Raw genomic sequence first — 144,179 nt, 5'->3', positions numbered from 1 at the left:
TTTTATGCATTCATGATAATTAAGCAGTGATTTTCTCGATAAAACATCTTAATAACAAGCCTTTGTACCTTTTCGGACAATTTTATGTATTCATATAGGTATTAGGTAAGCATTATTATACTCAATGAAACACACTTTTGACAACTTTTTCGAATAGTCGAGCGTCGCTGTCCTTCGACAGCTCTTAATTTTGTTTACAAGTTTCCAGGACAAAGTTGTCCTGTGTATTGCTTCAGATATGCCCCATTATTTTAGTTTTAAAGTGTCATTTTCTCTGAGTTACTTTAGTTCGTTCTCTCACGGATTTACATTACATGTAATATAAATCCGTGGTTCTCTGGCATGAAATTTCGCGCAAACGGCATTAATAAATTTAGTTTACATGGCTTGGAAATGACGTATTTCTGAATCAAAAATGTAATTAACTATATATTAACCTTGTTTTCAAGTTGCTGAGTTCGTGAAAACAAATTACAATGTACATGTATTAAGAAAGCCACTATCATTGTACGAAATTACCTCACATTTTACAAATTTAAATTCAATGAGATTTTTACTGATATTACTAACCGAAAAAAATGTTGATCTATGATCAATCCGGGAAGCAGAACAAACTGTTTGTTTTGAAATCGTAGACCTTGAATCTAGAATAGAATACATAAATTTCATCCGTCCATTAATTTAGCCTAACTTTATAAGTGAGAAATGTGTAAATTCCTATCCTCGCCATCCATGTTTAAAATGTTCAGAGATACTATACAATGTATATACATTTGAATAGAATGCTATATAGATATTTAAATTATATATAACTTCCAGCTTTTCTTCCGGAGAAATAGGGCCTACTGTACCGTCTGTGCATTATTTTAGGCAATCTTGAGCGCCATTCTGTATCATATTGATAAGGAGAATGTCGAACATTTCTCTTTTAACTATAAACTTTTTGGTGTTCATAAGCTCCTAACTTTTTCACTTCTGCTCGCCCATTTCACTGATTTATATATGCCCAAATTCAATGATTTTAGATTTAAACCGTTATTTTCTGTGAATTAATGTTCTGGATTATCTATAGTTCTAAATTTCGGATAGCTCTCTAAATTAATTACGGGTATTGTTGCATAGACAAGATAATGTATAATGCGATACTTGTTAAGAGGTATAGGTAGAATAACAGATATACATACATAGATCTATATTTTTATTATTTTGGTAGAATTAATTTTTCCTCTTTATATAGATCTGCCCATGAAATATGGCGGGAAAAACAGCGCGGAACAATACGTTTACATACGTCACGCACGACAGAACGAGCTGCTGTTCTCTTACCTCCCTTTGAAGGAAGGCGGCGCAGGAAAATTAGCCTGGCGTTGCAAATTTGGTGAAAATGGCACAATCCCTATTTGATTCGCTTTCAGGTATGCCTTACTACAACAGAGAAAATATTTTTGATTGACAACAATTGATTTTTTTAGGTAAAATTTTATTAGGATGACTGGCTGTTGGAACATCTCAAAAATTTGTCGGTGGAAGATCCGCCATTTTGTCTAACCCGACCGAAAAAAATATTTCGGTCCTGTAGTCTTTCGCATTATGACTTCAAACATGAGTTTTCTGGTCTTTAAAGTGAGATTATTATGTTAGAATTATTTGATATCAGTTATTATTGCATTAAGTGCACCAATATTAGCAATGGTCATTATTGACCTTTGTTTTGATGTAGGGCACTCCTGCTTGTTGGAATATCCATAACAAATGTTTAGTATCAAAGTGCCTGAAGTACGTTAAAGCAACATGAATTGTCAAAATTGGCCCCGCCCCAGGGATAACTTGATTTATATAGACTCATATGGGACAACACATTTAAATTTCATTATGTAAAACTGCAATGTACAAAGCTTAGTATTTAGCATGTAGCACCTTTACAAAATTGATACGAAATAATGAATAAATTTACCCTTGCCTGCCACCACTGGTGTCATTTGATTTATATATGAGCCGCGTCACAACAAAACCAATATAATGGGTTTGCGACCAGCATGGATCCAGACCAGTCTGCGCATCCACGCAGTCTGATCAGGATCCATGCTGTTCGCTTACAAAATAGATAAATACAGAATCCCTAAAGAAAGCCCAACACGGCAAAATTGAAAATGTTGCAGGCTCGGTTTGATTGAGCCTGTTCATGAACGGTACTGGAATGTGCAAGTTACCGTCCACGCCCCCTAGCACCGGCTTAAGCAGAATTCAACATTTAAACATGAAATAGTAAAATTTTGAATTTAGAAACATCCGAACCCTATAACAACAGTCTGCCGAAACAGACATTCGGTCTGACAAACCATAAAAATCTGTTGGACCGAAACGAAATCTGTCAGACCAAATAAAATAAATCAAAACCTATCGAAAACTTGTGTTTTTATTTTAAGACACTTTTAGGTTTTTTATTTTTTCACCGTAAAAATCGGCACAGTCCGTACAGCTCATTTTCATCTCCTTGTCATACACCAACGATTCACGGTCCTGCTTCCATTTTACATTAAATTTTGTCTTGGATCTATTATTTTCATCCTTTAACTGCTGTACTGCACGCTCCGCTGACGTAGATTTTCATGTTTGTCCACGTTTGGCACCTTTAGCGACGCCATTTTGTATACATGCGACTTGGATAAAAGCCGGACAGTCGCGTCTGGAATAAAAAATTGTCGGACCTAATCAAAATTTATCGGACATGTCCGTCGACCGACTTATTTCGGGAAGTCTGTAACAAGTAGAGAAACTGATAGTGAACAGCATGGATCCTGATCAGACTGCGCGGATGCGCAGGCTGGTCTGGATCAGTGCTGGTCGCAAACCCATTATGTTGGTTTTGTCGTGACCCGGCTCATATAGATTTTTATCACATACCCATGCCGATTTTGCGACACCGTAAAATGGTATTGCACAGCCATGCATATATTTTGACGTGAGGTCATTTGCCTGCAATTTTGCGTTTTATAAGGTTAAGACATGCTAAATGTTAGCGTTATTCTGTAGGCGTGTCAATGAAAAATGGTTCTTTTTTCACATCAAACGGTCTTTATTTTTGGTATGTGATGAATAGAATATTAAAACTAGGTCCAAAATTGACCTAGTCCCCAGGGTCACTTGATTAATACAGTTTTGTATAGGATAACACATTTAGTCTTATTGTGTGAAACAACAAATCCCATAGCTTAGATAATTGGTAATAACCGCATGTAGCATCATTTGTTATATTTCTATAAATGTTATATTAATAATGACCCTGAGGTCAAAATTGTTCCTGCCATGGAAGTCACTTACCTTTTGTAGACTAGTTATACCCCATGTTAATAGTTTGACAAAAAGTACATTTTTTTACCAAGGTATTAGGGATTGGTACATGCTCCCACTTGATATTAAAAAGGAAAGTAACTTTTTTAACTTTAAAAAGAAAGTAAAAGCAGAACTAAGCGAAAACATGAGACAACTTGAACAAGCTGCTTAAAATATTTTTTGTTAATTTTAAAGATAATTGTTTTAATCAGTATAATATGTTTTATAAAAATGTATCTTACGGAAGCGTCCTGGTGCCAATTTAACGTGTTCTATAAAAATTAAAAACTCCTACGTAGGAGATAGAAAAGCCCTATTAGGAGCAGTAGGAGTTTAAAAGTAGGACTTTATAATCCTACGTAGAGGAATACTTACAAAGTCCTACGTAGGAGTTATAAACTCCTACAGTAGGACTTTTAAACTCCTAATTAGGTTTTTTTTTTATCTCCTACGTAGGAGTTATAAAGTCCTACGTAGGAGTTATAAAGTCCTACGTAGGAGTTATCATTTTTAGCTCACCTGTCACAAAGTGACAGGGTGAGCTTTTGTGATCGCTTTTCGTCCGTCGTCCGTCCGTCTGTCGTCCGTCCGTCCGTAAACTTTTACTTTAAATGACATCTCCTCATAAACCACTAAGCCAATTTCATCCAAACTTCACAGGAATGTTCCTTTGGTGGTCACCTTTAAAACTTGTTCAAAGAATTTAATTCCATGCAGAACTCTGGTTGCCATGGCAACCGAAAGAAAAAAACTTTAAATATCTTCTTTTAAAAATCATAAGAGCTAGAGCTTAGATATTTGGCATGAAACATCTTCTAGTGAGTGTCTACCAAGTTTGTTCAAATAAAAGCCCTGGGGTCAAAATTAGCCCCGCCCCAGGGGGTCATTGATTTTCCCTATATGCATATAGTAAAAACTTAAAAAATCTTCTTTTAAAGAACCCAAAGAGCTAGAGCTAAGATATTTAGCATGAAATATGTTCTAATGGGTGTCTACCAAGTTTGTTCAAATAAAAGCCCTGGGGTCAAAATTGGCCCCGCCCCGGGGGGTCATTGATTTTCCCTATATGCATATAGTAAAAACTTAAAAAATCTTCTTTTAAAGAACTCAAAGAGCTATGGCTAAGATATTAAGCACCTAACATGTTCTAATAGGTGTCTACCAAGTTTGTTCAAATAAAAGCCCTGGGGTCAAAATTGGCCCCGCCCCAGGGGGTCATTGATTTTCTCTATATGCACATAGTAAAAACTTAAAAAATCTTCTTTTAAAGAACCAAAAGAGTTAGAGCTAAGATATTTAGCATGGAACATGTTCTAATATGTGTCTACCAAGTATGTTTAAATAAAAGCCAAGGGGTCAAAATTGGCCCCGCCCCGGGGGTCTTTGATTTTCCCTATATGCATATAGTAAAAACTTAAAAAAATCTTCTTTTAAAGAACTCAAAGAGCTATGGCTAAGATATTTAGCATCAAACATGTTCTAATAGGTGTCTACCAAGTTTCTTCAAATAAAAGCCCTGGGGTCAAAATTGGCACCGCTCCGGGGGTCATTGATTTTCCTTATATGTGTATAACAAAAACTTAAAATCTTCTTTGAAAAAACCCAAATAGCTAGAGTTTAGATATTAAGCATGGAACATCTTCTAGTAAGTGTCTACAAAGTTTGTTCAAATAAAAGCCCTGGCCCGGCCCCAGGGGTGTCATTGTTTTTAACTATATGTGTATAGTAAAAACTTAAAAAAAATCTTCTTTTAAAAAGCCCAATGAGCTAGAGCTTAGATGTTTAGCATGAAACATCTTCTTATGGGTGTCTACCAAGTTTGTGCAAATAAAAGCCTTTGGGTTAAATTGGCCCTGCAATGTTGGGGGGTGGGGGTTGGGGGGTTTGGGCCTATATACAGGTGAGCGACCTCAGGGCCATCATGGCCCTCTTGTTTATAGAATATATGTTAAATTGGCACTAGGGCACTTCCGTGGTATCTTGTGATTGGTTTTGTGATATATATAAATAGATATCATTCATAGAATTATTCCTGCAATATGTGATATATATATGTAATTAACATAATGTGCAATAGAAATTAATATTATTTGATCTTAGAAATATAACATCAGTCCAGTATATCATCTCTAAGTATGGACCTGAATGCCAGTTCTCAAGAAAATATATTTGAGCCACGTCACGACAAAACCAACGTAATGGGTTTGCGACCAGCATGGATCCAGACCAGCCTGCGCATCCGCGCAGTCTGATCAGGATCCATGCTTTTCGCTTTCAGTTTCTCTACTTGTTATTGGGTTTGTAAGTGAACAGCATGGATCCTGATCAGACTGCGCGGATGCGCAGGCTTGTCTGGATCCATGCTGGTCGCAAACCCACTATGTTGGTTTTGTCATGACACGGCTCATTTGTTACCATCAAAGGACCCCATTGGAAGTAAGATCTCTATTTTATATTGAACTGTCATGGGTTATCCTGTGTTGTATATATTGTCTTGAAGTCAACAAGATCTTTGATTTAATTATGAATGTAAAGTTATTATTTTTCAATTTATTACTGTGTTAAAAACAATGTGATAGATATAAATTTTTGATAAATTGTCTTTATTGTTTTGTAATATGACATATTTATTTTATGCTTTTCAGTGGATTACTGATTTATCCGTGAAAATTATATTTGATTATAAATTTCACAGTGAAAATTATCAAAATATAATTTCATACTTTTCAATGTTTGAGATTTTCCCCATGTGGTACCTCAATTTTATTTTTGCTGACAATTCTGACAATGTCAGGCTGTTTAAACAAAAGCAAAGCTGAAATTGATAAATAACTTAAATGTCAAAAGTAATAAAAAGAAGAAAACTTACTTCTATTCATTCAAATTCCAATCACCAAATTTCGTCTCTAATTTTTTTTTGTTTCATTTTTACAGTCTGAAAAATACATTCCTTCCACATGCAAAACTGCTCTTGATGACATTTGGGCATATTAAAGTATCCTACGAGCAATAACTGCCGTATGCTTTATGAAAACTTGAAAAGCAATGACAGCTATCCCCGTAGAATAAGTAAACAACCCAGGGTTCCTGAGCCAGCCTTTGAAGTTTCCATTTTCCTTGTTGCTATTTGAATGATTTCACATCTGTCAACTCTTATTTTTTGTCTGTTACAATCCTCAAATAAGTTTTCTTTCTTTTGAAAAGGTGTATTACTAACCAATCCAACTGGTATCCTCTGAATCAAACACTATTATTTTCCTCCTGTGAAATACACAACTTTAAAAAATGGCTGCCGCTTACATTTAACAAAGCCAGGTCTAATATAAATTCGCAGTAAGTAACGGAAATATGGATGGATGGTTGGACTTTTTCTCCTACAAGAATTGTTTGTTTTTATTATTAAAAGAAGCGATCATTCATATTTTTTTAATAAAATGAATAATATCACAGTCATTTAACGTTGATTGTGGAACTAATTTTTCAGCTCAAGACTTCTTGTATTTAATGAGAAATTCCGACTAAATGGGGCTCTCAATGGGGAAAACAGATTTTAATATTAACGTTAATATTATGGAAACTTCGTTTTAACTTGTTTTTAAGCATAAAATAAAAAGAAAATTTGTTTGTTTGTTGTGGAAGATGTAATTTTATTTCATCGAGTGAACTTTAAAAACAGTATTCTCACTCGTGGCTACGCCACTCGTGAGAATACTGTTTTTAAAGGTCACTCGATGAAGTAGAATTTCATCTTACACATAAACAAACAAATATCCTCTATATATAACATGAAATATTGAGAATCAGTCTTTAATTATTTCAGGAAACATTGGAAATATGGAGAATCAGTCTGTTATTGTTACAGGTGACACATCAAATATTGAGAATCAGTCTGTTAATGTTTCAGGGAATATTTGACAAACATTGAACACCAGTCTATGTTTATTTTATTTTATAAATGTTAAATTATTAAGAATCAGTCTGTTATTATTTCAGGTAACATGTCAAATATTGAGAACCAGTCTGCTATACAGTCAATACTTGACAATCAGACCGTGATAGAAACACATACACCTCAAAGTAAGTCAGTTTGTAAACTAGCAAAACATTAAACATTCCTGAAGTTATTTAGTTAATTCTTTTCTTAATTTTATATTATTAACTTCATAAATTATCTATTATTAACAGATAATCATTAATAGTTTTACATTTTATATATTATATTGTTTATTTCTTTTCCTAATGATTTCTTTTAATATAATTGTTATAAATTTGTTAAACCCTTAGTTGAAGATGAGGATGTGTTTCAATGTGGTAAATGCAAGAAACAGTTCACCAACTTGAGTTTTTTTGTTGCACATAAGCAAGTACGATGTACGCCTATAGCTCCTCGCCCCACCATACAGAATACAACAGTAATACAAGGTCTAGGAAACAGTGCATTCACAGCACCTGCTCAACAACATGGTATCAGACCACAAATACCTCAGGTATAACACCATCAAATGTTTACCAAACTTTAAAAGTGTTGGTAAATATTCCAATATTAAATCAGTGTCCTTTGTTACATATTTATTTAATACAGAAACAGTATGCTTTTATAGATGATTTCACACAAGTTGAAATAATGAGGATAGCTCTTTTTAAAACAGTTTATTAGGCATTAAATTATAACCCAGTAGCTTGGTTTTAAGGTAGACCATGGGTAATGCATTACCTCCACTTTGAAGAGTATTCAAAAAGGCTAGAATCGCTTGTAAACTACATTGAAATTGAGGGGCGTGGGTTCTAACCCCAGATCAACTTTCTTCTTTCTTTCTTTCTTTCTTTTTTTCTTTTTAGCATTATTTATGTATCTCTCTGATCCCTTATGGAAGAAAAAAAATTTAATTTTAATTATATAAATATTTTAGATATTTTTTTTGCTAAATAATGCCAAAATTTATAGCAAATATGATACCAGATATTTTCGAAGTTCGATAAAATAAAAACTACACGGTAAAAGTATTTTATATTTCGCATGATCAACTAATATACCTTTAAGAAAATTTAGGCAAACTTTGAAAACAGCCCCTCATTTCGGTAAATTTTAGGGATATTTTGAATAAGGCATTTTAGATAGGGAAATGCTAAAATTAGTGTAAAAGTGGGTGGGGTAGGGAAACATTTTTATACATATTAAGAACATTTTGTTTAGAAACAAACATTTTGCTTGTGTAATGTGTTACCTGAATGTTATTATTTGTTTCTTAACAATGAGCAATAGAAAAACATTTTTTATAATGATGATATTACAGATTATTTACAATTTCCTCATTTCTGAAAATAAGCCCTTCTGGTAAAGTCTTAGTTCAGAAATATATCCATAACTCATAAACCACACGGTAAATTTTATTTAAATTTTGCATACAGGTGACCTTGAAGACATATAACTGTCCTATGTTGTCAATTTTACAGTTCCTTATGGTGCCCATTACCCATGGTCTACCTTAAAGCTAAACCCTGCAACATGTTACATATATGTGTCACCAGGCTACTTTTGGTAATGTAAATCTTTTAAATTAATATCTGGCTGGTACTTAAATATCTTCCAATTTTAAGAAATGATCTAGCTTCTTTTAAATATGATTAAACATCCGGCTTAAACCAGGGCCACATTACATACTTTCAAGAGCTGTTTATCTTGTTTTCTGATTAACAATTACAAGTAATTCATTTGTTTATATTTGCAAAATCTTATCATACTGTCTTGTCTGAATTATTATTTGCATTTTATGTTTTTCATGTACAGGTTTCATTACAGTGCTCATTAAATTGTTCAATTTTTATTACAGAATTCAAGTTCAGGTTTCAACACTGTGAATCAGACACCAAATTTGAACCAATCAACAAACAGTATGGTGTTGACAGATGATCAGATGTTAACATTTAGTGATATCACTCAGACTGTACAGAATGGCATTATACAGGGATCTACACTACATCTGGTAAATATATAGCCATTATAGGCATTGTATTTCTAACTTTACAGCCAATATTGAATCCAGTGATTTTTCACTCTTATTTGGTCAGAGGCCTTAGCCTCTTGATTTTGGGAAAAGTTACTGCAAGAATTGCTAATTTGTGGAGTATAAAAGCTGGTGTAAGTTCAGATCTGTGGGAAAACTGCATGATTTTAAGGAAAATTTCAATTGGGAAGAGGCCCTTTTATAGGTCTCTGTTATATAAGGTGAAAAATCTCTGGAATCATATTTACAATTATTGATATACACGTACCTTTTTCTCACATACAGAGATCCACCCTCTATTTGGTTAATATATTGGTGTTTTTGCAAGATTTCTTAACCAATTTTCGGTCATATTCCCAATTAAAATAGTATATTTTTTCCACTTCTTTGACAAAAACTCCTTTAAACTAAAAGGTTATGCGAAAAATGGTTATTATTTTGAATGTGAGAGCTGTCTTCATCCTCAGATATGGACAATGTTTTCATTGTAAGAAAATGTAAAATTCCCAATTTTGAGCCTGTAACTGCTTAAATTCTCAATTTTGAACTTAATTATGCTGAAAATCCTGGTTAATAGGGTATTGGTCATGTTCCCAAACTGCATGAATAATTATGGGATGTTTATCAAAGGTTCTCAAAGACTGGTTTGGTTTATGTATAATTAATTAAAGTTTTATTTTGTTATTGTTACACACAGGGACCAGGAAATACTGTACAGACAAATGGCTCATTCCTGTCCCCAGTGACCCAGCTAGCACCGCGGGCTTCAAACAATGTCACCATCTTGAGTGCTATACAACCAACCACCTCCTTGTCAGCGTCCAACGGGTCGGCCTTCACCAGCACAGCCTCTGTCAACAATCTGCAGCCTCTAGTACCTCAACAACAACAACAGTTACAACAACAACAACAGTTTCAACAACAACAATTACAACAACAACAACAATTACAACCTGTGTACTCAATAACAGCTCTACCAGAGAAACCACAAAATATGCACATTATTAAACCTAGTCCGACCAAAGCTGGTGAGTTTCTATCTTTAAAGTAAAAGATATTTACTACATACATGTAGTATCAGGTATTTATCCCTCTTATTCTTGTCCTATCTAAATATAACATACAAAAAACATAAAAAAATGGCAAAAATTACCATGTGACAGGTCAAAATTTACCTAACACTAGAACATATTAATGTCCTGTTATATCGTTGTATATGAAGACCAAAAGTGTCAAAATAAAATACCACCATATGTCATGCTAGTTTTAAAACATCTTCACTCAGTGTATTTACAAAGGTTAATTAGCTTGTAATAATTTATAAATATTTTCATCATAGCTTTGAGATTTAAAGAAAATTTGGGTTGAAATTTTGTTGAAAATAAAGCTACATCATCTGATAAAATATTATACTGAAGCCTATGTTTTTATGTTTGTATAAAAAATATTAACATTTTGTCACAGCAAGAAAATCTGCACAAGCATCAGCATTGAATGGTGGCGAGACAGACCACTCTGGTTACACTGATGACGGCAAGAAAAAACTTGTATGTACATACTGCGGGAAAGTTTTCATGAAAAATTTTGATCTTCAACAACATATCAGGTATGCAAAGTTTTTTTTACATTCTTTAAACTATCAAATTTTATGCCAAGCAGTTTTATCCAGTTATATAGCATTTACACTTTTCAACGTCACCAAGGTTATCAGTTTTGTAAGGAGAAAATGATTACTGAATTTTTGTACAAGAGCCTGTAAATTTAAAAAATGGAATGAATTACAAATCTTCACATGAACTTATGCATTATTATTTGTTAAAGGTAATGAGATTGTACATCTGTATTCAGGTCACACACGGGTGAAAAACCATTCCAGTGTGTTGTATGTGGTCGAGCATTTGCTCAGAAATCCAATGTGAAAAAACATATGGCAACACATAAGGTAAATATTCTGGGTTTATTTCCAGGGGACTTTAATTGAAAAGTATTTCATCCATTGATTGTGTTATCCTTTAAATATGATTTAAAATGCTGTTTTTTGTTGTTGTTTGTTTTTTTAATTTTAAAGGTCAAACATGGGTATAAAATTTATTTCCTTTTATTTATATGTTATATTTATTCAGGTCTGCTTTTGATAACACAATATGCCAAACAATAGATTAATATAAAGTCAAAGCAAAGTTTTACATCTTGGTGCATTTAGTTGATAATCAATGATTGATTGAAATCAGTTTCCTGATTAATTTGAACATCAATACCATGTAAATGTGTATGTAGCATCAGTACCATGTAAATGTGTATGTAGCATCAGTACCATGTAAATGTGTATGTAGCATCAGTACCATGTAAATGTGTATGTAGCATCATTACCATGTAAATGTGTATGTAGCATCAGTACCATGTAAATGTGTATGTAGCATCAGTACCATGTAAATGTGTATGTAGCATCAGTACCATGTAAATGTGTATGTAGTATCATTACCATGTAAATGTGTATGTAGCATCAGTACCATGTAAATGTGTATATAGCATCAGTACCATGTAAATGTATATGAAGTATCTATACCAAGTCAATGTGTAAATATCATCAATACCATGTAAATGTGTATATAGCATTAGTACCATATAAATGTATATGAAGCATCTATACTATATAAATGTGTATATAGCATCAGTACCATATAAATGTGTATATAGCATCAATACCATGTAAATGTATATGAAGCATCTATACCATGTAAATGTGTATATAGCATCAGTACCATGTAAATGTGTATATAGCATCAATACCATGTAAGTGACTGTGTGTATGTAGCATCAGTACCATGTAAATATGTATATAGCATCATTACCATGTATATGATGTATTACAGGTGTGGCCATCAGGACCATCAGGTGGTACATTACCTGTACAACCACCAGCAATGTTAGTACCTGTAGAAGATGAACCAGATAAATCATCTCCTACAGAATCTGGTGATGCCCCAGAGATAGAAAAACAGGTTAGTAGCCATCAAGGAACATTTTTGTCAAGCCTTTTTTCTGTTTACATGACTTAGTTGTCAAAATGCTGGGTCTGCTTATGTTAGTAAAATATTAGTTATAAAGATTTTTGACAAGTTATATAGAGAGACGAGGGTTATGTTGCAAACAACCATTTGTATACAGCCTGTCAAGAATGTTGATAATGAATTTATAATAACGCAAACTTTCCTTACTTGAGGAAAAATTACTTCGTAAATTGACAGCAGGATTATCCAGTGAAAAGTGAAGTTACAAACATGCAGTATTATAATAATGCATGCATTTATATGATTTTGATTGTAATTTAACTTCCCCATAGATCGATTAAAGTAATTTTTGCATAATTGTCACTACTAGTTTAAAAGCATTATGCCTTGGAACCAGAATCAAGGTGTTAAGATCAAGGTAGCATTTACAGACATAAGTTAATTTCAAAATGTGTGCACAACGCCAGTAAAATATTAGCCTAAGTATTTGCAGACTGGTACTGTATTTATTTTCAGATTGAGGAAGAAAAAGAAACCCAAGACACTAAAACTACAGAAAAGGAGAGGAGGTTATTGAAGAAAGAGCAGTACAAGTTAAAAGTTGTCATAGATAATTCCTACATGTGTCAGTATTGTCCAGAGAAATTCAAGTCTTATTATCAGCTCAAATCTCACATGGTCAAACATAAAGGCTTCCAGGTAGAATGAACTTAATAATTAGATCCCCTTTCTTCATCTTATTTTAAGACAGCTATTAAAATATAGATTTAGTATGTGTTGGTAACTCTGACAGTATGTTATTTGACAACTTTCTATGGTATAATTGTGATGTACAGTCATAAACAATGTTTTGTACCAATTATGTTCCAGAACCTTACTGATATCTTCCTTTTATGAAAAGTAAGGTTGAAATGTGCAGCAATTAGGAAAGGACATTATTCCAAGACAGTATCATAAGCCATCCATTTACAGAGGTCCCAGATATGTTCTATATTCTGTCATGGTGTTTTAACCAAACCAGTAGCAATCTGCGACTGTTCCTTCAAGTCTGGTCACTTTAAATATCTAAATAGTCTCTGGTTTCTATTAAAATGATATTAATTTTCAAGCTGTAAGGAAGTTGGTTCATCGTTAATGTATATTATATACTAGGAAAGGGAATGTAGTAAACATTATTTTTTTCCAAAAAATTAGGTATACAAGTGTGTGGTAGCAGAATGTGGACAAACGTTCAAGGACATGGAAACGTATATAGAGCACACAGCAACCCACAATGAAGATATCACCTACAGATGTCACCAGTGCTCGAAAATATTCCCCACCCTGTATGAACTAGGGGTACATCAGTATTCCCACAGTCTGTACCAGAATCCAGGCAAGTCAGGGCCTTGGTAAGTTTACAGTTTCTTTCTTAAGTTCTTATAATTAAAGGCCAATTAATATATCCTGTTGTTCTATGAACTGAACTGCTCAAGAACTAGGTTGTCTCCAGTTAAGATCCAGAATATTGATCGCCACAAGGTTGTTTTTGCCATTTCAGCTTGTCTGTTCGAAGAAAAGGAAGAGCTGTTGTACTCACTCAGACATCGGTGTTGGCATCTTACTTTGGTTAAGTTTTTGCATCCAAGTTGGTATCTCCAAAACTACTGAAGGGAATGGATTGAAACTTCACATGCCTGTTCTCTGTGATTATCTTATATGATTGGCACAAGTCCAATACCTGTGATTTGCTTTTTTACATATTTATGACTTTTGTTACTAAGAAATTCTCATAAAAGTTTTTGCTAACTGGTAACTCCATACCTACTAAAACTTGAAACTTGGCAGCACAATAGGAGGTCACTATCCATAGCCCATAACTCTAACATGGAAATTTACCGAATGATGGCCCTTTTTGAACTTAGAAATTTCAACATTTTCCTAACTTGGAAATTTACAGTAGCTATAAGAACCTTTTAAACAAAATGATTAAAAGAATAACTTCTATCTATAACCTTTGTATCTATCATATTTTCTTCAAGGGTTCTCCATAATACAAAAATACCAACAAGAAATTTAATGCAAACTGATGGTACGAAATTTTATGCTTGTCAGTGGGATAAAATGGGGAAAAACATATGTTGTGACAGCTGGTATACCTCTGTTAACTGTTTTTTTTGTTTGTTTGTTTGTGTTGTTGTTGTTGTTTATATGAGCCACGTCACCAACATAGTGGGTTTGCGACCAGCATGGATCCAGACCAGCCTGGCATCTGGGACTATCAGTTACTCTTCTTGTAATAGGGTTTGTAAGCGAACAGCATGGATCCTGACACGGATGGGCAGGCTGGTCTGGATCCATGCTGGTCGCAAACCCATTATGTTGGTTTTGTCATGGCACGGCTCATATGTGAATTTTAATACACCGTTTTTTGGTAGTTACTATATAAGTAAAAAAAGGCCTTGTCATAAGAACAAAGGTCAATCAAGCAAGAGAGATGGTTACTTACTGGAAAGGCAGATTTGTTTCCAATAAATGCTAGTAATTGCTTTTCCTTAAAAGACTAAAACTTTAACACGGTTTTTAACCAAAAATCAATTTTTAGAGATATTCTTTTTATTAAATTTGAATTGAGAAGCCTTTTTAATGATTTAAATCAAATCTTTTTTAATCTGTAAGAAAATGGTTTCTCCAAGTATGAACAAATAAACTTCCGAAATTTAGAATTGTTTTCCAATGGTTGCTTAAGTACTTTGATTGTAATGTGTATACCTTAAGACCCTTGAAAAACTGGATTTTGAAATAGAAATTACATAATTTTTTTTTCCTCAATAGGCATTTTCAGTGTAACATGTGTATGAGTAAATACGCTACACCAGAAGCCTTACAACATCATATGAGTACAACCAGTCATGAATATCCGTGCCCACATTGCCAGAAAAATTTCACGTGCGAACGGTTCCTCAGGAAACATCTGGCATCACACGGAACTGAAAGTAAGATCTTTTATTTTTGAGATTCTGTTCTGAATTCTCTCATTTTTGTGGTTTGTGTAGAAATAATAGCAAATGAAAAATCTTGGTGAACATTGGCTAAGAGATGTTGTACAATAAACAACTACAATAGATTATCATGTATTTTGTCTTGTACTGTCCTGCAAAAATAAATCCAATTATACATGCAGATCAGACAAAACAGGGAAAAAACACTGAATTTCTTGATTTTCTTCAAAATATTTTTTTTTTCTTTTTCTTTTTTTTTTTTCAAAATTAAAAGTCAACTTGGTGGTAAATTTCAATATTTATGGATCAAAATTTTCTGCAAATAATAATATGGCAATTGGATGCATTAATTTCAAATATGCAACAGTGTTTGTAATTTGTAAAGTTGTAAAGCAAACTCAAATATTGTCAAGCCAATATTAATATGAAAGCAAGGTGTTTAAAGTAATTTCAATACATTTAGTGTATTAGTACGTAATTCTGAATGACAAGATACTGAAATCAATAGAGGAAGATGATTGGTTGTATGTGTTGTTTACAAATAGAGACAAACAACTTTAAATGTGTTACTTAATTTAAACAGGTTAAAATGAAAAGGAAGAAAAAAGATAACTTGTTTATGACTGTTTATTCAAAATTATGCCCCTTTCCAATTATTTATGAATATGAAAAACCAGTAGTTGGATAAATATTTTAAGCAACCTTGTGTTTTGATGTGTTGTTCCCACCTTAAAACCTTCTAATTTACAATTCTATTTATAGATCAATATGAATGCAGTGTATGTCAGAAGAATTTAAAGACAGAACACTACCTCAAAAATCATATGTTGATCCATACTGGAGAGAAACCTTATGAGTGTGAAACTTGTGGTGCTGCGTTCAATCGTAAAGATAAACTAAAGCGGCATAATCTGATACATGACGCTAAAGTGAAATACAAGTGTCCTTTTAAGGCAGTCTGTGGTATGTTTTTGATATGCTGTATTTTAATAAATAGTAATTTCATGAAAACAGTTTTATACTTAGTCTCTCACCACAGATTTAGTTATATGTGGGATTCGTTGCCCAGAAATTAATAATTGCTAGTAAGTTATCCAAGAAAGCCTGTTAGGTGAGCAACTGCTGAGATATGATAACAAAAAAATGTGTTAAAGTCTACTAAAAACCAGAAAAAAACAAACAAAGCTCACTGTTGATCATAACAATATAGTGTTATGATATTCGAATTTCTTTCATTAACAAAAGAAAGCTCCAAAAGACAAAAAAAAAACATGTATATTACAGAACTTAATAATTACAAAAAGGTTTTATTTGAATAATCAAAATAAATGTTTTATTTTATTTTCTAGGCTGTACTAAGGAGTTTGGACGACCTGACAAACTGAAGGCTCATTTGATAACCCATAGTTCAGTAAAACCTTACTCGTGTGATATTTGTGGGAAAGATTTTGCTCGGAAACCTCATTACACTGAACATATGAGAGGACATAGAAATGACTATCCTTATAACTGTGATAAATGTAAACGTGGATTCTTCCGACCGAAGCTGTTCAAAGAACATAAGTGTGAAGATGCAAATGGCCAGTTGAAAAAGAAAAGGTTATTTCAGCCCAGAAGAGTTAAAAGAAAACCTGGACGACCTAGAAAGGTATTGAAAAATGACCCAAAAGATACTAAAGGGACAAAAAGCTTATATTTAGACCACCCAAAAGGAAAGTTTTTAATAGAAAAACTTGAAATTATGCCAAAAAGTGGAGGAAAGCAAGATTCTGGTGATAAGGAATCTAGTTCTCAACAGGAATTTGATGCAGAAAATGACAATACTGAAAATTCCAGTAATATAAGTGAAGAGCAGACGGAGGTTTCTGTAGGGACACAAGATGATATTGCTAGCATGGAAACAGAGCAAGATAACAGTGAGAATAGATCTGAAGATAGTCCAGACATTGTTAATGAAACTGACAATTCAAAGGTTGTGAAGAAACCTAAGCCCGAGTGTTATGTTAAAATATCACCAACTATGGTTCCACGAATGGTTGAGCGTTACGTTACTGTTCAATTGACGACAGCAAATGGCGGAGACGGTGGTGAGATTCAGGCTCAACTCATTCCAGCATCAGAACTTAACGGTCAGATACAGTTTGCGACATCCGTTCCCGGTCTTCAGCTGTCACCATCAACATCAACAGCCACTTTTCATCCTATTCAAATTATTGAAGGTCAACCTGTGACCTTGACTGTGTCCCAAGGTGATCATTTAGGTGATATAGGTGTAGGAGAATCAAGTGTTATAGACATTCCAGTGGACATAGTGACCGTTTCCAATGACGAAGCTCTACTCTGCGCTCAGGAGGTGACAAATGATGGTGATGCCTCAGAACAGCAGTATAGCACCCTCGTTAATTATACACCAGATCACCTTATCAACACATCTGTTGAAATTTTGGGATCAGAAAATATGTAACTTTATTACAGATACATCCAGCTAGCTTACAGAATGTTGGTGGTTCTATTCAGGTGCCTGTTTGTGCCTGAAATAATGTACAAGGGGCACCTGAGGATTTCCTCCACCAGTAAAGCTGAAAAATGAGCATATAAACATAACAGCATTGGTGTGATATAGAACCCAATCAAAAAAATTGTTTTTTAATATCAAAATATTTTCAGTACCTATATCTTAACCTTTAAACGAATTCATTAAAAGATGCAAAGGTAAATTAGCTGTGTGTTTCTTTTACAATGAACATGTTTATAAATGACTTAAACAATCTTACAATATATTTCATATCCATGTAAGAATGTCATGAAATTGTGATTTCATCTTCATGCACTCAGAAATTTTATTTCTTATATTGTTAGCAAGAGTTAAAGCAGAAGAAATGTGATGTTGATGTTGGCAGTTTAAATAAATACTTGTAACTAAATAAAGAATATTTAATGAACAGGTTGGCATTAAAAACTTACAGCGTTTGTACTGTATGAATTGAAAACGTTTTGATTTATACATTTGTATATCAAAGGTTTTTGATATTCTAGTATTATTCAAAATATACAAACAGTGTGATTGGCTAATATTTTGATGATAAAAGCCATAATTACTATGAAATTAATCATTAAATCAGATACCTCTTGTGCTGATGCAAAAACAGCATCCATTTCAGAACTTTGTTGATGAAAATTAAAACATTAATTGTTTGCAAACTGTTAAAAGTTATTCAAGTTAAAAGTTTGATTAAATTTTTATTTTGGTTGTTGACTTGCCAGTGTATTGAAGTCATTTTTTACATTCATAATAAAATGTGTTTAAAAGATATGCTTAGTTTATCTTATGCATTTTACAGATTTTTCAAGATAACACATTTTCAATCGCTGCAAGCTGTTTATCCAAAATGTTGCCCCATGCAAATTAAATACTTGACTTTCCTTTTTGTTTAGACAGTTGTATGACATATGATTAATAAATACGCTTGCAGACACTGTGTAATTTTGCACAATTAGCCTGGAAGATCAGGAAATTTCAAATCTGCAGAAATTCAAATTCTATGGGAAAAAAGGCTTTTCAAATTGTAATTTCATGTGTAAATAATCAGCCGATTCCAATATTGGAATATTTATGCATTTTTTAAAATCAATAGTTCATAAACAGATGAGTACCAACCATGGAATGGCACTTACGTGTCACATTGAAGGTGCCATGATAACCGCCATATGAACACATCTGCGGATGTTTCAAAATTGTACCATGTTGAATTCTGCATAAGCCGGTGCTAGGGGGCGTGGACGGTAGTTTGTACTTGACAGTACTGTCCATGAACAGACTCAAACCGAGTCTGCAACATTTTCAATTCTGCCGTGTTGGGCTTTCTTTAGGGATTCTTGTTATACCCCCGCACAACAAAGTTGTAAGGGGGGTATACTGGAATCAGCTTGTCCGTCCGGCCGTCCGTCCGTCGGTTTTTTCTTGTCCGCCCAATAACTTAAGATTCCTTTGACCCTTAGTCTTCATATTTGGCATGGAGGTTAGTCATGATTAGTAGATGACCCCTATTGATTTTGAGGTCTCCAGGTCAAAGGTCAAGGTCACAGGGGCCTTGACTTCAAAAAGCTTGTCCGCCCAATAACTTAAGATTCCTTTGACCCTTAGTCTTCATATTTGGCATGGAGGTTAGTCATGATTAGTAGATGACCCCTATTGTTTTTGAGGTCACCAGGTCAAAGGTCAAGGTCACAGGGGCCTTGACTTCAAAAAGCTTGTCCGCCCAATAACTTAAGATTCCTTTGACCCTTAGTCTTCATATTTGGCATGGAGGTTAGTCATGATTAGTAGATGACCCCTATTGATTTTGAGGTCACCAGGACAAAGGTAAAGGTCACAGGGGCCTTGACTTCAAAAAGGTTGTCCGCCCAATAACTTAAGATTCCTTTGACCTACAGTCGTCATATTTGGCATGGAGGTTAGTCATGATTAGTGGATGACCCCTATTGATTTTGAGGTCACCAGGTCAAAGGTCAAGGTCACAGGGGCCTTGACTTCAAAAAACTTGTCCACCCATTAACTTAAGATTCCTTTGACCCACAGTCTTCATATTCGGTATGAATGTTGATCATGACTATAAGGTGACCCCTATTGATTTTGAGGTCACTGGGTCAAAGGTCAAGGTCACAGAGACCTTGACAAAAGAAAGCTTTTCTTGTCAATTGCTGAAGAATGTCCTGTCCACAATGTATTGATTTTGACATTTTCACATTTGAAGCATGAAGGATACATAACTTAGCAATGCACTGGCTTAGTAACCTCAGATTTGGCAGGGAGGTTGTCCTTGAGCTCTAAATGGCCACTGTTGATTCTGACAAAGTGGTATGCGGGGGTATTCACACCATGATAGTGGCAGTTCTAGTTTTCTCTATTTGGTCTGTAGCATCTATAGGTTTAATGAAAGTACTGAAGTACAGAGATCCGGCTGTAACTTGCCACATAAAGTAATATTATTTTGTCTTTATATCAGACATTTTCTTAACAAGTTATTAAGATTGTCACCATTCTGTTTGTCACATAACCTGTTTGTCAATTACAGAATTCTTGAAAGTCAAAGACTACAATTCCTCGAAAATTTGCTAAAAATCTTTTCAAAATGAACAACATAATGCAAATTGTAATTAAGTTAAATATTTGGAGCATTACTCATGAATGTAACTGTAAAGCAATTGTAGTATAAAATTAATGATGTGAAGTGGCCATGTAAACAGCAAGTAAGTGAAAAATCAATATATTTGCAGTAGATCAGTAATAGGAGGCTGATCTTACTTAGTAAATGCGTATGTCATCACGACTGAAACGTTTCTGATAAATTGTAATATGGTAATGTCAAACAGAGTAAACGGTACTGAAAATATTGTTGTATGATCTGATTGTCAACCCAAAAAAGCATCTAATGAAACTTATAAATCACCTAGCTACATGTATATCAGAAGCAACCCTATGTGATTTTTAGCTCACCAGAACCAAAGGGGGATGCTCCGTCGTCATGCGTCAACAATCGTCTTCTGAAACCACTGGGCAGATTTACTTCAAATTTGGTCTGTAGCATCCTTGTGACAGTCACACTTGAATTTGCTCATAACATTTCCATAGGCCCCTTTTTTGGGGTCAATAGAGCTAAAAATAGAAAACCTTTAAACATCTACTACAGAACTAATAGATGGTTGATCACCAAACTTTGTCTGTACTGGTATCCTAGCAGTTTCCGGTCACAAATCGCACTATTTAACAAATAAAATAAAAATCAGTCTACGGTGGGGTACAAAACTTTGACAGGACAAAGTTAGGTACCTGTCCAGCATTGCCATGTGTTTAATGTTGCACTTTCATTTTACTTTTTAATTTGAATGTAGGCCTGAAATGTAACGCCTTTTTTCACCTTTATTAGAAAATTCATAGCAGTTTTCGGGACCTTTTTTATTTTGAATATAATTCAGTACCATAAAGCAATATTAAGATGATTTTATCAGACAAACAGAACTTCCTAACCTTTTCCGTGTCGTCTGCAAAAAATATTTTCCATAGTATTGATTTACCTAAAATGGGGTCTTAGTTATTGCGCATGGATATTCAAACTAGAATTCCCCAGGTGTTGCTTATTTTTGACTGTCGCAAGTTCTCCTATGTAACTTTTTATAACAGGCAAAACTTCAAAACATATAAATCGTTGTACTGTACTATTTTAAATGCTGTTTAGCACAGAAAACAAATGTTTCTCTGATTGATGAAGTAATGTGGATGCCTTACTGGTAAAAATAGACTGTATTGGACGAAAATGATAAACGGCCGGAAAACTGCTAGGAAACCAGTAGCATTCTTGGGTAGTCTTTTATCAAGTTTTGTCAAGTTTGAATATGGGTCACCTGGGATCAAAAAAAGGTCACACTGCCAAAATATGGAAAAAACCTTGTTAACACTAATGGTCACATTTTTGACTCAATTGTCATAAAACTTGGTCAGGATGCTTGTCTAGTTAATTGCTTGGACGAGTCATCTTTGATGAAAAACTAGGTAAAAACAGAAAAATCTTGTTAACTCTAATATCAAAATATCCTGGAAATTGTTTTATGATTTCTAAGTTAAGTGAGAATATGGGTCACCTAGGGACAAAACTTGGTCACACTGCCCAAATATGGTAAAACCTTGTTAACACTCTAGACGTCACATTTTTCACTCAATTGTCATCAAACTTGGTCAGGATGCTCGTCTAAGAAATTGCTCGGATTAGTTTGATGGGTCAGGTGAATGATCTTGTTTAATTATCGTCTGTCGGAAAAGTCGAAAACCAAAGTAAACTTAACGAAATTTTTCTCATTTAATTTTTTGCGATCGTCCGTCTGTCTGTCATTCCAGCCATCCGAAAAAATCTCAATCCTGCAATTTATCAAAAGTGCAAAATCTAGCTTGTGGATGAAGAACACTATTTACTCTGTGCATCTCGGGCTTTATACACCCGAAAAAAATTCTGCATTTGACAGTCCGCCCGTCTGTTAGCAATGTCGTGTCCGCTCTGAATCTGGAAAAATTGAAACTTGTTGGCAGAAATGTTAACCACAATGAGACGATGTTTCAGAGTGCAGGTTTTGGCCATACTGAGTTCAATGTCACTAAGTCATTGTGTATGAAATTAAAAATTTTCGTGTCCGTGTGTATCTTTTGGGAAAATTTAAAAAATTTTTTTTGTAAAAAGGTTACTTTGTTATGAAAACCGATGTAAAACTTTGGGGGGATTATTTTTTTTTTTAAAAACCTGCCCTTCTTTAAACGGGCAAAAGGGGGTTTTTAATGTGGGGTTTATTGCCCCCATCAAACCCGGGTTTAAAAACAACCCCAAAGTAGTACTTATCTGCGGGACCGCTCCAACGCGGGGGCTTTTCTGGGTTTCCCCCATTTGTAATGTTTTGTTGTTTCATACTCCTTTTGGTGACCCCTTTTTCTTTGTGATCCTTTTTTGTTTACTCGTCTACGGTAATATTTTTCCCCTTTTCCCCCCCTTAGTTTTTTTTCCCTTTATTTCGCCCCCCCCCCCCCTCCCCCAAAAAATTTTCCTACCCCCTTTCCCCCTTTGCCCTATTACTTAGTGAGCAAAATAATAAAATCATTTACTTTTTTTCCCCTTTGGATTTTGATTTCCTTGTTGGGGTTACTTTAAAACTTTTCTTTATGTATCTTTTTAAAGATGATAAGCCTGAGCCGGGCTTCCCATGCGCCAAATGTCCTGTTTTTTGGTTTAGTTCCTTCTGGGCTCCTTGCCACTGGTTCTTGTTGCTGGGTCGTGTGGGAGTTGCGTTCGTTGAACGCTGCCTTTCCTTGTTGGTCTTGTTTATGATAATTTTTACGATTTCTCAGTTCTCAGAATTGGCCTTACCCCGAAGGTAACTTGATTTATATAGACTAACGACATTATCGCTGTGTTTCTGGTAATTTTAGTTGTTGTTTTTTTTGTTGTTTTTTTTTTACTTTTTTTCTATTTGGGTGGTTCCAGTAGGCACAAACATTCTTTTATACTTGAGGACCATTAGCCGATTTTTATGGAATGGCAATATCACGTCACATTGAAAGTTCTATGACAACCGCCGTAATAAATAATAACTCATCTGCAAATGTTTCTAAATTTAAATCAATGCAAATATGTAAAATATTTAGCATGTAACATTGCCTTGTGGACCTCCTTCACTTTTTGTCTTGTGCCTTTTGTCTTGTGCCAATGGATTAACATATGTCTGTTCGATTCAAATTGATTTTTTTCTATTGTTTACATTATAGTTTAATTTTAGTTTTCCCTTTACCACTAAGCAGTAAGCTTGTACACGAGATAAAACAGCTGCTTAAGTGCACTAATTTATTTCAAATTTTATGACATTTTTTGGCTAACAAAGAAAAGATTTCAGGAACATAAAAAAAATATTATTTTATAAAAAGGCAAATAAATTTATTTTCTTATAATAAAAATGTACTTTTTTTAATGAATTTTAAACAACCAAGCACGTTGAATTGATTATGTGTATGTGTAGAAATAACTTAAATTACCACAAATAATACCAAGTACATGATTTTTTTAAAGATATACATGTGCAATGATTAATCCAACCTCCATATTAGGAAGTATAATGTCTGATTTTTTACTAGTGTCTGTGCTACAGGTGTAGTTGTTTTATTCAAGTAAGACATTGAAAACCTTGATTTTATGTCCATTCATTCCCACAAGCAATCTCGTGTTATTCTCACAGTATGCAAATAGTAACCTGGTTTATTATATTCTTGATTTATCAATCTACAGTATCTTCACAAAATTTGGTGAAGGTCATATGAAATTAATTTGATGGATATATTCGTTTGACTCACCGAGGAACCACAAACCAATACGGATCCATACCATCAACGGAGGTAAGTTGGGGCAGGGCCTTTCAGCTGATAATCATCTTTGTAGATTGCCTTTACCTGACCATCAAGTTCAAAAAGGTCACAGTATGTCCTTGTGCTGTCAGCAACATATATCTTCAGACTGTCGGACTAAACAAGTTAAGTGCAAAGGGGCTGGTAATAGATTCTTGGCCAGAACTTATCTTTATCAATGTGTTCTCTATTACACACCTTGAAAAACATACTTAAAATCTTAACACTACCTTCCTGGAAACAAATTGAAACAATTAGTTGATTATTACTTCGTAAAAGAATACCCATAAAAACGTCACTTCCTGATAAATCTCAGTGGTATCTAAAACTGTTATATTCCTCAGAAACTGTTTATCAGTTTGATTTTTCTTTCCTCGGGAAAAACGTTACAAGCAAACTTTATAATCAGAAAACTTTTGTTAATCCACATGGTGTTTGTTTTATGAATTTTTTTCAAATTCATACGTTTTTGGTGTCTGAACTTTCCCACCTAGTGAATTATATGACTTAGGCTAAACACCTTTTTCGAATTTGATACAAAGTAGTTTTATTTTCAGATAAAACAAAGTAAAAACTTTATATCTTCAGGGGAGTGAGAGGTCGATTATCAAATTAAATGCAAGTTCTTCTGTTCGATAGCTGATTGCATGTAACTTTTTTTCTCAAGTGAGAAAAAACGTTGTCTTGTTCTCTAGAGATTTGCATTTATTGGTTTTATGTCGGATGTCATGATTTGGTAGCGCTGTATGAAAGTATGGTGTATTTGCCTAATAGAATTGATGAAGGCTTTCTAAAAGTTGTTTTGCAGATTTTGATTTAATCAAAAGCCTGCAGTTTTGACCAACTCTCTGAACCTGTTCTATTTCATCAGAAAAAGTCTTAAAATTTTCAACCAAATTCATATGCTCTGACTTTAGTGACTTAAAGTTTGTGTTTATGTTTACAGCCTCTTCTTTTATATCCATCCAAGCTTTTCGTATCCTTTCATCAAACTTCTCCTTTTTTCCAGATAATTCTTGAACTAATTCTTCTTTTTCTGTCTTCAACGTAGCAATGGTTTCATCCATTTTCTTTTCAAAGTTTTCAATGAGATCTTTATGTTGTTGTTTGTAGGATGATATCAGATTCTCTGTATGTTCCTTAAATTTTTCCGTGGCCCTTTCTTCTTGTTTGTCAATTACTTCACTCTTAGCTTTCAGTAGCTTTTCTGAATATTTTATATCCTCAAGTAAATGATCCATATCTTTTCTTAGATTTTTAAATTCCTCACTTTTTTGTATGTCTGAAGCAAGGGTTGGTAAATGGTTTATATCACTACAGTTATACTTGCTCATTATCCTTGCATTCCTTGCAGGCTTCTTTGATACAGTCAGAGCAGTAAACTTAATCAGCTGGTTAGGATGGGCAGAACATTTCTCGAAATAAAAATCCTGCGGCATATGGTCACTATCTTGGAGTTTGTGATTTTGGAATTGTCTCCTGTGAATAACTTTTGGCAGGTTGCACATTTATATTCCACACAAATCTACACAGAAAGCTACAGCTGTAACATGACCGTCACCATGTCTCTCACATTCCTCACAATACATCTCATTAGCTTCATCAGAAGCTTGCGTTAGTGATGCACTGAAATAAGTAGCCATTTCAGCCAGTTATTCAAATGTATCCTTTAACAAACGTTGGTTTGCTTTAATATTTGTTTTTTTAAGATAATATAGCAATATTTTAATGCTATAAATGTCATTTTCGGTAATAGTTATTCTTAAACAAGGATGAATAAAGTATTGTGCTTTTCGAAAAAACGAATTTTAAAGTAATTCAATTTAGTTAAATAGAACTGTCTTGTTTAAGTACTAAGTAAACATTTGAATTAAGCGTACAAATATCATTTTATCGAAGTCGGGTGGTAAAGAGCTTATATATTGGATGGCTTTCCTAAGGGGACAAAAAAAACCATTTGTTGCTACTCGTGTATTATTAATTTGTTTGATATGGGGGACCAAAGAATATATATTTTTGCCATGTGATGGATAGATAAACTTTTATCAAATTGGTAAAGTTTTAATCTGCGTTCTTTCTGTATATCACATATCGGTTCATCTTTATAATAAAAAAATACTCATTATAATAGACATGTTAAATTGTTAAAGTTTTAAAATCTTTCAACCTTTAAACATTTATATTGAACATTTTTAGTTATCGTATTACTGCATATCACATTAACACTATCACATTACATTTAAATTTGATTTATGCGTTTATATACTGATTTCTTTAAAATATTTATGACCTTGATTCGACGTTAGATTTTATTGAATTTAGTATATCACAAACATACAATAGTGCATACATAAAACATACAAAGTAAAATCATCTAAACTAAAACTCTTATTATTAATTTATTCTGGTTATATAAATTATAAATTTCATTTAAAAGAAAATACAAAAGAAATTTAGATCTTGATAGAACATAATCTATAGGTAAACTTGAGATCACATGTATCACATTCATATACAAATATTCTTTTATCATATACAAATGAGACAATTTGTATCATCAACAAACACAATCAAAATAGTTTTATCTATCAATATCCTAGCACAAATATTACAGAAGTCATATTCATCATCCAGCAAATATTCAAACATTAATAAGGTAATATAACGTAATAACCTATATGAATACGGTTGTGTACAATTAGACATACATAAATTAACACAGAAATAGGGAAGGATGGTTCAACTTGGGTAAATTAGAATCTCAATATGTGACCAAATACAGAATGACCTAAAACTATAGAGGTGAAAACGACAAAAATGTGTACCGCCAAAGACATAATCGACCAATAAAAAAGTTTTGCCTAGGTAAACTAATAAACTAACTGCTGAAAAAAATTATAAAGGTCAACTTCAATCAACCTTATATTTTTAAGTTTATAATAAAAATGTGATCAGTAATAGTTCATGAATCATTTTAAAATAGGTAAGAATGTTTCATGTTTGTACTTTATATTTTATATTTTTAATGGCGGCCCTATCAAAACCATTTAAGGTTGATGTTTTAGTAGAAAAAAATCTAAGAGTACATGGATGGATATTCAATGAATAGAGGGGAAAAATCTGACCGTTTAAACGAAATGCCTGAATCTTCATTTAACTTCATTGCATAGCTAGTCAGTATATTTATATATTATACAGACATTTTTACAATACAATTATTTCCATACAAACGGAAGAAGAATTTTGCACATGCGCATTCTGGATAGGACAAATAGCAATGACGAAAGAATAGATTTTAACAGTATTTCACAGCATCACTAACCATTTAATATAATCTGATTAACCACCACAAAGTAAGAATACTTTGTTTTGATAAATAACCAATGCGATGTAATTAATTAACTTGAACATTTCTGCATTAACGCATTAATTCAGAGTCGTTTGTATTTGAAAGACACTGAGTGATGCATTCGATCCTGACAAATGAAACTTCGTATACAAGCATAAGAATTTAACCTTATATTTAATAAACGTGTTTTCAAGTTATGTCACCCGGAAAACAGTATTTTGGCATGACTTTAAGCGGTAAGTACATAAAACGTGGTTTGATATTAAACAAAATATGCGGGACTAGCTAATTCAATGATCCAAACGGAAATAAAAATGTCCTCTGTTTAAACTGGGACTAAAATGTCACTTTCTGTTCAAGGTTTAAAGTACCATTAGACAACTTTTTAATCGAAACAACTGCGCGTTTCAAATAATAAAAAAAATATTCCCCGTGTATTACGTATTACACAATTTGGAACGAAATGGCCACTTCGAAATTAATATTGACAATTATACAGTTATAAGATATGATAGAGACAGACATGGAGGAGGAGTGTGTTGCTATGTGAGGAATGATATTGCTTTTACTGCTAGACCTGACCTAAATGTATTTAATGTTTTCAATGTTGGAATAATTTTTATTGAACTTCTTTTACTAAAACCAAACCAATACTTTTTAAGTACTATATATAGACAACCAAAACAATCAATTTGAAAATGTTTTATATAGACTTAGATCAGATTGTGAATGTTACATTGTTGCAGATTTTAACATTTGTTATTACCAAAAGTATAGTTCATTTTTAACTCCAACACTAGCATTTTAAAGAATTTGATCTACAACAGATCATTACTGAGGTCACTAGAATTTCTTTATCAAGCAGAAGTATAATTGATCATATCATTACCAATAAAAAAAGATAGGCTAAGTCAATATGGTGTTATTTCTATTGGTCTTAGTGACATATTTTTGACTTTTGTACCAGGAAAATCAGCAAACAAAGTTTCTCAAAACATTATTTCTTTAAAGTTAGATGTGTAAAATATTATAGTAAAGATTAGTTTATTGAAAAATAAGGTCAAGCATACTGGAATAAATGTTTTTATTCTGATAATGTTAACAGTTCATGGGTAGCTTTTAAAGATATTTTCTGTACGAAATCTGCTGTGGTCATAGTATTATTTTTACAATAGGTTTATCTCTTAGATTTGGTTTGCTAAATTGCTAATCATGGTCATGCAACTACATAGTTAGGTGAAGAAGCAGGCGCTTGTTTTGGTTGAGTCTATTATATTTTGTTTAGGGGGTTGAGTTGTCACACACAAATTTAAGATTTATATGCATTTATTTTTTTCCAATGATTGTTATTATCTTAAATGCTTCTGGGATTGTTGTTTTATCAATTCATTTGTAAATAAGATTGTTATATGTCTATTAACGGAATAATTTTAATGAATACGAAATTAGTTCACACCTACATGTGTATTGGTAACGTGATGGTTTAAACCAATGAAAACACGTCAATATTATTATACTCGGGCAGAGAAAAAGTGTGCAAAGAGTAAATCGATAATCTTTATGTAGCCAGCAAACTTTGAATTGCAAGTATTTTTTCATATCTTTTCGGCAGGATAAACTGTCCGAGGATTCGTATCGCAAAATGGCTGCCCTTTACAGTATCAAGTGATTATCCCAAGCACCACCGCGACTTAGCGCGGGAATTTTAATTATAGCTAACCTCGGCGCGTATACCTTTTTCATATTTTATTGTAATAAATATTTACAAACTGTGTCTTTCGGGTCTTTTTTATCAATATATAACCAATAATGATGTTAATATGAATAAATAATCATATCTTAAATCTTTGACTATGATTTACAATGAAATTCTACCTTAAGTGTATTAAAAAGGTTTTTAATTTCCTGTAATTTTATTTTGTGATTATCCTTCAAAGCAGTCAATTGACCGTGAATTTTCTTTTCATATTTTGATTTCCTTGAAATCATCATTGAAATCATTTTTCTCATCTGAAGGCATGCAACTTTAATATGGTGATACATTAATTACATTCCATGAAAATGTTTAAAGATATAAAATATCTCATGACATGTTTGTTCATTTTACATTACACCTTTAATTCAGCAAACATAAAGTCTTCACAAAAAGTAGTATGCAATCGTACCTATATTACATACGAATGTATGTAATATTTTTCTTGTTATGTCAGTGTTGAATGCCATTGCTCATGTTAAAGAACTGAACCTTGGATGTCATCAGAGATTTTAGACCACATCAAAACAAGAGATCATTATTATACAAGTTTAGAAAATATGGTTGCCATGAAGATTTTTCTTGTTATTGTAAATTTAGAAATGTTGATCAAAGTTAAGTTAAACACGCTAAATCTTCTTATTTTTCTGATCAAATTGCTGAAAATAGAAATAATCCAAAAGGCATATGGAACATTGAAAACAATTAGGGTATAAATCCAAAACTATAGGGAAAGAAACTATTGTTTTAGAAATTGATAGTGAAAACTGTCATAATCCTTTTAAAATGCTAATCATTTCAATGGCTTCTTTACAGCTGTTGCTTCTAAGCTGGTGCATAAGTTACCTTGTGCTAACAAATTGTTTGACATTGACTCACAAGCTTTGTTAGATTTTTATAATGACAGAAATATTAAGAACAGTCAAATGTACTTGAAACATGTGTCCGAGACATTTGTTTATAAAGAGCTTAAGAATTTAAACTCATCAAAGAGTACTGGGTTAGATGAAATTCCTGCCAGATTTTTAAAAGATGCAGCTTCCTTTTGAAAGTACCAATTACTTTTACTATACATATGTCTATTTCAGAAAATTTGTCCCTGATGACATGAAAGTAGCTAGGGTAAAACCTTTATATAAAAAGAACAGTAATCTTGAAATAGGAAATTATAGACCTGTAAGCATTTTAAACAGTGTATCAAAGATTTTAGAAACACCACTGTATTCACATCATAATTTTTTGTATAGACAAGCAGTTGTTTTATATTTAAAGACTAGAAAATATTTATGATCAGCACTGATACAGTGTCACCTCGATTATGCATGTTCTTCTTGGTACCCGAGTCTGAACAAGTGCTTTAAAAGTAAGCTTCAAATTTGTCAAAATAAAATTGTTAGATTTATATAAGGCAAGGGACCTAGAGATAGTGTCAATAATGTAAGTCTTGCTAATATGTCTTAATTAAATGTAGAAAACAGAAATAAGCAATTACGTCTAATCATGTTTTTAAAATTGCTAATGACCAGTGCCCTTCATATATGAAAGAAAAATTTGTACCTGTTAGAGACATTCATTCTTATTCAACTCTGGTGAATCAGTACAATTTTAGGGTCCCAAGATGTTATGGGAAAGATAATGTAACTTTTTGTCAAAAAGCACTTGATGATTAGAATTCTTTTGCCAACAGGCATTAAAAAATCAATAAGATAGGAGATTACAAAAGCCCATTTACTAGAACATTTAGAAACTCATAATTTATTTCACTTGTATGACAAGATATTGATCTTCATTTTAATTGTTTTCCTGTTAGTAAAGTAAAAGAAAATATTTAAATCAACATAAATATTTTTATTTATATTACATCTTCCGGTTTTTTTTGGTTTGTTGTTTGTTTACATTGTATATTCTAGTAATTATATATCCAAGGCTCCCATTGGAAATAAGCCTTCGGTCTTCGTGGGCAATCCGCGGTTATTACACATTACTTTAACATGCTTTCACTATTACACAGTCACATTATCAATAATTGGTAAATTAATATCTAGTCAAGGGAAAGAGTGATAAATTTGGTCTCATCTTAAATGTTATTTTTTAGATTTTGTTCTTTATAATTGTCATCTATTAATTAATGAGCCTACTGTGATAGATATGTTTGACAAACTTCCGACATATTTTATGAAAATTTTGTTTTGATAACTTTTATGTAAAAATGTGTTTGTATAATGTTTATGTGTGTTTTAACCGGAATAAATATCTATATATCGTACTGTATACCTCCTTTGATTAAGTGGATTGGCAAGGCAGTAAGTTCCAGCTAGTTTACAATATCATTCATCCGGGACGTTTTAAGAAATTCGTAATTTAGATACATATGCCAATCTCATCTATGTTTCTTGAATTTGTGAAGTGACAAATAGTGTGACGTGCATTTACCTGTGTTACGAGGAAACGAATGATAAAAAGTGTGTTACTTCACTACAGACTACGCATCTTCATTTCTCAATATATTGAAAAATTATGTTAATACATGTACATTAATGTTACTTAAACATTTTCTTTTTGGTCATCAATCGGATTAAGGATAAAATCAGGTAAACTGAAAACTTAAAATGCATTATCACATGTTCTGACTGAAAATTAACCTTAATTTCGGCCCCACCCGTGGAAAAATAGATTTTCCTTATAAGTGACTTCTCATAGCAACCAGTGACTTTCCATGGTAATCACTGACTTCTAAAGCAACACTTGACTTTCCGTTGCAACTGTTTGCTTTCATTAACAACCATTGGTTTCTATAGCAATCATTGACTTCATAGCAGCCATTGACTTTTCATAGCAACCAGTGACTTCTAATACAGCAATTGACTTTCCATAGCAATTGCTTGCTATTTCTTCTATAGCAAACACCAATCTGACTGAAGTTCAGATCTACTTATTTCTTTTATGCAGATCAGATGACGGCCTTTATTATAATTCGGATTTCCCGAGAAAGCTGTTTTTAGCCATGCAATCAAACCGGTTTTACATAGCATTAGAAGAAGCATCAAAATACCGCAATCTATGGAAGCTAAACAAATTCTTGATTTTTGTTAGAAAAAAAAGTATGAAGTAATTTTTAACAAATTAACTTGAAAAAATAGAGTCAATTTTAAATGGGCAAGATTGTTTTGCAAGTTTACCTGTTCGCTATGTAGACAACGCCATGTTTGTTCTCGAAACCGTGAACATTACTCAGTATTGGTTTTCTCAGGGTTAAAATTAGAAACCACATCACTTTCAAAATTATGAAAGCTCGCCGATGATTGCAATTGGCTGTGTGAAATGTCACCAGAAATGACTTCGTATTTGGTTACGGATTGTAGCAATCATTGACTTCATATCAGCCGTTGACTTTTATAGCAAACTATAAATTTCCATAGCAACCAGTGGCTTCCATAACAAACATTAACTTTTCTAAGCAACGTGTGAATCTCCCACTGAATTTCTTAGCATAGACTTCCAATGAAACTACTATTTTTTATAACAACCGAAACTACTATTTTTTAAAACAACCAGTGACTCCTTTAGTTACTATTTTTCCCTTAGCAAAATCAACCTGTATTTCAGATACAAATATGCACTTTATGATAACAGTTTAAGATTTAGATTTTATATCTGCTTACGCTTATAGTTTACAATATAACTTGTTCCTTGTCATTAAGAGTATTATATGCTGGAGACCGTTATAAGGGCCATCATGGCCCTTTTTTAATGTTTTGTCCGGATTACACCTTTTATTCTACAAATGCAAGTGTAATATTTTAAGGCACACAAACCCTGTCGGTGAAAAGCTAGCTCACCACCGAGAGTGGTTCATGTCCAAATAAATTTGGCCAGTTATACAGCTCCAGTTTGACCTGTAAAAGCTGGACAAAGATTTTCCATTTTTAACTCTGGTAGCCATTTTGTGAAGCAAAGCGGAACGTGCCAAAGATATGCACAACAAGGACTACATGTAGTACTGATCACTCATTTGAGTTTGGTCGAAATCCCGCAAGGAGTATGACGGACAGACAGACGGACTGTGAAGGCAAAAATAATATATCTCCTAAAAATCTTGAAAGACATAATTTATTTTTCACTGCATATATTGATATCATATTTCTTTATATATATTGCATGCAACTGAAAGGTGCATTATATTTCGACAAAAGATACGTGACAGAAAACAACATTAAACAGAAAGGACAAGTTGTAGAATGCAATATTGTTAAAACTGAATTTTTTTAGTCTTTTGTCAAATTATTGTTTATGGCCACTACCCTGAAACTGGTAATACAAAAAACAGCTGTATGTTTATAATTCATCACCAACCAATGTATATGTGTACATTTACTCTGCAAGCTGATTTTGCTAGCCTTTCAAAAATGTAAATCTTGTGCATCGTTGATTTTCACATGACGAACTTGCATATTGAATTGACAATGTGCATTAATAAAGTACTTCTGCTGAAAATGTTTTTCCAAAGTTTTCCGTGTGCCAAATCAAGTCAAACTTGTGTGTAGTGATTAGGTTAAAAAATTTTTTACAAGACCACAATTAGAGACAGTAAAACAGATGACTGTTGATGAGTCTAAGTGTAACATTTGTTATTGTTTATTCCAGAAGCACTTTGAAGACCTTTATTACATTACATTTATTCATTCCCACAAAAAAGCTCTTGGCATTCGGACAATAAGCAATACATGTACCTATATGTCCAGCTATTCCATGTCTTCCGTCAATCAGGATCTTCACCTTGGTTAGGTCACTTGATAAGTGGTGGATATTGTTTGATTTATAACCACACACATACACTGATCCATATTCATCCACAACAAGTTGATTCGGACTTTTCAAGTGATCATCTTTATAGATGAAATATACCTTACCATTAAAGTTCAAACAGGTGACGGTTTCAGTGGAGCTGTCAGAAACATAAATCATCGTATTGTCAGGACTAACAGTCAAGTAATAAGGACATGAAAACAGATCCTTACCATTATCATCTTTGTCAAATGCTTTCATTATTTCACCTGACAAGCTTAAAATCTTAACACTACTTGGAAACAAATATGAAACAACGAGATGGTTATTACTGTAAGCTATACCAAAGCAAGAAGCATGTCCTGGTATCTCAGAAGTATTTAAAACTTTCATATCTTCAGAAAATTTTATCAGTTTAATATGTCTTTCATCTGGAAATGTAACTGCAGCTTCATAATCTGACACTTTCGTGATATCCCATGGTTTTGTCTCAAATTTGATGTCATTCATATATTTTCTGTTTGACTTTACAAAAGTGCATATGACCAGGCTGCATTTTGCACAATCTGAGAATATTAATGTACCTTCAGATAAAACAAGTAAAGAATTAATATCATTAGAGAGAGATTTGATATCAAAGTCAAAGACAATCCTCCTTTCTACAGATACTTTTTCAAATGAGAAATACGCTGTCCTATTCTCTGAAGATTGTTTTGCTGGTTGAAAGTCGGATATTTTGAATTTGTAGCGCTGTATATTGACATGATACATTTGTTCAATTGATTTGTGAAGATTTTCGCATAGTTGTTTTGCAGACTTTAATTTGATTAAAAGTTTGCAGTTTTGACCTAAATTCTGAGCATGTTTTAGTTCAACAGTAAGAGCTTTCAAGTTTTCAACCAAATTCAAATGCTCTAACTTGAGTGACTTAAAGTTTGTGTTTGTGCTAACAACCTCTTCTATTATATCAGTTTCAGCTTTTTTAATATTTTCTTCAAACTTTTTCTCCTTTTCAGATAATTCCTGAATTAGGTCTTTTCTTTCTTTTTCTAACTTAACAACTGTCTCATTTAATTTCTTATCAAAATTGTCAATGAGATTTTGATGTTGAAGTGTGTAAGCTGCTAATAGTTTGTCTTTATATTCCTTACATGCTTCAGTTGCCTGTTCCTCTTGTTTGTCAATCACTTCACATTTTGCTTTTACCAGCGTGTTGGTGTATTTTATATCCTCTTTTAATTTATCTATATATTTTCTTAGACCTTTAAATTCCTCACTTTTTTGTATGTCTGAAGCAAGGGTTGGTAAATGGTTTATATCACTACAGTTTACATGCTCATTATCCTTGCATTCCTTGCAGGCTTCTTTGATACAGTCAGAGCAGTAAAACTTAATCAGCTGGTTAGGATGGGCAGAACATTTCTCGAAATAAAAATCCTGCGGCATATGGTCACTATCTTGGAGTTTGTGATTTTGGAATTGTCTCCTGTGATACTTTTGGCAGGTTGCACATTTATATTCCACACAATCTACACAGAAAGCTACAGCTGTAACATGACCGTCACCATGTCTCTCACATTCCTCACAATACATCTCATTAGCTTCATCAGAAGCTTGTGTTAGTGATGCACTGAAATTAGTAGCCATTTCAGATAATGTTTAAATTTCATAACAACGTTCATAGTCACAAATAACATTATCCGTAGATATTCTTCTTTCAAAGTTATTTAATTTAGAACATTTGAATTCTATGGACCATTTTATATCAATGGCTCAATGCCTCAAGGTTGGTAGTTAACAGATGAAGAGAATAAAGCAGTAATCGTATCTATCATATATGCATGACTTAATTCTTTGTTAAGCTTTAATTTGATACTTATACACATTGTTTAAAGTTTAAATATGCACTAAATTTCATAAATGCAATCTATTTATTATACGCTCGAAAAAAATTCGGCATGTAATATAATGCAAATGGCAGTCCATTCGTCCGGCCGTCTGTTAGGAGATTATTGACCGCTCTGTACATTTTTAACCAAAGGAAATGGAAACTACTAAGCATAAATATAATACATAAAGAGACAATGTGCAGAAAGCAGGGTTGGCTATAGTCAGATCATAATTAGTCATTATGTATAAATTTAAAATATTTCGTGTCAGCTCTGTATCTTTTGAACCGCTGGAAGGAAATTAAAACTATTTTGCAGAAATATTGATAGTACTGACACGATGTACAGAACATAGGTTTGTGCTTCCTTGGTTTAAGGTCAAGGTCAAACTCACTCAATCAAAATCCTTATATTAGTTTGCATACATCAAAACGAGATGGCAGTGTATGTATTAGTTAATAAGTATGTTAACCCCTTTTTCCCAAAATATTATACATGTACTTTATATGTGTTTTTATCAAAGTTTAAAGATAAATTATGCTCACATCTGATATTTGGATATAATAATTATTGACTCGTTAAGTCTCCTTTAAAATGTAAAATAAACATCTTATGTGTTCAGACAGAGAACATGTGTTAAGTATAGGTAAAGACAGTGTGAATAACTAATATCATTAAGATTGGACCAAATTAAATTGACCAGTAATAGGGAAATGCAGCTTCCCAAACATAATTTGCGCATTCTCTTATCAAAATTAGACTTTCTTTGTTTCAATTAATTTCTGCAATAGGCGTATTTTACCCAAAGATATGCATAGTATATCTTTAAATTGTTTAGACGTTTTTGTTAAGATTATCATTATTGAGGATTATATGATTTAATTATTTTGAAATTAGACAAAATTTTTGCTTAAAACTGATGTACCTTAAAATATCTAAATTCATTAAGAGATCAGATTTTAGAAAATAGGTCTACCATGCACATTTTCCATTAGTATTCCAAAAAATTGATAATAAAACACGATAGGAATTATCATTTGGATATTCTTATAATGTTTGTTTAAAGAAATGTAGATATATTGTTCTAAGTGATTTTGAATTACCAATTTATCTTATAAATAATAGTATTTTGTTCTAGAACACTTCATTATCTGCTGTATAAATATATGTAATATCGGACCATGTATCTGACACCTTCCAACATATTACATGTATAATTATTTCGTGGTTTGTTTTTATAATTATCTAATGCTAAATACTATTAACGTAATTATTCATTGTATTACAGACCTATTTTTTTTAGATGCATTCACTTTAAAGGTAAGTTATCAAAACTTTGGACATTTTTAAAACATGTCTTTTGATTGTTAGCTGTGACAATGCTACTTCTGTTATGCTCTGTTGTGGACAGCCTTTCTTTAACGGAAAGACTGGTGTAGGTGGTTGGTCTGAGTTAAGTTGCTGTATCTGTTTTATGATACATCATCATACAATATATGTTAAAAAGTAGAATTACCATTATTATAAGTTATAGTAAGTTAATGTCATGACTTCCTCAGACTGTCTGAATGCTTTAATTTTAAAAGCCTATAAATACAGCGAGGTAGTAAGAATCCGAAAATACTTAGGGTCACTTACATAGGAAAACTTATTAATGTATATTATAAAATATATTATCGCATGACTTTGTATAGTGATACAAACGAGGAATGGCGACTCCTGAGCCTCGTTTTATAAATTTAGGTGAGACACGTTTCCTGAATTCCAACTCTAGACCTAGCCTATCATAACTTTCTTTTATATAAATACCAAGTGCCTTGTCCTACGTTTTATGGTTTTGGAGAACATTGTTTAAGTTGTGTGAAAATTGCAAATGCAACTTTAGTAATTCACACGAGACGATATAATTTTGTACCAAAATGAATAAAACCAAGCATGATGTTGACATCTTTTATCGTAGAAGTCCATATAAAATCTTGCTGAAAGATCTGTAGGGTAAAAAAGTTCTGTGCAAATGTATATATATCTAGTATTAAAACAAGCAATTTTTGGATAGAAAGTCCCACGAAAACAAAATAGTAATTAAGTTTCACGCGTGGTCTCTTAATTTTACATACACACTGAAAGGGAATAAATGTGTATTTGTAAAGAGTTAAAAAAATTACTTCATGATCAAATATTTTCTTTTGTTTTCTAAATAACGAATGCTTAGTTATTAGTTATTTTATAGTTAACGGTACATGTTTCTTGGCGCCATTGTCGCGAATTATGCGATACATTCCTGCAACATGAGCATTTGCAGAATAAAACAATTTAAAGACTACGCGGCTATGAACAGAGGGGAGAAAACTACAGGTCTATGCGTGAACCTCCTCTCCCCTTTGTGCATAACAACGTGATCTTCAAATTTGTTTCTTTGGTGAATGTTCATGTTGCAGGTTACACTTGTTTATGCATGTAAATCAGGTTGGCCTCATTGGTGAATCTGATTCTACATTGCAGACGAACTGCTTTTCTTACTTGTGGTTATAACACCTGCAACATCACAAAATAGATATAAATATTCTATACAGAACTATAAAACTTATTCTAGAGTCATTTTAAGTAATCAGCTGTATTTGATTGCTATTACTACACGACAAAAATGTCAATTCAATTCTGTCATTTTGTCGAAAATTTTTTATTTCATTTTGTAAAACAGTTCCCAACATAACTTGCTTAGATTCCATCGTCAACCAATGTCTTACTGGAATGCCGCTCTTGCATATTGATACTTTAATTACATGTATTTATTAATTAACCCTGCTTGAAACACCAGTGGTTACATTTTGCCACCAGTAAAGGGCCTGGGTAGCTTGTACATATGTGTAGCCTGATGAGACTTATACTAAACTGCTGGCTGAATAACTTCAAATTTTCATCTTGATATCCATAAATTTATAATGGACAGTTTCAAAAATGACAGCTGGACAAGTCTATTTAAGAAATTCAACAGGTCAATGTTTAATTCAAAACGAGGCGAATCCATTCATCAACGTTAATGGCGTTATATATCATTTTAAACTGGGTCAGAATACTTGAATATGATTGTCGTTTACTTAAAAAAAAAATATTAACATAACTCCGCCATTTATTCTCCATATTTATGGTAAAATAATGTTTAAATTACTGACTTGATATAAATTAAGTATTTTTTAAAATGCTAACGGTTGTTTTCTAAGTTTACAAATTCTTAATGCATGTACATGTACATTTTCTCTTCCAAATTCTTAATATTTTTTTTCTTCATAAGTATTATGTTGGTTATTCTTTTAAATCAAAACAGATGAAAAATAAAAATATATAAATAATTTAAAATCGAGATGGTGAAAGTACGGTATTTTAGGTTACAGTCACTGACAGCTTTAGTTTTAAACCCCCGGGGGTGGTTCGTTGGTTTGTGTATTTGATAATTTCACAACAGGAAATCGGTAACAAAATTCAACCAGTCAAATCTTTATTGGTTATAATCAATAATTTGTAAATCAACCAAATAAATCAAGAATTTTATTTTTACTTTATAGGAAAGAAAACAAAAAAGGTGAATTAATTATCAGATTCTGTTATCAAGTTTACTAGATATGTATGAAATTGACTTGAATTGAATTATTAGAAAGAAAAAACCTTTAAACATTGGAATTTTGGATTTGTGGTGTTTATAAAATAAATGTTATTGTTTAAGGAAATGTGTGATCATTGGAATAAGCACATGTTTTCTATAAACCAATTTGTGAGTATTATATGCGTTTAAAGAAGAGAAAAGAAAGAGAAAAAAAACGTTTTGCGTTCTTATACTATAAGGAGAGGAACTCAATTAAAGCTTACAAGATACATGATGATGAATAAAGTTAGTAAAGTGTTTATTTATTATTAATTTATAATCACATTTTTTTCATACATATATCAAATAGTGTAAAAATAGTGTAAAATGGGACGTGATTTATGTGCGAAATGCTACATCCGTTTCTAAGGAAATATCGCAGTATAAAAAGATTTATATACTGTGGCTGTATTAAAAGGAAAACACAATTAAAAGGACATTGACCAACTAAGAATACTTATATAGGGAGAAGACGTCTTATTAAGACCTGTCAAATGATGTAACTAGCTTGATTATTCTATTTCCGTGGTGCCAAGTATTCCCTCCCCGCACCGATCCAAAGATGGGGACATTTGTTTTTGTCCTGTCAGACGTTTTGTATTCTATATACTACAACCTTGTACTTTGACATAAAGTATCTATGGACTAGAGCCTTTTTCAGCGCAATTAGAAATATATCATTGAATTCCTGAAATGACTTTTATGTGAATCAAATTTATACAAGGTGAATAAGAAACAGTTTTAGAATGATTCCGAAAAAAAAGTAAATTTAAGTTGTCGTCGTGCTTCAAACGCGCCCTTTAAGGTATTAGGACCCTAATGGGCACTATAAGGAACTAAAAAATTGACATCATAGGTCAGAAGTATACCTTAAAGTACACCTGTTTGCAAAATTTAAACAAAGTTTACCGTACGGAAATCAAGTTATGGCCACTTTTCTTAACTCAAGCTTGGATGTTATGAGGGCCCTTTTTTTAGAAATGAGGAACCTTTAAATAATCTGCAATAACTTTCTAATGAAAAATGTTTTCCCATTAATTTTTGGTAAGAAACAAATAGTACCATTCAGCTAACAATCCACATAAGCAAAATTATGGTTTCTACTTTAAATTTATGAAATCTGTATAAAAATGTTACCCTACCCCACCCATTTTTACCACGTGTCTGACCATTTTTCTACTTAAGGAGCCTAATTTAAAAAATTCTTAAAATTTACCCAAATGAGTGCCTGTTTTCAAAGTTTCCCTAAATTTTTAAAAAAGTATATTGGTTGATCTTGTGAAATATGAAATACTTTTACCGTCTAGTTTTGATTATTTTACACTTTGAAAATATCAGGTACCATATTTATTACTAGATTTAGCATAATTTAGCCAATAAATACCTATATAAATTAAAAAAATCAAAATTAAACACTTCTTTCTTTCCAAATGGGACATGAGAGATACATAAATAATGTTAAAAGAAAAAAAGAAAGAAAAAAAAAGTTGACCCTTCTGGGGATTGAACCCATGGCCCTCATTTTCAATGTAGTTAACAGTAGTTCTAGCCTATTTGAATACTCTTCAACGCGGAGGTAATGCATTAGGGTGCTAATACCTGAAGTTGATCGAAAAGGTTACTAAATATATAGATGATATTTAAGTTTTTTCCTCTAAATCCAAGATTTATTTTCATCGAGTGGTATGAAAAAAAATATTTCATGAATGGCGGTATTGGTTGAATTTAGAAGAAAAATGTCTGGCACGACAACAGTGAAAATACGAAAATACGTTTCACTGCAGTGAACAATAATCTTTTTAAGGTGAAAATACGAAATTTTAGAAATGCGCATTTCATTTCATCAACTTTTCTCAATATTTCATATATAAGTATATAATAAATGTCGATAAATATGTCTAATTAGATGAAGGCTGATTTTGAAATTTTATTTTATGTGTTTATCAAAGTTGTAATAAAATTTGTAGCCTTAAATCGGCCACGGATTTATATTTTATGTAATATAAATCCGTGAATCGGCGTAGCATGTCAATGACACTTTACCAGTTTTGTTTATTATTAGTTTAATATATACATTTGTAATGATATTTCAGGGTGTTTCTATGAGCATTCCATTGTTGCTATGTTTACTGTTCGTTGCCATAGAAACAAAAGAGGTTGGTGAAGATTTCCCTTTACGTGAGAGTGATCAGGAATGGTTGAACTCTCTTTTCTACCTGCCTTCAGAACCGAGGGTGAGGAAGGAATATCGTATGCTAACTGAAGAGGAGAGAACACAGTTTAATGATGCATTTGTGAAGATGAAAAATGACAGGGTAAGACACAATGCCGACATATTGCTAACCGTGTCTGCAATCTTCATTAAAAATGTTAACAAATATTGCATGCAATGTAAATTACTTTTGAGATGCATTTTTTCCACACATATAGCTGTCAATCTTGCGACACACGCCTGGCACCTTTTCACATGAATAACCCAGGTAGCGGTACATTTTATGGCCAGGAAAAAAAACTAACATGCACAAGGGGTCGACAAAGTACCTTTAATGAAACTCTTAAAGACTTAGAGCGGAATAACTTTACTTATTATATTAGAACAGTTTTTGTTTCGTTGTAATTTGCGTGTACTTGTGTGATGCATTTTCTTTGTTTTTAGTGTTATTACATTAAAACAAATGTTAAAAAATCTAAAGGAAGATGTAAAAATCACGAAAACTTTACTTTTGACATTTTGTTTCAGTCTGTCATACCGAATAAGTACGATTTATTTGTGTCTCTACACGCCAGGAGATCAACTCGAAACAGTGCACACCGAGGAACGGGATTTCTTGGCTGGCACAGAGTTTATACTTTACTGTAAGCAGACTTTTTAATGAGTTCCAACCATCTGACAAGTGTTGTTTATGTCTAATAATCTTTTTTGAAATAACTTGTTATTGTCCAAAGTAAAGGCCAAGTTGATGGCAAAACATTTTTTTCTATGGTTAAACTTAATCATTGATAACTTTTAGAGTACTTTTATGGAGTTCAACACGAAAACTGGAACATTTCCCGAATTGAAAATTAACAATATGCCTTCTGGTTAAAATGTACCCTAAGATTGATTAGATGGTAATATCTTTATCGAACCTGAGAATTAGTGAAACAAGAGCTTGGTGTATTTTAAATATTTAACAACTTGCCTAAGGTTAATGTGATAAAATACAGTATGTTTTCCATTTATACTATGTTATTTAAAGCATAATCAAAATTGTGGTTTGCAAAATATACTTCGCATTTTTCTTTATTTTTTTGTATGAAGACATGATGTGGGGAAGGGCAGGTAAAGGTTATTGAATGTGGTGTGCATTAGCTGAACATCAACCTTTCGTAAAACGGACATCTGCATTTCAAAAACGGACATCAAAATTGATTGGGATGTTTTCTCCCTATACGTCGCGGCTACTTTGTAGCATGTTGCAGCTTCTGTGTTACAGTGGACACAAAATCTTTAACCGGCCTTTTTATTCAAACGCCAAATCTCAGTCTTAAATCATTTATTCGGAAAGCCTATTAAACACGCACATTGATCAATTCAGTCAATTTGCCTTACTAGGATAAGAGAAGTAGTCCGGACAAAACTTTAAAAAATAAAAATAATTAAAGGGCCAAAAATAAGGAAAGAAACTGGAAATTGCTGAAGATATGCACAACTTATCTTGGCACTGATCATTCCAATAAAGTTTAGGTGAAATTACACCAGTAGTACTCTCTGGAAGTCCAGTAAAATGTCAACATTCCTTTGGAAAAATTATAATCTTTTGTCGAATTTTGCAAACCTCTCCAGTCAACATCTTGCATTCGTGCCTATACCACATTGCAATTTGTACCAGAGTGTCACATCAAGCTCGATAAAAACAGATTTTGTCTGTTTATTATTGAACGTTATAATAAGGAACGAACGAACACTTGAGTATAGAATAAGAAAAACTGCGTTATAATTTTTTTTTTCAATATAATTATGTAAACTAAAAGCAAGTACCAATGTCTTATTGCATGACTGTATGTTTCAGGATGGAAAATGCTTTACGTGAGTGGTATCCTAACATGACAATGGCATACTGGGACACAACACTGGACGCAGTGCTGGAGACACCGCGGGAGTCGAGCTTGTGGAGCGAGGATTTCATGGGTAACGGTGATGGATATGTATTGAAAGGAGTCTTTAAAGGTAATTGTGAAAATATGAAATATTCGTTTACAGACTATTGCGTTTGTCTTTAATTTATCTGCAATGAACGTTAATGGTAAATTACATAAAACGAAAGTATTGTCTTTGGGCACTTAATTAAATTGCTATCTTGTTTGTTGACAATGCCATAAGTAAAGATATAGGAAAAGAAACATAATTTACACATTTTAAATTCTACATTTTGATAAAAAAAAACTCGGTACCATTCAAGTTTGTTCAAGTGAATTTTAACCACATTGCTATGCCATTTTAGACTGGGCCGTTCAAAATGGCGAACTGTACAGAACTGTCGGAGCAAAATATGGACCCTTGGCGGACAAGAATATAACATATCTACTAGAGCATGATCATATCGGCAACATAAGTTTTCCTCTACGTGGTAAAAATGTGGAGAACGTATTCGAGGAAATTCACAATCGAGTGCACCATTTTGTTGGCGGGGAAATGAAAGTTATAGAGACTGCTGCAGACGACCCGGTATTTTTCCCGTACCATTCATTTGTCAGTCTTATCTGGGAAGACTTCCGGGCTATTCAAAGAATGCACGGAATCGATCCAGAGACGGACTGGGATGAATACTACGGGCAAATGAGACACCATAGATTTTCACCGATGGGGCTTGGAAATTTAATGGCGATGGACGGAAGTAGTGAAATTTTTGCCGAAAATATCGAATTCGCAGACCGTCCGTTTTGTTCTCGTGAAAATCCAGATTGCGACTCCCCTTATCTGTATTGCAACGTTACCGTAGAGAAATGTTCCCCATGGACTATTGTAGAGTACGACATTATTAAAAAGGCTGGACAAGATAACAACATGTTATTTGTAGACGCTGCAGTTAGATTTATTGAAAGTAAGGTGAACAAAGGTTATTGGCAATTGGCCAAACTAGAAAACGGAACTGATTTGGAAGAATACGGAGATCCATCTGAGGGGTATAAAGATCTATTCAAAATAATCGAAGAAGAAAATGCCAAGAATGCAAGCAACTTGGAAAATGGTGACAGTCAATATAGTGAGGAAATAACTAATGAATATAAAGACACAAGTTTAGATTTTGATGATGGTCATTTTCATGGAGATCATGACCACGGATTTGATGATCACAGTCATGGATCTGATGACCATGATCATATGCATAATGACTATGACCAGGCGAATAACGACTATGATCAAGACCATGACGAGCACACTCATGACGGCCATACACATGAAGGTCATGAACACCAGCATGGTAAAGTCATCCAAGGAGGAAAGCAGATCCATTACATCGCAGCTATAGAAAACGTTTTCCCAATTCACTATGCTGTCATTGCATTAGCCATACTTACTGGGATACGTTTGATTCTTACAATATTGACTAAATGTAGAGCAGAAAACGGTAAGAAAATAACAAGGTCAAGGTCGAAAAAATACCGGATGGATGGAATAGTAAATGCAAACTTTAGCGATGATGAAAATAAAAAATCTCGAAACAGTTCTACTAATAATCGCCGTGACAATATATACACTGTAACTATAACAACAAACGATCCCGCGTCGCCGGAGTATAACAGCACGTTTGTACGTTTTGAACAATATGCTATCGGTAATACAGGTAAAGAATCTCCAAAACCAACGGGTACTGAGAGACAAGCCAGCACCGTATCTGATTACTTGGATATGACTTATGCAAGTCATTCTAGTACAGAGGGAGTGCATGCATCCGAACAAATCAACGACATGTATGAAAAAGATCAAGATTCTGGGGATTATGCAAATGATGATGATGACTTCGAGGACAGAAGTTTCAATTCTATAGAAAACGAAAATTTTCGTAGCGAGATTGTTGCTACGGGAACTGATGAACAGGAAGGTGAGGATAATTTTGATGTTGCTGCGCCAAGTGATGAACAGAAAAGTGAGGATAGTTTTGATGTTATTGCTGCGGCAAATGATGGACAGAAAAGTGAGAACAGTTTTGATGTGTTTGACACATATGATAACTTTGTGTTTAAAAGAGAAGCTAATGATGTTACAGAAAATACAGAAAATGAGAAAGAAAAAAGTGAGGACAGTATTAGTGCAAAGTTTCTACCTGGAACACACCTGTAAAAACTAGTACAGTATATTTGATAACCATGAATACATGCACAACTAAATAAGTATTTAAAAGCTATATACACTGTACATATATGTAGAATGATTGGATCAATGATAGATATAAACATATGGATTATTATTCGTAAAATACTACAAACTCGTGCATTATAAAGAACTTAGGAGACGGGTTGGGGCATCGAAGTCGTGGTGTTTTTTTTAGTGTAAATTAAACGATTTTTCTAAAATATCGACATTCAGTTCCTTTAGAATGTACAAGTCGGCACGCTATTATTGTCAGTCGATAAAAAAGGATGTATCATTGTGATTACACGGTTCTATATTCTAATTATCTACCTAAATTTATTATACAGGAATTTTTAAAAATTTCATACCTCTGATATTGAAAGCCTTTAAACGAAAAACCCCTTACATTTCAAAACTTACTGTATTTTTTCTTCCTTTTCTTACAAAAACTCCTTGACCATAAAACAAAAAACAATGTTTGCTTTTTGGCAATAATAACAGTTAGAAAATGACTTATTTGATATGGAAGTCACCAAAATACCACTGTTTGTGTTGCTGCCTTTATTATACATAATTTCATATTCAGCGCTTCTTCCTCCGGTGATAAGCATCTTATATGCTTTAAATCCATTATTTGAACAATATTAAACGCATATTTTCACTTTCTAAAGTAGAAAAAAAATCTTATACATCATGTTCCTTTAAACATAATTAAGTCAGAGACTCATCAGCCACGTCAAATCATGTCTTCCTGGTGTAATTACACGAGGTATCTTATTCTTAATGTGATATATTACCACATTTATATGTACATTTGTACTTCCTTTTTAAAACCATATTCTCCTTTAAATGATAGTCATGACGTAAATCAACCTTATGTTAACCCAATGGATGAGATCATAATTACATGTAGTTTTTTCCCTCTCCTTTTTTAAAAAACAGATTAACATTGTTAAACCTTTATACTAAATTTCCTGTTACATATGCCACTGAAGATCAACAAAATCCATACACGTCAACAACTTAATTCAGACAGAAAAAAACTTCCAAAAGTATCTACAAAGAAATTGATGTCATGAAAAATATGTCACTTTTGGTGTTTCATAAAAAAAAAATTTCTAGTGTATATTCCTCATACATCACTTGTTTTTGTTTTCAAATTATCTACAGTAGTAACTTCATGATGCATGTATGTATAACATAATGTGCGTTTAGAGAAAATGGACACTGTTACTGAGAGGGGTGGGGCTCAGCATATAGAATTAAAAAGCATTTAGAAAAAACTTCATTTTGTCCCATGCTTTTCTTAAGGAATGTTTCTTTGAGTGAGAACTCAAAAATAAATAATAATTACCCTTTCGGAAAAGTAGAGTCGCTTTTCATTAGTACTTTATCTAAAATTGCTTTTCATGATCCAGTACCATTAATACCTTTATAATGCATGGATTACTGGTAAAATAATATATATAACATGTACAGTTGTTTTAAATGTGCTATATAATGACAAATAAAGAAACAATGTATATATACAGTTGAATTGTTTATTCTAATCTGTAAGAAACAATCACAGCATAACTTCAACAACTTTTCATCTTAAATACAAATTATATATATCACAAATAAGAGGTTATACTACACCATATTTTCCAGTCATTTAAACATTAAGTTTGGGTTTCTAACATTTAATATAACTTCAGTTAGGGATCTTCAGGTTATAGTACACTAAATCAATTACCTGACTTCACCTATAAAGTCTATTCAAGTCAACTTCAGGTTAGAGAACACTAATTTTTTCACGACAATTACCACTAATATTTTATTACTCAACATGTGGTCAAAGTGCATAACTATTAATTTTTGGGTAAAAATTTGGCTTGTCATAATGTTATGTAATCTTATTATTCATCAAATTATGATGACACCCCTATATCTTATGAGAATCAGTCAAAATAAAAAAATGTTAAACTAAAGTGTTATACAAGGAACCAGTCAAGTTTACTTTAAGTTACACTAAACTATAGTGTATACAGGAAATGGATAAAGTTTACTTATGGTTAAAGTACACTATGGCATTATACAAGGAATTAGTCAGGTTTACTTAAAGCTACATGCCTCAAGATAAGCAAAAGAAATATCAAGAAAATAAACCGTATGAAAAATGTACCAAGATATATTACAAAAATGTACTTAGATTTCAAGAACATTAAAAGTATTCAACAATTAAAGTAAAAATGTACATGCTACATGCAATGAATGACCAATTCCGCAGTATTTTCATATATTTCTTATTCATAACTAATGCAGCAAGGACTTTTTTCCACATATTTTGACCATAAGTTGGCAATTACATAGATTGAAAATATTTTTTGCAATGTGTTGATTACCTTTTATTGTTCACACCACAATATTTTACTTTTTTAATATATTTTCAACATTTTCATGAAAATTAGCATGAATCTGGAGGCATACAGCTTTAAAATTGCACTACACTTCAGTGTTTTAAAAAAAATCAGTCAAAATTATGTTAAGTTACACTAATCTATAGTGTTTTACAAGGAATCAGTCAAGTTTACTTCAGGTTAAACTACACTATAGCTTTTTACAAAGGATTAGTCAAGTTTACTTTATGTTACATAAAACTTAAAGGTTTTAAAAGGAATCAGTCAACTACACTAAAATGTTTAACCAGGAATTAGTTCATATAGTGTATAAGTCAAATTTAGGTTACATTACAAGTCAAAAGATAAAATCAGCCAAGTTAACTTAAACTAATTATACATTTTAATGTTTCATATTTTTTAACATTATGTAATACTACAATTAAGTGTTACATCATCAGTAAAACTTAGGTAACATCCCACAGTGCAGTTTATAAACAACTTAAGATGACACTACACTATAATGTTTACTTATAAATCAGTCAAGTTAACATTAAATTATACCCCATTGTTTCCTAGTGTTTTAAACAGGAATCAGTCAAGTTAACATGTAAACATGTTCCACTGCACTACAGTAAAGTGTTTATTAACTAATCAGTTGCATTAAAGTTTCAATAAAAGCAAGTCTATTTTTTTGTAACACTACACTTGCATGTGTCAGGGTCACACACTATTTTGCATATGATGATAAAGAAGTAAACTTTTGGTTCATGTGGATTCAATAAAGACTTTCACTAATCATGACATAGTAAACAAAGTGTTTCTCTAAACTAATATTCAATTATATTTGACAGCGTACAAAAATCAACAATCTTGTATCACAATCATGAATTTATCCAATTATTTGCATTTAATCTTAGCTATAAAAACTTTCGGTTACATTCTCCAGCATTAAACCAGTCCAGCATTAAACCAGTCCTGCATTAAACCAGTCCAGCATTAAACCAGTCCTGCATTAAACCAGTCCAGCATTAAACCAGTCCAGCATTAAACCAGTCCTGCCAATCTCCTACGCAGTGATCTCCCCTTATTAGTACAGAGATCTCTGCCATCACAAACATTGAAATATCCAAATTTGGATATTTATATTTTTTAGCTTTTTAATTTATTTTTCATTATTTTGTATACTTTTGATAATATTTTGATAAAATATAACAGACGTAGGTAAAAAAAAGTTGAAAATAAAACAGAAAGAGAAAAATGACGTTAGATTTTCTATGTAACGGTCGATATTTACATTTGAATTTCGACGTTACGTCATGTGACTTTCATCATCATGTGACGTCTGTGAAGGCAGTGATTACAATTCTGCCAAGGGAGGTAATCAGTGTGAGGAGTTTGCAGTCCTGCATTAAACCAGTCCAGCATTAAACCAGTCCTGCATTAAACCAGTCCAGCATTAAACCAGTCCTACATTAAACCAGTCCAGCATTAAACCAAACTCCTCACAGTGATTACCTCCCTTGGCTGAATTGTAATCACTGCCTTCAAAGACGTCACATGATGATGAAAGTCACATGACGTAATGTCAAAATTCAAATGTAAATATCGACCGTTACAAAGAAAATCTAACGTTATTTTTCTCATTCTGTTTTATTTTTAACTTTTAGTGCCTACGTTCGATATAGTTTATCAAAAAATTATCGAAAGTATACAAAATAACGAAAAACAAAATATAATATTAAAATATCGTCTCGGTAGAAAATAATCTCATAATTTTTAAAATTATTTCTAAATATTCAAATTATTTATTTATTTATTCATAAACATTGTTAAATAAATGAGAGAACACTTATCTGATAGATAAATGCAGTAGATAAATCAATTTTTGAAAAAATATAGTAAATCAGAAATTCTGATATATCGGGACCTTGGTGGCAGAGATCTATGCCGAAGAATTAAGGGGAGGTCACTGTGTGGAGATTGGCATTAAACCTGTCTAGCATTAAACCGGTCTAACATTAAACCTTTACAGCATTAAACAGTCAAACATTAAAAAGGCCTAGCATTTAACAGTCCAGCATTAAACCAGTCTAGCATTAAACTTGTCTAGCATTAAACCAATCTAGCATTTAACCTGTCCAGCATTAAACCAGTCTAGCATTAAACCAGTCTAGCATCAAACCAGTCTAGCATTAAACCAGTCTAGTATTAAACCAGTCTAGCATTGAACCTGTTGCTGCCAAAACTGTTCATAAATGACTATAGTGTATTTGCATGGGTCATTTTCATGAATTACATGACTTTACTGTAGCAGATGGCCTTTATATGGATATAAAATATATAAAACATAAGCTTTCATGAAAGAAAAATGAACAAAGTTATGATAAAAAAACCTTAAACCCAAAATCATTTGTCAGACTATGAGACTTGGATACAAACAAAAAACTGAGATAATTTAGGAAATTATACCTTGATAAAACTTAGCACAAAATCTGTGTAAAGAAGATTAAATATATCTCTTATACTTTCAAAAAATTGAGAAAATAATATCAAATCTTCATATTTGTCTGCATTAAACTGACCTTATATATTGTCTGAACTTCTGTCTTATCAGTAACGGTTGTATATATACACATATTGTACAGTTTAATGACCAATCAGTGAAAAATATGTATCAAGCAGATTTAAAATGTTTCAATCCCTTTAATAACAAGGAGCATTAAGGATTATAACAACATGCAATTCATATGGTAATCATAATCTATATCCTTAAATCATTTTTATCTGTGCAGTATGACTAGGCTCTACCCAATGGGTAGCTCAATTTTTGTTTCTTGATATTGAAACACCTTAAACTTAAAACAGAATGATTCAAAATTCAAAGAAAGTTCATAATTCAAATGTTCCAAATTCAAAGAGTGATTGAAAATTTGTTCCAAATTAAAAGACTGACAGAATGATCCAAATACAAATGTTCCAAATTCAGACTGATTGAAAGACTGTTTCAAATTCAAATGTTCCAAATTCAAAGATTGTTCCAAATTTAAATATTCCCATTTTAAAGACTGATTAAAAGACTGTCCCAGATTTAGATGTTCCAAATTCAAAGACTAATTGAAAGACTGTTCCAAATTTAAATGTCCCAAATTCAAAGATTTTTCCAAATTCAAATGTTCCAATTTCAAAGACTGAAAGAATGATCCAAATTCAAATGTTCCAAATTCAAAGATTTTTCCAATTCAAATATTCCAAATACAAAAACTGATTGAAAGACTTTTCCAAATTCAAAGACTGATTCAAAGAGTGTTCCAAATTCTAATGTTCCCAATTTAAAGGCTGATTGACAAACTTTTCCAAATTCAAAGCACAGCAAAACCATAACACAAAATTTAGCAGGTTAAGGGTTAAATACTAACAGCCATGACTTGCTAATGCCAGCGGTACAGAACCAGGTATAGAGCCAGGTAAGCCTGTACATCTATATGTAGTCACACAGGGATCTATACCACTGGCCTGGCTGCTAAATGTCACCTCTTTGATACTGAAATCTCTTTAAATAACAATGGGTACTTCCATATCCAAAGCAAGATAAGTCTATTTTACAAATTTTAGCAGAGTTAGGATTTAAAGCAGTTCTTAAATAAAGCATCTAAAATACCTTAAAAAAAGCTTATAAGCAAATATATACATGTGCTATCTACATTATTTCTATACATGTATACATGTATATATATACAAAACTTTTTCTATACTTTACAATATATACATCTAATATATACATATTTTATACATTCATTATAATAAATATATATAACAGTAAAACTTAGAAAAAACAATGCCTGCATACACACACATACATGTATAATTAATTACATAAACTTGTTAGCACTTTACTTTAATAATATGTACACTGTCCTTCAATAGTTTGTTTACATATGTTATTTAAGTTAAGTTTTTCTATACCTTTTTTGTTAAAAATTTCCCAAATTTTCTTAGATTTGTTTCCTTTCTTTTCAGGAGTCATATATGTTGAAAAGAATTTATTAATACAATAAACATGAAATATGAATGAAAATAACTAGAAGGTAACTTTTGGAGAGGGCAGCATACATATACATGTAGATAGTGATATCTTTAAAAAAAAATATAAACAACCTAGCTACAGATACGAGCGTAACTGGCCAATTTACAAGTATTTTCAAAACACAGAGATTCCTGTCACCCCAGTCCCTTACACACATATCTTACCAAATTTCAAAAAGAACTTAACTTTAATTTTGATATTGAAAAAGTTTAATGGACAGCTGGGCAAATCAAATACATTCAGCATGTTAAGATCAAATTCCAATAAACAATTACCCTGTTTTAACAATAACATATTGCAAGCCAAAAACTAGTCACCTACCATGTCACCTGACACACCTCCACATACAGTACATTATTTCTTATAACTCTTCACCCATCCTTGCAACAAGTTACTAGATGTCATGGTATTTCACAGTATCTATAGATCTATCATCATATATCAAAGCTCGAGTGTATATTTTTTACACAAAATCTGACTTACTCAGAATACTATACTTTAAGTCACTATTTTCTCAGATGAACAATACAGTAACAGAATTCTGTAACAAACAAGATTAGAAGATAAACTGCACGTTAAAAGGTAAACTGTACTCAAAACTTAGTAATGAAGTTTTTCTCATTATAACATAAGATTATTCAAGCTTATAAACATCTCCCATTTCCCTTCCTCAGTGTAAATACAAACCTTCACAATGATCAATTAAATTTCAAGTGCAGCATAAAAAGATTTCAAAATTGAAGTACAGATTTTATTGTTGGAAGAAGACCATTGATGCCCTTCTAAACTGATGATATAACATGTGGCACAAACAGGAATCCGGTTAAAACAACTATGATCATTCTTTCTCAACCCTTAATATGCTGTAAACAAATTGACCCGCTTTTGCCACCACTAGTAAAGAGACAGGCCAGTCTGATCTACCATTGTAGGGCACTAACCGTAACCCTGACCTTACTCTACACTAGCTCAAATTTTTGTACCTGATATTGAAATCCCTTGAGCTTGAAATGAACTATCCCAAATTCAAAGTTGGACAAATTCATTGCACTAATTCAGCATGTATAGGGTTCATCAAGTTGGATGACTTTTTTTTTCAAAATAACACAATTCAACAATCCAAGATGGGATCTTACTCACTGAGTGAGTCACAAACAACTTATTGTGGTAGTATAACCAACCTGCCATGTTGCCATGGAGGCATGTTGCCACGGAGATTCATTCCAAGTGAAAACATAATTTTGGTGAATTATAAAAAAATGCTGTATTATTTTTTTGTGATACATAGATTTAGTCATACACATAAAATTTTACTCAATGAATAAGCTGTATATTTCCTTGTGGTTTTTATAAAATACCTATCTTCAAAAATAAAAAAATTAAATTGCCTCGAGATAAGACGAAAATGGATTATAAATGTGGTATTTATAAATGATATATTTGAAAAAATGTGAGTTACATCAGAAAGACTATCTTTAACACATATATATTTTATTATAAGCTAATGCCTAAAATAAAAAATCTTAACATACATAAACATATATCCCTTGTATAATGATGGTTGCATATACGAATGTAAAATAACACTAGAGCTATAAACGTTTGTGTCAACTAAATATGAGACGTATTAAATAACTAGCACAAATTAGTAAGCTTTCATATGTACAAAATAAAATAAAAAAGTAATAAAGATATTATTTCAAGTATTTCATTTGAACCAAGGGAGGTAACACTGTAGAAGTCATTTTTCGAAAATTATTTCCCTTTATAAATTAAGCATATGATTTGTATAACTCAAATTAACCAGACAAGAATTACATATAATATTTTATATATTATAATGAAAATTTAAATTTCAATGCAGAAAATTTTTCCAGAAATAAGTACGGCCAAGGACTGTTTCATTAATTCACTTTTTGACCTAGATGCATGGAATAGTGAATCAGGGGTATCTAACGCTTATGAAAGAACAAAATTTAATGGTATGTTTCCAAAACTATCTAAAAGTTACACACAAAAACAATATAAATCCTAACTAATTTATACAATGCCCTAATTGAAAGACAACGGTTACTATTTTACAAATAAAGAATTAAGGGCAGTAAGTCAAGACATGTAGGTTTATACACGTAAGACTCATCTAAAAACTGACCAAATTATTGTCCAAAAAAAATTGCTTGCTGCTGTTAAATATGTACATTTTAATATATGAACTTTTCACATGTTTGGGTACAGGAAAGTGGTTATACTATTGTAATACGCTGCCCTACAGTAATATATCTTAACCTTACAGGGCTAAATATCTTAAAATGAACGCATTCATCTTTTGAAACCATTCATCAATTTTATAGAAAATTTATAAAATCTGCTTTGTACGAAAAGCAAAGGGTGCAGACCATGATTTAAACAATACAGGAGTGTTCATCTTAGCATGGGTAGAACCTGTTGCCAACAGCATGCTACTGTAGGAACTAAATTTCATTTAAAATAACAAATAAAAGATATTGTACTTGCATAAATAATTCCGTTGTTTTGTTTTTTATTTTTTTTAAATAAAACTGCAGCATGAAGGAAAGGCGGTTAAAGGTTGCGACATATTATCCTAATTTACTCATAAACTTTGAGCTATATCTTGATCTAATGAAACTTTTAAGGTTGTATTTGGAAATCATTAACTTGTAACATGAAACCTTTTATAAACTTGTATAGACAGTTTACAGGATTTCTGAAATCTGAACCAATTATTTTGGTACATAATGTCATACATGTAATAAGGTAATATATTCTTAAGGGAATTCTTTTATAGAGTCCATTTTTTTGGTTGTGTTCCAAACCATAGTGGTGAAGAGATTTGAAATTAGCAACTCAAACCATTCTACCACTTCAGCCCTTAGTATATATTTCTGTATCTGAAGGTATTATTGATTGGGATAACTTTACTTCATTTTTTCATTTCCACTTTAAACATTTTAAAAGTTACAAAAGCGCAGTTGGAAAGTTCAGAGTTAAAATGAATGTTTCTCTCTTTATAAACTATGTGGGATTTCAACATTTTGCACAGGTCTCTAAAATTTGTGAGAGTTATTGTAACTATTTTATAACCCCTCTTTACAAGATTTATACATTTTTCTGTACATATTTTTATCAAGTTTTGGCTTGTGGATTTTTTAAGGGGAGTTCTGGAGCAGCCATTAGCTCTTCCATTGCCTGGCAGTTCCCCCTCATAAAGAGAATAATGCCGGCCTTGTATGCCGCGGGAATTGATATATGCGAGGTCAGCTGACTTTTCATGGACATCATCTGTTCCGCAGGCATATATTGTTCTCGTAGCATATGTACCACTTGACCTGTATAAAATAAATATCAGTTAAAAATGTATTAAAAAGAATGTTCAAGTATTTTAACCTGACCTGTTAATAAAACAAACAAAGATATCCCTTTGGTAATAATGCCAAGGCATCCCAATACACTATATTAGTAACAATTAAAGTTATAAAATTATTCATATTATGTTGATCAGTGATATATAGAATGTCCTTAATTATTGCACTTTTTTTTACTGAATATAAAACATGTTTAACAAAACAAGAGCTCTCTGTAAGACAGCACGCTCAACTATTCTCAGTGCTTGTCATTAAGAAAAGGGTTATCACTCTGTAAACAGTTAGCTCAAGAGTTATGGGACCTGTGCCCATCATATGAGATAATCACAGAAAACAGGTTGTGTGAATTTCAATCAATTCCCTTCAGTAGGTTTGGACATACCAACTGGCATGCAAAAACTGCGACTGTGACACCAACACTGACACCTACACTTGGGTGAGTACAATAACTCCAGATTTTTCAAATTGTTAAGCTAACAAAAAAGATTAATATGACTTAGTATACCAAGCACATTCATCGTCCGCCATCTTGGATCTCGCTGTTTTATAATCTCATTAAGTGGACACCAATCTCGAAACCTGCCGACAACATCCTGACGTCTCACCAGCAACACTGAGTCACTTGTTAACTGTTCCATTATAACACTCTCTGGTACAATCTCCAGTGGATTGGTTAAATATATACCTACAAATAGAGAAAATATAATTCCTAAATATGTAAATATCCTACATATGTGCTTGCAAAAATAGGAACACATTCTACATTACATGGATTTATTTGATGTCCTTCCTCCATGTAATATGCATGTACATGTTTATGGCACAAACTGACACTTGAGTATATCCATTAGCCTAATAACCATAGGCACTCAGTTTAACAACACAATTAACATATTTAATTTGATTATTTTGCATATATTAAAAAACAAGGTTTCACAGGAAGGGTATAAAGCTATATCTAATGAAATATTTTTTAAATTATAACATTTAAAAATATTAAAATTATGTTGTTTTCCATTATCTTACTGTCGATTATCGAAAGACTTGTAACATAGAATGTCAATGTTCTTTAACACACACATGAATATTGTATGTAAACAGAAGAAAACATTCTGAAACAATAGATTATCCAGCAGTTTTAAGTTGGGTTTTAAGTGTAAAGCTGCAGTAATGTATTTATGCTGTTATAATGACTGGTTCAATAGGACACAATAAGCCTGAGGTACATACTGTTGGTAATGACATATATACGTATCAAGCTGTCATACCCTCTATGTAACAAGTTGTGGCCTACCTTTACTACTGACACCATAAACCATCTGATGATGCCAGGCATCTGGTATAGTCCAGCCGGGCTTCACACCTCGCTGAAGATTTAATGTAGCTACTGGAACAGCTCCTGTTTTACAATATATAATCAATTGATATATTCATCACTAAAATATTTATACATGCCACTCATTAATTAAAGAAATAAAGATCTGATATTGTTTAACTACTGTATCATACATGAACAACTGAACCAGATTCATGGTGATGGTGTTAGTAGTTTTCACGCCGAATCACAGCTGTAAGTCACATTGAATTTACCAGAACACAGTTCAGCCACCGCTTTGTTCCTGGGCAGGCTGACAAGCAATTTACCAGTACAAGTTGCCTTCACTTAACTGCAACTTCTGTACATGCCAGAGCAGAGGTACAGTGTGAATGACTGTAGAAAGGATTTCTGTTCAATCGCACAACAAAAGTGACCTGCACCATCCAGAAATCGAACCTGAATAGCCTGATTCACGGTCCAATGCTCTACCTATTGCGTTAACAAACAGTGCATACCAGATTCATACAATTAAGAAACATAAATGTAAATCTCTGTCACCTTTCTTCATCCAATGTCCGAGCCATTTGAGTAACTCGACTTCTCTAGGAGGATAAAAATGGAAGAATCTTCCTTTTATTGCACCTCTTGTCCCAGTGGTAACACCATCAACAAGCACCTGTGCTGTAGTTCCTGTAATAAATGGTTATTAGAGTATTTATTGGTTGAACGCTCTTCTTTCCTACAAGACTAGTATATCCATCCCCATCCTGCCTTGTTGGTCTTCACTTTCATGTTTTAGTATTTTGATAAGGAATCCCTGGTATTTGAGAGGTATCCCTGGATTAAATCTTGGGGATTCCTATGGGATCCCTGGCAAAAACAGACAGAACCACTTATTTCCCTACAATACAGGTAGACCTGTCTTTTTAATTTGATATCTGATTTTTTTTATTACTTACCATTTTCATCCTAATTTTGAAGAAGATTGAAAAAACAACAACACATTTTATCTTAAATTTGTCTCTTTCTTTCCTTAAGTTTATATCCATGTATCTATCTTCTATAGAATATCCTCTATATCTTAGAAATATCCCAGGCAAATAGCTGATAATTTATGATAAAAGCCCAGGGAGTGAAAGGGTTCATCATTCATGATCATATGTGGTCCAATTTATCTTATCACATATTTAATCTTTATGTACAAAAGTATTAGTAAACAAACTTACTGTACACCGAGGATATGTCCGATTTATAATATATTCTTATTAAAATACAATGAACTTTAATTTTTCCATTAAAAATAATTGAAACTGTCTTATTTCTTGCAGCCCTTTTTCTATGCCTTCAAAGTTTCCTGCAGTTATTCACATATAAAGCCACCACGACTATTTAGCCAAGCAGACCCTTTTTCTTCATGAATGATAACAAGTCATGCATTCCATATTTCAAATTAAGATGGCACAAGCTACTACCCTTTTATAAACAATGTTGATAGTCAATGACAATATATAGATACATTTGTAAATAGGTACTGTTAGCACTAGTGTTTATACAGTGTTAAAATTTGGACATAGTTACTGAAGTATTTCTTTATTCAGTATTTTCAGTTCTTATATTTTCGCCACTTCATAAGAATGACAAAGTAGGGGAAAATTTAACTAGACAAAAAAATATCCCAAGGTACGATATTACGTTACCTGCATTATATCTGGAGAAGAGATAGTAGGGTATAGGTGCTGCCTCCATCCTCAGGTTTGACTGTATTGTGTTTGCCACCTCTTCTTTCTCCACTTGAAAATCAAACGCTTTCTACAATAATAAATACAAATGTAACAAATAAAACACTGCCTTAAACCTTCTAGTATATTGCTTATGATTTATCTGGCACATTTATGAAACAAATATATCCGTATTTCTTCTTTTACCAAACAACTCTTACAAATTAAGGACAGAAACAAGGCTGCATAAATTAAGATAAATTAGATGTACCACTAAACTTCAATATGATGCTAGCAGAAAAGCTCTCTCATATAAAAGAACTTAATGTGTTAATAAGCATGATTAACAGACACCTGGCATGTAATGTGTCTAATATTTTCTGTGGATTTACAAGGTAAATGATACAAAATCCTATATTTTCTGTGGATTTATGAGGTAAATGATACAAAACCCTTTATTTTCTATAGATTTATGAGGTAAATGGTAAAAAACCCTATATTTTCTATGGATTTATGAGGTAAATGGTACAAAATCCTGTATTTTCTATGGATTTATGAGGTAAATGATACAATATCCTGTATTTTCTATGAATTTATGAGGTAAATGATACAAAATCCTATATTTTCTATGGATTTATGAGGTAAATGATACAAAACCCTATATTTTCTATGGATTTATGAGGTAAATGATACAAAATCCTATATTTTCTGTGGATTTATGTAGTAAATGGTACAAAATCCCATATTTTCTGTGGATTTATGTAGTAAATGGTATAAAATCCCATATTTTCTGTGGATTTATGTGGCAAATGGTACAAAATCCTATATTTTCTATGGATTTATCTGGTAAATGGTACAAAACCCTATATCAAAAATTATTATTTGTGGATTTATGAGGTAAATGATACAAAATTTTATATTTTATGTAGATTTGAAGGGCAACAGGAATTAAATATATTTTATAATTTCTGTGGACTTGAAGGTCAACTGGTATCAATTAAGTTTAACATTTTCTCTTAATCTGCAAGGCAACTTGTACAAAGTATTATATTTTCTATATCTTATTTCAACATTCACATTAGGCATGAGTATGAACCAGATACTTACAAGAACATTAAGGACAGCTGTGGGACCACATGCCGATGTTCCTATCTGTTTAACTTGGACAACATAAGCTTCATACTCATTCCAAATCATCACTTTCTCCACGTCATTCACCGGACTTCTGGTTCCTCTTCGACGTCTTAACTAAAACACAAAATTATCAATACAATCAATGTCTACAGATTGTTAAAAAACATTTTATCAGATACATGTGCCAAGTTTTCGACTACCTAAAAATTGTATTGCAAGGCCGTCAAAATATTTTGACATGACTTCATCAATGTTATATATAGTGTAAAGTCGTGCTTAATGTTAGTGTAACACCCGTCAATGAAAACTGATTCTTTTTCACTTTAAACAGTCTTTATTTCAGGTATGTGATAAATAGAATATTATATTTGCGTATATTTATTACTGAATTTATTGCACTCATTAAATAAAATAAAATTTTGTTAGCCGGAGGCTCGCATAATATAATTTTATTCAACTTGTTCAATAAATTCAGTTCTTAACCTATACTCCATATAGTACATAAATTACATTTCAGACAGGTTAATAAATGATATATATGTTATAATATCATACAAAAGGAACCATCTGTATTGGTAATTTACCTTAGTTATAGCATTAGACAAAGGTTGTGCTGTTCTGCTTGCCTCATTTTCTCTTGCTCTTTCTTCAAGAAGCAACTCTAGCTGGTCAATATCTTCATATATTGGCTCATTGTCATCCATCCTGGTCAATAACAATACATATACATCATCCATCCTGGTCAATAACAATACATATACATCATCCATCCTGGTCAATAACAATACATATACATCATCCATCCTGGTCAATAACAATACATATACAACATCCATCCTGGTTAATAACAATACATATACAACATCCATCCTGGTTAATAACAATACATATACAACATCCATCCTGGTTAATAAAAATACATATACATCATCCATCCTGGTTAATAACAATACATATACATCATCCATCCTGGTCAATAACAATACATATACATCATCCATCCTGGTCAATAACAATACATATACATCACCCATCCTGGTCAATAACAATACATATACAACATCCATCCTGGTTAATAACAATACATATACAACATCCATCCTGGTTAATAAAAATACATATACATCATCCATCCTGGTTAATAACAATACATATACAACATCCATCCTGGTTAATAAAATATCACTTTCTCTAACCAGTACATCTGTATAGTAGCATTTCATATATCTATTATTAATGTCATTTAAATGTTAAGTCAGTTTCTCTTCAATAGCTGTAAAGCATGTTTTATAATAATTGTGTTTCCTTTAAACAAAGCCCTATAGGTAAGCATATATCCATGAACTTTTATAGATTTTCAGCAGATGGGTGAAATTTTATGGATTTCAACAAAATGGGTGACTTTATAACTTTTATATAAATTTAAACCCATATTGGCTGTTTTATAGATTTTAACCCTATGGATGAGCAATTAAAGATTAATTCTTGAAGCAAGTAGCTATGGATCTAAACACTTTTGAAATTCATTCATTAATTGATTTTATACAACCTGCTAATCTATTTACATGTACCTCATTTTGTGTCCTCTAGAGTGCTTTCCCTTGGATCCTGGACCATACAGCATGTTATCATTGGCCTGTTCCAAATTTGCCGCAAATTCCGACTGAGGCATGATGTCAAAATTTTCCATATCAAAAACACTGACACCAGCAACTTCCTCCATACTGGCTCCTGGCATTCTAATGTTCTCTTCCTCATCAGAGCTACTACAACTCTGGATGGGAACCGGTAAATTACAGTTTGACATTGATACAGGGACATTGTATGGCTGTTTCTCAAAAACTTTTTCCTGCGTGTTGACTTCGTCATCTTGAAAGTTTGAACCAGAGATTGCATTATTTGGCTCTTCACTTTCAGCAGGTCTGAAATAGTTGGGAAGAAAAGTTAGTTTAAATTCTAAAATTCTATCTTCCTCTTCAATGTTTTATAAGTATTTCAGCAGGTAAATAATCTTGATATTATAAAATTAAGAGATACAAAATAATGAAGTGAAACCTATACCAGCAGTAATGAACCAGACCAGTCTGCATTACCAGACTGTATACTGTTAGCAACTCAAGTTTGGTATTTGATACTGAAATCTCTTAATGTCTTCCATCTAAAACTAACAGTTCAAAATTCAAAGCATAACTAAGCTGTTACATGAATTCTGCTGATATTAGGTCAAAGAAATATTTCATCATTACTAGAAAATTAAATCAAACTGGTCACACAAAATTTACCTCTCATCTCCATGGTTACCGTTGTCAAGCTGCATCAGTTCCTGATCGAGACTTCTAGATCTACGAGTGTAATATGGACAATACAAGACTTCATCTGGGCTGGTGAAGTCCAGCGAGATAGACTGGCGGTGTAAAGGTCTACTACTGTACTCCCTAGTACCCTCTTCACTCAACTAAAATACATCAAGGCTGGCAATAATTCTCAAATACAAATACATTATAATTTGAAAATTCCAACTTATATAACTAAAACATTGAAATATCAACCAGTGTTAAAACTAAACTACATGTATTTTGAAATATATACCATACATAGAAAAAACCTACATGTAAAACCTAACGCCACTACATGTACTTCATTTTCAAACTTAAATCCTTATAAACTAAGTATTATGACTTGTTTTTTCAAAGACAAGTTTTTGTGGCATACATGTTACTTTCAGGTGTTTTTTTTGTTGTATTATCATTAATATTATGTGGTCAAAGAGAGCCATTCTTTTCTCATTTCCTAATATTAGTTCTTCTAATACAGCTTGCCTGAACAAGAGCTGTCCGTAAGACAGCGCGCTCGACTTTTTTATTGCTTGCCAATAAAAAAAGTTTTTGCAGTAAAAGGCAATACAAGAATCTCTGTATTTTTAAAGTGAACAATGGCCATGAGCATTAAGATATTTAGTGAAGAATTATTTTACTGAATTGTGTGATACCCTTGAACACTGCAGCAAAGTTTGAAATGTTTAAGTCAAAAGAGTTAAGGGCCATAATTCAAATAAAATCTTTGACAGAATTACCTTCTCCTGGACATGTTTGGGAATCATGATTGTAAACAAGTATTCCAACTTTCAAATTAATATCTCAAACAGTTCAGTCAAAAAGTGGACTGGTACTAAAAACTTAACCAAGATTCTAAGTCGATAAAAGGCCTTAATTTTTAAAACAAATCCTTGACAGAGTTACCTTCTCTTGCGTACAGATGGGGTAATGATGTGAAATAGCATTAAAAGTTTCAAAGCAATATCTCAAAGGGTTAAGGCAATAAGTGGATTTTACCCATATTCAATGTATTTTCTAAGTCAAAAAGGGGCATAATTCTGTCAAAAACCTTGACAGAGTTATGTCCTCTTGTCTGTTGATGAAGGTCGTGATGGTAAACAAGTATGGTCAGTTTCAAAGCAATACCTCCAATGGTTTTGAAATAAAGTGAGGTGGTACAAAAAACTTAACCAAGCTCAATACACTTTCTAAGTCAAAAAAGGGCCATAATTCTGTCAAAAACCTTGACAGAGTTATGTACTCTTGTCTGTAGATGGAGGTTATGATGGTGAACAAGTATGGTAAGTTTCAAAGCCATACTTGTAATACTTCTGAAATAAAGTGGGGTGGTACGAAAAACTTAACCAAGGTGTGACGCCAACGCCGACGCCGACGCCGGGGCGAGTAGGATAGCTCCCCTTTTCATAGAAAAGTCGAGCTAAAAATGAATTAATCAAGTGATTTACATGTGTAATAATTTCCTGACTGATTCCTTGTTCTCCTGTTATCTCTATTATCAATCTCAGCTCTATCATTACAATGAAAATAAAGAAAACAGTATAAATAAATATCATTTTTCTTAACAATGTGAGATTCTGTACCTGGCTAGATTGCACAACTGTCCCATCGTCAGAATTGGTTAAACTTGGTGCATGGAAGACTGACTCGGCACCAGTTTCTGTGTCCGGTGAAATCATCTCAGATGAATCAGACACGTAAATCCGGTCGTATGGATCACTGTCACTATTGCTGAATCGAGCACATGTGAAAGAATTATTACAAACTTTTTCATAGTTATTGTTTAAAGGCAACAACCCATTGCCACAACTTCTGTTGAGGAAATTATTTGATGAACTTGACCTTGAACCAGGCCAAGTTCTGTGTTTTGCACCATTTTCAAACCAGCGACTTTGTTCGGCATTTAACTCTTTAAAGCATTTATCACAAACATCTACTCCCAACTCCCTATGACGCTGACTGTCCACAACCATAGGTTTATCACAGCATGCACATAAATTATCTCCCTTTCCAATATTACTATCTCTATCTCCTTGCACTGAAGAGTCACTACTACTACCATGACTAAGCATATTACACGATTCACATTCCACTATTAGACATTCGTCTGAACACTTACAATCTGAACTCAACACATGATAATCATCATTTTCTTCAGTACTTTTATCACAAGATATATTGCATGGGTAAAGACATGAAAGCTCTCCTCTAACAGTACTGGAGGCAGCTGATAGCACATTGCTTGCCCCACTAGAAGGTCTCTGTTCTGTATTCAACACATTTTGTACATTCATTCTACTGGGAGACATATAACCACCATCTGTTGGATCAATTGTCTCGTTATCAGACTCTATATCTTCATCATTATTTGGTAAAACTTCATCCCCACACCCTTCATCTTCATCTGAGGTTGAATCTCTTGAAAAGAAAGCAAATCTTTCAACATTTGGAGGAAAATCTGCTTCAATAAAATCTCCTATGTCATCATTATTATCAACTTCAGTTACTTCAACCGCAACATCATTATTTTCTTGAATCTCAACATTACCACTTTCTACTTCCTCAAGGTTATTATCCAGGTCAACATTTTCCATTAAACATCCTAAATCACTATCAGTACTGACAGTATCATCTTGAGCACCATTGTCTTTTACTTCCTCCATATCTCTAACTTCCGGATCAAAATCATCACAAATGAGACTATCTGATGACTCCCCACTATGAAGCACTTCATTTACCATGTGTTGTGGTTCTTCTAAAGCATTTATTGAAAGACTTCTAACAACATTTGACATAAGACAACCAGCTGTCTCTTGAACCTCATTGTTAACATTAGGTAAATGTTCAGAACTTTGTTTGCATGCCTGGGATGATTTAGCATCATCCTGTTGAGCACTTTCATCATCAGAAAAACTTTCTGGAGTAGCAAGAGGTGCTGTTAATTCTTTAACCACCCTACCATTTTCAGCTAATTCTCTTGATGGTGCAACAGTTTCCTCATCTTCAACATGACCATTTGTTCTTAAACCATGACTAAAATTAGCTAAACCACCAGCACAATGGTTAGAAGGTATAGTCTCCTGGTTATTTACAACACCTCCCCTTGTTCTTCCAAATATCAGATCATTCTCATGTCTATAAACATTGCATACTGATCTAGAATATCCAGTTCCATTCAATCTAACATCAATACCATTCATTGTAACTTTTAAGTCTTTCTTGCCATTATTTCTCTTCATTCTACCATTGTTTTCCCTTCTGTCATTTGTATTATCATTTGCCAATTCATCTTCTAATTCATCTGAATCCTCCTTGCCATTGCATTGAACTTCCACACAAGTGGATTGCCCATTTACCATATCAGATGACCTGCTAAACCTCGTACAAGTCCCTGGAGCATTATCACAACCATTGGTGAGTGGTGGGTGATTGCTCTGGGTAGCAAGAGAAGTGTTTGGAACCCTCTTCCTGTCATTTGGGACTTGTCTGTCTTTTTCCATTGTTTCTGTTTCAAACTGATTACATCTTTTTTATGCTTTTTTACCACATCATCGAAGGTATGAGACAAACTGGATGTTACATCTGAAGGGTAAACATATTTATGTATAATATATTTTGATTAAAATGGATAGATATATAATCAATTAAATTACATGAAGATAAGATTTTGTATTTATGAATTACAGTGTTAATCATCATGATTTCATTTTTTACACAAGTCTCTTCAGCAAAAGTAATAAAAAAATCATTACTGTGAAAGGTTTAAAGCCTTATAATACAACAGAACCACACATGCATGTTTTCTCCATGCATGCACAAGTCATCACTCAGACCCTGATCCTTGATTTGTAGTCAGCTCAAACTCAGACTTCATGTATTTCATTATTTGACTGGTTAGAAAACTTCACAGAATGTACACTGACCAATGAAAAGCCTGAGATTTGAGAAAGAACTCTGAATGAAGTTTAATACAGGGAAATCAAGTGCGCCCGGCCAGGTGTTAGACGCCCGGCTATTACATTAGTTATCCCGAAACAACCAATTTTTAACAACCTTATTCAAACACATTTTTATTCTGTTGGCGCTGATGCATATTTATCAATAGGAAAAAATCAACGATTGTTCGAAGACTGTTGTGAAATTTTCTTACAATAGTACCTGACTGATCTTGAAACAAATCTTTAGTGGTGATTACCCTGCTGTTTGAATTTAGGTTAAAATATTCCTGGGAGTGACCCGTGTGGGTCATATCGTTTTTATTGTTTTTTCTAAGAAAGATCAAGACATGTTGATATTAAATGTACCAGGGTTTCTACTAGGAATTTTTATTTAAGAGTCCCAGGGACTCGTGCTCATAAAATATGAGGGTCCCAGAGAAAAATATGAGGGTCCTAATCATTTATTACTTTAAAGTAAGGTATTACTTATATATATTGTCTAGGTTTAATTCTTTACATTTATATACATTGTTCAACTACATATGCATTTTAATTGACCTTGTTAAATAAAATAAAAAATATAAACTATATATTATTTATTTTTGCTTTGTCAACTCAGGAAATACATTTCGCAATGACATAATCATCATTTATTGTTACATTTTATTTTTTCCTTTCTTTCATTTGGCTGAATGTTTGTGCAAACTTGCAGAAAGTCAAGATCTTTCACATCTGGTCCGACTAATTTTATAAATTGTTTAACTACGTCCAAGTGATCTTTAGACCCTTGATGACGGACCAATGTACTTTTTAAAGTTCAAACATCCTTTTTCCAGAAAATGGATTATTTTTTTTGGTTGAACGAAATGGTGCTTTTCATACCCTTTCTTCTCTTTTTTGGACGGCCACCGAAAGTACTTAGCCACTTTTTTTAAAACTAGGGATTTCTTGATGGCAGCTGAATGTTAAAATGACTTTCATAAAAAGAAGCTGGGCCCTTTTTAAGGTTTACTAAATTTAGTGTGCGCCTTTTTATTTCGAAATTTAATGAAAATTTAATTGAAAAAAAGATACTCTGCTGTTTTCAATTTTTAAAACCCCATTACCAAAAATACTTCTTTCCTTAAAAAAGGGGAAAGGGAATTTTCCCCAAATGACATTCGGGGGAAAAATTTAAATTTTTGCCCCCGGGGACGCAGATTTTAGAGTAATTGAGGGTCCTAGGTTACTATTTTTGCGTCAAGGACGCAGGAAATGTGCGTCAATAGAAACCCTGATGTACCAACCTTAAAATGAATAAATGTTGATAGATGCATTAATAGCAAGCTCGAAGAGCTGGCCCGAAGGGCCTGCTCACAAAGCGAGTTTTACGGTAACGCGAGTACCTGCTAAGTGATGGTTTTGAAAACTTTCGTCCGAAATACCGAATTGGACACATCGCAACTTTTCGAATTACAAGATAACGATAAAAGCCAATGTACTCTGATTGAAAACGAAAGCGTAGACTGGTGTCCTGTGCACTTATATAGGAACCATAATAGAAAGGGGAACCAGAATAAACGGAAGCAGTGTATAAAATAGCGAATGACAATTTTAAAACGGAAAATGTAAAATAATGAACGATTATTTCAAACTATCTTACAGTGAAAGAAAATTGAGCTCGCTTTGAGGCTTTGCCTTTTTCATATTATCTAAAATAAATTTAAAGCATAATTTCCCCTTCCATTTATTATTGTTTAAAAACAGCTTAACTGTTTGAATATTGGTTGTTCCAGGATACTTGTTGGGCCAAACCATTTTGAAATATATCTCGGCTGAGATGAACAAAAATTTTAGGAAAAAAAAATAAATTTTTAAATTAAAAAAAATCATAATATCAAATGCCCCCTTAAAAAAAATTAAAAAAAAAGAAATTTTTTAATGAATTCTTTCACATAAAAGGTTTTTCTTTTATAAAATATTTTAACTTTTTCATGAATTTCAAAAAAAAAAAAAATTTTCCTTTTAAAAAATTATCTTAACCAACTGTGTAAAAACCCTATTCCTTTTGATTTTAAATCAGTGGAATTTTTTTTCACCTTGGGGCAGAGGGAATCTTACCATCTATACTTGAAAAGAAAAATTGTCAGTACAAAAGAAATTTTCAAAAATACCTTTTTAAAATAATGATGGCATGAAAGTCAAAGTTGTATATCTACGGAGAAATTGAAAGAAATAACTTTATTTTTATTAAAAATCTATTTGGCAGCCATTTTTGAGGTTAAGTATAAAACATTTACATATCCAGAAAAATGATCGGCATCCTCTCATTACTAGATGGATGGATGGATGGATGAAAGCTCCCACAGCACTATTTCAGTTGAGATTTAATTTCATTTATTATTATTTTTTTTAATTTTGTTACAGCGTGGTTCAGCCAGATTAACCCACAGAGCTATATTTTTATTATCTGTAATATAAGTCTCTGCCAGATATATAATTGAATTGATTCCACGAAAATAATGCAAAATTTTAATGATGCATTGTCTAATTAAATCTCCGATCTGGTTATCACGGGTTTTCTCTTCGTCGAATGTTCAAAGTCCAAATTTATATTTATGCAAAGCTGCTGTCCCAGTCCAGGCTAAAAGGGGAAGACAAATTTTAGTCGGTGTATTTTGAAACGTCTTACAGCTGAGAATGTGAAGTATTTTTGTTAAATATGAAATCTTTTAATGTTAAGCTAGGTTTTAGAAATTTATTTCTTAATTTCATTTCAATGGACAAGATGAGAAACAAAAAATAATAAAATAAAATTACTTAATAAATGAATAAAATGCAAGTTATGTCTCATAGTGACTGATTTGTGCCATTCGTTTTTTCACCCGCGACCCCACCAAGCGAAAAGTCGAGAATTAACAAGTCAAAACGGCGGTCGCACGGGTCGAAAACACGCAAATAAGCACTCCAAAGTTTTATTTCATAAATCTCGCCCGCGCCCTCGCTAATTAGCATCTTTTCGTTCCGAACTCCCGCCATTTTAGCTTGTTGATTTTAGGCTTTTCGCTTGGCCGGGTCGCGGGGCGAAAAAATGAATGGCACAAATCAGCCACCATAATGCATTGATAAATATTCTTTTCAATCCCAAGATGAAACTAGCTTTTCTAAAATTGTCAGGCAAAGAGTTCCATGTGAAGCAGGTGCACCATAACTGAAAATATTTTGTCCAGTAGTGGTAGTCCTAACTATCTATGGGGGACTAAATTGTATAAAACATTAGGGCCTATAGGCCCTAAATTACCTTTGTGCACAATTTCATCGATCAAGAGCAGTATAAAAAGAGTCCCCAATGCTATGTTCCTAAATAAAGGGTCTAATAAATCAATTTATTGAGTCAAAAGATCTTTCTCCATGTCTGTTAAAGCTGGGGAAAGCAATAGTTTTGAAAAATATTCGGCAAACCACTCCCCTTTCATCCATCTCTATCCCACCATCCCCCACACAACTCCACAAAATCAGAAGAAATCAGATCCTGAATACTGCAATAGAGATTATGCAGGTTTTGTTGTTGTTACTGTTGTTTATTTTATTTCATTTTATTTTAACGTAGTTATTGGGCCGAAATAGTATTCAAATCCACATGCCAAAAAGTATCTTTTTTCAAATTTGTTTTATAAAAATTCACAATAGTCAATACCTAAAGATATGAAAAACAGACACATTTTACTATGAGGTTTTATTTACTAGTACTAAGGCGTGTATCATGAATCAGTGCATGTTCTAACAAATGACGAACCCCCACCCCCCATACCCTTTCCCCAATTTGTAAGGTAAATTTTAACAGTATAAAATATTCTTGTTTTCGCGAATATTTGCATAACGGCCCGAATTTTAACAATTTAAAGGACACAAGAGACTGAAAAAAAGGACTGATAACAATCGTTAACAAAATTATGTGACTCATAAGTTATAATTAGTAGACAATTACCAACAATTACAACTGTTTGATAAATTATTTTCACCTTATTTTCAGCTGTTTAAGTTATGTAATAAAATAATAATAGTGTGTTTCTGTAGAGAATAATTTATTGATGACGAATATTGCATTATTGAATAGAATACAATATGAATAGAATAGAATACTAAAAATAGTATTCTTGAACAACCTACGTTATGTTATGCATATATGCAGTTAATATACCAACCGTTTTTCTTTCGGACCAAAACATATGCCAAATCAATCTCCATATTGGCTTTTTAGTATTGAAAATAGTATACATGTAGTTTGATAATTTAGGAAGCTTGAAGCTCACTCATAGCCTAGGCACACTCTCAAATCCTTCCCTGGAACCAACTCGAACTAAGCAATTGGGTGAAAATTAAATGGCATGTGAACCCAAGTGGCCAGCAATTAGATTACAAGTCCGACGTGTTATTATTCGGCCATTGTGAAAATTGTGTAGAGCTTAATACATCGAGTCACAAAACAGTCTAATATAAGATCACGTGGTTTGTAAGCTTTAAAGAATCATCACTGGTTATTTATATTTTGTTGACTTCGTCACTTTTCTTGGGTGGAGAAACGAATCCACTTGTGCTCACTAAAAATGATACATTTTGAATTGTTTAAGCTTGTCATAAACGAAACAGTGAGTGGTTTTGTCCGAAAAAAAAAGATAAAGATTATTTTGTAAAGACTTGCATTAAGTGTTTCCGTTGCTACACTGTGCCAGTTGCTATCACGTATTCAAGTCATTTTCTAATGAGTGACATCCTAGATATGTTTGTTGAAAAGATTTGTCTAAATTGATTGCATTGTATGGAAACAGGATGTAGAAAATTATCAATTATTTGTGTAAAAGTATTATACGCTGTGTGTATAATTATATACTAGTACTTTTTGTATTTGATATTAGTCGCATATACAGGGCGTCCTTAATGTTTATGTATGTATATATCATTGTATTAAAGTAATGTCTATGAATTATATACCAAATACTAGTAAAATGGAATATTATGTCCTTAAAACATGTGAAATTTTCGATTTATTTTAAACTGGTATATGTAAAATATATTAACGCTTAGATTAAGGATAACTATTATGAAACACCCTGTATGAAATCGGCATATGCTACTGAAGCCGTGACCAAATATGCTAACTTTTACCTAAAAAACATCTTTTATATGTACAGCAGTATAGAATTCTACTTTCTCACGTGCCTCTAGATATGTCATGTTATAAGAAAAATAACGGTGATTTATTTAGATAAAAATTATTTATACTGAAACTGATCCTGATCGAGAACACGGGGCCATTGTAATGAAACTGTTTTTCTTTTTTTTATCTGTGTTGTAAAGAAAGATTTAAAAATGTGACACAGTCAGCTGATGAGCAGTTGTTGGTGTCATTGGTGCCTTGGTATATTGCCAATGACACAAGCCGTATGAAGAAAGAATCTTTAAAAATGTCAAGCACTGGTACTATAATGGTAATTGGTTTAAACATATTTAATTAAGCTCGATTGCGAAACAAGTTCTTACAACTTATATCAATCACTTTTGAATCCGCTTCCTGGAACCAACCAGTACTGGTGTCATATGAAGAAACGTGGTCCTGACCCGACTAGGGCTCGAACCCATGATCTCTGTGTTGAGAGGCAGACACCTTAACCACTAGGCCACCGCTCCCCTCATCATATAATGGTAATTGCGGTTATTTTAGTATTGGTACCATTGGGGATAATCTGAACGCACCCAGTGATCGATTGACTTATATTGCTGTTGGCACCATTAACATTCACAACAACAACAACAACAAAACACATACACACCTCTATCAGTAATGAGGTGGGTATAGGAATTTCTTTGTTCATTTTGTGTGTTCGTGTGTGTGTAAGTGCGTGCATGCGTGTGTGAGTGTGTGTGTGTGTGTGTTTTTTTTGTTTCATCATATAATTTTGCAGAAAGAGTAAGGAAAAGAAGGAAAACATGTCTTTTAAATAATATTTCTGTGTTCTGTTTCCCAGATGAATGTGCCACACATGACAATCCGCACTGCGTTGCAATCGAATCCACCTCCATCTGCGTTGTGATCGTTTTTTGTCAATTATTCTTTTATAAAAGGCAATGATAATTTTCAAAAGTTCAAAAAATGGTTGTTTTGTGCAAGTATCATACAAACGATGTGATACTTGTATACTTAGGGACCGTTTTGAACACATTTGTACGTGTTTTAACCAAAATTAGGCAAAGTGTCGTCTCCTTGTCAAACTGTACAGATGTGTTTGCATAAATGGCAATAAATTGAACCGTGTGCGTATAATAAGTTGGAAGAGTACATAAAGTGGGCTCCAGTCTCAATAGGTGTTTCCAGTAAAACATTAAAACATCAAGTAAAATTCAGTCATAAACTTACCGACAACAGCAAACGGCCAAATTTTATCAACCACTTCTGCGACGAATTCTCCGCCGCCACTGCGATGGATCCACCGCTTCTGCGAAAGCTATGGCCAGTGTCAACACCATGAAAACAAAAATTGTAGTTTAAAATGGCAAAAATAATCACAATAAATTGAAATGGTTTTTAGGTACTGATACACAATTACTAGAAGTGGGCAATGAATATTAAATTACATTTCGAAGTTCTGTAAGTAATTTAGACTTAGTAGTGAGCGAGAGCTGCACACAATTACGAACAACATTTTCAGTTTATCTTCTAACTGTTGTTTTATCTACATGTACATATATGACAGTGAACTTTGAAATGGGCTATCACAGTCTACTATCCAGTTACTAGAGAGAGCACATAGCAAATGCGTTAAATTATATTCAAAGGATGCCAAAGTACACGAACACAAAAGCAGCTTTTAGTCAACTTGGGAGGTACATGATTGAATATCTTAACTCCAGTTGTTGGACAGATAAAAAATTTTCTTAAAACGATTGTAATGTTCCTGTCAACCCCTCAAAAATTATTTATAGAATTTTAGGAAAATATGTCTTAATTTAACCAGCGTGTTAACAAATTTCATAAACGATATGCGATTTTTCCTTCTAAAGCTATAATGAAAATCATTTATATCGAAATCTGTATAGTTATGCTGATTTAGAGTACATGTAAGTGGAAACAAATATGCGATGAACGTTAAATTAAAGAATCTGTATAAAATTCACAAGTGCTATATGAAAATTTTGTCAGGTCTACAGAGATTATGTTAAATACTGTAGCTATTTCTGCTAGTAGAAGGTAAACATTTTACTTGTAAATTCGTGTTTGTAAAAAATGTAACTTAGAAAATTGTTATTCATGATCTAGGGGCGTACCTCGGCTTATTTTGAGTGTACGCCGAGTGCAGGTCTTTGGTCGAAGAGTCGCCAGAGATATACATAAAATATAGCTACATGTGCTAAAATAAGGGATTTAGGGGACATACATGCTAATTGTACTCTATTGTCTTTATCTATAGTAATGAAAATAACATCAAGTACATGTATTGGATGTAAGAGAATTTGCTTGAAGTCTATCATTGACAATATTTGAAAAAGTTCAAAAGGTATTTACTATTAGAAGAATAAAAAAAATGTTTAACAAGTTTTTTCTTTGTTATTGTTCTTTTATTGTTCAACATAACTTAACATGAGATACAATCAAGGAAAAAATTGCTTTAAAATGATTTGTATGACTTTAATACAAACACAACATCTTAAATGTTTTAGTGTAACAAAATGTTATCGTATTTATCAGCTAAGATGTAGTATCGAACGATCATTAAGGTTCCTTAATTAAAATATTTTTAAATGCGTATTATGTCGATGTTGAAGAAAATAAATATTATCTTTAACAGTTTTTATTCTCTACTCTTTCAGTTTCCATTCCAAATATTTAAGATATTTCATCAGGAAGTTAAATGCCTCACGCACATAAAAGCATGCTCGCCAACTCGTTATCTAAAGTTGGTGAAAATAAAAGAATTAGGACGTACTTGACGTGTCTAATATGGCTATACATTGTTTTCGTTGTATATTTGTCAAGTTTTAAATATGTATAGATGATATTCCTTATAAAAAAAGAATATATATATGTCATTGTTTGCAGAAGTATTTCTATTTCTATACACAATAAAATAATATAGTAGTCTAAACATCTTTCTGTAGTGATATATTTTGTAAATACGTGTATTCATTTTTACGGTCATATAAACAGAAGTTGAGTTTGGTTGCTGGCAAAGATCTGATTCATAGGGCCAAAACTATTCTACACAATTTGAAATGAATATAAGATGAACGAATGTTACTAAATTAACAAATAATATATTGACTTATAGCAACAAGGTAAATTCCATACAGCTAACTCCCTTCCATTTGGCTGCAAACTCCAAGTTGCAGACAAGATCTTAATTTTGCATATAGATGTAAAAAAATGAAATAAATGTTTAGTTTTCACTAATTTTTATTCTTGTGAAAAAATGATTGTCATATATCGGACAATTTCTTATCATTATTTTGATTTTGACAAGGTTTATTAGCATTGATTCTTTTAAGCATTGATATACCCAAGCAATTGTTTTATTATAATTTGCTCACATGTGCTTACTCCCTCTTGTTATAATTGATTTCTTGATTGTTAATGCATCTTCGAATAAGGTAACATCTTAAGCATACCTATACAATCGATTAGCAGCTATGAATATGTTGATCAATCTACGCCCAAATTATTGATTTCATTTTGATATTTTAGTTTTCGAAACTCTCTTCTTTTTATACGCCCGTGCGTATTTACGCAATGTTTTGTTATGGAAATGATACTGTACGTTATAATATGTGGCGCAAAACAATCGGAGCATCCTCGGCTATTATCTATAATAACCTCGGAAACCACGGTACCACGTGGTTGCAGAGAGACTGTAATTTTCGATAATGGAAAACTAATGTATATATTTGACATCAAAAAGAAAATAAAGTCTGTTTCAGTACAATTATGTTTGAAAATATGTCCGACAACCATTTTTAACTTAAATAAAACCTCTGATTTTGAACAAATCCGACTTAAGTTCAACAGGTTGGCATTTTGTACTTTCGAATTCTACTACATATAAATAATGTATTTTTTACTATTATACTGTATGAATTTACTTATTTTAGGTGGTCATTTACTTGATATATTCTATAAAACCTTAACAACACCAGCATTTAATTACATTTTGTTTACATTTTTAGTTAGACCGAAATACCGTTTCCGAGCTCCTTATCCGAAGACTGACGGAAAGGTCCGAAAAGTTGCGATTGGGCGAAAATTACGCCATGAATTCAATCCAATCCCGATGCACAGCTTTAATATTGAAATATTTGGTGGCTCTCATACCCTCATTTTCAACGAGCGACTATTTTAGAATATTATGTGTTACAACGTGATTTTAAGTATATGCAACATTCTTAAAGTTGCACGCCTCCAAATGAGCCAAAATATTTCAAGAAATTCAATCTTTAGAAAAAATGTAATAAGATCTTAAGAAAAGTAAAAAGATTCAATATTTTATTAATTACTAGTATTCACATGTAATGTGCGATTTATGACTGGTTTTGCAGTATCAATCACTATAATTCTACTAACGCAGTAAGAGGTATTTATCTATATTTTGACCTCTTTTTTGGTAATTTACGTGGATTGTTGGCGTGGGATTCAGGCGTTGATATTTTTTGCTTATATTCATAACATATATACGCGCTATTTCATACTTGATCATCATAGATAACACAACATCTCTGGTTTTGATAGTATCAACTGGAACCGCTAGCGGATTGTAAGTGCCGTTTGCAATGTGTCAGTTATTTTCTTTGGTCTTTTCACAGTATTATTTTCAAAATTTTCGTGAACATAATTAGCATAACTCTGGAGGCATATTGCTTTTATATCTGCACAGGTCTCTGAATAGAAACGATATTAATTTACGGAATTTGAAAAAGACAAATAATATCTTATTTTATCATGTTAAATCCTATCTTCATCTATTAGGGTTTACTGATATATAACATGTATAAATGGTAATCTTAAATCTTTAAGATAATATGAACTTGAATTTCGTTTTGCTAAGTATCTTAATTGGCCCGTGGATATTAACTACCTATACACACCATTTATAATATAGGCCTAAACTGGGAAGCCTCTAATTTTGATTTTTTTTTTCAATTATTTTCTTTCTTTCTTCATGTATATAGATAATCTCTTTGTTAAATCATTATTCATTTCATCTTATTTCATACCACATTCTTAGTTCTAACATATATTTTTTTATATATATATATGTATTTATATGTGTGTCACTGCGTGTGTGTTTATTTTTTCTCCCTATTTTCTTTGTTTACATTGTAATGTATTTGTAATAATTTCCATAACATGTATGTTTCTCTTCATTCTTGGAGTAAAGAAAGAAATTTTATCTTTTTTTATCTTACCTACCTTGTCGAAGAATTGATCATGGTAAGGGAAATCGACCGGGTCCTTTTGATACTGATCGATAATTTCCAAAGGGATATTTAATATATTTGTACTTCTTTTAACACACTTGTTGTACTACTGATTCCTTTGGTTTCTAAAGGTCTCAGAAATTCTTTAAAACTTATTTTAAATTTGAATAGTAAACTTGTACAGAGCGCTGATTATTAATTATTTTCATCGAGTGATATGAAAATAATATTTCATGAGTGGCGGTGGCCACGAGTGAAATATGATATTTTTCATACCACAAGATTAAAAAAAATCTTGTATTTATAGAAAAAAAACTTGAATTTTCGGTTTATTATATTCATTTTTCTCTTTTACGAAATTACCAATTGAAAGAACTCTTTTACAAAATGCGCATTGACTAGTAGCCCGGCAAGACAAAGGAGAAAATACGGAAAATTTATATCAAAAATAATTTTTTACTGAGAAAATACGGAAAATGAAAATACGCATTTTAGTTTTCATTTCATCAATTTTTATCAATATTTCATTTATAAGTATACTGAGTATAATAATTTGACATCTGTCCATCTGTAACTTAATATATAGAGGATATTTGTTTGTTTTACATGTAAGATTGAAATATAATTTCACTGAGTGAACACCAGATGCAATATTTTCACGAGTGGCGTAGCCACGAGTGAAAATATAATAGCTGGTGTTCACGAATGAAATATATTGCAATCTTATATGTAACACAAATAAATTTTCTTTTGATTTCATGCTTTTTAAAGTGATTTTAGGTATTTTTACTGATTTTGCCGCGTAACGTCGCGCATTCTCCTTTGTGACGCATCACATCATGACGTCACATCATCAATTTTGAAATATAGTTCTGTTAAATTTCTCTAATTTTGTTACATCTTTAACATGATGTATGGTGACATGGACTTTCTTTTCATAAAGAAGCAAAATTTACGGCATTTTTTCTGCCTGTTAATCCATTTAGTTTGATTTTCTTTTCATCCGCATTCAGATATAGTCCGGCTACAGTGAAAATTATATTTTATAAATTTCACTAGTGGTTTATCAGAATATAATCATCTGATATATTACAAAAAAACACTGAGAAGCATGAAATAAACATGTACCACATATGTTTCACTCGATGTACACTCCTGCAGCGCAATCGACGTACATACTGTGTTTAATCGATCGAGAAATGACCATACATTAATGTGTTAACCTATTTAGACCCTTAAGCGAATGTTGTTAACTTACACTACACAAAGTACACATTATTAAACAACCATGTGGTGTTGTTAAAATGTTTAAGATATTTATACAGGGAGTAAAGATGTCGCTAGCTGTATAAAATAGAACCTGGTATTAAACAAGCTATTAATTTTGAAATACAACATCTCATATAGTGAAATAGGAAGGACTAACACGCGTTTTTGCAAGCTGATGAAACGTAACACAGTTACAACATGTTAATAAACTCATATTGGAACGTGTTTACACAGCAGTTATATGTTTAGATTTCTGCATAGAATTCGCCAGCGTACGATTATAAAAACGCGTAATGGTGATCAATACAGTATACTGAAAGAATTATTCGTGGAAATACCATGTTCAGTTCTATATATGTTTATATTTATTACTAATTGGATAAAATCTTCGCAAGAGAAATGCCAAATAATGGGATACAAGAGATCGTCAGTTTGTCGTAGTAAGTCAATTTTATATTATTAGATCTATGACATAATCATTAAATAATATACATGTAAACTTCTACGATATGTGCTGTACATACAATATATTAATATATAATAGTTTATCTAGATCTACTTAATATGTATTAAACATACAATGAAATAAAAATGAAGTTATTATTATTATTGATTATTGTTAGAAACTACTATTATTTATATTATTATTAAGTATACTGTAGATCTACAGTACTTAACGTTACTGTACAGTACAGTATTCAATTGGGAAATAAGTGAAGTAATTATAATCTATAAATTTTATACATCTTTACTTTATACATGTAGATCTAGATTTATATACATACACAACTCATGTGCAGTGAAATATTTACATATGGATATCATGTGTTCTACATATACAGTAGGCCTTAAAAGCTTGTGACATAATTCATCGGTGCATATGACTTTTGATTTTAAAAAGGCATAAATGCCAGTACAAAGAAAAATGTTTTTATTTTATTAAAGATCTTTGAATCACATAACATGCATGTTCTTCTTCTCCTCTGCTAAAGACATGAAGTTAAGTGGAAGTCTAGTTAAAGCCTACTTTAATATTAAATACTAACATAGTCTAAAAATGGCAAATTGTTACTGTTAGTATAAAATGATTAACATTGTCTAAAAATGACAAATTGTTACTGTTAGTATAAAATGATTTCGGCATTTAAGGTAAATGATGTTCAGTTAAAATCACCTTTGATTCACAGGTTTTGTAATGAAAACAAGATCTAAATTACAATAGCAGTTGTGGCATCTTAAATAATTAAAATATAGGTTAGATTCAGTTCGGTCATTAAAGAGTACTTTTGTGGTACATGTACATGCATATGAAAATTATCATAGGTTTATTTACTGTGTTGCACAGATTTTTATCTTTCGTTGGATAGTTAAGCTTTTCTGTCCGATAAAAAATATTGACAGATTTTGAATCAATAGCTGATAATGTTAAATTATGAAGTGTATAAAAAAGAAATTTAGTTTAATCGTTTAAAGGTAGGACAATCACATAGATTTGAGGCTTTTCATAAAAGGTTTCGAAAAAGTCATTAGATTCTGTTTTTTACGTATAGCATGTTATTTAATTACAGTACATGTTTTCAATCACCTATAAGGTTTATGTCAACACTTAAGATAACATTTGCTTCCACAAATATTTTATTGCAAATAGCAATAAAATCCATAAATGCCGTTTTAATTTCCTTTTTATTGTTACCCTATCATGAATTATTTTTGCATAAAAAGTATCATATTACGAAATACAAATAATTTATACAATGTGCTCCCATCATATTGCATTCATTGTTATACACACACGTTACTATAGTAACGTTTGTCATCCTGTATAAATTTGTAGAAAATCACATTTTATTGATTTCAAAATCAGATAATTGCACGAGACACTTGCAATCACGGCATGACGTCTCCGGGAACAATAGAATGTTCGGGAAAATAAAACATTTATGTTACACATGTATACTGGAGTATAAAAGCATCTGTCAACAATACAAAGAGTGTTGAAATCCCTGAGGGCTTTTAGATTTCTTTGATGGGAGGTCATGTGGTTCTATAGTAATTGCATTGACCTTCAAATTATTGACACGAAGTTGTGATGCACGGGGCGGGCGACCCCACATGGATCTCAGAATTGAGCCTCGGTAAAAAATATAAGTAAAATTCCGCTGATCCAGATGTGCACTCTAAGTTTAACATAAAATAGGTCAATCGCTGCGTAAATTGTCAACTTTTAAAACATTTATGTAAAATTCAAAGCTTCCTTGAAGAAAATCGAAATGTAATTCTACCCTTCTAACTTTCCTGTACATTTACCCAGATTTGTATCGGATTTTTATGCAGATTCTTTCCGTCGTAGGCTATGCTGCGTTCAAAACATGCAAAATGTATGAAGAAAATGTCACTAAACGGACTCAAAATACAGAATTTTACGAAATCTTACACCAGACGATGCTAAACATTGATACGAAACCTTGTTGAAGCATTTATAGAGATTTGATTCAAAATAAAGAGATCGCTCGAGCTTCACATGTGCTGAAGAGATCCATAGGTGCATGATATAAAACATCATCAACACAATTACATACGGGTCGCTGCCATGAAAATTTTCTTCAAAAAAAAAGCTTTGAATTTTATAGAAATGATTGAAAAAGTTACGAATGATCTTTTTCTTCTTCACATATTGTATTACAGTGCACACCTGTATCAGCGGAACTTCACATTCAATTTTGAGATCCATATGGGGTCCCCCGTAATGACAGACATCCATCCAGTGACTTTAAATAATGATAAAACAATGATAATAAATAAATAAAAACAACACCTGGCTTTTCGAAGGGAATAAATCCAAAAAGGGACACAGAAATCAAACACTATCAACTGCATGAGAGCCGTCCGGTTAGCTCAATAGGTAGAGCGTTGGACTGTGAGACGGGTGAACCGTGTTTGATTCCCGGACGGCGCAATTCACTTTCGTTGTGATTGATCAGGAAATCCTTTCTACGGTCATTTGCACCGTACCACTGCTCCGGTATGTACAGAAGTCACAACTAGTACTGGTAAACTGCTTGACAGCATGTCCAGGAACGGTGCGGTGGCTGAACTGTGCTATTGTGGCTTACTGACGTGATCCGCAACACCACCACCACATGCATGAGAATGTGATAAAGCCATATTTTTACAGCAGTTACAGATTGTTTTATCTATACAAGTGGGGTTCACACGACTCAATTTTTGGGAAATATTTTTTGTCTGTTTCAGGCTTTACTTTCTGCAAAAAGTTCATGAATAGTGTACAAGGAATATTTTTAACGTAAAAGTGGCGATCTATTTTATGACCTGATTTTTTTTCACGGGCTTATCTTTTTGTGAAGTTATTTCAGCGACAATAAAAGTTATGTTAAACAGTGAGGGGTATACCTCCTGGCGACGACGGAGAAAAATGTAGAAAGATATGTTTATCTGATTTTTTAATGTTTGTTGTTTTTTTAATTAACCCGTGCACTTACTATAGGGACTTTTTAGCGTTTAGCGTGGAAACTATACGAAAATATGATAATCAAATATAAAAATATATGAGCCGCGTCACGACAAAACCAACATAATGGGTTTGCGACCAGCATGGATCCAGACCAGCCTGCGCATCCGCGCAGTCTGATCAGGATCCATGCTGTTCGCTTACCAACTCTATTACAAGTAGAGAAACTGATAGCGAACAGCATGGATCCTGATCAGACTTCATGCGCGGATGCGCAGGCTGGTCTGGATCCATGCTGGTCGCAAACGCATTATGTTGGTTTTGTCGTGACGCGGCTCTAATATTGTCGAAGTAAACATATGAGTTTACACTTAATAACTATATGAACATCACTAAAACAATGGGTCAGAATATGCAATAATAGCCATATTTCTACAATTGTGAATACATGTATTTCTACTTTTCTTCAAATCTTGATATTTTCCTCAAGGTTAATTTTCTATGTTTATTCTCAAAAATGATTATCCTCATTGTCAAGTTGAGCTGAATTGACTATATATATTTCAAAGGATTAGATGCTTTATTGGTGATTGACCAACAATTTATATCCGAAAATGTTTAGGATAAAATACAAATTTACTGAAAATATCAAACAGAATTTACATTGGGGCCCACATGAGTTATCTATCGTTTATGGGAAGTAAATTATGGCAAAATGCAAACTTATTTGTGACTTTTATCCGTTCACACGCTATATACCCTTGAATGGGCATAATGTCACCTTAACGAAAATAGTTACATGTATTTCCTTTAACTCAAAGCACTGAAATGTTTCAACAAATTTTCGCTAGTTAGATATTAAAAGATATTAAAATGCCATTACGACGAATGGTATCTTTTAAACACAATTAAATCACGTTTAAAAGTAATGCGCCAGTCAAATGTAAATTAAAAGTACTACATTTGTACGCATCATTTTAATATTGTTTGGCCAATAATCGTCAATATGAAATGATTGCGTATATTTTCAGGAAAACAGGTGCTGTTGTTTCTACTATGCGTGTCCACGTTGTCAACATACCTGACAGTCAAACTGGTGTATGTACATAGAGAAGTTCCCGTTGATGTGAGTGGTCATTCTTATTTCTATCCTTAAATAATAATAATAATAATCATGATAATAATAATAGTAATAAATAATAATAACAAGTTATAATAAAAATAATAATAAATAATAATAATAATAAGGGAGCGGTGGCCTAGTGGTTAAGGTGTCTGCCTCTCAACCCAGGGATCATGGGTTCGAGTCCCAATCGGGTCACGACCATGTTTCTTCATATGACACCACTGACTAGTACTGGTTGGTTCCATGAAGCGGACTCGAAAATGAGTAATAAAAGTTACAAAAACTTGATTCACAACCGAACCTAAATAAATGTGTTTTAACCAATAATAATAATAATAATAATAATAATAATAATAAATATAATAATATTAATAAAACAAAAAGGAAAAGAAAGAGCGCCTTAGTATCGTTCGCCTTAACGGTATACCTGTAACTTATAAAACAAATCTGATGTAGTTAACTTTCAAGGGAAGACCCGTTGCTAATGTTGAGAGAACTTGTGTGTCAACCCTTTTGGCAATATGTTACACCATTGTATTGTAACTGTCTTTACATGTATGTATTATGTTTTTTTTTGGCAATATAATATGTTTTAATCAAAGTAAACTTTCTTCAACAGGTATAAAACTTTAAAATTATTTGAAGTGAAGTTATCCCACTTGACTCAAAATACATTAAACCAATCTCTCCTTAACCCCTTATAAAATAACGGAAACTTAAAATACAAATGAAAACTCATGCTTTTGTTTGGTTTTGTTGTGTTTTTACACGCACAGACAATAAAGCACGTCGTAAATAAATAGTAGTAAGGAAAGAGTGGGGCACCATTGAAATGAATGTCCTCCACATGAAAGCGACTTATTTGAATGTTCACGTTTAAAGTTAAAGTCAGCTCTGTGTTTAAAGTTCAATCCAGTAGCATTCGTAACAATATTGACCTTTTGGCGATAAGATATTTTATTTTATGATAGCACTCGAATGTTGTTCGGGACATCAAGTGGCAGGCTTCAATATCAAAAATGTTTAACATTGTTAAATTGTTTTAAACATTCAACTTTTTAGGAACGAAAGTATGTATCCTACTTAGGCTGCTTTTCGTGAAATAAGCATAAATTATTTTTTGAAATATGCTTGTTTATATTTGTTGATTTTTTTAGCTTTTCACTTATCAATATTTTCCGATGATTTCAGGAAGCCGCGATCCAATGGGAAGAGAAGATGTGCAAAAATTACAGTAGCCTTATAGATGGAAAAGAAATTAATACAGGAAATAATAAGAAATATTTGATCACGTGGTATAATGTATCTCCATACATAAAATTACGACCAGAAGCCATGGAAAGAAGTTTTAAGCCCTGTAAATATAACAACTGCGAATTGTCTTTGTGTAAACGGACCGCAGAACTAAGTGACGCAGTTTTATTTAATGGCCGGAGACTTCCGAAAAAGTACGAGTATAAACGACCTATGGGTCAGATATGGATTTTTGTCGAGGACGAAACTCCATACACTTACGACTTTGATACCGAGCAATGGAGGACTAAATTTTGGCGGCCTGCATTTAACTGGACAATGACTTATGATAGAAAAACAACAGATATATATTTATCTAGTGGCGAGATATGGAAAAAGAAATCCCCAGATTCCCGTGATTTTCTCAGCATTGCTAAAAATAAAACAAGAGGTGCATTACTGATAAGTTCTCACTGTAGCACAGAATCTAAACGAACTGAGTATGTGAAAGAACTACAAAAATATGTAGATGTTGATATTTTAGGATCGTGTGGCCGGAAGTGGGAATGTGGTATAAGATGGGTTCATGACGACTGTTTTGGAATACTGAACACAACTTACAGATTCTATTTAGCGTTTGAAAACGCGCTCTGTCGGGACTACCGAACTGAAAAATTCTTTGAAAATTTCAATTACGATATAATTTTAGTGGAAAGGGCTGGTATATCAGCTGAAGATAAGATTGAACCAAAAGACGCGTATATCTCAACGAAAGACTTCCCCGATGCTCAAAGTTTGGGGAAGCGTCTCAAAACACTTTCAGACGACATTGACGAATATTCTAAATTTTTAGAGAGAAAGAGTCAGTATTATTTTCCTGGGTTTCAGGAACCTTACCAAACTGCGTTATGTAACTTGTGTGAAAAGATGAACGCGCAAGAAAAATACCACAGAAATATACCGGATCTATTAGATGAGCATGCGCAGCTTTTAACTTCCTGTAAAGATCCGACAGACATAGAAGTTGACGGAGGGTTTTTCAGATGGTTATTTAGAAAGTGGTAGTTCGGGATTTTAAAAGGTCATTTAAAGTATTTAAAGGCTAATTATGCCTCAGAAATGCTATCAGTTTTATTTCCCAAAAGCTTTTTTTGTATCTTCTTACCATTTCTAAAACAAATAGATCTACTCATTTGCAATATACATGGACATTATTTTGCTTCCTTTGCTCTTTGGCAATTGGTATACTTATAGTGAATTAATATTTTGTATAAAAGTCAAAGTACTGCTTTGTTTACATTTTCGTAGCTTTATGACTCATAACTGCACGTTCAGGGCTACTTTTTTTCAATTGTTTAAACTTTATAAATCCTTTGATATCTAAACATTTTTGAACATATATTTGACATTTCTTAAGATTAAAAAAATATTGATTTCTGAGACAGAATGTGCCTTTAAGAAAACCCATTAATTGAGTAATCTGTGATTTACAGATAAGTCAGTCATGCTAATAAAACATTTTTGGATTGCTTAGAGGAACCCACTGAGTTTTTGACATGAGGGGGAGCATTTTTTATTTTTTTAATTTTTATTTATCTTCAATAACCAGAATGATCATTTTTTTATTGTGTAGACTTATTTCAAGTCATGCTCTGTTTCTCCGTTTTTCCAGGAAAAATTAATCATTTTTCTTGTTCAAAATGACCTAAAACTGAAAAGCTTTTAAATGTTTTAACACGAATCATTTGACTGAGTTTTGGCTTAGAATAGCACTTTATGATGATTTTCCATTAATATTCGTATTAAGTTCTTTAACTCAGTTAATCAATGACGGATGGTTAGTTTTTTAAGTTTTTTTTTAAAGTTTTTGTTTTGTTTTTGTTTTTAAGTTTTTTTAAGACTTTGGACCTAAGTGGAGCTAAAGCTTTGGTCCAATAGTTGAATAGTATATTGTCATATTGTAGAGATAATATATTCTCTGTTTGCATAATGCTTAAAGATAAAAGCGTGCACTAAGATAAAAGTGTGCACTTGTCTGTTTAAACCCTAGATATCAAGTGTATATAAAGGCATTTTCACCTTGTTTATTTCATGCACATTTTGTATTAAAATACAATCATATAAATCATGTTTTGAAGGAACCAAATACTACGCCCCAAAACCATTAAATTAGTCCTTTATTACATCGTAACCATGCATCAAGTGTTGTCATCGTTATCTTGGTTTAAGACCAATTTGTATCATTCCATGCATATTTTACCCTTGGTCCAAGAAAGAGAGAGGTGGAGCAAAGGAACAATTAAGAACAAAAATGCTGGTAAATAAATTTGCAACATATTTTTATTGTAAACAACCATTCATTTAAATGTATCAAGAGCCAGTAAGTACTGTAAAATCGCAATGTGTGTTGAGATATTTAAAAAAAATCGCGTAATATCAAACATGTTTCATAATGTCACTAGTTGTTGTTGGTGCTGTATCATTAAAACAATCGTAACACCTCGGCTATTATTTATAATAATAATATCCTAAGCTGATGTTTGTCGTAAAGGGCCGAGTATTTGCGTTTGGCGCAAAAATCTATCGTTGACCTTTAAAGATTTTTTTCAATAAACTATTAAATCAGTTTGTAGAAATATATTTTGCTCCAAGAGGTTGTGATCATTTTTATAAAGCGGAACAAATTTGCGTGTGTATGATTTTTTGTTTGTTTTATTGTTAGTATTTTAAATATTTGTGTTTAGATGTTTATGATGGCGTATATAAGTTTGTACACAGTTTACGAGTATGTCATCCGGATGTTTACTCAGTATTAAGTTAAATTGATTTTATGATAATAATTAATGATCAACATTATTTTTTGTCCAATCACATTGCAGTATTTTTTAAATTTCTGCTTAATCTAAGTATAGGTTAGTGTTTAATAATACGTACTAACATTTTCATTCATTTATTTTCATTTATTTAACAAAAATAATTGGTCAACCGTGCCGCAGGCAATACGTATTATTAAACACTAACCTATACTTAAAATTACTGGCAAATAGCGGAATGGTTGAAAACATTGTATGTGACAAATGTCAAAGTGTATGTTTCACGATTGACAAATTTCGAAGTGTGCATAACCGTAAATATTATAATCCCTGGCTGACAAAAAAATAGTTTTTACACAAATGCCAAAATATGCATGTGCCGAATATGTTGAAAAAATGTCTGGCTTTCTAATGAATGTTGAAAACGTGGACCAGAAATAATGTATAAATGAACATCTCCACTAGTTAAGCTTGAAAGTGGTCATGTGACCTTTATAGCGTTAGTGTGACATTGAACTGAAGATTGTCTACACCGACCAATATAATAAGTACATTTCAGATGAAATGAATTCTCTCTTTTTTTCTTCTTCTTTTTTTAAAGAGACAGAAAAATAAGAACACCGTTTTTATCCAAGTTTGCTTTTTTTCAGTTATAATACCATGTTTAGACTGTACAAAATGTATTTAAATGTATTTGTGCCTGAAAATGATAGCCTTGCTCTGAATTATACATTGTACATGTATATAAGTTTGTTGTGTCCGATCTTATAGCGGTTTTATGTGAAGTATTTGTACATGTACATCATTAATCTGAGAGTATTCTTATAAATTCTTGCATTAAAAATTTATAAGTTTACTGTATACATTTGCAGATTTGAAGTCCAAAATAAAAGTTTTTAGAAATATATGGATTGTTATCTTTAGTTATATCACTTTATGGTTAATCTATTTGTTTTAATAACCTTTTGCCACTTTTTGTAAGCTCCTTATTTATTTGGTAACATGTTATTCTTATAATGTAATGTCGAGAATACTGGGTAAAATAGCCGGTCAATACTGGGTAAAGTAGCCGGTCAATACTGGGTCATATAGCCGATCAATACTGGGTCATATAGCCGGTCAATACTAGGTAAAGTAGCCGGTCAATACTGGGTCATATAGCCGGTCAATACTGGGTCATATAGCCGGTCAATACTAGGTCATAGCCGGTCAATACTAGGTCATATAGCCGGTCAATAATAGGTCATATAGCCAGTCAATACTAGGTCATATAGCCGGTCAATACTGGGTCATATAGCCGGTCAATACTGGGTCATATAGTATTTCACATACAGCACAAACAGAAATGTATTTCCTTATTTCAGGCTATCACAATTGATAATCATGTAACATTTTTCCATTGATGACAATTTTTGAAAATGGAGATCAATCGCAAACCATTATGGATCTCAGTTGTTTTTTTTTATAACACTTCTTGTATACATGAATCAGATATTTGTCATATTGACTATAAATCAAAACGGGTGTTACTCGGATATATTTGTGTCGATAGCAATTACTGGTAATTGATACAAGTAAAGGAAAAAAGAAGTAGAAATGGTGTAAGACAGGATTCTGATGTGATAATTAAGTTATACATCAATGTCTACAGACTGAAATCACACCTGTTAACTAAATTATTCAAATCTATATTACTTTGACACATAGACAATGATTTACAACACGAGACTATAAACACATGTATAAGTTACTTACATACTAGTATATTTCTTCTGAAAAAAAATAAATGTATAGTATTTGATATATACAAGAATTTTGAGAAAACGTTTACTACAAGACTATTAGAATAAAAAAAAATCCCCAAAGTTAGATAGGCATGTTTTTGCTGCACAACGTTTTCAAAAATAAAATTAAATTGCTCATCAAACTTTAATAACAGCCATTACAAACATTTTAGCATCACATTAAAAATGTAAAAATAAAATTGATGTAACTTAAAATTATTTTTAAACGATATCTAACAGCCAATCATACAGATGGAAGGCTTTTAAAGTCAATGATTAGTTATGAGGAATTTATTAAAACCATTTGAGCCGCGTCACGACAAAACCAACATACTGCGTTTGCGACCAGCATGGATCCAGACCATGAGACGTGGATTCACTTTCACGAGTCCACAGCGAAAGATATATAACAAAATATGGGCAACCAAAGGACGTCAAAGACCTTGTATAGCAGAACTGTATGTAATTTTCTTTACCAATCAAAGTCCTGCTATTCACATTGCCGTACCAAAGTGTAAATCTGTAAATGCCAAGCTTTACAGGGGCAAGGCCCTTCATAAATTAAAGAAATATTTCAAAAACCGTCGACCAGCAACTGGTCTCCGTGGTGTCAAGTTGCTGCATGCATGATTATGCTTCGTCACACAAAGCGGCCTTTCAAGAGAATATCTGAAACAGGAATAGGTTATTGAGCACCCTCACCCTCCTTATCCGCCAGATCTTGTCCCTTGTGACTTTTTTCCTATTTCCGATCCTCAAAAAACACCTTGCTGTAAGAAAATATCAAACGTGAAAAAATCTCGGTTCGGTTATTTTCCAGTGTCTCAACAGTATACCTCGAAAAGATTATGAAAACGCAATTAAAAATTGGATTAAAAGACTAAAACTTTGTCTATCACATGTAGGTGAGTATTTTGAATGATTGAGATAATTATTTTGGCACTATTTGTTAAGCACTTCTGAAAATTGACCCAGATACGTTCATATTTGAACACCCGTGGTATATTCTATTATTGAAAATATATCACGTCAAAAGAGGCGCATTTCTTAGTTACAAGAGAGCATCCGATACTATATAGATTGATAAATGTATGTGTTTAGGACGTGTACAAAATGCACATGGATACACAATACATATATACATTCAAGAAATAAAATGAAAGACCACGTTCAAAACATCAAACTCGTCATATTGTTATTATTGTGTTGTCAACTTTAATTGATTACTATGAGAAAAAGTGCATATTAACTGGGACAGATATAACGTATAAACTGTTGTGTTGTGTTGCGTTGTGTTGTGATGAATAACTTGATATGTCTATATCTGATTTGTTTAAAGTCATATAAATTAATGTATAAAATTTAAAACAATGAGAAACATTAAATTCGTTCCCAGCTCTTTATCTTGTTTGTTTATATATTTTATAACATTACTGACCTCAAATGACGCAATTAATGAGCATTTTATTTTTATCTATTATCCACCTGTAAAATTCCGTTTGCTGATAAAATTGATTTATTCTTTTATTTCCTCCAGTTGTGAAGAACAGGACATACAAAATACTTATAAACATACAACATATATATACAACATGTAACATGTACATGTACAATCATTTCTTATCGGTATAGAGATTATCAACACATTTTAATGTATAGTGAAAAGGAAAAAAAACATTATATAGAATAATACAATAAATATTACAATACTGTAAGCTTATGTGATGTTTTGATTTAAGGTATGTCCAAAAAAGAAGAAAGAAAAACAACCCAAAACAACTAAACAGTTATTTAAGACAAGAAATAAACGATGGATATTATTACTGTATCAACGGCACAAAACCGCTGCTGTTATAAGTCATTGCCACTTATAATGCTTAATTAAATATTGAATACCCAAACAGCGAAACACAATTACTAATATAGATATTTAAAAAAAAGGATAAACACACGCACACACACACACACACAAGACGTATTTAAGATCTGGTTAAGATCTGGTTTATAGAATTACATGTATACAATTTTTCTCCTATACGGCAGGATTATGAGAATTAGATTGTGAATTTGAATAAAGATAAAGCATGCAAACAGATGATATTTGATTGATCGGGAAATTATAGAAAATTGTGATAGCTTAATTGATATATCTCATTGTTCACATAGCAAAAATGTTATCTGATCAAGTTTAAAAAGTATAACATGCAATAGATTAGTGGTTATTGAGTTAGTGAAGATAACTGATTTATTATATTTAAACTACAGTTGTTCGATTCTATAGCTGTTCCAATTTTGCTTTTATCAAAAACGTCAATAAACTACATGTAATGTTTATAAGTAAGCATGAAAACATAGAAATGTGAAGTTTATATTAACCCTAACACTATTTCCAATTTTCTGAAGCAAAAGTTCTCAAAGTTGCACACCTAGGTTTGTATCATTAATTGTCATAAGACGTCTTATATATTAGCTTGAAAAATAGTACCACGAGCTGTACGAGATTACATTGCAGTTTTGTAAAGGTGCTTTTAAATATAAAATGTGTATGATATCCAAAAGAACATACATGTAATTATTAAGGTTAACAATCCATGTCAGACGTCAATTATCATTTATTACAATAGTGTAATACACTGTCATATGTACCCTTAGTCATATCAAGAAAGTAAATGGTGAGTTTTCCTGTTTATTTTTGTTCAATGTCAACATTCTAAAAATGTATTTCGGATTCATCAAACAAACGCATAAAAATACAATGCCTTTTAGGCATTTAGTTCATCTGAACACGTATATGGCTGTGATCTAGACTACATGTAAAATTAATACAGTATCTATTAATATTCTGGTACTACAAGACAATAATATATAAGTTATATAAAAATTCCTATAGCATTGGTTGTTAACAATGGTCCAGTACGAGACCGCCCACAGGTGAAATCTAAATTATCTTAATATGCATGCATATCAGAGATGGACGAGCAGACTGACTGACTTTTTACAAAATGATGCAGAAAATGTGTATGTTTTAGCCTCTACCTTGTCCACAATTCCATTGGTTTCCGGTAAAGTTTTGTTATTGTCAAGATTTTGAGATAATTTACAAATATTTTGATTTGATGGTGTTTTTAGATGAAAAATCTCATGACAACTTAATAAAGTTATTGATATCCTTGTGTCTGAAAACAATATCTGTATATTGTCAATAATGAATATAATTTTAGGACATGAAACTGTACATTTCGCCCCAGTAAATTTTCGAACTTTTTCTTGTCCTTATGGAAATTGAAAAATAAATCTCTATCTACCTTCCTCTTATGGAAATTGAAAAATAAATTTCTATCTACCTTCCTCCAATGTCAAACCCCTCGCGGGGACGTAGACATGACTATAGACTAGTCACTTCAGAGAAAGCTATGAGATACAAAGGAATCCAGGAATCAGTCCCTATCTCTTATTGAACAGTGTTGAATATACCCCTTGGTTTACACAGGGTCTTTCAAATAGAATGGACAGGAGACAGACAAATTTTAAGAAAAATGCTGTCTCGATTGGGTTATCTACCGACCGTGATATTGCATAGCACATATCACCATTCAAAAATCAAATTATAAGATAATGTTCTGTAAAATCAATGAAAAAAATACTAAAAACTAACTCTGACTACATTATATTATCAGTTTTTGCTTTAAAAGTAACAATTTTATAGTTTTGCGATGAAATTAGAAATTTTTCGTTCCCGGTGTCAAGGTAAAAATCTACTGTTCATATTTGAAAAAAGGTCTGAGTTTCATGAGCGTTTTTTAAATTTATGCATTGTTCAATGACAAAATAGAAATTGATTTTACAGAGAAAAGTTGTCATTAAATCGTATTATGTAAAATATTATAATATTTCACAATGTTATTTGCAAATATTTGATGTTTGATTTGGTGCATTTTCAAAATGGCGCCGATTATCGGCAAATATTCTGACCAAACAATCTATGTTTTTTATAACAAAGATGGCTTTAAAAAACATCATTTCCTGAAATATTTATTCTTTTTTCAAAAGTTTAAAGATTTTTAAATAACATCATGTCATAAAAAATTTCATTTTTGCTCTTGTATTTAATATTCGCCCTTTTCTTGAACATCACATAATTTGCTTATAGCAAACTATATTGATTTTTACCGAGACATGTTTAATTGTAGCGAGAAGGGTTTACATAGCGTGTTTCTAGATCATTCTATTTGAAAGACCCTGGTTTACATGCCCAGTGTATAGCACTGTAACATTCTAAGATTACCTGGATTTCTTACCAGTACACCTCTAGTTAGGTGGGAAACAATGAAAGTGTCTCTGAAAAATCCCAAGGGTGTTACCCAGAATCGAACCCGGGACCTCAGGAGTGACAGCTAGTGGTCTAACCAAGTGAGCTATCGCGCCACCTTTAAATTTCTATGTAACTAATCGAAACAGTAGATTAGTATTCTTATATTTTTTGTAATTTTCTATGGCAATTGGAATTTACCACCATGTTTGTCTTTTTGATTGTTCAATGTTGCACTTTCAGACAGAGATTTTTTTTCTGTTGTAAACATTTGCTAAAGAGAGAAATGTTGGCAAAACCAACTGGTTTAAGATTTTAGTCCTTTTGTATTTTAATGGTCATCTCAAGTCTTGATGTTATGGAAGTTCATAAATGAATTTTCTTATAACAACAGCATTAATATATGATTTAAATACTACCCTCAGTCCATAAATTTACAGACTTTCCATAAATATCATGAAATCCTAGACCTGATAAGACCACTTATCCATTTGGTATGGTAGTTGTCCCTTTATATTATGTCCCAGGATTTTTATATGCCTGAAAGGGCATATTATGTTATACCCCCTGGCGTCCATCTGTCTGTCTGTCTGTCCGTCCGTCCGTTAGCAATTTGGTTTCCGGAGCATAACTTAAGTTCCATTTGGCCCACAATGTTCAAACTTCATAGGATGATTGTCCATATTGGGTAAAAGACTCCTAATGATTTTGGGGTCAAAAGGTCAAAGGTCAAGGTCACTATGACCTTAAAACTGAAAACAGTTTCCGGAGCATAACTTAAGTTCCATTCGACCCACAATGTTCAAACTTCATAGGATGATTGTCCATATTAGGTTGAAGACCCCTATTGTATTTGGGGTCACAAGGTCAAAGGTCAAGGTTACTATTACCTTGATACTGAAAACAGTTTCCGGAGCATAACTTAAGTTCCAATTGACCCACAATGTTCAAACTTCATAGGATGATTGTCCATAGAAGGTAGAAGACCTCTATTGATTTTGGGGTCACAAGGTCAAGGTCACTATGACCTTAAAACTGAAAACAGTTTCCGGAGCACAACTTAAGTTCCATTTGACCCACAATGTTCAAACTTCATAGGATGATTGTTCATATTGGGTAGAAGACCCCTATTGATTTTGGGGTCACAAGGTCAAAGGTCAAGGTCACTATTACCTTGATACTGAAAACAGTTTTGGGAGCATAACTTAAGTTCCAATTGACCCACATTATTCAAACTTTATAGGATGATTATCCATATTGGGTAGAAGACCCCTATTGATTTTGGGGTCATAAGGTCAAAGGTCAAGGTCACTATTACCTTGATACTGGAAACAGTTTCCGGAGCACAACTTAAGTTCCATTTGACCCACAATGTTCAAACTTCATAGGATGATTGTTCATATTGGGTAGAAGACCCCTATTGATTTTGGCGTCACAAGGTCAAAGGTCAAGGTCACTATAACCTTGACACTGAAAACAGTTTCCAGGTGGCCCACAATATTTCAACTTCATAGGATGATTATCCATATTGGGTAGAAGACCCCTATTGATTTTGGGGTCGCAATGTCAAAGGTCAAGGTCATTATTGCCTTGACACCGAAAACAGTTTCCGGAGCATAACTTAAGTTCCATTTGGCCCACAGTGTTCAAACTTCATAGGATGATTGTCCATATTGGGTAGAAGACCCCTATTGATTTTGGGGTCAAAAGGTCAAGGGTCAAGGTCACTTTATCCTTAAAACTGAAAACAGTTTCTGGAGCATAACTTAAGTTCCATTTGGCCCACAATATTCAAACTTCTTAGGATGATTGTCCATATTGGGCAAAAGACCCCTATTGATTTTGGGGTCACTAGGGTAAAGGTCAAGGTCACTATTACCTTAAAACTGAAAACAGTTTCCGGAGCATAACTTAAGTTCCATTTGACCCACAATATACAAACTTCATAGGATGATTGGGCAAAAGACCTCTATTGATTTTGGGGTCACAAGGTCAAAGTCACTTTTACCTTAATACTGAAAACAGTTTCTAGAGCATAATTAAAGTTCGAATTGGCCCACAATATTCAAACTTCTTAGGATGATTGTCCATATAAGGTAGAAGACCCCTATTGATTTTGGGGTCACAAGGTCAAAGGTTAAGGTCATTATTAATAACTTAAGTATTAATCAACCAACAGCTGTAAACTTTTATAGGATGAACAGCGAATTCCCATGTCTTATAAATGCTTCATCCTTACTAAAAAAAAAACACTTTCGGGCATATAATGCTCCGCCTAGCGGTGCTCTTATTTGAATTGTCAAGATGTGTGCTTCATTTGATTACACAAACTTAAACATGCCATGTTGTATTATTTTCAGGTTGATGCTATGGGCTATTCACAAAGGGACAATCCTTAACTCTTTGTTTCTAAATGAGTTATTAAAAGGACCACATTTTGTAGTGATAATAAATTATTGAACTTGAAGAGCAAAATTTGTAGCTTGTAATAAAATCAGAAATCAAACAAACTGAAAATGACATAAGTTCATGTGAATCATTTTTGAATATTGAAGGACAAAAATAAACTGGTAAATGAGACATGTTCATTATAAATGAGACGTTAATTTAGACAGTGCAATGTTTACAATGATACTAAGGTCAGCACGAGTTCTCCTACTGCTGACCTTAGTTCTGCAGATTCTGCCAGCCTCGTGTGATTCCCAGGATGACATTCATTATGTGCCTGTATCATGTAATTCTTCAAAACCAAGTTCAAGAGTAAAGATGGAGTTTTCATCAGAGGTGATCGATCATGGTAAGTACTTCAGTTTTTTTAGCCCCGTAGATTGTCAGGAATTTTTTTCTGTCTGTCTGTGAGTCTGTCTGTCTGTGAGTCTGTCTGTCTGTCTGTCTGTCTGTGACTCTGTCTGTCTGTGACTCTGTCTGTCTGTGACTCTGTCTGTTTGTTACAATACTTTAACCTCGACAGTAAAACAGAAGTCCTTTTACCTACAGCCACCAAACTTCACAGCCTCACAGGTGCATGCAACTTTACGAAGACTTCCTGCCAGACCAACTTCAAAGGTCAAGGTCACTGTATGGGAATGGCATTTATACAAACTTAGCACTTGTTTTAATTAGGAAAAAGTATTTGTTTCTTTAGATACTAAATTCTAGATGAATTAAAAGGAATTTATAACATAATACTTCATATTAAAACAGGAGTTGTTTTCAGTATAAATATACTTTTCTGTATCTATAAAATTCTTTTTGTATATTTGTGTACTTATGAAAATAAATGATTCAAAGGTATAAAATAATAACACAAGAGTTGTTATAAAAAGATTGATGTTTGTTAGATTAATACAAAAGATTCACAATATAATGTAACAATTTATTTTCAGATTTATAGGAATTGAATATTACATGTAATTGATTTATCATCAGTTGAAGAAGAAATGGTTATGAGTAATCTTTGTGGTATCTTGCATTATAATTTTATACAAGATTTGAACTGTGAGTTGTGGTAATATTTGGTGTCTACAGTGTTTATGTATAATGTTTATCTTGATCAACCTAAATGAACTTTAAAATTTGATTTTCTAATAATTTCTTGACTTTGCTTGATTTACCTCCCTTTGCATTTCAGAGTATATAGTATCATTCAATGGATATTATAAGAAAGAGACAAGGAAGAGGTACCTGCATGCAGCATTACATGATTCAGATACAACAATGTGGTCAGTTGTTGACCGAGATAATCCTGCCTTTGATTATCCTAGTGACTTTGACCTTGTTAAAGTAAGTTTATAATTTAAAGATTAAAATAATAAATTTTGAATTTGTGTACATTGCTATAAAGTTGATTGTACTTGCACCATAGTTATAGTTAGTTAATCAGGACTTATTTAGGAAAAGGACCTCCACCCTACCCCACATCCACCTCCACATGTCTCTACTTGACTATCAATATTAGATGTTGATTATATTAGGTGTTTCAATACAGTTGTTTTTTTGTCATTGTAAAGTGAAAGACTGAAGAATGGATAATGTCTGGTTTACGTTACACTTGATTCTCTTATCCACTAATTTACGTGGTCATTGAATAAATGAACAAAATAAATTTTACTTTATTTCACAGTGTATGCCTTATTAAAATTTCAGTTATTTTCATTTTTGAAAGTATATCCAGGATATTTTTACCAAAATTACCAATAGCTGCCAAAAAAACTGTTTTAACTCTGTTTTTTTTTTAAACAACAACCGCTAAGACTTTAATTAAAATACATGATATAAGTCACAAATGATATAAATAGCCAAGTTGTCATAGTAAGATAAGTACTGGTAATGTAAATTAAAATGAAACATTAATACAATCTGTTTGAACACCAAGATGACTCAGCTTGATTTGTGGCAAATATGGAGAAAAAAAAACACAACCAGTACTGATTTGAGCTGTCTAGCAACCTGACCCATAAAACCAAGAAGATTTAATAGTACATTATTCATCATATGTTACGAAATAACAGTTAACCATGGTTATGATATGTTTTGTTTTTAAACAGTTTAAAGATCAACAAGCCAGTGGTATTGAATCATTGAAACATCATCCTGTTATAAAAGCTGTCACACCACACAAAAAGGTCATAAGGTCACTCAAGTTTATTAAAGGTTTGTTTAATATATTATCTATTTCATTTGTTTTTAGCTCGACTATTCGAAGAATATGAGAGCTATTGTAGTCGCCCCGGCGTCGGTGTCGGCGTCAGCGTCCGCGTCGGCGTCTGCGTTGGTTAAAGTTTTTTGTAAAGTCAAATATCTCAATTATTGCTTGAGATATTCAATTGAAACTTAAAATACTTATTTATAGTTAGTGATGTTCCGATTGTCGCAAGTCGCCGATAATCAGTTACTGTTATGTAAAACGACAATAATCGATTCACAAAAATTTGTTCCGCGACGTCGTCGAAAATGTTTAAAGTATCAAAGGGAATAAATTCTGACGGTAATTTTCTTTTAGGAACATCTCGCCGATCGCAAAAAAATCACTCAGAGACATCTTAGAGTTGAACAGGATCAATAAATGATGTAAACAATAGTAATATAATGTGATATGAATGGTATTATTTGACATCCATTGAAAAATAAAATCTATTTCGTAAAATTATGACTATATAAGGTTAAAACTGTGTTGAAAAGTGCTAAATGAAGTTCGTGTTACTAAATATAATCAAGTGCCTTGGTAAGAAATGTTACTTTCCTATTTCTTTTAACGCGACTTTATTCGAAAGTTATCGATTATGTCCCATCCGACTGAACCGATGATCGATTGGGACAAATTTCATCCGATTTCCATCACTATTTATAGTAACAAGGTACATCAGATTGACAAGTTGGATAACTCTACCTACAATATTGACAGAATTATGCCCCTTTTTAACTTAGAAATTTTAGTTTAAGTTTTTTGTAAAGTCAAATATCTCAATTATTGTTTGAGATATTCAATTGAAACTTACAATACTTATTTATAGTAACAAGGTACATCAGATTGACAAGTTGGATAACTCTACCTACAATATTGACAGAATTATGCCCCTTTTTAACTTAGAAATTTTGGTTAAAGTTTTTTGTAAAGTCAAATATCTCAATTATTGCTTGAGATATTCAATAGAAACTTACAATACTTATTTATAGTAACAAGGTACATCAGATTGACAAGTTGGATAACACTGCCTACAATATTGACAGAATTATGCCCCTTTGAAACTTAGAAATTTTGGTTAAAGTTTTTTTGTAAAGTCAAATATCTCAAATATTGCTTGAGATATTCAATTGAAATTTACAATACTTTTTTATAGTAACAATGTACATCATTTTGCAAAATTGCATAACTCTGTCTGCAATATTTGCAGAATTATTTGCCCCTTTGAAACTTAGAAATTTTGGTTAAAGTTCCATAACTCTATCTTGCATTAAGGCTGATTCATATCCCCTTTTCTACTTAGTCTCTTGGTTAATGTTTACATGCAAGTTTTACATATCTCAATAACTATTAAAGATATTTATTTAAAACTTCACATATGCAATTAGGGTCAGAATTGTAGGTCACTGACAAAGATCCATAATTCTATCTTGCATTTAGGCTGATTTTTCTTCCCTTTTTCAACTTAGAAATTCATGGTAAAGTTTTGCTTGTAAGCTGTTATCTCCATAACTACTGAAGGGTTTGTGCCTTTTTTGGGACAATTTTATGCATTCATAATAATAAAGCAGTGATTTACTTGATAAAACATCTTAATAACAAGCCTTTGTACCTTTTCTGTCAATTTTATGTATTCATAGGTAATTAGTATTATTATACTCAATAAAACACCCTTGTGACATTACCTTCCAAATAGTCAAGCCAATACTGTATAATTAGACTCTCTCTAAGGCCTATAACATGAATTTATAAAAAAAAATTAGCCCTTTTGTGAACTTAGAAAATTTAACATTATCAAGGCTCTTTAACTATCAAGCACTTAGAATAGTCGAGCGTGCTGTCCTACCGACAGCTCTTGTTCTAGTAATATTCTGTCTTTCTTTTGATGTATTGTAGCTGTATTAGATATAAATTAATTGATTTAATAATGATCTGCAAATATGACAACATTTGACTTGACATACATGTATTTAAATTTGCTCTTTTGATCATTTTAATGTCACCTTCTGGTCAAGTGTCTTATAGTCATATGAACAGCTTCCTAAAACACTTAAAATACTGCAGTCCATCTTTAAAGCTGTACAAACTGGTTTCTTACAAATTTTCTCACAGATAAGTAATTATTTCCAGTAAATTAGCTATAGGGAAGTTTCATTCTTTCCATTACATGATGGTATCAGTGTGTACAAAAATAACAATTATCCAGTGTTTGGATCAATCTTTGTAATATGTTTCTTATTATTGAAAATAAAAGAAGAAAAAAAACCCTGATATCATCTATCACATGTTACAATTTTATTGTTATTTTTATATAATATAAAGATCAATAACAACATGTGAAATTGATGTTATGTTTATCTATCAATGTTTTGGCTATGGCCTTTATCTAGATAAGATATTATACATGTATATTATAGAAGATGGTGAAGATAGCGAAGACAAAGATTCAGATTCTCTAACTGATATGAACCAAAACAGGAACAGGAAAAGTTTGTCATTGGTATATAGACACTATAATTACTGTAGAACTTCTTTCCCTACACATTAGAACTTAACCATGTCCCCAATTAAAGCAAAGTTGAAAGGTGGTATTTCATATAAGGTAGGTTTGATCAGAAAAAAGTAACAAATTGCATTCTTATTTTATTGGAAAACAATTGAATGTTAAAACAATTGAATGTTTTAGAACATACATAAATTTTACATTGAGAAATGGTTCTAGTTTCCAAAGCAATTGTTTAATATGTTTAATTAAAAATACCAGCCCAAACTGTCGATGTTTTAATATCCCTGTGACAATTGATCTTGGACATTCAGTCTAATGGTCATTTGTCTCTCACAGGAGATTCAGAAGTCATGTTGTGTGAGTAGTTTGTCTCCTGTGTAGAAATTGGTAATTACTTGTTAGTAATTTGTAGTTTGTTTAGTTGTCAAGAAAAGTCTTTAAGGTGGACCAACTGCAAAATATGACAAAAATACGAGTGTTAGAATTTGCATGAAATAATATAATCAAAACTGTTTTCATCTCATCTCCTAGGCAACGGCATACTGGCATTCTCCAAACAGACGCGGTCGAAATATACTCAGAGCTGTACCAAGACAGGTAAAACTTCAAAGACTAAACTGTAAATGACACCGTTTGATTTATTTCTTAGTTTCTAAATCAGAATTGTCTTTATACTTGCTGTTATTTATTTGAACAAAAAAGTAGAATAGTGATAAATTCATATTCTTTCCCCAGAAAACTTTGTAACAGCATAGTATTGCAAGTTGATAGTTGTACAACAAATTCTGGTTATGCCAACATGAATAAAAACACAATGTTATTTTAACGGTAATGCTCAGAAATTTCCATATGACAAAAAAAAAAACCCAGCTTTGGTGAGACTTTTAACTTTAACAAGGTAATTCTTAATATGTTTAGTAAATAAGTATGTGACATTGCAGTCAATTTCTTAAGCTAACTGAAGTTATTATTTTTATTTTAGATTGCCAGTGCTCTGCAGGCAGAGATCCTGTGGAACATGGGATACACAGGTCAGTTACTGTGCTCAAATATTATGTATAATGAATTTAGAATTTTGTGGCTTTTTAAATTAATTGACTTTTCTCTTGAATAAATAGTTTCTAATTTTGTTAACTTTTGCTATTGTTTAATGTACGTTGATTTCAATATATAGATTGTACATGCGTTAGCATAGGTTTTGTACCACAACTTGGTAGATTTGTCTTCAAGAAACTACCTCATAATGAATCCATCAACAACGTTTGAATGATGTGACACCCACATTGACAGTGTCTTGTAAAAATATAACTTGACAGAATAAACTATAATTTTCTCACATTTTTCATTTCCCATTTATTGTATTATTGTACAATAATACAGTTCAGTGTATAATAACATACATGTATACGTATTGTATATTTTCAGGTGAAGGGGTAAAAGTTGCTGTATTTGATACAGGGTTATCAGAGTCTCACCCACATTTTAAACCTGGAAGAATTAAAGACAGAACTAATTGGACACATGAAAAAACCCTGGATGATGGTAAATCTATCTCAGCATTTAATTATATATGACTTTGAAAGAGTATGACAAGAGATATAATGGGGTTGTTTTTGGCTCTATGTAACTTAACTGAATATCATCACCTGTTTTACATCACTGTGAAGTTTATTTCTGAAATGGGTGTCTTATGTATGTATAGAAACTATCAAGCTAGCTTACAGCAGGTTAAAAGAGATGGGGAGGGGGGGCTCAACAAAAAGAGTTGACCTTGTAGGTAAGGTGTATGCCTGTTAACCCAGGGATCATGGGTTTCTTGCCCAACTGAAATCCCGACTATGTTTTGTCATTTAACACCAATACTGAATAATTTATCATTTTCAAGAGAGGTTTTAAATAAGTTAAAAGCTCTGTTAACAACCAAATGTTACTGATATTTTTTATTGTATAAAAGAGTTACATGTGATAATGCTATATTATGATGCTTTTCTAGACTCTGAAAGATGTTTGGGCAGATGAAATGAATACATATTGTCACCTGTATGCAATATCTGATTAGCTTCTATTAAATTTAGAAGAACTTATTCCATTTTTGCACTAAAGTGATAATATGATATATAATTATACTTCTAGAAAATGGTATTTTGTTAATGATCAATGTAACCAGATTTTTGTCATATGTCACCTTGATATTTTAAATTGAATAAAATCAAATCATGAATACTGTAAATATAGTTAATTTCGTGGGCATGAAATTTTGATGTTTTGTCACAAAGAACATTTTCATGGGTTCTTAAATTTGTGGCTGTTTTATTTTTCAGAAGATACCAATGTAAATAATGTGATGCAAAATAATCTTACAGCATACAAAATGAAATTTCATTGAATCTTAAATTAGGAAAACCATGAAAATTAGTTTCTAACAAATGATAATGATTTTGCAGTATAAGATTAATGTTATATACATACTTTAAAATGATAAGGACATACATGGTATAGTATAGAGTCTGAGACATATATATAATAATTTCAGGTCTAGGACATGGCACATTTGTAGCAGGTGTTATAGCTAGTCATAGAGAATGTTTAGGATTTGCACCAGATGCTGAGATATATGTGTTTAGGGTTTTCACTAATAATCAGGTAAGTTTTAATAAAAATACAACCTTGCTGAGGCAAAAACAAACAACAAAAATAACATGTTGAGTATAACTTATGGAAAGAATTTAAAAAAAATTGTTGTTGTTTTTTCCTGTTTTTGAGTCTGTTTATCTCTCTCACTGTGGGCAGCCATGATCATGACATCTTCATTCTATAAGCTGGAACTTGTTAACTTAAAATCAATATTCCTCTGGATGTCAAGTTCATATGCAATATGTCCTTGACCCATAAATGAACTTCAAGGTCAAATTATAAAATTTCAGGAAATTTCAGAATATATTTCATATCTTATAGCTTATTTTGGACAAATGCATTCTTTTGACATAATGAGACTGGAAATAACTTTTAGAAATTAATGTTTTGAATGGAGATCTAGTCCAATAACTTGTGTGCAAAATTTAGATTTAGATCATTTGCTCGCTCAGATTTTCCAGAATGGTTATTCTAATTGTGGAAAATGATCCAAAATTGAAGAGTTCCTGGACTTTTCACTCAAATCGGGCTAAAATAGCACAAAAAATACAGTTTTCAATTTATTCTGACCATATTTTAAATATATTTTGCATATCTTTCTGTTTTAAGTGCTCCATTTGATCTATGTAGAAAATTCAAATTGTATCTTATCAGGCTTTTGAACCTTACTGGAGTTCTTTTAAGGTAACACAACATTGATTGTTTTTCAGGTATCTTATACATCCTGGTTCTTAGATGCCTTTAACTATGCAATATTGAAGAAGATAAATGTACTCAACTTGAGTATAGGCGGTCCAGATTTTATGGATCATCCATTTGTAGATAAAGTGTGGGAATTGACAGCCAATAAAGTCATCTTGGTATCTGCTATAGGCAATGATGGACCGTTATATGGGTAAGTTTCTGATAATTAGCTACTTTTTAAAGTAATAAAGAGGGTGTCTGTGGTCAAATGGTTAAGGTCGTTGACTTCAAACACTTGCCCCTCTCTTGTGGTGTGGGTTAGAATCCAGGGATTTCGGATTATTTCATGTGAGGAAGCTATCCAGTAAGCTTATGAAATGACGCTTGTTCTACTCTGGTGCCTATACGTACCTGAAACAATGTCTGGAGGGGAACATGAGATCTTCCTCCACCAGTAAAGTTGGAAAGTTGTCATATGACATCTACTGTGTTGGTGATCTACTGTGTTGTAGAGACTTAAAACCCAACAACTAAAAAATTAAAACGGTAAATTCTCTATTTTAAGATCCGATAAAAGAGATAATTTATTCAAATTTGTACAGAGTACATTATATTTCCAATGTGAGAAACAATAAGGAAAAAACTGATGTTTTGCTGTAATGATTGAAATTTAATTTATTTAATTTATAACTTATACATGTAGTTTATTTTTATCCATCATGCATTGGGATATAGAACAAGATAGACCAAATGTTAATGATTATTGATTAAAATGTTTGATTTACTCACATATCATAATTTAAAAAAAAAGAACTAAAAAACAACAACAGAAAACAATGGGATATCATGGTGTTAAAATACATTATACAAATAAGAAGGTTATCTAAATGACTGTAAAGTTTGTAAGATTATACTTGGACAGAATTTGTTAGCAGTGTCCAGAATATAACAGAAAATAGCTGGTTAAGTGGAATCATTATATGTAAATAGAAATAAAAAATCAAAGAGGAATATTCTTATTATAGAAAGCAGAGTTATTTTATGTCAATACTCCTTTGATTTTATTGAAATTTTTTGTGGAATTGATAACATCTGTTGTTATCCTTTGTTTAAATGATATAATAGATCTAAATTAAGTTTGGAATATAGATTAATTTCTACATATCTGAAACATATTTGTATTATTTATTTGAAAATATTATATACATATTTACTTATACAAATATTCAAATTTAATATTTATACGTGAATATTCAGCCGATTTTTCATTATTTTAACAGTTGTTCCCATCCATAAACTATAGGTATAACATAAGATCAGCATTGCAATAAATGTCTATGGTACATATTGTAAATAATACAGTAAAACCTCTGAAAATGATTTAAAGGTCCTATTTTTTCCTTTTTATTAATTCATTAAAAAAGTATCCACTAAATAACAGAAATTTTGAATTCTGAAAACTGGACAATTTACCATGGTTTGTTATGCTTAACTGGCGTGAAAAATACTTTGAAAACTGAAAAATACTTTGAAAACTGAAAAATCCTCTGAAAACTGGACAATATTGTTTATTTTACAGGACATTGAACAACCCGGCAGACCAGATGGATGTTATAGGTGTAGGTGGTATCAACTTTGAGAACCAGATAGCTAGATTCTCATCTAGAGGGATGACTACATGGGTAAACTACTTTTATTATGATCCCTAAAGGGATAGCATATAGTTGCAGCTTTGTTTGTCCGTCCCTTTGTCCTTCCACATTTTCTTGTTAACAAGAATCTTTTTTAGGTAGATAGATCTCATTGAGTAGAAGTAGAAGAACAGAAAGTCTGCCTTGCCTAATTTTGGAGTAATTGTCCTTTTCCATTTTTACACTTTGAATTTTATCCAGGACATAACTTTGAAACTACATGAGATATTAACAAGAAACTACTTCTCTGTGTGGGGAGAATCACCTTGTTCGACAAGCTCTTATTCTTAAAGTTAGAGATTATTTCCCTTGCCATGTTAGAAACCTAAAATGCATTTGTCTTGCTTTGAGTTTGGAATAGTCTATGAAAGTTTTTTACAGTTTCAGTTTTCAATATAGAATGGAACATTATTCAATTGGTCAGTATTTCATATACATTAATTATGTGTCTTGTCAAAGAAAGCATAATAAGGCTGCTGTTTATTTATTGGACAGTAATGTTAAAAATGATATAAACGCTACAGATAATTATGTTACAAATTTATATATCATGCTTATTTTGTATTTCTTACAAAAAATTAATATATCCTACCTATTAAATATAGATCTATCATTTTTAAAGAAATGCTAAAAAATATGAATTATTGTGATATTAAGCGTGGTCATTCAGGTAAGTGTAGCCCCTGTAGTGTGGTAAATGCTTTAACTTGTTGGTATAGGACATGTAAAAGTTGTGTATACACACACATAATGCCTGTATACATTATTAAAGATTTTTGACAGGTGATATGGCCCTATATAAATGGTTGTCAGGTTATATGGCCCTATATAAATGGTTATTTGGAAATATGGGTTATATTATGTATGTAACTTGTCAGAAATGTATATAACTAAATTATAATACAGCAAGCATCTTTTTTTAGAGAAAAAAAGTGAAATTTCTTCATAAATTGACAGCAGCCATGTATATAAAACTATATAAACATCACCATTATCCATACAAACATGTTGTATTATAAGTATTATATATTTCTATATAATATAGGAGTTACCAGCTGGGTATGGTCGTATGAAACCAGACATTGTTACATACGGATCAGCTGTCAGAGGATCGGCCCTTAAGTAAGTTACGCCATTAGGAAAAAAAATCATTTAAATCAAGCCTTTACTCCATGTTTAATTGGTGTGCATGTAGCAGCAATTTAAATTTTCATTTGTCTGTAAAAGCTCTACGATGCTCTTTTCTCTCTCTCAGACTTGTCTTTCTGTCTGAAAGGATAGACAACTTTAAACAATTATTTGTCAATGTAGTTTATGGAAAAGCAGTAAATGTAATTAATGATGAAAAATAATAAAAATGGTGGATTTTAGGTTGATAATGGAATTGAATCTTTAAGCTTATGTGAAGTTATATACAGTTCTTTTTATTGTTTTCAATAAATGAAAATTTATTGGGTGACTGTTTATATTTTCAGGGGTGGTTGTAGGTCACTATCAGGAACCAGTGTGGCTTCCCCAGTAGTTGCAGGAGCTGTGACCCTTCTCTTCAGGTAATATCATTTTATATGGTATTTTACTATACGAAAGAAAAACTGAATACATAATGAGCTGAATCATTCAATTTATTTCGTGCACCATCATTGTAGAATAAACAAATTTGGAATCATCCCATAAAGTTTACCACATTGAAATATATAAGTGATAAAGTATAATTAAATGTTGGATGTACAGGCTATTCTGACTAGACTAACCTGGTGAGGTATCTCGCCAAATTCCTACAAACATCAATGAAACCAGACCTGTCACACTATATATTTTATCTTAAGCTAAAATTAGGTATGAATGCCAAAAACTAAATAGGGAAACATACATTGTATTTAAAGGGACTCCACTGAGGTTTTTTTGACATGACGGGACTAGAAATAATTTTTTGAGATTATTACTCCATTTGATGTAGATCTATACTAATAACTTATGTGCAAAATTTCAGATCATTATCTTGCTCCGTTTTTCCAAAATAATTATTATAATAGTGAAAAATGACCCAAAATTGAAAAGCGTTTAAACGCTTTTCACTCAAATCGGACTGAGAATAGCACAAACATATGATTTTCAATGTATTTCTACTATATTTTTGGTTATATATTATTAATATTTATGTTTTAAGTGCTAATGTTTATCTATGTGAAATATTAAAATTTCATGCTTTTAGGCTTATAAACCTCAGTGGAGTTCCTTTAACACTTGATACCGGGTAGCCAGTAACAAATGATAAATAATGTCCAATAAATGTATATGGTACATATCGTAAGTATTACAGTAAAACCTCTGAAAACTTGACCATCTGAAACTGATTTAAATGTCCCATTTTTTGTACACACTGAATAAAGTATGGAGATTATGTCCAATGCTGAGGTGGTTATGGTTGCTGAATTGAATCACTTGTTGTCTAACCACTGTAAGTTCAATATAATTGGTTAACTTCAAATAAAAAAGCTTTTGAGACTTGGTTACCAATGTCAACAGTCCTAAGATGATAATTTGTTGATATTTTATTTTTAATTTAGGAAGGGATATGCACTATTGGCTCTTGCGTTATCTCCTTTAGTCTGACCTGTAAAGTCTATCTTAGCTATAGGGATATTAATATTATTATTATTTTATTTATTTCAGTTCTGTGTTAGATCGTATAGATGTTATAAACCCAGCCAGTATGAAGCAGGCACTTATCGCCTCGGCTCGTAGACTTCCCGACTCCAACGTTAATATGTTTGAGCAAGGTCACGGTAAATTGGACCTTGTCAAGGCTTATCAGACGCTGAAGACGTATAAACCACAAGCCAGGTACCTGTTTTAGTTGTGTTAACCCATGATCTGCATATATTTCTTTAATAGATTTGTCCAGCTTTGAATTTGAAACAATCTATTCAAAGTTCAAGGGATTTCAGTGTTAAGATACAAAAAATGAGCTGCCAACAGCATAGAGCCTGGTCAGCTACTAAACAAAGATTTATTAGCAAAAATAAATCTCAAATAAAAGCCAAATTTATATATATTACTTGGTCAAATTTTTGTTACAGAAAAATGACTTCCTTACATTAAAATAAATACATAGGGTTTTAAGGTGTGGAAAAAGAATGAGTTTAATGAAAATTAATAACTGTTTGTTTAGGAATTTAAAACATACATGTTTAATGTTCTTATTTTCAGTTTGAGTCCAAGTTACGTAGATTTATCTGAATGCCCATACATGTGGCCATATTGTTCGCAGCCACTATATTACAGTGCTATGCCTCTCATATTTAACATCACCATACTCAATGGTATGGGAGTGAGTGGGAAAATTATAGACAAGGTAACATTATACATTTTTACATTGTGACATTTTCACTGATTAGCTTTACGATTCTTTAAAAGTTGAATATTGAAAAAAAAAGTATTTGATGGGTCTGTTTAACATTTACCCCACTAAATATCTTCATGAACTTTGCCATCTTTCAATTTAGACAAAACCATTCATCATTTTAAGGGATAATTTCAACATATGTATTGACTGAAAAGTGGACCATAATCAAATAGTACAGACATGCTCATGGCGACTGATTATGGTAAACTCTTGTTGCATGGAAAGATTCTGCCAGCAAGCAAAGGTTTAATCATGAAGTTTTGTTCTACTTGTCTATGGATAACTATAAGAATTGTGTCATATTTTGACATATCATAAAGATTTAAGACCTGTCTTAACAATTTAAATGCATGTGTTTGTGGAAAGCTATAGTGTTTATCAAAAGCAATACATAGCTGATTCCGTTTGTTGGCAAAGAAACTTATTGGAGTTTCAACATTTTACCTTGACAACTATTGTGTGGTGTCATGGGTTAAGGTATCCTAATGTTGCCAGTTCTTGTACTGAAACATTTATAAAATACGCCCATTAATTACATAAAATCATGTTACAATGTTATTTCAGCCTAAAATCATGTTACAATATTATTTTAGCATAAAATCATGTTATAATATTATTTCAGCCTAAAATCATGTTATAATGTTATTTCAGCCTAAAATCATATTACAATATTATTTCAGCCTTAAATCATGTTATAATATTCTTTTAGCCTGAAATCATGTTATAATATTATTTCAGCCTTAAATCATGTTATAATATTCTTTTAGCCTGAAATCATGTTATAATATTATTTCAGCCTAAAATCATGTAACAATATTATTTCAGCCTTAAATCATGTTATAATATTCTTTTAGCCTGAAATCATGTTATAATATTATTTCAGCCTAAAATCATGTAACAATATTAATTCAGCCTAAAATCATGTTATAATATTTTTTCAGCCTAAAATCATATTACAATATTATTTCAGCCTAAAATCTTGTAACGATATTTTTTCAGCCTATCTGGGAACCGTACAAGCCTCACTACGGTAACTACCTGGAGGTCGCCTTCTCGTACTCTAAGACATTATGGCCGTGGTCAGGTTACCTTGCTGTATCTATATCTGTGACAAAAAGCGCCGCCAAGTGGGATGGTATAGCTCAAGGGCAGGTTACTCTAACGATAGAATCACCACCAGAGGTATTGTTACATTACTGTAATATTTTTACAAGGTTAAAAGATGTATGATAATATTTTTAAAATTTTGAAATTGTGCATACTAGTTTAAAGTCTTTTTCAAGTTTACAAATAAACTGATTAAGTTTCAGGTAATATCTTTAGTTTGAGGTGATTTCTATCCATAATGTGTCAAAATGTGCAAGATTACCCCATAGTGTATATGAAGCTTAATATAGAAGAGATACTGTCACATTTAATTAGTTAAAAATAGATTGTAAATATTACATATTACATGTATATATATTTTCAAGATACATGTATGCTTTAAAATATAGGCTGAAGGCACAGAGTTTTTTTTCAAGCACTCAAACAACAATGTATAGCTGTTTAAAGATTATAATAATGTCAGTAAAACAGTACTTAGATATTAGAATCATACTAAACTTCATCATAATCTGTTTAGGAACCACTGCTATCTCTCAGTTAAAATAAGATTTTTCTCTTTAAAAAAAAAACCAACACAATTTTGTTGCAGTAAAATTATTTTTAATGTGGTGATTTTACAAGGAGGGAGCATGTTTTTCTGCATTTAAATGTTTTATGACTGTAAAAGTTATTAATACTTTACAGGGTGATGAGACAGAGCCGAGAGTTTCACATCTGAAACTTCCAATCCGTGTCAAAATTATACCTACACCACAGAGAAGGTAAATATAACTTAAATAAATAAAAATGTATTTCCAAATACACTTTCTAAAAAAAAGAATTTTCTGAGAACAATAAATTACATGAATCCCAAAATTTGGGTTACCACAAAAAATCTAGGGCATTTTTTTTCAAAAAATTTTGAAGGGGGCTGGGCCCGTTTTAAATTTTTTGAAAAAAAATGCAATACGTTTATAAAATTTTGAAAAAAAAACAAAAAATGACAAAAATTTTCTTGGGGTTTTTTTTCGAAAAATTTTTTAAAAAAAGGAAAAAGTTTTATTATTTAAAGTCTGACCTGTTAAAATCTGCCCTTTAAAATCAAGGGACTTTTTTCCCATGAACATGTGCAAAAAACCAAATTTAAACTTGATTAAAAAATAATTTTGTGTTTTTGAATTGGGGGTTTAAAAATTTTTTTTTTTTCCCCGAAGGGAAAAAAATTTTTATTTATAAACAATTTTTTCCCAACTTTTTGTGAAATCTTCTTTTGAAATTGTGAATTTTTGTGAAAAAAAAGTGCAATTTTGAATTGTGAAGGGGCCTTATTCGACCAGAAGCCAGGAAAAAAAGCCCTGTATTTGTAACATAGATTACTGAGAATGTTTTGTAAGTCTCATTGACTGTATGAACAGTTGGGCAAATGAATACTGTAATATCGTAGTTTCCAAAACAACATACAATTTGATAAGATACAAAACCTATATTGTGTTGGTCCGACGTAAAACCCAACAAAAAAGTAGTAATTATACAAATTTAGTAATTTAAACTTGTTTATTTTATATTACAGTCAGAGGTTATTGTGGGATCAGTATCACAATCTACGTTACCCACCAGGATATTTCCCACGAGATAATCTACGCATGAAAAATGATCCACTTGATTGGTAAATAGTTTACATTAAGTCATTATTTCAATGTCAGTTTTGATTTAAGCAAAAAGCATTTGAGTTACACCACGACAAAACCAACATAGTGCGTTTTCGACCAGCATGGATCCAGACCAGCATGGCATCCGTGATCCATGCTGGTCACAAACCTATTATGTTGGTTTTGTTTCAGAAAATTATATATATAATTGCATTTTTAAATTTCATAACATTTCATTACAATGTCAAATACAGGGGTTAATCAAATAATTTTGCTTTACAAAATTTTTGCATTATCAACACATATGACTCAATAGTGAGGTTACATATTTGAAAAATTCTTGTTTCAGTTCTGTTAACAAGGTTTTCATTATTAACTGATTGGCCATCTTAACCATCGGTTAAAATGCTCTTAAAATCTGATGTATTTTCGGCCTGTATATAAAAGTTTAACCCTTGACCCTTGGCAAAATCAGTTGTTTTCTTTTGAGCATCTGTTGCCTCAGATAAAAATGAAAACCCTGTATTAAATTTATATGGAAGATATGAAACAAACATTTATTTTCTCATATATCTACAATTAGCAAAAAAAAAAAAAAAATTCTGATTTTACAGTAATACAGAATGGGTATATAACATTGTGAATTTGTATATAATTATAGGAATGGTGATCATATACATACAAATTTTAAAGACATGTACCAACATCTGAGAGCTGCTGGATATTTTATAGAAGTTCTAGGTATTGTGTTATGCCGTATCTTTTTTCATTAATCATTGATCTTTTGCCCTTTGTATTTTGATGCCCTTGGTATCTGTGTCTTGTTACATCTCTTTGTCCTGGACAAATCTTGTTGTGAAGGCAAAGTTATAGGTAATCTGCATATGATAGGGAGCATAGGTTTTCTAAGTGAGGAGTACTGACTGTCAGTTTCCTTGGTTAAAAGGTACAGTTGTGTCTATTTTTGTGTAACATCTGCTTGTTCAAAAGTAAAATATGATATGTCTGCAACATTAATAAAAAAGAGAGAAATATTCCTTTAGAGTTTCTAAAAATCTTTGACTTTTTCATCATATATAAAATTTTATTGACATCTGAAAAGTTTGACCTCTGATCTTAAAAATTAATTGACCATGTATAATTATGTATAATTTACCTGTCATATATTTCAGGTTCACCTTTCACATGCTTTGATGCCAGACACTACAGTAAGTTTTATACTAGTTACTATAGTAATATTGAAACTATAGTATTAACTATATTCAAGCCAATACACAAATGGAATGTAAAATGACTGGGTGGGGTTCTGGCTGCTCAGGCCCTGTTATTGGCAGGACATCTCTAACAAGTTTCTGTCCACAGTTGCAAACTTCTCAATGGTTTTGTCCATGTGGATTGGACAAGAATCTGATTGCATATTCTCCACTCAGTAAAGATCAATTTATTTTTTAGGATGGAAACAACCTCAAGCAACTTCACACTAGTATATAGACAAATCAGTGAAATAACAGTGATAAAACAACTCTACACAGTGTCATATGTTAGACTTTGAATCTCAATGCAGTTCCTTTAAGTGAGCAATGTGTTTGGTAAATCACCTTACATTTTAGGACCCGCTTTGATTAAATAGTTCTAAAATTATGAAGTATTAATATTCCTACTTGATACTGTCTGTAAATTAGTATTATATTGTTGTTTTCAGGTACGTTACTGATCGCTGACACAGAGGAGGAATATTTCCCGGAGGAAGTGACCAAGTTGAAGCGAGACATTGATAATGGACTGTCTATTTTTGTATTAGCAGACTGGTACAATGTATCTGTGATGAAAAAAGTCAAATTTTATGATGAAAATACCAGGTAGTGTCTACGTAATGTTTGATAAATATTAACAGTGTTTGACCTTTGGTTTTTCAGAACTGCTTTCACTTAGCTTTAAGCCAAAGAAGCTATTGAATTTAGTTGCGTACTGGTTGGGGAGATAACTTCGGCTGGTTGATAAACTCGGCTTTTTGTAATTAAATCGAGTTATCAGAATTTTTAATCTAATCAAGCTCACCATCTCATACTATTGCTGGAATTCGGCAATATCTGGAAATTTTGTCAAGTTTGGTAAGATATTTAAAAAAATAACACAGACTTTTACCTGTTTGTTTACAAAACATGCCTATAAAAAGTACGGGAATTCCATTGTTGTGCGCATGTGCAGCAGATGCTCATTTTGAGGCCCGCACAGGGGTACTTTTATATATTGACCGACTACCGGTAAAGCAGACGACGTTTACGTATACATTTTGTAGATGAAATTCAGACTCGCTTTTGTCTTGCTAACTCAGAAAAAAGGCTGATTACACAATTGTAATCTTTTTAAGTGGAATGGATTGAAAGACTGATGTTAAATGCTCCTTTTATATGTTAATGTGTAGGCTGAATACCACTAAATAAATTTCTTCTTCACTCTGTTAAGCTAAGCAAAAATAAATTTGAATCACTAATTCTTTAACTACATATTTCGTTAATAAATGATAATGCCTGTGTTTTTACGTAAAAATGATTTATATGTTACATAGCACGTTGCATATAAATATCGTGTTATCATAGATATTCATTATACTAACGTAATGCTCAACAATTTTGGTAACAAATATTTTTATTTGACATAAATGAACAGCAAAGAAATAATAAAATGTCTAAACATGTTATTTTACTTTTAACTTACTCATTTAAGAAGAAAAACAAAGAGCCGGAATTATCTACTCCCACGCATTTAAAATATCCTTTTTACCTACCTCTTCCAGGGCCTCTCAAAATACCTGTTATGTTTCTAAATATAACTTTTACGGTGATACCGGAAAATCGAAGAGCTGAAGTTTATTATGGTGCAAGATTCATCAGAATACGTAAACAAATAAATGAAATATGCCTCCAAAACACTGATTTTCGGCCGAGTTTATCTCCCAAACCAGTATAAAGTTATTTATGTTTGTTAAAATGTTCATATCAAGATTTCTTGAGAGTTGATCTAGTGTTTTAGATGTTTGCCTCTTGAACTGAGATTGTGAGTAAAAGCCTGACTGTGATCATGACCTTGGTCCAAGGCCATAAAGAAAGTTTCTAAGCTCAGACTCGTATCTCAAATATTTGATTGGTCAAAAATCTGCTTAGAACACTGAGGCCTTGTTTCCTTGTATGGCATTAGCTCTTGTTTGTTAAGTAAGCTTCTGTCTCAATGGAGCTATAAAAAAATTATGTTCAAGCTAATGACATATCATAAAACAACTTTATTTGGATTTTTAGCTTTTGAAATTTTTATAATGGGCTTTTCATATTTTTGAATTTTATTTATGCTCCCCGAAAAAATTTCGGGGGAGCATATAGTCGCCGCCTTGTCCGTCCGTCCGTCCGTCTTTCCGTCCATCCGTCCGTCCCCTTTTCTTGTCCGGGACATAACTTTGAAACAACAAGAGGTATCAACATGAAACTTTGTAGGTAGATAGATCTCATTGAGTAGGTGTGCAGTGCACAAGAACCGTAACTCTGCCTTGCCTAATTTTTGAATTATTCCCCTTTGTTTATTTTTACACTTTGAACTTTGTCCGGGACATAACTCTAAAAGTATAAGAGGTATCAACATGAAACTTTGTAGGTAGATAGATCTCATTGAGTAGGTGTGCAGTGCACAAGAACCGTAACTCTGCCTTGCCTAATTTTTGAATTACCCCCCTTTGTTTATTTTACACTTTGAAATTTGTCCAGGACATAACTCTAAAAGTATAAGAGGTATCCACATGAAACTTTGTAGGTAGAAAGATCTCATTGAGTAGGTGTGCAGTGCACAAGAACCGTAACTATGCCTTGCCTAATTTTTGAATTATCCCCCTTTGTTTATTTTACACTTGGAACTTTGTCCGGGACATAACTCTAAAAGTATAAGAGGTATCAACATGAAACTTTGTAGATAGATAGATCTCATTGAGTAGGTGTGCAGTGCACAAGAACCGTAACTATGCCTTGCCTAATTTTTTAATTATCCCCCTTTGTTTATTTTACACATTGAACTTTGTCCGGGACATAACTCTAAAAGTATAAGAGGTATCAACATGAAACTTTATAGGTAGATAGATCTTATTGAGTAGGTGTGCAGTGCACAAGAACCGTAACTCTGCCTTGCCTACTTTTGGAGTTATTGCTCTTTGTTCATTTTGACACTTTGACTTTGTCTGGGACATTACTCTAAAATTATAAGAGATATCAACATGAAACTTTGTAGATAGATAGGTCTCATTGGGTGGAAGTGCAGTGCTTAAGAATCATTACTTTGCCTTGCCTTATTTTGAAGTAATTGCCCTTTGTTTATTTTTACTTTTTGACCTTTGTCCTGGACAATACTTTAAAACTGTTAGAGATATCAACATGAAACTTTGTAGGTAGCTAGATATAATTGGATAGAATTGCAATGCTTAAAGAACCTGAACAAAGCCTGGTCTAATTTTGGAGTTATTGCCCTTTGTTCATTTTTACACTTTGAATTTTACCCGGGACATAACTCTGAAACTATAAGAGATATCATCAGGAAACTTTATAGATAGATAGATCTCATTGAATAGAAGTGCAGTTAAAAAAAAACAACATAACTCCGCCTTCCCTAATTTTGGAGTTTTTGCCCTTTGTTCAATTATTTTATACTTTCCTGTGTCCAGAACCTTCTCGGGGAGCATCACCCGGTTCAACCGGTTCTTGTTTTTAAATTTAAGGTACTAGAAGTATGCTACCAACAGGCACATTTCAGTCTTGACTAGCTCTATTTGTGCTGCATATTATGCATATGCTATTTTTATCTCTGTGACTTAGAGAGTTAATAAAAAAATGTGTTATATTTACCAGACAATGGTGGATGCCTGATACCGGTGGCTCAAACATTCCAGCCATTAATGATCTTCTCTCACCACTAGGCATGGCCTTTAGTGACCAAGTTTATGAAGGAGACTTTACTCTGGGTGACCATGACAGTAAGTTCTTATTTTACCTTGATCAGGGCTTTCATTAATTAAGTTCCAAAATTTGGAAGTCAGACACTGAAAATTTCTAATATTGAAGTCACATTATAAAGATAAAGAAGGACAAGCATTACATTTTGGAAGTCACAAGCCAAAGTCAGGAGTAAATGATTCCCAAATTTTCACTAATGGAAGCCCTGCTTGATGTATGCATTCTTATTTGGATATTATGTTTTTGAACTCCTGTTGAGTGACAGTTTGTTTTTATAGTTTTTCCTATATACACAGATTTTTCAGCAGATGATGAAAGTGTTTGAGTTTTTGGATATTAATGAGGCTTATAATGTAGAGATAGAGGGTAAAATATGCAACATTATTATGGATTCTTACATACTAGTGCACTGATTAAGTAAATTTGTAAGTATTTTTTATTTATGAAAGATATTTTGTGTAGAACATTGGCATCCTTTAATGATCTGTCATCTAGAGATAAACTTGTAATACCTGTATGTCTGTATATCAGAACCTCAATCAGATTACATGGACATAAATGTTAACTTATATTTCAGTGTACTACGCCTCAGGAACTAGCATTGCCAAATTTCCTCAACAAGGTATCATCATATCAAGGACACTTAAAGATCAAGGTAACCTTAATCATGCTTTATATGTATAATGAACTTGTCTTTCTTTGAATTTAGAGAGGGGTGTTAAGGTTGTTGACTTAAAACCAGTTGCTCTTCACCGCTGTGGGTTTGAATCCCGACTTTGGATTCTTTCATGGAGGAAGCTATCCAGTTAGCTTACAGAACGTCAGTGGTTCTTCTCAGGTGCCAACTCATGCCTAAAATACTGCACGGAAGGGCATCTGAGGCCTTCCTTCATCAGTAAAGCTGGAAAGTCACCATCTTACGTATATTGTGTTGGTGCAATATAAAACCCAACCAAAAAAAAAAAAAAAGGAATTAAAATACAAAAAAAAAAATCATTAAAAAGTCGACTTGTAAGCTACGTATTTACAAAACTAAAATTAAGTTAAACAATTCTAAGAGTTAAATTAATTGGTTAGTACTGGTTAAACCTACAGAATTTGATATGATGGTGTTGTGTCCATGCATTTATGTCTCAAATTTTCTTAAAATGGTTTTATAACTATATTTTGTTAAGTCGTGTATTATTGAACCAGTTTATGTACTGTTGCTAGGTAACGAGGTAGTTAATGGGGAGGTAAAACTGGTGGAGAATGTACCGGTGCTAGGTTTACATCAAACAACACTGAACCCTGACAGTGGTCGGGTTGTTCTATACGGCGACTCAAACTGTCTCGACAATAGTCATATGCAAAAAGGTAATAATTCCTTAAATCTTTCTGTTGATTTGAAAAAAAAACAAAAACAAAAAACATCAAATTTTTCTGAAGAAAACTAGATGTCGAAAGCTAAAAAAAAGCGTTTGTTTTCATTGAACTGATTATATGTTGAATTGAAAGTTATATGAAAATTGAATACAAAATGTTTGATTAGAATATAAGAAAAATAAATATGAGCCGTGCATGACAAAACCAACATAGTGCATGGAGTCTGATCAGGATTCATGCTGTTCAATTACAAACCCTATCACAAGTACAGAAACAGATAGCGAACAGCATAGATCCTGATCAGAATGCACAGATGTGCAGGCTGGTCTGGATCTATGCTGGTCGCAAACACACTATGTTGGTTTTGTCATGGCGCGGCTCATATAAGAATCTGTGCATTAAATAGCATCTGTTGCTGACTTTGAACTGAAGTACAACCCTTTCAGAGCAAAACCCTTTGGAGACAAAAGATTTTAGCTGTTGCTAAGAGGTAATGATCCAAAGAGGTTTACTATATTTTTTGAAGTCTGAAAGTTCAAGAAATTTATACTGTTGTTGTAAATAAGTTAAAGCTCTACAGAGGTATGCTTTGTGAAGATTGCACTGTAGTTTATACTACTGGCATGCGAGCAGTTCCCGTACAGAAGCAGTACCCGTATTTTTCATTTAAACGCTTGATTTTTACTTGCATTCATCAAAAATTCATTTCAAATCAAGCAGATACATAAACGAGACAAAATCTAAGTGTCAGTTCGGCAGTACGTATATAAAGTCTCATTTTAAATCACTTTCACCTGTGCGTCGTCAAAACGTGACCTTGTTTTCTCTGGGGGATTCCGTCCTTGCGCGCATGCGCTAAAATAATTACACGTGAGGCTTGTTAAAGGGTTTTCCACTAATACCACCTGTTTACAAATAAGTAGGCAATGTGATGAAAACTTGTTTAATTAGCAGAATGTTGACCAATATTACTATATATAATAATTTTATGGCTTTGATGCGTAAAATATCATGCATACAAGCATGCTATTGCCTGTAAATGCGTTGGGGTAACGGTACCGGGTAATAGATACCCGCGTTTAGTCTACGCTCTATTTCCTGAATTACATCTATTTATCTTTTAGATAATAGTCTGTTCAACAATTGTAAATGAAAAATAGGTCCGATATAATAAAATTGTATAATTATAATGGGTTAGATTTTATGTACGGGAACTACTTCTCTTCATACAAAATAATTGATAATTTCGGTACCCCATATGAGGCCTCATAACTAAGGGTTATTCTATGTTTAGAACATGATGGAATTTCCATGATTTGTGTGACGAGCTGAATATTGATGTGTAACTTTCAAATTTTGGTGAGTGAGCGTAATAAAAAATAATGTTTAAGTAACTACGATTTTTGTACGGGAACTGCTCGCATGCCAGTAATGTTGTAAATAAATTATTGCTGTAGAGAGGTCTGCTTTGTGGACATTGTACTGTAGTTCCAAGAGCCAGTGAAAAAAGGCAATAAACAGACCTGACTTTATCACAAAGTAATTATGTTAAAATGTTTTTTAGTAAAAATGATATGTATTTGAATTAAATTTTGTCATATATTTGACAATATTTAGTTTAAAGGTTGATATATTTTCAGACTGTTTTTGGATGTTAAGTGCTATTCTAGAATATACATCACATAACACCCTGCCACCTGTGTTTGAGAATCAGGAGCAAGTACCACTACCTCAATCACCTGTTCTTCCTGAAAGAATGGAAGGTATAGTAGTTGTTGATATTTCTCTTCAATTATATCAAGCTAGATAGGTTATCACACATATAGAGAAGAAAATTGTTGTTGAATGTTTAGTGTCAAAAAATATTTAACCTGTTGAAGTTGTCCATTTCTTGTAAAGAAATGATAAAAGGTTTACTAATTAGAGGAGAATTTGTAAAGGAACTAATGACACTAAGATAAATAAAATATTAACTAATGTTTCCTCAAATTGGCAGGCATAGATATATAGTTGTTAATTTGTTGAAGATAGCTCTATATATTGTTTATAACATCAAAATTATCTTAATATTAGATTAAATAATAGTTTCATACAAATTTATCAAGGTCCTTTTATGTGACCTAAAAACTCTTTTTGTTGATAGAAATATTTTTGATAAGTACATGTTTATCTTCAGGAAACCATTTGCATCGATATTCCAAGGTCATTGAAGGTCATCTAGGTACACCAAGGTCTCGACCTCTGCCTTTGTGCCCAAACCTAGTATGGGCAAAACCTCATCCACTTAATATAACAGCTCCATCGTAAGTTCTCAGACACTTTTACAAATTCACCTTTACTTAGCGGAATTTCTTAAAAAGACTTGTCCAACTTTTAATTGGTACAAATACAGGGAAATTTTTAATGGAAGTACTGACTGAATAGTGAACAGTGTAGACCATGATAAGACTTAAGTCTGCTGTAGTCACATGTGGTGGTGTGGCCAAGTGGTTAACGCATCAGACTAGTAATATAAGGGTTGTTGGTCGCGTTGTTTCATACCCCATCAAGAAGCTTTACACTCTTTGCTTTGTACTGGTTGGCTCCAGGAACAAATTTGAGAGCGTTTCAATATCGTTACAGCTTCCAATGCAGTTAAACTAAAATAAATTAGTATAAACTAGTAGTTACATGGGTAAAATAAGTTGCAGCCAGCAGACTTAAGGTCAAGATCTTTAATTCTTTTCAAAAATTACTGGACTTAATGGATAGGTTTTAAATTTATACACATAGCTCAGTCTACTTTATCACACTTGATATTTTTTGTATACTATATAGAAAATGATAAGTTCACAAGATATCTTGATGCTTGATGAAGGCATTGATTTGAAGCTGAGACTTACGATAATGCATGAAATAGCAATGAGAACAAATCAATTGTCTTATTTGATTGTCTTATTTGATTTCATTGCTGATTTTTTTATTTACATTTAAACTTTCAAAGAATCGCAATCTGTCTTTCAGGAATCTATATCAGCCTCAAAAACTCTTGTCTATCAATAATTTTGACGCAGTAAATCTAGCTGCGATGGGAGGTCAAAAAGCAAATCTTCTACCAGAGTCAGACAATGAAGCTGTGGACGTACCGCACCCAGTTCACGACGAGTCCCAAGGACATTCGTATACACGAGATGTTGATTCCTTCACTGTATTCCCAGCTCTAGCATTCCTGGCAACAGCTCTCGTTGTTTTGTTTTTGTTAAATCAGTATTACAAGGGCAGATCAAAACCAAAACGAAAACGTCCACGAATGAAGAAATTCCATAATTTGATGTATGGTTACAAAGTGCCATCTGTTTGATGAAAGTTTCAGGGTTCATATACTTTATATATATACTCATAAAAAGTGCAAGATTTTGATCCCAATGTGATTATATAACAAAAGATATCTACAGGAAATTGCCGCAATTTATTAATAGAATTGAGGAGAATCGAGATTTTAGCCTGTCACTAGTCAGGTGTCTTTATTTCAACTTTTTAAAAATCCAGGATATACCATATAATGTCTTTCAGGATTAAATGATAATGAAATGACTATAATTGGTCAATTTGCTGACTTTGCTAAAATGTGGAAAATTTGGATAATTATGAATGATTTAATTTTATCACTGTTATACATAGAGGATATTGAATGAGTGTAAGTTCAATACTGAATTTATTGAACAAGTTGAATAAAATTATGCGAGCCACTGGCAAGTATAATATTATATTATTCAACAAGTACAGTAAATTCAATAATGAACCTCACAAATAAAATCTTCTACTTATCACATTTAATGGGTAATTACACTATGTATAACGCAAATATGAATGGCTGTGCAATACCATATTTATGGAGTTGCAAAAGCGGCACAGGTTTGTGATAAAAAGTTTTATTTTAAAGTGTGATTTATTTATATTCAAGGACATGCTGGTGGTGTATGGATTATTACTGATCCTTCACCATAGTTAAAACATGGCGGAAATATTTTACTATTACAGATCCTCGTTACTGATATTAATTATGATGCAAGAGGTGTTTATATCTACTCTGTTTTTGTTTTTCAAATTTACCTGCTGTTGACCTTGAACTTACATGCAAAATAAGGAAACTTAATACATGGGAAAGATAAGAGACAAAAATAAACAATAAAAAACTTCCGCTTCAATGTACCTAATCATAATCTGATTTTTGTCATTTTTCCAAAAAAGTTTTACTGAATTTGGACCAGTCTACTTTTGAAGTTTTTTCATTGGCCAGTTTTAAATCTTAATGTTATTTCAGCCAATCATAAGCAGTACATCCTGACTGGTATACAAACATTATTTTTAAACAGATATATTATTGAATTTTCTTTTTACTTGGTTTATGAAACTAGGTTTATGTATGTATATTTAAATGCAAAATTTATTGTGCTATGTGTAATTATTGGCATTTAATGTTCATTAGTTTGTAGATCATGTAACTAAATGTATATATGAAGTTGTTGAATTTATTTTACATTGTTTTGTGTGATGAGGAATACATTTTTTGAAAATATGCAATAATTTTAGATAACTCAATATGATGAAATCCATTCAGTATTGTATATGTGAAAAAACTACAGGTAGTGAATGAAATATAGTATAGAAATACTCCAAAACTCAGCAAAAGTGAGTTTTCTCCATGTAAGCTGGGGATTAAAACAATTTTTTACAGTTACAACATTGTATATAAGCCCAATGATCACATTATTGGGAATTGTTGTGCACTGTGAAGCTATAACAGTAAGTTTGTTTGTACCACAGATTTGATGGGGAAAAAAACCCAAATATGCTGAGTTCTGGATGAAGACTATTTTACAATGTAGTTTAATTTTTATATAAAATATTTTTATGCAGTTGAAGGAGATAAAGTATTATAACATCATTTGTGTGCATGTCCAGTCATGCAATCTTGTACAAGTATTTGTTAAAATTTTTAAGAAAGATTTTTATTCTACCATTATAAAAGGTTAAATTTGTTAACTTAATGAACTAAAAATGTAACTATTTAATTTATATATCTTTTTAAAGTATTTATTTACAATAAAAAAAAGATTAACACATCTGACATGCTACATCTTTTACATATAAGAATTTTCTTAAAAACTTGAAATATAATTAGTGTGTTTTGTATTGTGAATATTTCCTTTATATGTACTGAATGTTTTTTCCACTGATCTCATTAGGGGGGAGGTTAATCTATGTCATCCCCCATCAGCCTATATTAATTAACTAATGGAATCTAGGTTCACCTATTTCCCCCTGTCTGTCTGGATGTGAATCAAGAAGTGAATTTTTGATCTTACTCTATGATGAAAGATGTTTATGTACTTGTTATTGTTTGACAAACTTAAATAGAGGATATTGAATGAGTGTAAGTTCAATACTGAATTTATTGCACAAGTTGAATAACATTATATTATGCGAGCCTCTGGCGAGCATAATATTATTTTATTCAACAAGTGCAATAAATTCAGTAATGAACTGACACGAATTTAATATTCTATTTATCACATACCCAAAATAAAGACCGTTTTAAGTGAAATGAGATTCATTTTTCATTGATGCGCATATAGTATAATGCTAACATTTAGTGCGTTTTTACACTATGTTTGTATAATGCTAATGACGTCACATCAAGATATATGCACAGCTGTGCAATACCATTTTTACAGAGTCGCAAAATCGGCACAGGTGTGTGAAAAATATTATTAAATAGAGCTCTATCCTTACAGTAATAGTCTAAAGAGTTAACCATTTAGCAAGCCACTACTTATCATACTTACATATAACGCAAAACAAGTCAGTACATGTGTATTTCCAATTGTTTATTATCATAAACATTGTTTATGATACCTTTTAATTGATTTTTAACCAACATTGTTTGAATTATTTTTTTTGTGTGTGTATTTTTTGCAGTGAGTGTTATTCAAATGCCACCTAGTGCCACACTAAACTATATTTTTATCCACAGTTATAACATTGGTCAAGACTAGTTCACAAACAGTAACCTATTTGTGACAATATAATTTTGCTTAATAAGCACGGTCATTTTTAGTTCAAGTTAATTTGCTGATAAAAATCAAGATTTAATATTCAGGTTATTGTAATATTTAGTAGAACTTTTGTCTTGTAAGACTCTTTAATGAATTTTAATTCTTAATTTAAATTTTACTTAAATACATGTAATGTGAAGCAGATTTAGATCGTTAAAACTGTTTATTTCAAAAGCTGAAATTAAGAGATGCAATTCCCATATACATGATCCACTACCTTTATAGCAGAGATTATGTGTACAGAAACAAAGCTGATAATGAAAAATTAGATTAAAGGGAAAGACATGTAGTGTGGCACTATATGCAATATGTTGAGTGTATTTAATGAATACATGTATAATGTATGAGAGTGCCTTTTATGTTCTTTTTGACGATTATTTCATTGTGGGAAATAAATTTTTATAAAATGTGTATTTTGTTCAGTTTTTCATTTGTCCTTAATAGAGTTAATATGCTTTTTATTTACAGATAACATATAGTAAAATTGATTCTAAACAACACTGTATCATTGTCTGGTCATAAAATGCCAGACGTTTAAGTTTGTGACTACTTTTTATACGCCCGTTAATAGTTTCTCCACTGGTGTGTGGGCTGTCTGGCGGGCGGCGTCCAATTTTGTCCGGAGCTTATCTCCTACATGCATGTAGAAATTTTAATGAGCCTTCATGGAAATGTTCACTTCTATGAGAAGCTGTGTCACACACATGAACCAGGTCGAAGTTCAAGGTCACAGAGGTCACCATGTTTTGTCCACAGCAAAACTTCTACATGCATAGAGGGATTTTAATATACATGTAACTTGGCAAAAATGTTCACCTTTGTGAGGCGGATTGTTGCATGCAAAATTTAGGTCCCTGCTGCCAAGGCCAAGGTCACACATAGAGATCAAAGTTCAGACAAAAATATGAAAATGTATTCAGACCATTTAGTCAACATTTATTGAGGGACTCAATAAAAATTATCATGACTACTATTTAGGTTAATATATGCAAGGTCAAGGTCACTTGACTGTAGTAAAGGTCACTAGATGATAATCTATAGAGTTTGTTTGTTTGTTTTATTTTCTAACACCTTTTCCCAACAGTATTTCAGTCATATAGGCGGGTAGTTTCCTAACCATCGTTCCTGGAGAGTTACACCAGTACTAGACTACCTTCCTCCGTGCTACACTACCAAAGCATCTCCTGGAGATCGAACCCACGCCAGAGAGGTAACTGGATTAGAAGTCATAGACTCTAACCCCTCGACCACGGTGGCAGTAAACTATAGAGATTTTGTAAACTATAGAAATTTTGTCCAGAGCATATCTCCTACACATATGAAGGGATTCAAATGGTTGAGCCAATAAAATAATAATCGTACAGTTAGTTATCTTGATCAACATTTATTTACAAAATATTTTATCATGCTAACATAAGTAAAATTCACTTATTTTCACACTATTTTTTATGATGACTCACTTTTTCACATTTTAAAACCACAGTAATTGTTGTTTTTATATAAACTATATATTCATTTATTTCACAAGTCTGATCTCATGCCAAATCCAGGACCTCGAGGAGGTGTGTTAAGAGCTGTCAGGCCTCCTTTTGGTTCACATGAAAATCTCTTGTCCTGACCACTCCTGAAATAAAATATAAAAATAAGTTTTGGGGATTTTTTTTGTAGAAATACAATTTTTAGTCTATAATTTTAAAAGTAGTATGCTGCAGATAAATGTTAAGAGTCCTTGTGTGGACAAATGATAAAAGTTGGAATACTTTGTACATATAAAGTAAAAACTAGAACTATCACTAAATGTGATTAATACCCCCTGCAAGACTGCTTCGGAAATGGGGATGTTACTAGTAACAGAATACCTTGTAAAGAATTGAAACAGAGTTATGGTTGTGGGCAATTAAAGATAGTTGTGGTTCTTGTATGTTGCATTTCCTTTCAATGTGGTTGGCCATTGATGAAGTTTTATTGGATTACTCTGTAAGAAGTCCAGAAAGACAAGGAAAAGGAACAAAGGGCAATAACTCTATAAATACTGAATGGCTATTGTACACTGCACTTCCTCTCATTGCGATTGACCATTGTATGAAGTTGTATTGAATTCCAACTACTAGTTTTCAAGTTATGCATTGGACAAAAAAGTAACAAAAGCAATAACTGTAATTAGTCCAAATAAGAGTTATTGTTCTTGTGCACTGCACTTCATCTCACTGCCCTTGACCATTGTATAAAGTTTCATTGTATTCCAACCATTAATTTTCAAGTTATGCACTGGACAATAAGAAGTAACAAAGGGCAAAAACTTTTAAATTAGTCAAAAAAGAGTTATGCTTTCTGTGCACTGCACTTCCTCTCAATATACTTGACCATAGTATGAAATAGTTTTGAATTCCAACTAGTAGTTTTCAAGTTATGCTCTGGACAAGGAAAAGTAACAAAGGGCAGTAACTCTGTAATTAGTCAAAATGGAGCTATGGTTCTTCTGCAATGCACTTTCTCTTATTGTGGTTGACCATTGTATGAAGTTGTTTTAAATTCCAATCAGTATGTTTAAAGTTATGCTCCAGACAAGGAAAAGTATCAAAGGGCAATAACTCTGTAATTTGTCAAAATGGAGTTATAATTCTTGTGCACTGCATTTCCTCTTAATGTGCTTGACAACTGCATGAAGTTGTATTGAATTCCAACCAGTAGTTTTCAAGTTATGCTCCAGACAAGGAAAAGTAACAAAGGGCAATAACTCTGTCATTAATCAAGATGGAGTTATGGTTCTCATGCACTGCACTTCCTCTCAATGTGCTTGACCATTGTATGAAGTTGTATTGAATTCCAACTAGTAGTCTTCAAGTTATGCTCCAGACAAAAAAAAGCAATCGAAAAGTAGCAAAGGGCATTAACTCTGTAATTAGTCAAAATGGAGTTATGGTTCTTGTGCATGGCACTTCCCCTTATTGTGCTTGGCCATTGTATGAAGTTGTTTTGAATTCCAACCAGTAGTTTTCAAGTTATACTCCGGACAAGAAAAAATAACAAAGGGCAGTAACTCTGTAATTAGTCAAAATGGAGTTATGGTTCTCATGCACTGCACTTCCTCTCAATGTGCTTGACCATTGTATGAAGTTATATTGAATTCCAACAATTAGTCTTCAAGTTTGAGTCCGGACAAAAGAAAGCAATGGAAAAATAACAAAGGGCAATAACTCTATAATTACTTTAGATAGAGTTATGGTTCTTGTGCACTGCACTTCCCCTTATTGTGCTTGACAATTGTATGAAGTTGTTCTGAGTTTCAACCAGTAGTTTTCAAGTTATGCTCCGGACAAGAAAAAGTAACAGTTTTTGTTTTTTTTTCAGTTTATTTCTAGTAATATAGGCCTCAGGCCCAAAATACAAAGTACAACAATACATCAAACAGTAGAGTGATAAATTGCAAATACATTTGTTACTAGATGTAATGAATTGAATTTGTAAATAATTATACAGTATTTATCTCTTCCTTTCTTACATTCATTGCATAATATATATATTTAGCAATAGATATTACTTCATTTATTATTGTTGATGACATGAGAGAATAAAATAAATGGTGGGAATGATGATGTAACCATGTATCTTTAAAATAGACAGCTCTGATATTGTTATATAGTGAACATTAAAAGAAAAAATGATATTCATCCTCAATAACATAAATATTTGTCTTTAGGCAATGACAGCAATATCTTAAATCTCTATCTATTCCAATATGTCTACCTTTCTCTATCATAGGATTATGACATGAGCAGCGAAAATTAGAAAAAGCTCTTCTATACTTATATGCTAAATCTAACTAAGTAAAGTCTTAAAGTACTTGTAATGTAATGCTTTAGGACAAGAATCAACAACAGTATGCCAGTTTTGTGAATAACAATCAAATAAGCGTTGCTTAAACATATTAATGAAATTTAAGTCATCACCGACATCATGAGAGATCCATACGTATCCAAAACCAAATTGAAAAAGCATATCTTAAATGTTGCCAGCCCATGTTTTTCCGTCCAGATTCGTGAAGTCGTTTTAACATCAAATAACAATGTTTTGGGTACCTATGATCTCCCATACGTGTCAGTTTTAACCAGTATTTAACACAATTTGTCATTATAGATAGTACAGAGAGGTAATCTTCCACATTCACCAAGAGCAAAATAGCTTGTTGTATTTTGTGACAAGTTACAATATTGTTTACAGAATTTAACTTGTACAGATTCAATCTTATCAACATAATTATAGCCCCAGATTTCTGACGCATAACACAATATAGGTTTTTACCATTGAATCAAAAATTTTGAACATATCAATAGGATCAATGTGACCAAATTGTCTTTGAAAATTGAATATACAAGCAGAAGCTTTAAGTCCTTGTAGTGCAAGCATCTCTTGTGTTTGGACCATACTAACTTTGGTGTGAAAAATACACCTAAATATTTGTAAAATGGAACAACTTCAATAGGTTCATAATTAAACAACCATTTTTCAGTTTGTTTCAAAACACCGCCATTTCTAAAAACAATGATTTTCGTTTTGCTTAAGTTTATCTTCATCTTAACAGATTTGCAATAATCTTCAATATAATTTATTTGCTGCTGTAGATTTATAACGGTGTCAGAAAAGCTAGACACATCATCAGCAAACATAAGAGCAATTAACTCTTCAATGTCATTGGATACAAAAATACCTCTTTTACATTTTTCATGCAAAAAAGTAACTAGATCATTTATGAAAAGTGAAAAAATTATCGGACTTCCAACACAGCCCTGCCTTGTTCCAGTATTACATGAGAAGAAGCTTGTTAGTTTGTCATCAACTTTAACACATGATTTAAGTTTTGCATACATAGATTTTATTATTATTAAAAATTTTCCATTGATCTTATTTCTAGAAAAAAGCGTCCCATAATTTTTGATGCTGAATACTGTCAAAAGCTTTTGCAAAATCTATGTATATACAATAAAATCTACCCCGTTTCTTCGACAGGTACTTCTGGATCAAAGACATTAGAGTAAAAAATATTATCAATTGTTGAATAGCCTTTCCTAAATCCAGCTTGAGACTCATCAATTACATTATAGTTATCACACCATTTAGTAAGACGAATAGTTAATATATTAACAAATATTTTACATAGGGAATCTATTAAAGAAATACCTCGATAATTATTTGGATCTGATTTAGAACCTTTCTTATGTATTGGAGTGATAATACTTTGACTCCATTCTTCTGGGAAGTTTCCGTTTTCAAAAATTTCATTAAAAAGAGCATTCAAAAATGGTAAAATTATATGAATAGAATGTTTGTACATTTCTAAGCAGACACCATCAGGTCCAGGCGACCGGTTTGCACGTAAATGGTCTATACTTTGCATTATTTCTAGATCAGATATAGGAACGTTAATTTCGTCACAATTTAAGTAATCACGATTCACATTGACCACGGGCTGCTCATCGATAGAACTATTTTCCCCAGTTACAGGATTCAAGAGTAATTTAAAATAATCATACCATTCATTACATGTTATTAAAGAATCTGCATTTTCTTTACTATTACCTTTTTTAAGAATATTCCAGAATTGTTTTGCATTTTTCCTGGAATCAACAAACAGCTTCCGTTTAGCTTTGCAGTGGAAATACTGTTTATTTTAACATATTGCTTTAAAATAAATTTGTTTTGGACGTTTTTTATTTTATTAAATCATCTCTTTCATTTGAAACCCGGAACTGTCTTGGAAAACGGGTTTTATCTCTTTTTTAGAATTTGACATTGGTTATCCCACCATAATGGTTGAGATGATACGTTTTTGTGATGTTTACATTTCATATCATCTGCAGAAACTTTTAAGATATCTAAAAAGTCTGGAAGAAACGAGGACAAAGTTCTATTCTGTGAATTAATACGTATTTCATGAAATTGTTTTGAAACTTAGGCGTAAGATTATTTATAAAATTTTCTTTGAATTCTGGTTTCCACTTATACTTCAGCCATGGTGACATATTCTCACCATTTTCAAAATTATACTGATTTTGACTACCTATAGAAGGGAATGAAAAATGGCAAATAATAGGAAAATGTACAGACTCGTCATTATTATCAACTTTAAAATATGTTACATATTTAAACAAACTAGTAGTAGCTGCCATATAATCTACAACACTGGCTCCATTATTTGCTAAACAAGTATAGTTACCAGGAATATCATCAAAAAATCTTCCATTAAAAACATGTATACCATAAGTACAACATAATTCAATAAGTGATAATCCAAAACGATTAAACTCTGTATCTTTAGATAATCTAGGCATATTAAAATCATCTTCTGGGTATGGTACATCATCATCAAATATAAACAATAGATTATCATCTAACACAAAGTCATTGAAGTTTTTTATACGTGAATTTAAATCTCCCGCCAAAAATAATTCTGCATCGGGATATTTACCTTTAATCTGACTAATACTTGTATTCAAAATTTCAATACCATTATTATCTTCAATCGAATAAATAGACGAGTATTCTGGAGATACATATGTAAATATAAGAATAACATCATTCACATAAATCATAGATTCAGCACTAATTAATAGCACTACACATTCAGTAATATTATCAAATATACGTTTTATAGACCCACGTTTGATCAACCAGTCTTTAACAAAAACCGTCACGCCGCCGGAACCACGTGCAGCTGTATTCTTCTTTCTTCTACAAAAGTTAAAGTTTGTATATCCAGGTAAAAAGTTTTCGAACTCATCATTTGAAACACCCCAAGTTTCACAGAAACTTAATATATCAAAGCGTGAACAGTATGACTGAAAGCTAATATCATTATAATATTTTTTTAATCCTTCAATATTCCAGGAACACATCTTTAAATCAATATTAATAGAATAGTCATTTTCATTGCGGAAGTGATGCCCAAAGTTTGTTTCATGGAGAATAACATTAGAGTTTTGAAAAGACTGAAGACAGTTGTCATTGTTGGTACTTGGGACCTTGCCGATCTCCTATCTTGTAACCGGAACCGGACATTCTTTCTCATTGTCGTATGAATAAACACGATGATTTATGACGAGTTTGTCATATCGTAAAAACGCATTTTCACCCTTGCTAATAGCCTCTTTTAGAAAAGGTATTAAAAGGGCACGTATATTTCTAACTCGTTTCGGGAAGTCCTCACTGATCCTAACATTTGAACCGGAAGAAGAAACATCATTGTGCCGGTCTGACCCTGGGCCACTAATGTTGTCGTCATGGTTACGCTGATTACGCGCTGCCTTGGTGATTTCGCGATACTTCTTCAGCACAGTTTCCTTGTCTTTGTAGAAGGAGAACTTAACAATAAGTGGGCGAGGCTTGTTTTTACTGTATAAACGATGTGCTCTTTCTAGTTTTCAAGTTATGCTCCAGACAAGGAAAAGTAACAAAGGGCAATAACTCTGTCATTAATCAAGATGGAGTTATGGTTCTCATGCACTGCACTTCCTCTCAATGTGCTTGACCATTGTATGAAGTTGTATTGAATTCCAACTAGTAGTCTTCAAGTTATGCTCCAGACAAAAAAAAGCAATCGAAAAGTAGCAAAGGGCATTAACTCTGTAATTAGTCAAAATGGAGTTATGGTTCTTGTGCATGGCACTTCCCCTTATTGTGCTTGGCCATTGTATGAAGTTGTTTTGAATTCCAACCAGTAGTTTTCAAGTTATACTCCGGACAAGAAAAAGTAACAAAGAGCAGTAACTCTGTAATAAGTCAAAATGGAGTTATGGTTCTCATGCACTGCACTTCCTCTCAATGTGCTTGACCATTGTATGAAGTTATATTGAATTCCAACAATAAGTCTTCAAGTTTGAGTCCGGACAAAAGAAAGCAATGGAAAAATAACAAAGGGCAATAACTCTATAATTACTTTAGATAGAGTTATGGTTCTTGTGCACTGCACTTCCCCTTATTGTGCTTGACAATTGTATGAAGTTGTTCTGAGTTTCAACCAGTAGTTTTCAAGTTATGCTCCGGACAAGAAAAAGTAACAAAGGGCAGTAACTCTGTAATTAGTCAAAATGGAGTTATTGTTCTTGTACACTGCACTTCCTCTCAATGTGCTTAACCATTGTATGAAGTTATATTGAATTCCAACCATTAGTCTTCAAGTTATAGTCCGGACAAAAGAAAGCAATGGAAAAATAACAAAGGGCAATAACTCTGTAATTACTTTAGATAGAGTTATGGTTCTTGTGCACTGCACTTCCCCTTATTGTGCTTGACAATTGTATGAAGTTGTTTCGAGTTTCAACCAGTAGTTTTCAAGTTATGCTCCGGACAAGGAAAAGTAACAAAGGGCAATAACTCTGTAATTAGTCAAGATGGAGTTATGGTTCTTGTGCACTGCACTTCCTCTCAATGTGCTTGACCATTGTATGAAGTTATATTGAATTCAAACCATTAGTCTTCAAGTTATGCTCCGGACAAGGAAAATGCAACGGACCGCTGGACCGACCGACCGACCAACCGACCGACCACCGGGTGACTCCTATATACCCCTCCAAACTTCGTTTTTGGGGGTATAATAAAGCTTCTTATTTCGTTGCATGGACTGTTACATACTATACGTACAAGATGAAATGTTATTTCATATACATGTATTATATTTTATCAGAAAAATTCAGCTGGCACACTGAAGATAGCTAAACATATACGAGTAGTGCAAATGTAGATATTAAATTATACTTTTGTCAGTCAAAAAGATCCACTGCAAGAAATCTTTAATATAGTGCAGTATTAATATATGACAAAACAAGAACATTCAGGTTTTGACTGGATTTGTCAATGTCTGTGTGATTAAAGTTAATACATTTTAATAGATCCTGTATAGTATATCATTAACTAAAAATCATCAAAGATGAGAATCCCTTGGCCTATGCTGATTTTTTTTTTTTTTTTGGAGACTTCTCTCTATGAAATATTTTCCAATTTGGCTGCATTTCACACAAATATATAAATATATTCATTCAATATTCATAAAAATAACTATATTGTAGAAAAGGTTTCAACTTACTGGGGACCTGATACTGGCCATTTGCCTTGTTTCAGTTCATCTAATATTTTTTTAGTATCTTCTACAGTTAAATCTTCCTGTAAAATTATCAAACAGGAAAATTGTCAAATATCATATATTTTTGCCATGCCATTTTTTACAGAAAATTAATATTGTGATTCATAGATATTACATTTTTGTCCCAGTATTCTATATAAGAAAGAAGTATAGTTATTAGTTATAATATATCAGTTAGTTTGAGTATCCTTGTAAAATTGAAAAAGATGAAATTTAAATTTAATTTACAGGTTATGCTGAAAATCAAGGTTGTGATGAGTCTGCTGAACTTTTGGCTTTGATTTTTTTAGGTTAAAAATATGGGCTATAAGTGCGAGCCCTGCTTCTGTTACTAATTTCAATCACATTGACACGGTTACAGTCATTGGATGACTACTGCTAGAGAGAGACCTTAAGTTCTCGAGCGAACACTAAAGTAAAAGTTCTGACAATCTGTAAGCTAGCTTGAACACCTCATATGAAAGAATTTAAAGTCTGTGATAGGATTCGAAACCACAGCGATAAAGGGGAAAAGATTGTCATTCATTTTATAAATATTACAGGATGCCAATCATAATCTATGTCGTCTGAAAAAAAACCACATCATTTACTACTTACATAAAATTTATCATTGACTTGCATCATAGGTCCATTAACACATGCACCTAAACATTCAACCTCTACCAGTGTAAACTTTCCATCTTTAGTTGTCTCCCCTACTTTAATACCTATAATAAAAATATTCATAAAGCTGATAAAACAGTTATCTTTCAATGTTCAGAAACCTGTTATAAATGGTTAACATGACATCATGACATACAAATATCATATATGAAGCAAAATAGCAAACCACTATAACCATAATAAAACATAGTAAATGCTTTACAATCACATTTGTTTACAGAATGCATTTCATGCAGAGTAATTCCACTATGTTACAATTGTGCCTATCTCTGTTTGTTTAATTTCTTAGGCTCACCAACACCGTCATATGGTGCCAATCTTTCGTAGCCACTTATGTTTATTTAATTGTTTAAGTTACAAAACTGTGAAAAAACACTGAAAAGGTCAACTTCATTCAACCTTATAATTAAGTTATTTTTAAATCAAAATAATCCATATTACAAAAAAACTTGATAATAACACTAATTATCCCAAGGAGAAAGGTATCGTAAAATAAATTCGGAGACTTTCAATATGAAATATTTACCTAATTCTTCCTTCACACAATCTAGAATGACATCTGATCCTACTCCATTTAGCATACATGGTGTGGTTGTGCACATCTGTACCAAATATTTACCAACTGGTTCTCTACAAATACGAATACAACAACAGATCACTTCAAGGTGAAAATATTGTTTATTTTAAATCCTATACAAACATAAACTGTGTAAGTCTTTATTCTTTGAGTTAACTTAATTTCTGGCTTAAGCAAAAAGGATAAAAGAATAAAATGTCCCGGAAACAAATATGCTGCTATTTTAAGTAGGACTTTAACTGTTTAGCAATATTTTGGTGCCTGTGACATTCGCGTCTATCCCTTTCATGGAAGAATTCTTTTTCAAAATATAAACAGTAATTTTGTTTACTACAGGTAACAGGTATACAACTTTATATACTTTACACAAAAAGAGTAATATTTATTCAAGGACAACAAGTTTATTTACTCTGAACAATAATGAATATCCTATTGATTAAGATTGGAATATCTGTTCGAGGGAAAGATATTCTGACCTGAACCACACACACATTTTTTCTTTTTTATACAACCATATTCTATCATATTATAAATTCTTCACATAAAAAAACCCCCAAAAAATCAATTTTTCATGGAAATTTATGTCATTTCATCCGTAACTTTTTTCTTACAATAGCATATGAATTTATAATGGCGAAATGAAGTCATTCTAAGAATACAGTTTCATTCTTAAATGATGTCATTTTAATGCAGTTCATTCATAAAATGAGCTTAAATGATGTCACTGTAAAGCATGCAAGTCATCTGGCAACCCCATGCAAAATGAAATTTCGAGGACGCGGAGAAACATATTCTCACATAAGTCCATACCTGTAGTTTAGGATTTGAAAACTGGATAAGCTCTTTCAAACAATGTGATTCAGACAAAAAGTTATACCTGTTAAACATTGTATAAAATGTAGCTACTTCGTAAACTCTCATTCTTGGCATTTTCAACAGGTCTGCTACAGCGTGCATTGCAGATAGTGGTGTCCAACCTGATATAAACAGAACACATAACATAAAATACATAGTGGTGTCCAACCTTATATAAAAAACATTAGTCAGGGCTTTTTTCAAAAGGTTGGGGAAGCAGCACCTTAATTTTGGGGGGAAAAAAAACACAAAATATATTTGCAAAAGAGGAAGAAAAAACTTGATGTAAATTCAATTTTTTGGGGAAAACTGCATGATTTTAAAGAATTTTTCTTTGTGGAAGCAGCCCTAAAATGGCCCCTGCTATAGAAGAACAGCCCTGATAGTGATTATTTACCTAACAAATAAATATCTAGAGGTGTCTAGAAATATACAAGAAAGTAGTCTAATATTAAACACTTAATGGCAGCTAACCAAAAGTCAGAAATATATACATGCATATAATGTTGAGTATGACATATCCTGGTGTATGACTTCATCTTTTAACATATCCTAAAATAAAGTTTAAACTCTGTTGCTTTACAAAACACATAATTATGATGAAAGAATGATTCTAACAATTTCCAAGTTCTATAATACAAACCATGTTGTCTCTGTGCTAAATCTAGCAGTGGTATACATGCCGCTGCCTCGTGACCTTCCGGGTAATTCTTTATTATCAAAGCCGCTTTCTATAATATCAACAAATATACAAAATATAAAAAAAGTCACATTTTTTTGACACATTTGTAAATTTTATACTCCATTTATCACAGTAGAACAGCAATTTCATTTCATTTTAAGATAAGTTTTATTTCAAGTTGGCAAGTTTACAAACAGTACAACATAAGCTCAAAGAGATTTTATTACCATTTTAAATTGAGATGTAAAATATATTTTACTTCCTTAAAATTAGTAATATATAATTATATCAGTTAATGCCTGTGAAATTTTTTCTTTCTTACAGAATGATAATTGTAAGAATTTTGGGTATTTTACCTTCAGATTTTCAGGTGAGAATTCAAATGGTGTATCAGGGTTGTTATCAGCTGTATGTCTGTGCTGAAAATAAAATAATTCATTTATTACAAACAATGCTAATAATATGTATACATTTTGTATTAAGAATGGTATACATACATTACAGGAATGCCTGTTACAAATATTTTTCGGTTAGGATTATTATTCTGAGTTACATCAACACTATTAAGGTCGCAAGGTGGAGGAGAAAATTGCAGACCTGTGCCACTATATTTTTTTTCAATCAACAGGCACCACATTCTGGATAGCTTCCTCAAATAAAAAAATAAAAATCTTGAGAATATAATACTGACTTACACACGATATATTTACCATTTAAAAAATTCAAAAACATAGGAATAATACTTACAACAAACAGGTGGTCACTGCACAGAGGGGCAGCTGTGTGTAACTTCCTCACCTGCTGACTCTGAAATATATCAAAATATGATATCAAGTACCAGATGACAGTAATTACAAAATTGTTATTACAAAAATGCTTGTGTTGTTTTTTGTTTTTCTGTAACATACTGCTCATATTCTTTAAAACAAAAATGGTGTTAAACATACATGCCATAATGTCCCGTATATCCGGGAAAGTCTCAGAAATAAGGTGTCTGTCCCTGAGATGATTTATGTCCAGGTGAAAAAAAAAAATCTAAAATAATCTACTTTGTAGCAAGGAACTTTACATTTTTATATAATTTTATACTGTGCTCCTCTTAGTTCACGGTACTTAACACTTTAAAACAGTAAAGAAGACAAACAATAAACTTACACTACAAAAAATTTCATAAACTGTATCATTTAGTCATTTTTCTGCTATATGACACAAGGAAACAACAATATATTCAATCAAAATAAGTTTTAATCTGTCAGATGTAGACCGTGTGTCGGCCATTTTGAAAACAGTATGTCATCATTTAACTCGCGATAATTGTGTTTTATTTCCGTTTTTTTCATGTTTCAGTTAAAATTTCTTATGTTATTTTGCATAATTTTAAATATTAAAAGTATCTTTACATTGTAACTCAAAATTTTTTTTTCAACAAACAAGAACATTTAGAAAAATGATGATTGTTTCAGACGTATGCACAAATTTAATGGACTTTTGTTGTTTTTTGCAGAAGTTTATAAAATGTTGTTCAGTTTTACGTAAAAATCTATAGATTTAAATTATTTTGCACAAAAACTTTGTTGTTAAGGTGTTTGAATAAAATATGTCAATTCTGACCAATTTTAACACTGGTCACATGAAAATATGCCATTACCGTGAGATAAGTGATGACGCGGAATTAGTGAATCCGGGTCAGCTCGGCCCTAAAACATACTCGGCCCCCGAGTCAGCTCGGCCCTATTCCAACTCGGCACGGGTCAACTCGGCCCACTTTTAAAAATGGGTAAAGGACATCAAAGGACTCCTATTGTCACGGGCTATTATTATCAATCAATGGGTACGTTAAATATACCGATTAATTATTATTAATGATAATTATGATTGACTTATTCATTCAAATTTGATTAGTGACCACCTGCAATTAATTAGAAGCTTATGCTATTAAGTAAACACGTTTTTGTTTCATATTTTTTTGAAAATTACTTTACAAACAAAATGCATCTAAGGAAACACATTTTTATTATATCTATATTCACAGGCACAAGTATCGGACCTGGGAAGAAAAAATATGAAGTTATTTTATCAATCTGTTCATATTTTTTCTTCCCAGGTTCGATAATCGTGCCTGTGTCTATATTAATTTTATAGAATCTGCAAGACAAATAAATAACTTTTTTTTTCTAAATATACTTTATTTCAGCAGAGGTACAATGTATAATTATATAATAATAATAAGATATTTCTCATTATTCATTTACCTTAACAACATGCAAAGCAAAGTAAATACGTTATAGGCCTATATATTTTTGTAAAGTGGGCCGAGTTGACCCGTGCCGAGTTGACCCGTGCCGAGTTGGTATAGGGCCGAGTTGACTCTTTTCCGAATTAGTGATGTTGATGTTAGGTCCCTATCTTTTCCTTTCTTACATAAATGACCTCCCAGATAGCGTCAAAGGTAAGGTTAGACTCTTTGCAGATGATACTGTTGTCTACCTAACCATCAGATCTAAACAAGATGCCCAAACCCTCCAAGATGACCTCCATGCATTAGAAAAATGGGAAAAAGACTGGTCCATGGAATTCAACCCTGACAAATGTGAAGTTCTCAGGATAACAAGAAAAAGAAACCCTGTAATATTTCCTTATACCCTCCATAACATCCAACTAAACTCAACTCAAGAAGCGAAATACTTAGGAGTCACTATTAGTCAAGACCTTTCATGGACCAAACATATAAACAACATCACATCTAAAGCAAATAACTCCCTCAGATTCATTAGAAGAAATGTTAAAACTCCAAATAAAAAGATAAAAGAAACTGCATATAAGACCTATGTTAGACCTCAGGTTGAATATTGCTCCATAGTTTGGCATCCTTGGCAGAAATACTTAATTTATAAGATAGAGCAAGTACAAAGATCAGCTGCTAGATACATTTTTAATGATTATGACTATACAAGTAGTGTCTCAAAAAATGATAAATGATCTTAATTGGCAAACCCTTGAACAGCGTCGAAACATCAGTGCTGTAACCTACTTGTATAAAATCCAAAACAATATTGTTTTTGTTGACCACCAACACCTTACTCAAACAAGAAATCTGAACTACCTGATACCCTACTCGAGGACACAATATCATCAAAATTCTTTCTTTCCTAGGAGCATACGTCTTTGGAATAGCCTTCCCCTTACTGTTCAGTCTAGCCCCAGTTTAAACATCTTTACTGAGAGGCTTGACCCATTCTATAAATTCTAAACTGCACACCATGTTTTTAAAGTAATAGTCTTGTAGAACTTTTATTCTTTTAACTTTTTAATTTGCATATAAACAAATTCTTTTATTAACAGTTCCCTGACAACGCGCCTGCTAGTCATAATCAGAATTGATTGTTAAGCAGTATGATGTAGATGTAGATAGATGTAGTTGAGTATATAATTTGCCCAGTTTTTATTAACTATTCTAGAACGCTAATAACGAACGATTATCCCCTTACAGCATTGCAAAAGAGTTGAAATTTCATTAACCAGGCTGTAATTAACAACCAAATTAAGAAACAATACTTTAAAGGGCTAAATCCTGATTAAGTGCAAAGAACCCATTCCCCACCCACAAAAAATGCACAGTGTCATTACTACACATTGAAAAATTAGAAGTTTTAAAAATTGTTTTAACTTGTAGTGATTTGCAAGTTGTAAGAAATGAATAATACTTTGCAAAATCAGTTAAACCTACAGCAGAAGACAATAATCGGCGGCTAAACGCCAGCATTTTCAATCCGTAATTTGTTTTGTAAGTCACCGGAAGCTGTCCTGGATCAGCAACGGAGTTAATTTTTTATAGCGAGTTGAAAATTGTTAACCTAAATAATCGTCTAGACCTAATTAAATAATAAAGTTTTGTATATAATTAATTCTAACACTTGCCAGTGTTCCTTTTTGAATTTACCTTTTCGGTTTAATTTGCTGCAGGACTCGTTTACTATGGCCACAATGTAAACAATATGGCGGCCTACTGAGCAAAAAAAAAATTCATTCATGTTTATACAACAATAAAAAATATTGTGTTATTTGTCATCTTTTAAGCTACATTTTTTATTGAATTGAATAAGAACATTGATAAGGTGCTTCCAAATCAAAATAAGCAACATGTGATTAACTTTCAATTCAGTAAATTGTCAGTATGAGTGAGTAAACAACATGATAATACATGAACTATTGCCAGTTTAATTCTTAGCTACAAGAAAACTATATTTTGTTGTAACAGGAGCTAAACTTGTAACATCATGGCTACAAAGGTCGGTGTTAATCGTGCAAAGAAAAGGGCACAAACTAGTACTCGTGAGAAAGTTGTGTTCAGTATATTTGTTAAGCTATTCACAGGAGAAAAATTTCCACTTAAAAACATTTCTAGTGAAATGAAGATTAGAGACTTGAAAATGTACATGGAGTTCGCAACAGGTGTTCCAGTTCATATGCAAAGAATCAGCTATTTAGATGATGGTAATCCACTGAATTGTTTGTTATTCCACAACGTAAAGATCCTTTTTTAGACTTAGACATTATCTTTCATTGTCTTTCAGTAGCATCAGTAATTGCATGGTGCAGATGTAGGAAGTCAAAAAAGAATCTCAATTCAGACAAGATTCTGATTTATGTTCTCCAATAAAGAAATCTTTGTGAAATAACGAGGCTTACTCCTGTCTTCCATCCTATCATTTTTAAACATGTTCAAGATCCTTATAAATGTTTAATTCCTTATCAAAGTTTTAAGGTAAAATCATGAAAAATTTAACATGAAATAAGGCAAAGCCTATGAACAGGGAAGTTGGTTTAAAAAAAAGTTCATTTTTCCATTTGAAAGGTGTCACTCGGTATTTTATGCACTGCCTCCGTTTTCACTTGGAATACTCAACGTTTATTATTAATTTGAAAAGTTGTGATTGTTTGTAATCGGAATACCCGCCGATTATCATTTAGAAACATTGAAAATGGCGGCACCCGACTAAAACTGGCATTGAAAATGTCATTGATCAGTATAGAATTTGTTTTTTTTATTTGATTTTCTTTTAAATATACATGTGTAGTCTGTAGCCAGGCAAGTCAAAGGCCGGGCACATGTACATGTATTCCCATCTGTCCATGAACCATAAAAATAATATGAAATTTCACAGGGAAGTTGTTAAAAAATTCCTTTCATTCTTTCCGTTTTAAAATTGTCATTCGGTATTACATGCACCAGTTCCGTTTTCACTCGGAACACTCGACGTTTATTATTTATCTGAAAAGTTGAGATTTGTTCCGTTATCGCCCAGAATACCCCGCCTTTTATCATTGAGTTACATTGTAAATGGCGGCGCCCGACTAGAACTGACACTGAAAATTTCATTGATAGGTATAGAATTCTATATATTTTTTATTTGTTTTTTATTTGATTTTCTTTTAAATATACACAACGTCACGTGTAGTCTATAGCCGGGTTTTGTATAGACTAAATCTATATTGAGCAATTTCTGTTTGTATTGAAGGTGAACTTTTAGACCAAACTGATATCCGCAGCAATGACATTGTTCCTGGTGCAACACTTATGATGCATGTCTGGCCTATGTGGAAAGAGTTAATCGAAGCATGTTCAACTAATGATCTAGAATGGGTATGTTATACAATATTAAGCAAATGCAATTTATACATAATTATAAGGTCATCACAGGTTTTGTATTACTTTTGTATTCAGGGTATAAGTTTGGTATTACAGATACTTGTTGATCAATATTAAAACTAACTCATTTTTTTTTATGTGTGTTTTAAACAAAAGCAAGAACCATTATGTTTGTATCAGCATGCATTATTGTATAGCCCTTAGTAAGAGATGTAATTTATGAAGATTAGCATTTCACATTTACACAACTAATATGTTTTCAGGTGTTTCGTCTTGGTGTCACCCAGCCAACTGATTATCACACACCAGGTAGTGACTACATGACAAAAAGAGCCCGGAAGGCATGGCTGCAGGAACGTGCATTTCTTGCCTTGTTCATTGCAGCACATAGAGGCCATGAAAAACTAGTCAGGAGATTGATAGAAGCTGGTAATTGTTTCAATTATTTTATGTTTTCCATTACTATTTTGCAGCAGTGCACAAACATTTTCATGTTATTTTTAATGAAATTTTTTAAAAGGGCTTACAAAATGAATGACAAATAATAAGAATTCATATTTTCTCTCATTGTGTCTATATTCTACTGAACGCCTTATTGGTCTGCCCAACAGTTTTTTGCACCCACCATTTTGGGGGTTGGGTACTATAGATAATTGCCCTTGTCCATCTGTTGACCGCAGTTGGTATTGCATGAAACTTCAAAAGTATAATTGCTAGAGTCATGACACTTTCTAAGAATAGTTGTCAGCATGTGAACTTTAATGCCTTGGCTATTTGTTTAAAATTAAGTGGGGATTAGCAAAGAAATTGCTACTGTTATAAGACCAGTAATTGTACTGTACAGATTTTTTGTGGCAAAACAATAGAAACATCATACATGGAGCTTGATAGGCACTCTTACCATGACTTTGTTCAAGTTATGTACATGTACTTGTTAACATAACTGATATGCAATTGTTGATATAATGACATAGTGAAAGTACTACTAAGTACATGTATATTGTTTATATATGAATAAAACTGTAACAATTTGTTTTTTAAGGAGCTGATGTCAATGCCTGTACACCATTGGGGCGTACTCCACTGCATGTGGCAGCATCACAGGGTCATGGTCACATTGTAGATCTGCTCCTGGAGAAAGGTATGTATTATAAGCATTTATAGGTTCTGTGTGCAATGATTGTAACATAAAATAGTTACAATGATTTCACACCTAGCCCACAATTTTATTTATTTACATAAATTTTCATACCATATTATTGTTTACTTTTATGAACTTTTTTGTTTGTAAATCATTTACTTATATTTGTAATTGTTTAGTATTTGTTTAGTTTAGTTCTATTTTGTACTTGTTACATATATGTACATGTATATAGGCTCTTTCATCTGAAATGATGGACAGTGTTTATTGTGTTGATGATAATTAACTAACTTAGGCTTAATTAATGCTGTTAGCACTCGTCTATAATAGATCTGTTTTAACGATGGTGCTGGGTAATTTGTTGAGTGTAATTGGCTTATTAACACTTCAAACATTTCTTTAGGTGCAGATATCGATGCGGAGGATGAATCTGGTGCATCAGCACTTACCATTGCCGCGAGATTCGGACACAAAACCTGTGAGCGACATTTATTCTTGTTCAGATGGCAGGAACGTGCCAAGCGCACAAAACCAAGTGCCGAGCCTCCAAGAATGGCCCATCAGTATTACGATTCCTCGTTTCCGGTGTGGAAACGTGGTGGAAAATGTCAAATATATTTCATGAACATTTTACCACCTGGTGAATATGAGGGATCGAGATTCAATTCTCCAAAGAAACGAACTGAATTAACCGAGGATGAAATAGAAGAAATTGAAGCCATTGGACGAGGTAATTTTCTTTTAGCTGTATCAAATGTTTGATTATATTTTGTTGTCACATTGTTTTAAATAAAATCATTTTTCTAGTGATCAACAAAATGTACATTTATAAATAGATTATTATTACAATTTCATAAATGATGCGAAATGATGTGCGTTTTGGAATACCAGTAGTAATGGACAAGTTGTTGTTTCCTTGAGAAAGAAACTTTACACTCATTGCTTATACTAGTTGGTTCCAGAAACAGATTTGATAGTGTGTCTTAATAAACCGACAGCTTCCTACAAAATAGAAAAGAAAAAATTGTTTAAACTAGATTTTATTATTTGTATGAGGAGGGATGTCACCTAGTTCCTTAAATGTTTATGCCCGCTAGTGTTTAAAATAATGCATGAAATGGAAACAGGGATTTCCCTCCACATACACTAATCGTGTAGCATTTACATAACCCTGAAGCAGGAAAAAAAATCACATGCCATTTTCGTATCTTTTTATCTTTTGCTCAACCAGAACCGGCAAAATCTGATTTTAATTTCCATGCCGGTTTTATTTGAATCATTTCTTTACTTGTTCATATAATGTTTATTAAGTAAATTTTGGAAAATTATTGTCTCACTCTGTACAGACTGTGGGATAACCTGGGCAAAACGAACAACCCTATAATTTAGATTATATGTGAATATACTTTTAAGTATGCTGCAGTATAAAACTTGCTTTAAAATAATTTTGTAATAAAATGAAATGTTGATTCATTACAGACGGAAGATTACCTGCCATTAAAGAAGGGAAAAGATTGCGAGCGAAAAGGTACGTATCATGTTTACATGAAGCTTGTGCAGAAGAAAAGCTTGCTCCACATGTCACCTGTATATATTATATTATATGTATATAATAACTAATCTACTAAATATACATAAATATAGATAAAAAAAAAAAAAATTTACTTCTGACAATTACATGTTTTTATAAGAGCTCCACTTTAATGTCAAAAAGCCTGAAAACTTAAAAAAAGATTTTAATTCTAACATAGATTGACTGAGGCATTTAAAGCATAAAGATAATTTATATTTTTTTCTTCTTTTTTTTTAATCAATTTTGTGTTGTTTTTTCACAAGAAAAGTTTTGGTCCAAACCTAAATCAAATGGTACAGAAATCTCTAAAAAATATTTCCAGTCCTGTCATGTAAAAAAAACAACCTTCGTGGAGTCC

At 32.3% G+C, this 144,179-nt stretch overlaps 8 protein-coding genes across 10 annotated transcripts; 5 read left to right on the top strand and 3 right to left on the bottom strand.

The window, feature by feature from the left end:
• The first annotated feature begins 1,261 nt into the window (after positions 1-1,261).
• On the top strand, positions 1,262-18,309 carry LOC132717743 (zinc finger protein 341-like). 3 transcript variants are annotated; one of them, XM_060701298.1, is made up of 14 exons: positions 1,262-1,415; positions 7,327-7,410; positions 7,618-7,820; positions 9,165-9,317; positions 10,036-10,366; positions 10,803-10,944; positions 11,187-11,280; positions 12,212-12,340; positions 12,866-13,048; positions 13,544-13,740; positions 14,371-14,481; positions 15,164-15,324; positions 16,093-16,293; positions 16,680-18,307. In XM_060701298.1, exons 1-14 carry the CDS (start codon positions 1,385-1,387, stop codon positions 17,792-17,794), a joined length of 3,135 nt encoding a protein of 1,044 aa, XP_060557281.1. In that variant the 5' UTR covers positions 1,262-1,384; the 3' UTR covers positions 17,795-18,307. The 3 variants fall into 3 exon arrangements, with proteins under 3 accessions (XP_060557281.1, XP_060557283.1, XP_060557282.1); XM_060701299.1 differs by lacking the exon at positions 1,262-1,415 and adding an exon at positions 1,514-1,623 and having other exon boundaries at positions 16,680-18,309; XM_060701300.1 differs by lacking the exon at positions 14,371-14,481 and having other exon boundaries at positions 16,680-18,303.
• Positions 18,310-25,773: 7,464 nt separating this feature from the next.
• Positions 25,774-35,799, bottom strand: LOC132717736 (uncharacterized). The gene is made up of 3 exons (XM_060701290.1): positions 34,098-35,799; positions 33,669-33,675; positions 25,774-25,891 (listed from the first exon to the last, which is right to left on the bottom strand). The coding sequence occupies exons 1-3, from the start codon at positions 35,797-35,799 to the stop codon at positions 25,774-25,776; spliced, it is 1,827 nt and encodes a 608-aa protein (XP_060557273.1).
• A 5,984-nt stretch (positions 35,800-41,783) lies between these two features.
• Positions 41,784-46,182, top strand: LOC132717742 (uncharacterized). Its single transcript, XM_060701296.1, has 4 exons — positions 41,784-41,996; positions 42,422-42,537; positions 43,734-43,891; positions 44,166-46,182. The coding sequence occupies exons 1-4, from the start codon at positions 41,784-41,786 to the stop codon at positions 46,004-46,006; spliced, it is 2,328 nt and encodes a 775-aa protein (XP_060557279.1). The 3' UTR covers positions 46,007-46,182.
• A 4,147-nt stretch (positions 46,183-50,329) lies between these two features.
• On the bottom strand, positions 50,330-68,565 carry LOC132717735 (uncharacterized). The gene is made up of 11 exons (XM_060701288.1): positions 68,461-68,565; positions 63,953-65,951; positions 62,319-62,491; positions 61,608-61,958; positions 60,621-60,741; positions 60,010-60,150; positions 58,882-58,993; positions 57,743-57,874; positions 57,161-57,265; positions 56,372-56,551; positions 50,330-55,830 (listed from the first exon to the last, which is right to left on the bottom strand). The coding sequence occupies exons 2-11, from the start codon at positions 65,867-65,869 to the stop codon at positions 55,628-55,630; spliced, it is 3,435 nt and encodes a 1,144-aa protein (XP_060557271.1). The 5' UTR covers positions 65,870-65,951; positions 68,461-68,565; the 3' UTR covers positions 50,330-55,627.
• Positions 68,566-77,959: 9,394 nt separating this feature from the next.
• LOC132717741 (glycoprotein 3-alpha-L-fucosyltransferase A-like) lies at positions 77,960-86,104 on the top strand. Its single transcript, XM_060701295.1, has 3 exons — positions 77,960-78,459; positions 82,520-82,614; positions 83,806-86,104. Exons 1-3 carry the CDS (start codon positions 78,261-78,263, stop codon positions 84,910-84,912), a joined length of 1,401 nt encoding a protein of 466 aa, XP_060557278.1. The 5' UTR covers positions 77,960-78,260; the 3' UTR covers positions 84,913-86,104.
• Positions 86,105-95,113: 9,009 nt separating this feature from the next.
• Positions 95,114-123,955, top strand: LOC132717740 (membrane-bound transcription factor site-1 protease-like). The gene is made up of 26 exons (XM_060701294.1): positions 95,114-95,550; positions 96,385-96,536; positions 97,301-97,406; positions 99,855-99,937; positions 100,475-100,540; positions 100,926-100,974; positions 101,369-101,485; positions 102,477-102,586; positions 103,288-103,472; positions 104,841-104,943; positions 105,998-106,074; positions 106,428-106,502; positions 107,626-107,796; positions 108,163-108,307; positions 109,358-109,540; positions 110,150-110,226; positions 111,015-111,110; positions 111,755-111,834; positions 112,266-112,301; positions 112,796-112,952; positions 115,977-116,101; positions 116,659-116,736; positions 117,294-117,437; positions 119,087-119,209; positions 119,623-119,749; positions 120,450-123,955. The coding sequence occupies exons 1-26, from the start codon at positions 95,373-95,375 to the stop codon at positions 120,784-120,786; spliced, it is 3,180 nt and encodes a 1,059-aa protein (XP_060557277.1). The 5' UTR covers positions 95,114-95,372; the 3' UTR covers positions 120,787-123,955.
• A 957-nt stretch (positions 123,956-124,912) lies between these two features.
• LOC132717739 (NADH dehydrogenase [ubiquinone] flavoprotein 2, mitochondrial-like) lies at positions 124,913-139,324 on the bottom strand. Its single transcript, XM_060701293.1, has 9 exons — positions 139,185-139,324; positions 136,205-136,264; positions 135,814-135,876; positions 135,419-135,506; positions 134,798-134,897; positions 133,870-133,973; positions 133,278-133,387; positions 132,624-132,700; positions 124,913-125,168 (listed from the first exon to the last, which is right to left on the bottom strand). Exons 1-9 carry the CDS (start codon positions 139,218-139,220, stop codon positions 125,066-125,068), a joined length of 741 nt encoding a protein of 246 aa, XP_060557276.1. The 5' UTR covers positions 139,221-139,324; the 3' UTR covers positions 124,913-125,065.
• A 125-nt stretch (positions 139,325-139,449) lies between these two features.
• LOC132717738 (uncharacterized) lies at positions 139,450-143,776 on the top strand (the record flags this gene model as incomplete). Its single annotated transcript, XM_060701292.1, is given in 6 exon segments — positions 139,450-139,951; positions 140,977-141,101; positions 141,371-141,536; positions 142,150-142,248; positions 142,652-142,978; positions 143,728-143,776. Coding segments are annotated over 6 exon segments (983 nt in total), but the record flags the coding sequence as incomplete, so codon positions are not given.
• Positions 143,777-144,179: the final 403 nt, after the last annotated feature.

This window comes from Ruditapes philippinarum, unplaced genomic scaffold (genome assembly GCF_026571515.1).
Source record: "Ruditapes philippinarum isolate M1 unplaced genomic scaffold, ASM2657151v2 ctg2682_1_1_1_1, whole genome shotgun sequence".
NCBI lineage: Eukaryota > Metazoa > Mollusca > Bivalvia > Venerida > Veneridae > Ruditapes > Ruditapes philippinarum.
This window is presented reverse-complemented; position numbering and strand designations above follow the sequence as displayed.

What these genes read in the sequence shown, in the direction of transcription:
- LOC132717743 (XM_060701298.1), top strand. Translation starts at nt 1,385, where the DNA reads ATGGCACAATCCCTATTTGATTCGCTTTCAG. An exon ending in CCAGGCAAGTCAGGGCCTTG is followed by an intron (nt 13,741 to 14,370) that starts GTAAGTTTACAG and finishes ATTTTCTTCAAG; the next exon opens with GGTTCTCCATAATACAAAAA. An exon ending in GGCATCACACGGAACTGAAA is followed by an intron (nt 15,325 to 16,092) that starts GTAAGATCTTTT and finishes TTCTATTTATAG; the next exon opens with ATCAATATGAATGCAGTGTA.
- LOC132717736 (XM_060701290.1), bottom strand. Translation starts at nt 35,799, where the DNA reads ATGGCTACTAATTTCAGTGCATCACTAACACAAGCTTCTGATGAAGCT.
- LOC132717742 (XM_060701296.1), top strand. Translation starts at nt 41,784, where the DNA reads ATGAGCATTCCATTGTTGCTATGTTTACTGTTCGTTGCCATAGAAACA. An exon ending in CACAGAGTTTATACTTTACT is followed by an intron (nt 42,538 to 43,733) that starts GTAAGCAGACTT and finishes TGTATGTTTCAG; the next exon opens with GATGGAAAATGCTTTACGTG. An exon ending in ATTGAAAGGAGTCTTTAAAG is followed by an intron (nt 43,892 to 44,165) that starts GTAATTGTGAAA and finishes ATGCCATTTTAG; the next exon opens with ACTGGGCCGTTCAAAATGGC.
- LOC132717735 (XM_060701288.1), bottom strand. Translation starts at nt 65,869, where the DNA reads ATGGAAAAAGACAGACAAGTCCCAAATGACAGGAAGAGGGTTCCAAAC. An exon ending in TCTAGAGGACACAAAATGAG is followed by an intron (nt 60,742 to 61,607) that starts GTACATGTAAAT and finishes GTTATTGACCAG; the next exon opens with GATGGATGACAATGAGCCAA. An exon ending in CAGCTGTCCTTAATGTTCTT is followed by an intron (nt 58,994 to 60,009) that starts GTAAGTATCTGG and finishes TTATTATTGTAG; the next exon opens with AAAGCGTTTGATTTTCAAGT.
- LOC132717741 (XM_060701295.1), top strand. Translation starts at nt 78,261, where the DNA reads ATGTTTAGATTTCTGCATAGAATTCGCCAGCGTACGATTATAAAAACG. An exon ending in GAGATCGTCAGTTTGTCGTA is followed by an intron (nt 78,460 to 82,519) that starts GTAAGTCAATTT and finishes GTATATTTTCAG; the next exon opens with GAAAACAGGTGCTGTTGTTT. An exon ending in ATAGAGAAGTTCCCGTTGAT is followed by an intron (nt 82,615 to 83,805) that starts GTGAGTGGTCAT and finishes CGATGATTTCAG; the next exon opens with GAAGCCGCGATCCAATGGGA.
- LOC132717740 (XM_060701294.1), top strand. Translation starts at nt 95,373, where the DNA reads ATGTTTACAATGATACTAAGGTCAGCACGAGTTCTCCTACTGCTGACC. An exon ending in AATGATGGACCGTTATATGG is followed by an intron (nt 103,473 to 104,840) that starts GTAAGTTTCTGA and finishes TTTATTTTACAG; the next exon opens with GACATTGAACAACCCGGCAG. An exon ending in ATACCTACACCACAGAGAAG is followed by an intron (nt 110,227 to 111,014) that starts GTAAATATAACT and finishes TTTATATTACAG; the next exon opens with TCAGAGGTTATTGTGGGATC.
- LOC132717739 (XM_060701293.1), bottom strand. Translation starts at nt 139,220, where the DNA reads ATGCTGGCGTTTAGCCGCCGATTATTGTCTTCTGCT. An exon ending in GCCGATTATTGTCTTCTGCT is followed by an intron (nt 136,265 to 139,184) that starts GTAGGTTTAACT and finishes GATATATTTCAG; the next exon opens with AGTCAGCAGGTGAGGAAGTT. An exon ending in AAGTCAATGATAAATTTTAT is followed by an intron (nt 132,701 to 133,277) that starts GTAAGTAGTAAA and finishes ATAATTTTACAG; the next exon opens with GAAGATTTAACTGTAGAAGA.